Here is a 144,179-nt window from a genome sequence, read left to right as displayed (position 1 = left end):
TGGTTTAAAATAGGGTGCACGTGTTATCTGGATCATGATCATGCAGAAAGACGTAAGAAACGAATGCGCCGCTCAATTCTGTATTGCTCGGACAGAGAGTGACCGCTCGGACGGCAGATTCCCGGCTCGACGCTTGGCGTAAGGATTATGTCGATCGTTCCGCTAGTCGCGCTCTTCCACCATTATTTTGGATGAGCGTGATTCAAACATCACGTGTACCGTATTTTCAGTCACCTAGAGTCACTCCGATGCAGTTATCAGGTTTGTTTCTCGTGACCACCGTCAGGGTATTATTTCCGGCTTCTGGTTGGTCACATTCGAATTTCTGAAGACGCCCTGGAACACGCCCAGCCCGCTTTTGGCCAATTCCGCCTCCTCATTTGTCTCCTATACTTCCCAACGAATGGCCAAGCTCTTTACATATACGGCTCTGACTTCTATTTCATTTATCTATTCAACTTGACATTCTGGTAAGCTCGAGAATTTTGTCGTCTGATCGAGTTGCGGATGATCTACGCGCCGAACTTTCTACGCCGAATGTTCGAGAAACACGCGCGGGTACAAAAGGTGCTCCGAGTGGCGGTCCAGGATCAGTCTCGCCCCAGCGGTCGATCGTGCTGCTTCGCCGACATCGACACCTGCGACGCTAGCCTTTCTTTCTTTCGTTTTGGGAACACGTTCGTCCCATTAAACGTTTAGTTTCTTCAGTTATTCGCCGCCTCATCGTTTATCTTTAGTGACAGTATTTTGCTCTTTATAGTCGGACTGTATAAGATGGCCCTACGATACTTATTTTTTCGTTTTGTGTTGTTGCGTGCTAATAAACCATTCTGGTAACCCAGATTTGCGCAGCTGCATAATTGTCGTTGTCAATGACGTCGATACAAATTAAGCAACGCGGAAGCATCTTGAAAAGTAACTGAAATACAATTCTAAGTATTTGTACTCTACTTAGAATACTTTACAGTGAAAATACCTTGAGTAGTATTTTAAATACTTTACAACGCAGCTATTTAGTAACTTAAATACTTTTATCGAGTATTTTGTCCAACACTGGGGGCAACTAACTGCTCCAGATACCGAAATGCCCATATTGCAGGTTCTCGAAATTAAGTTAGAAGCGCAAAAATGGCCAAGTGCACTCCCACCAACGTGAATTTCACTGTGTTTTTTACACACCTCTGCAGATGGGCGCTCTGGACTATGTGCAAAGACACTATGGCCAGTTAAAAAAAAAAAACGCTGGCTCATGTTTTTTTTAATGAACATGTAACATTCGCGGACGTTTTCCAGCTTGGAAAGTACTGCGAATTTATTCGATTTTAAGATTTAGAGTCGCTATATAATGCAAGTAGAACACATGCCTACTTGATTCCCCTCCCCACTTCCCTTTACTGCCCACTTCAGTTTCCCGTCTGCTACGAGTGATTTCATGCGGCTATAGCTACAAAATGTTGCTCAAGTAACACGAAAGTGAGCTTCGTGCGAACTCGAGGATCGCGATATGCCAAAACATTGGCACAACTAGAAAGCTCGCACTGGTGGCGGTACAAATTTGAATTTGAAACTCATCACAATCGTCCGCAATACAGACTCTATCAGGCAGCTATGCATGGGCGCCGCCATAACCGACCTTCAGTTTTTGTTTCCCCTTATTCCGTTCGCTTCGCTTTATCATTGCCACGGCACGACAGGTTATTGCCACTTTGGGTGCGACTGTGTGCTTCAACCTCAGCACAGCTTTTGTGGAATCTCGTCAACACTCGCTTCAGTGGCTCGGCATCTCGGTAAGACAAAAGAAGGTCGGCTATGGCGGCTCAATCTGGCCCACGTTTAAAGCGTCAATATGAGTCGTGTTCCATGTTGAAGCTAGGGGAGAGGTAAATACTAGCGAGCTTCAAAACAACGAGCCCTTGCGGGAATGATTTTTGGCAGACATTAACCTCAGCGCCTTTGCCGTTCTTCTCTCTTCAAACTCGCTCGAACACGTTTATACAATGGGCGGAAAGAAATGCAGAGAGTTTTGAGTCTACACAGCTATGTTTCCACTCGGAACTCGACACTCTAGCAGCCCCGTGCGCTCTCCTGTTTTTCTCTCTCGCTTTCTATTTCTACCCTTGTATACCATGTACAAGAACAAGCTTTATTGTGGCGATGATGGTCTATACACTGTAAACGAAAGGTTACCCGGATGGGAGTTTTAAAGACTAAGATGCCGATTAAACTCCCAAGCCTAAAGCATTCTTTCCCGCACATGGGAGTAAATAAACCAGAAACCACCCCTTTACACCCGTCGCTAAGGGACGGAGAAAAAAAAGTGACATCCCCTGGTTGTACTCCCATCTTAAACTGGAGTTCTTGTATGACAACACTCCGCAAGGCGAAGTGGGAGTTGAACAATACTCCCATCCGTCCACCCGTCTGCGGGAGTCGGCCGCCATCGACGCAGCCGGCGTTTACCAGGTCCCGCCCAGTGCCGGCTCTGGCACTAACAGGTTTCACGTCATGGGAAAGGCCATTATAAAAGGTTCAAAGCGTTTTGGGACTGGTTTCTTTCCAAAATCAGGACGGTGGCAAACACCAAAGTAAACACCAGATAAACACCAATCACAAAATACAAGTTTTCGCTCAATCTGCCAAATTCCGAAACGCTGAGGGAACCATGGTGAAGCAGACGACAATTCAGCTTTTTTTGGGCCATTCGGGCAGACGCCAGCTTGATACAACCATTGTGTGTTGTTTTAAGGCCCGTACACACGACGTTTAAGGCGCATGTTTGTGGCGGTGCATTTTTCCGGTAATGCTTTTTTTCTGGAGCGAAACTCGTTTCGCGAAACTCGCGAACAAGTTTCGCGAAATGGATTCGCCATCTTGACAGGACCGAAAGACACGCGCGTCTGCGATACACTGAGTCTTGTACATCACTCGAAAAATATCGCCAATGGCCTCTCAACAAAGCTTTCACGTGATCTCAAAAGGGGGAGCGAGCCGTTGGCGGGGCCAGAATCTCTCCCGATCTATCCACGCCACAGTGGAAAAAAGTAAACAAACACAGCGCCTTCTACGGATGAATGCGTAGCTCGTGTTTTCTTGGTCTATACGAGTTACGGTGCGTACAGGTCAGCGGCGCGGGGCAGCTTTCTCAATCTTTGTGCACCCGTAGCGAAGAGCGCGAACATTGTATGTCGCCGCAGCCCGACGACTGTGACGTTCCCAAAGCCAATGCGCGAGCGCCTCATTTGGGAATTCGGGGCAGTCGGGGCCAGTGCGGTTTTCCAGGCGCTCATTTCTGCGAACTGAACCTGCCGTTCTTGCCGTCTGTCGTCTGCTGTCCAAGTGTTCGCGTGTTGATGTGCATATTTAACATTAGTGCGCTCAACTGGACGATTGTGCGCGTGGACGTAGACTGCTCCGAGGATGTGCTGCACCCGTAAGGCCTATCGGTCTAACGAGCTCGGGTTCATAGGCGTAACAGCCGGTGGGTATGGGGTGCCGGCAAAAGCGGGAAGCTCCATGACGCGCCAAAGGTAGAGTTAATTAGAATTAAGGATGACCTAATGTGTCTGCTATATTTTATCATGTGCTAGTCGTACGCATTGGCAGCTATCGAAACAAGCGCCATCGAAATATACGGGAACGGTGGACCCAGTGAAACATTTGAACCATTAGCCGGACAGAAATTTTCATCTGGAGTGTCTCGGGTAGGTAAACGATAGTAAGGGTACGCATGAAAGTGGGACTGATTCCTGCATTTTTTGTAAAGGTTCTGTGAAGTGCGCTACATTTTCAAACACGTACATTGCGTAATTAGGCATCCTCCATTCTCTTCGGTGTCAGCTTCTTGAGTCAGCGTGAAAATGTACTATGGTGATAACAGACCAGCCAGTTTCAGAAAGAGGTCACTGTGAAATATCGATTTTATCGAAGCATTCCGGCGTAATCATCAGAGTCGCTTGCAGTAGCATAGCCACACTTGAAAAAAAGGGGTGTAGACGTTACACCCCTTTTCAGATATACGACATCCCAAATCTTCAGTTCGACGTAAAGCGCGCTGACGTCGAACTGACTGCCCCAACGTTTGCGAGAGGGTTAATGACGGTGCGATATAACACATTAAACAGCTGAAGTACAGTCGGCCGTAAAAAAAATTGACACAAGTGATTCGTGGCTGGTGCGGCAAAACCGCCACACGCGGCGCTACATTTCGCTATAACAGGGGGAACGAGAGTGGTCGGAACGTTCCCACTTTTGAATCGCAGGGGTGCTTCGAGAGAGATGTAGTTATCGTTTGTAGCAATTTCTTTTTTCTTTATTTACGTGCGGCCTGCTTTCGAGGGTGACGAGTCACGCTTGAGACGACGCTTTTTTTAGTTGTAATAAACAGTCTTCGCAGTGATATTTATTTTATTTGCTGTTTCAAATTTGTGCGCGGAAGACGGGAGCATTTTCCTTATAAAAACTCGAATCTTTCAAATCGCGACACAATCAATAACAGAAAGTATAGAAAGCTGTAAAAAAACGTCTGAACTTGATCACAGTTCAGAATAATTAGGCGCTTAAGTTCTAATATTCTTGGCATCGTAGATAGTGTTACTCTCATCTGCCAGCCTTACCAGTTCAGCGTCAAGAAAAGGTAAATGACGGTAGGCACTGATAAAAAAAGGATAGCGCTGTTCTCACCGAGCGAGCAAAAACAGAACAGATGTGCGCAGTTAGGCTGTGTTGTTTCGAAAGCGCGCTTGGGGAACGGCTCCGGTGTGTCGACGTCCCCCGTGCATCCAAGAGTAGATTAATGCGGCAATCGCGACCCCAGCGTGCTTACGCTATCGAAGCGCCCCATGTCGCCTTATCGCCGGCCAGACCATCACTCTCTTGTGTCAATCTTTTTTACGGCCTACTGTACGTATCAAAATCTACAGTTAAAAACGTTCAGCCTAGAAAACCCCAATAACTTTTTTTTTGCAGTCAATCCCACTTACATTAACCATTTTAAAAAGCCTCTGACACGCCAAAAAATAATTATGCTAGGCGTTGATTCGGCATCTCAGGACATTACAAAAAAAACATTTTACACTATAAAGGTGCGTAGTTTTTCTTATAAGAATAGAAACACGAGGCCCAATTCAAAGTTCCCGCCAGTACACTGTGACGTAACAGTGTACCGCAAGGTGTCGGGGCGGTCAGAAGGGAGGCATCGCCGGAAGTCACGTGAGTTGTATCCCTCCTCGTGCTTACCGTGAGCGCGTGTAATATTTTCTACATATTTTTGTTATTCTCCGCACCTCCACGAGCGATCCAAGCAGACAAGGTTTATTTTATTTGCTTTTCATCGCTTAATGTTGCTGTAAAGGTAGAAGAAGAGGAGTCAGTGAATTAACGTTGTCAACTACAATGCCTAGAAGGTGCTGTGTGAGGGACTGTCCCGGTATTTCAGCAACTGAAGAAGAGATCACACTGCATGCATTTCCGAGGGACGGAAGGCATCTTCAGCCTGGAGAGTAGACGATGATTCGACGACCTCGGTGTCCGAACCTTTAGCAATGCGGTTGGGCGTGTCGTACGCAAGCAATCCTAATTTCTGCGAGCGTTCTAAAATTTCTTTTTGTAAGACTTGATAGCTTCTTTTGCGCCCAGTATAGCTCTGTATCATCGGACTGATCGCATACACTCGTACACTGGCTTGTACTCGCAACGCTTTCATCATTGACTTTACTGACTTTTCGTCCTCAACTTTCACAGCACACAAACTAATCAACGGTGCAGGGATAAAAAGCTAGTGGAACTGAAACTTCGTTTTCTACAATCGCTCGTACAGAGAGCAGAAAAAAAAAAAGTCTCAGGCACCGTCGCGGAGAGCACGAAGAGTGAAACTCACGTGACTTCCTGCAAACCCACTTTTAGTGACGTAGGTCGATGCCTCCCTTCTTACCGCCCCGACACCTTGCGGTACACTGTTACGTCACAGTGCACTGGCGGGAACTTTGAATTCGGCCTCCTATTTCTATTTTTATTAAATAAACTACGCAACTTTTTAGTGAAACAATATTTTTGTAATGTCCTGACATGCTATTTAAACGCCTAGCATGAAAAAAAAGTTTTTTGGGGGGCGTGTCAGGGGCCTTTTAAATGCCTGCAAATGAGATACACAATCTCATTAGTGTAACGAATCAACAAATGTCGTTAATTGGTCGCGTGAAGGCGGTTCGTGAGAACTGAAAAGTTCGATTAGAATATTGTATTGAATGCTTTTAATTGTTTTAGGAGACTTCATAAACGATGTCGACGAAAAATATTCTCAAAGTTTCCTGAGCAATTTCTAAGCACTTTTAATATATATATATATATGTGTGTGTGTGTGTATGTGTGTATTACCTAAATGTAAATAAAAAATAAAAAATGAGTTTTTTTCTTTCTTTTAGAAAATCGACTTCAAACTTGCCAGTCATTATAAACATTTGTATTTCAAGGAAAGGTTCTGCGTTATATGTTAAGCGCAAAATATTCAAATTATACTTAAAAGAAAGAGCTTAATTGGAGTTTAATGGTGATATAAAAATCATAAAATTATATTGATTACGTCACACCGCACAGGCTGCTGAATTTCGTCAAATATAGTTGCTGAGAGGCGGTTTGACAAATAAAAAAATAATTCAACATATTATGACCTTGACGCTTTAATTGGGATAACTCCCCGTTTGCATCTTCTTTAACTAGAGGAGTTTACAGGTAGTTACATAAAAGTTCAGAGGCGTTAATAACAGTTAGTGTATTTTCGTGTGTCGCTTGTATTACTTTGCGACAAGTGAACAAAATTCCAAAATGTAAGCTTCTATAGGTTTTATATATAACAAAATATTACAGTTGCTGTTTTTTTTTAATAAAGCACTGCAATATGTAGCTACAGAAAAAACAAATAGCCAAAAGAAAAGCATGTCTTTAAAAAAAATAACCCCAATTTGCTAGGTTTTAGAATAATCCTTGCTTTGCGAAAAAATACGGCCCATTCTCTTTTACACACAACGTCGAATTTTTTATCAATAAAAGGAGCATATCCTAAGCTTTCTAAAAATAATAAATATATTAAAACACCTTGTATAGGTCATGCGGAAGAGCTGGTAAACATTAACAAATATCGTTCAAAGTCTTCATACTGACAATTTTTTTAAATACATTTCATATAAACAATTGCGTTAAAATTATTTGTCAGAGTTAAAATATGTTCACAGTCATCTATTAAAAAGTAAGCGGCGCCAATTTTAAATTAGTGTATTTTTGCGAGTAAGTTGATTTAGTGCCAAAACAGTCAAACAAAATCAGATTTCATGCTCCTGTAGCACTGCAATAGCTAGCTAGAGAAAAAAAATTATCAGCCAAATAAAACGTGTTTCTTTTTTTTTTCCGAAAATCGACCTCCAATTTGCCAATATTTTAAAATACTCCTTGCTTTACGAAAATATATCGTCCGTTCTCTTTTACACAGAACGTTAAATTTGTTATCAATAAAAATAGTATGCTCTTCGCCTTCTGAAAATAGTTAGTATGTTACGATACCTCAAATATGTCACACGGAAGAGCTAGTCAAACTTTAACAAATATTGTTGACGGCACACACTTTGACAATATTTAAAGCAAAAGTGAAGACAAATAATCACAATAAGTTTATTGTCCATAAATAAACCCTATTCTGAGAGTGGCCCCAAAAAGTTACATTGCACTACCAAAAAAGGGTAAAAAGTAGAAAGGAGAGAAACATGTCGCCATAAACAGGCGAGAGAGAGGTCAGTTTGCGCCTCGGCTGCTTAAAATGTCTATATCTCGAGAATAAAAAATCAGGGAAAAATACGGTTGGCGACTTCCTTCATTTGAGAAATGCCCCCAAAACATTTTTTTTGTCAAACTTAAAAATTCGACCCCAAATTCGTGCCTAAGTGGAGGTGAAACCACCTATATGAAACCACCTTTACTTGTTGCTTGCGGTGGACGAGCTCTGTCAGCCCCAGCCTCGAGTGTGGCTCGCGCGCATGTTGCGCGCCGGGCGCCGAGCGCGTGTTCCTTCCCGCAGTAATGGGCCGCAAAGCCCACAATACATATATATATATATATATATATAGGTAAAGTAAGGTAAATATAAAAACAATGGACCGGGAAAAGTTAATAAGTGAAAGATGCGTACTGTCGGAGTTACTAATTCGAAGTTTATTACGACGTTTCGAGCGGGACCGCTCTTCATCAGGCAGCGAGGGTACAGCCCGCGAATGTTTATATACCCCTAAGAAGAGATTAGAGGGAGTAAAGTGCAGTAGGAAATAGAAACAGCGTTGACAAAACAGATAGTTTACACAGAAAGGAGAGGGCACCAAAACTTGACAATCATTAAAAAAAAAAATTGGTTTGCAAGAAAAGATTATTTACACCCGCGCGCAAAAAAAAAAAAAAAGTTGTTGGTGGAGAGATTATTTTTTCTCACACACAAAAATAATATATATATATATACATATATTGCGGTCTTTATCTTTAAAATTATAAACTGCGCGGGATTTTTCCTGCATGGAGAGATCGCTTACTTTTAGAGCGAAGCTAGTAGGCGCCTGTTTCCGGCTTGAGTAGCGTCGGCGGCGCCGTCGGCGTAACCACGCGGCGCATTATGGGGAATGGGGAGGTCACGTGGGGAGGTCACGTGAGCCCTCCACCAGAGGTCACGTGACCCCCCTCCGGAGGAGATTGGAGAATGAGGGGAGGAGGAGGAGGAGAAGGAGGATGAGGAGGGGTGTACCCTCCCCTTAGTACCCTTCCCACCTTCTTCTCAAGAGCTGCGCTCTAATTCCGCGTTACAAGGAGGTGCAAACGACTTTCACTTTTCTTTCTTAGAAAACAAGAGTCGTTATGAGGATAGTAAAAGATTGTGTATTGAGTAACAGACTGTAGTTGAGCTTGTTGGTGTATAATATTATTAAAGGCCAGCTGAACTTAGGAAAATAGGATAGAGAGAGAGAAGCAGAGACAGGCATACTACCAACCAACGTTACTAAACCACTCAGTTGGGAAACTGTCATAGAGATTGCTCTGAAAAAGTGGCACCTAACCGTCCTCCAGAACCGAGCTAATGGCGATCACAACGCCACCATTTCTCCCACAGCGGCCATTCGAGGAACTGCACGTGACTTCTATTTTGGCTTTAATCGGCCACTATGGCGCGGAAACAGATACGGTGGAAGAGGCATAAAGATCGGAAGAGGCTACAGGGGCACCACCCCCGCCTTCCCAGCGGACGCGCCGCGAATTATTACCGAAGCTAAGAAGCACCGAGGTCGGAACACGCCACCTGAAATCACCGCTGAGCATGGTTGTATAAAAGCAATATTAATTGTGCCGCAAAACCTTGCAAACTAATAATTTTAGAAGACATCACGAGCCCTCAATTTGTACTAAACTCCAATAAAGGTTACTACAAAAAGAGTTTTTTTCCCGTTGGTTTGTTCGCAAAAACATGCGTCTGAAAGTTCAAAGTGACCACAGTAAACACAAATGATAAAGGGTGGCGCTGTTGTCGCATTTATCTCGGTCTCGGTGGACGGCAGCGGCCCCTGTTTCAACGGTGAGTTTCCCAACTGAGGGTTCTAGTAACGTTGCTACCAACGGTGGTTTAATAGGGGGATCGTGGCCGAGTGGTCTAGCGCACACCAGCTCAGACCACGTGGAGCGAAAGCTCGCGCTGCAGAACCCAGGGATCCTGGGCTCGAGCCCCACCCCTGCCCATTTCGATCTGGATAAGCATCGTACCGGCGTGCGGTCGTGTATCACTACGGCGTGATGCACGTTAAAGGCCCCAGGCTAGCGGTTGTACCGCACTGGCTAAATTTCTCATCTACAGCTGGGAGACTCGGCGCCCCTGTGAGGCAGATCAAGTACTCGGATGTATAAACACACACACAACCCAATTGTTTTGTGCTTTAATACTTCCTCCTCTTCCTGAACCTTGACAGTGTGCCTTTGTTTCTTTTTTTTTTCTTGCTTTTTTTTTGTTTTGTTTTAAAGCCCACATAAAAACACAGCTTATATCCGAAACCTAACTAAACTTAAATTTGAATCGCCTGCACTTCACCGGGCCATAAAACACCGCAAATATTGTTTTTCTTTGGTATTGAGCTGTATTGAGGGCTTGCTGACGCACGTGGCTTTGTTTTCCTCGATGGCCACGGTCTTGAGCACCTCTCGTGCATACTGATTCTTGTGTTTTGCGATGGTGGTGACGCTGTTCAGCTCTGTGCTGCACGCACAGTTGCAGCAATGTGCCGGTAGATGACATGCATTTGTGCATTGTAACGGTGCTGCATGTTCTCTTGTCCCGTCGTTTAGTTATCTACCAGTCTGGCCAATATAACACCTGCCACACGATAAGGGAATGTGATAAACACCCCCTGTTCACATGGGGCGTATTGTGTCCTGTGAGCGATGTTGCAGGCTTTCATGTGGTTGGTTTACCTTACAGCACATTGAGTGGGCTTTGTTCGGCACAGAACACACAACCTTGGTATCCTGCCTCGCAGCTGTCTTTTTTAACTTGTTTGTTATTTCGTGAATGTAGGGTAATATTGCAATCTTTTTTTAATCTTTTGCTTGCTGAGTTCCACCTGTGCCCGATATCTTGCACTTCATTTTTGTGGAAATCTTTTCACACACGCTGACCAAGAGTCTCGTAAACGGGAAATTTGTCTTTTAAAACTAGACTCAGTATTATAATGACAGGATTTGTTAAAGGTCCATAGAAGGGCGGTGTTCGCAAAACTTCGTTTTATGGATTTGGAATGTCCTGAACTAAACGGAAGGAATTCTTTGCTTGAGCTGGGTTTATACGTCCAGCAAACGTGCGTTTCTATAAATTCCAGTTTGAGATCAAGGAACTTGATACGCCTATCCCCGGGTAGTTCGTGTGTAAAAACAATTTTGACCAGCATTCTTGGAAGCACTGCAGGACTGTCTGTTTGCATTCATTGGTCTTATCCCCCACCTCTTTGGTATGTAGTATCAGAAAATCATCAACATACCTGAAGATGGCCATGATTCTCCTGTTTTTTAAGTTATCCTTGATGATCCTTCCACGTGCTGCCAGGATCAAATCACACGGTTGAGGGGCTATGCGAAATCCAATGCACACTCCACTTTTTTGTAGAAAGTGTCGACCTTGGTGCACAACTACTGTCGCTGTTAGATATCCACTGAGCAGTTCTAGGAAGATATCTACGTTGATCCCCGCTGCATTTTGGAACGGTATACTGCCTTGCTCTTCTATGATGTTGCGAAGCATCGACATGAGGCTTGCATGGGGTATGGAATATTACATGTCCTGGATGTCTAATCAAGAAGATAGATAGTGTCACCTCTGGTTTTCGAAGATACGAAATGAGTTGTTCAGAATTTGGGATCACGTAAGGATCATTGCGATGCATTAGATAGAGTTGCTTTTCCAAGAAGGATGAAAATGCACTTGCCAGGTTCCTCTCTCCGATACAATGGCCCGAAAAGGTACATCCACTTTGTGCGTCTATGCCGAGAAAAATACGTCCGATTGCCCCTCCTTCGTTCCTTTAATCTTTGTGTATAGGCTGTTTTGGTTGTTTTCTTCCAGCAGCTTCATGATGGCTTGCTTTGCAATCCTGCCTTGTTTTTGCTCTACCGGGATAAAGTTTTTCGCCAGAGCTTGAGAGGCTTTTTCTCCATAAGTTCCTGAAGTGAGCACTACAAATCGACCTCCTTTATCTGAAACACAGATTCAGATCTTTGCTTCGTAGCCCCTCGATTCTGGAGCTCAAGCTTACTCCCGGGAGCTCTGGGTTCCGATCACTTATGAGGCAATCAATAGGCAGGTTTAGACTACCATAAAGACCCCTGTGTCAGCACTGCGTACAACGCACGCTAGCTGTCGGCGTAACGTTACGGAGGGCGTTGAACGCGCACTTTTAGTATAACGGAAGGCAAGCGCATACGTAACGATGCCTAAAAGACTAGCAGCGCTATCTAGATGTGCTCTTGCGAACTGCTTCAAACAATCCAAGGCGGGTATTCGGTCAAGCCAATTTAACACCGCGAATCTCCTCGCTGTGTTATGAAGTACGTAAATCTCTTTCCAGTTGCCTGTCGTAAACAAGTTATTTCTATTTTTCTTTAGGGGGGGGGGGGGGGGGGTTGTGCGACCAGCAGTTTGATCTATGGTTCGCTCCAGTGTGTTGTGGGATCCCTAGTATGTTATGTTGGCCTCGTCATTTGTTTGGAAGTATACAAGCAATAGGTCGCACCGCTCGCGTCTGACCGCACGGTAAACACCTTTATGGCTTCGACGGCGTCGCCAACGTTCTTGGGTATTTTTGTGGGCGCTCGAAAGGGTTCATCGCGTCGATTTTCTTTAGGAGGTTGTGGGTCGCCTGTCAATACAGCCAGATCAGGCCGAGTTCCACTCGCTCCGAGGAAGTCACACGGGGAAGCGGTACTATTGAGAAAAGGTTTAAGTCCGATGAAGAGGAGGGCCAAGTCTGTCCAGTGGTCCGGGTCTTCACTTGGAGGCTCTGCAAGGCACTGGCTCTTTCGTCTCTCTCCAACTCTGAACTCCGCGTTCCTCGCCCGCCACGAGCCTAGCCCTTTTTCCCTTCTTCTTTTTCTTTCTTCCACAAGGTTGAGGTCATCTTCAATGGTGAAGCGAACCCATACAACGCGCGTAGCACTACCACTGGTTTGCCTCACCGCCGTCATTTTCCAAACTAAAGTAGTCTCGCGCTTTCCCGTGCGCGACGAGAGCAACAGGAATGGCACGCAGGGGACCTCTACGTACGCTCGCAAAAATCGATTGCGAGCGTACGTACGCATAGCTCGCTGCAGTACGTGCGTATGGGTCATGTGCGGTGTGGAGGACGCAGCGTTAACGCTAACGTAGGGGGCTTGCGTCTGCTCTTATACGCAATACTGGAACTCTCTAATATATAAGTTCGTGATTCTTACGCATGGATGAAGTCTCGGTTCCTCTCTCTATTCTATTTTCCTAAGTTCAGCTGGCCTTTTATTGTATGGGATTGTTTATTAATGACTCATTTTGATGTATACCTAGATTGGAGTGATCACACCTAAGGCGTTGCAAAACGCCTGCGAGTTGTTTGGATTCGTGTATCTTATGCGACGACGATTGTGGTTGCACTGTCATTGCGTTGTAGGTTGTATCAGGTACTGGGAGGGCTCATCGCCCCCGTATAGTACGGATCACGTTTCAATAACAAAAAAACAATTAAAGTTGTATCATAACTTCAAATAATATTACATACGGGACCACATAGTGTGAGGTATTAAAAAAAAAAATCACTAAAAGTTTTTTTTTTTCCTGCCATAAGTGTTCATTCCCAAGCAGCACATTATGACCGGCTCAAGCTTGAGCCATACTGGGCAGCCGGGGAAGTTTCACTGGGCCTAGATTGTTTGGCCCCATGGTGCAAGGCAGTCCCATCCTAGTATGCCAGTCTGGCGACCACCGGCAGTTCCCTGTATAGCCATGGACTTTCTCACCGCTGGAATTATGGCCTCGGCCCGGCGGGAACCTCAGTGGTACCCCAAGCTGGCTCTTTATTGTATCTACAGCATGGACCAGGTTAGTGGCCGAGTGGTCAGTCAAGCTTGGCTAGACTATAGAAATTCAACCGGGACCAGCAGGCAGTTACCGGCCCTATTGAAAAAAAAAATTTAAACTGGGCGAGTTCAAACGGGATTATTCCACTGGTTAGGTTGGTTGACCTGGACAAACTGCAACTGTGCATACTGATTTTACTAGGAAACTGTGCATACCGGTCTTACTGCGAGAATGTGTATACTGGTAATAATCTACAATTGTATATACTGGTCAACTCCATGGAGTTAAACCAGTTTAACTGGTCATATTGACAACACAGGTCGCAAACTAATAACATTCACTTTATTTCCAAAAATAAATACGTACTGCAAGACCGCTAAAATAAACATGAAAACATAATTACAATGCAAAAAAAATTTTCATGATTCATGTGTCCCAGCCGGTTGGCGAGATTCTCCACATCTTCTGGAGTGTCGGGGTTCCGATGGTGGCTAACATAGTAAGTACCCCAAGGCATCTGAAATAAGAATAAACATCAATATTTAGAACCATGGCAGATTTATTTGCACCTGTCTGTTCTAAAACAATATGCAACTAACGCCACGAATAAAGAATATGCACTATCATAAACAGTATGAGAGGGAATAGGGAAGCGTGTTCTAAGCGTACATGTGATGCCGGTCTCGTGGCAATTAAGTAAAACCGCATGTAAGCGATTTGACGAGCGACGAGACAAGCGACGACAATCCTCTTCGCTGTCGTTCAGTCACTCGCGCGACGCGGCGATCCGCATGAGAGTGACGGGAGCAAGTGACCAACGCGATGAACGACAATTTATAGAAATCCAAAAACCGAGCGACGAGCGACCGTGCGAAATCTCCGCCGCTCGTCGCTGACTCTCGTCATGCGGTTCAGCCTTTACGCAAACAACGCCTCGCAATGAAAAGATCCTGCTGTTGTTACCCCCTTCCTTCCTCACCAGTCTGTCGTCCGCTACGCAACTCGCAACCACAGTGGTAGCGGATCTCTGAAGCTGCATGTACACTGGCAGTTGTATTACTAGCATAGCTGTTCCAAATCGGGTTGCAGAAAGGTTCAGTTTCACATGCACCTCATTATGGAAATGAATCCAAATGGTCGAGCCTGCTTACCTGGCTCGCTGGCGCGGAGACAGAGACAGCCATTGCCCGCGCTGCAATGAGGACGGAGAGAAATTCCGAACACACCGTTCTGGGATGCAGTCATTTCGCCCGCGAGCGAGTGGAACTCAGGCGGAGGACGTCATCGGCAGAGGCGGCACTCAAAACTCCGGCAAACTATCTTATGGAAACACAGCAACTTGTAACCTCCCCAAGCAGAACACCAGCGCGCGAACAAAAACCCTAATTTGCGCCAGGTCCGTTCTTCTTTTCTTTTTTTTTTTTTGGTTCCTGGAACTGCCGCTGACGCCGACTCAAAACTGGCGCTTCGAGTGGGCGCGAGGGCCGCGCTGATTTGACCGCGCGCTCCCTGTCCTGGCACGTGAGCCGTTCTCCCCTTTCAAGGCATCCGTGCTGTGCACGGGGACACTGCATCATCTGCGGTCCCGGGGCACTGGCGCATTCCAGGCGCCTGATTCATCTGTGAGTGCGGGATTTTTCCCGCGCTTTTCCAACATCACGTGGGATGCTCCCTGCCTCGGGCACTTGCGCTGGAAGCGGCTTCTCCGTGCAAGCCAGGATGGATAAAGGCCGCGGTAAAAAGCGGGAAAGTTACGAAATTCGAGTTCGACCAATTTCGACAGTTTGATTTCCAGTTTGTCAGTTGGAATTCCACTACAACGAGCTCATTTCGGGTTCGGCCTGTTCATATCCAAACTGTTTTCAAATAGTTTTTTTTTTTTCAATGGGGAAAACGTGTTTTTTTATGTCTCTAGCCAAAACAGACTTCTTGCACTGAAACGTCACTTTCTAGTGCAAGGGCTCGGGCCACAAAGCACCAAAAATATGCTTAAAAAAACGACCATACGAATTTAAAAAAGTAAAAAAAAGATAAACAAACTATAGAGTAGCCGTGGTTTTCAGCGGAAGTCTGGGTCCAATAAAATACGAGCTTGAGCCAAGGAACATTGCATAGCGGCAATTCCCTGCCATTCCTTGTCTCACCCTATCTTCGATCTGGCAACATGCCCGAACACTGGCTGTTGCTTGTATTGAGTGGACCAGGGAATTCCTACGAACCACCATGGAACCTCAGAGCTTGGCAGAGGCATTGCTACTTGGCCATCACTGATCGAGGAAACTCAATAGACAGCCAGGGTACATAAAATACTGACACCGGCCTGTCACGCCTGCCCTCAATGACCAAGGAAATTGATTGGTCAAAAAGGAAAGACGTTCCCTGGAAGTTCCGTCGCTTTCTGGAGCAAGGAAAGATTGTGAAACGCCAGGCTGGCATAAAGACGTAAATGGCTGGGCAGGCGTGGCCGAGCTATCACAACTAAGTTCCAATCCTGGCACCAGCTAAACCAAGCAAGTGTGCTACGTGGGCTGGATCGTGGAAAGCCTTCTAAGCATGCGCTTCTAATCTCTTATGCGGTACAGCAGACGCTCGCGTGCGTGAAAAGCTCTGTGACTCATCATTTTTCGCCTGTGTGATAAGCGTTGGAAAGATGGATATTCAAGCACCCTTCGCAAAAGAAAAAGATCCCTGCACAATGAACAAGATTTTTTATACAAATTTCTTTTTTGTAAACAGTGCAAAATGCTAAGGCGTTGTAAAGATAGTCTGCGCAGGGAGTTGAGAGATATTTCTGTTTTCTTAGAGGCGTCAGATGACTAATGAGTGGTGACTCGTCCTATTTTATTTATTTATTTATTTTTCGCTTTGGGGATAGAGGTTCAGCGTGATGCGTATTCTTTCTGTAAGGTGCGGACTATTTTTTTATATATTATTTACTGCACCGCCCCGCCGCCATCTCGACTACATTGGTCCACATTGGGATATATAAGCTCCCCTTTCCACACATACACATGGTTTTGGAATGAAAAAAAGAATTGGCAACCAAGAATAGTTTTTGTTCCAATCTAACTCGTGATTTATTTTTATATGGATTTGTGATTTAAATAGTTTTCACACCACAGAACCGAGATCGCAATTTTTACGTACGTTCCAAGTCTCTTTATCCCTGTCCACAGTTTGTCTCCTGTGTATAAGAAAACTGAGATATGTTGCCATTGTTCGTTTTGCGTTCCATCTATCACGAACCGCCTTCGGTGTCGTAGCGTTATTTTTGAACCACGAGGTGTCAGCGAGGAGCGACGCTGAAATAAGAAAAATATTATTTCAGCGACGCTGAAATAAGAAGATATCAGTTTGTGTCGTTGAAAGGTTACTTCCAAATTTACCTCGAAATACATTTCTCAGAGGTTTGATTTCTATTTTGTCGGTTGTCATAGATGAATTTTTTCTTTCTCTCTCAAACACTTCTGACGACGCTGCACCGGAAACTTAGTGCTGATCATATGCACAGGAATCGACGCATATATCCAGGTCTGAAGTTGGAACGGTCAAGTGAAAACAAACCCAGGGGAAATGCTTCAAAAAGCTTAATGTGACGTTTTTACAGATTCTGGTAGTTTAGGTGCTGTTTGGTGTCTTCTCATTTTAAATACCTTTTTCTCTGGTATAACCTCTCATATTGTTTATATTTATGTGAATTGTATTCGCGTCACTGATATATGTGCCAACTCGTCCTTGCGCCACGGGTTATAATTTGTTGTTAAAAGGCCATTAAGAATAACTCAATTATGATAAGGATGTCATGCTACAAAAATATGAACGCAAAAGTAAATGAACGACTTTCTTATTTTTTATTTGTTTTCTTTAGGCAGCTCACCAGGAGCAGTATCAAATCGAGCACACCATTATCTTGTAAAAAAAGCCCCGAAAAGGATTTTTAAAATTGATTAAACGATTAGCAAAAAGCACCTGGTGGATGTCGCTAACGCCTCGCTTGTAATGCCCGTCTAGGAACCTTGACAGCTAGTGACGGTGAGTGTCTCGCCTCCGGCCACGACGAGAGAAGAGGGGAAGGAGGAACTCCCCTCTTCCCGATAATCCTTTTTGTGCGTCGCAGAAGTCGCTATTGTCCTCCTACAACATTATAGAATATTTGCCCCTTCACTCAAAATTCGCACAAAAGCAGCCGCTTCGGTGGCTGGAACGACTAGGCCATCCTCTCGGCGTCAGCCACGCCGTAGTTTTGCTCGTCCCGATACGACCTGCGTCACGAGTGCGTTGGGTGTCACGTGGTCTCCGCTGGGCATTTTCCGAGCCCTTGCCAGAGTGGGCCGTTTATAACGAAAAATACAGCCACCAGGCTCAAAATACAAACGTGCGATTGTCATTTATGAATATTGTGGGTCATATTAAACCTATTTTTGAACACGACGGGAATATTTCAAATTTCGTTGAAGTATCCCCTTAAAAGGACATTAAGAATAACTCAATTATGATAAGGATGTCATGCTACAAAAATATGAAAGCAAAATAAATGGACGACTTTCTTATTTTTTATTTGTTTTCTTTTGGACAGCTCCCCAAATATGACCCTTAAATTACATATTTTCGCAAGAGTATGTTCTTTATTACACTTAAACTTTTTTAATTAAACAGAAATGTAGTTTTTTAAGTTGTTTATATTCATAAAAACTTTGATCCGCAAGCACTGGTTTTGATAAACATTTTGAATGCGCTCATGCCTATTTTTGTTATGATGATGGGAGTTCTAATTTTGCTTAGTTGTTAGTTAAATTACAATAAAATATTTGATAACGTTTTGAACTCTAGAAATATAGAAAGAAGTTTACATGGGTCTTTGTTAATTTTCAATGTACTTAGGTTGTACCAGAATATAAAATTTTACTGTTTTTTACGCGTCTAGTTTTTGAACGTATTATAAAATTAATTGCACAAAAAAACGGCTTGTAATAGGTAGATATTGTCGCGCGCGCAGCTGGCCCAGTAGGCAGCGCGCGCGTGGCATAATGGTTATCGCGCTTGCCTTCCACGCAGGAGGCCGGGGTTCGATTCCTGGCCGGGGGTACACATTTTTGTTGACACTGTAATGTGATGTTCTGGTGAATTCGAGAACCGTCTTGCTGATTCGAGGTTGGAGTGTTCTACCCGCCGAACCTTCTACGCGAACGATCCAGAAACCCACGAGGGTACATAAGGGATTCCGCAGGGCGAGCGGAGTAAGTTTTCGCCCCAGCGTTCGACTCTGCTGCAACACCGACTTCCACGCCCGCGACGCCCTGTTATCTTTTGTAACCTTTTATTTTTGCCACAAGTTCGCCACATTCAACGTTTAATTCTTCCTGTTTATTTCTTGTTTTTTTGGTCACCACCCGTGACATTTTGGTGGAGGTGCGGCGTAGACCATTCTATGCCCGTTAATTGTACCCCTCCAAGGACATCCCGGCCAAGCGACGGGCTCAGCCCCGGAAGGCTACCCTTCGCCGAAGACGCCCAAGTCCGAAGAAGCCGTCGTGTCAGAGGTCAGTCCCCTGAAGTGGGCCTGCTGCCGGACAAGCCGAGGACCAAGAAGACGACGATGGCCGACCAGTCTCGGACACCGGCCGCTCCTGCCGTCATCTACCTGCCCGTCACACCCCGGACTCCGAGGCCCTTCCACGGGGACGCCCACGAGGACATCGAGGACTGGCTGAAACACTATGAACGTGTGGCCCGTCATAACGGGTGGACAACTGAACAGTACTTGCAGAACATTTACTTCTCGCTGGAAGGTACTGCAAGGTACTGGCTGGAGAACCACGAGGCTTCTTTAACTTCGTGGGAGGTGTGCAATCAAGAGCTAATGAAGACGTTTACCAGCCAACACCTTCGCGAGAGGGCCGAAGACATCCTTCGAACAAGGACCCAAGGTCCGAATGAAAGCATCACCAGCTTCGTCGAGGATGTTCTTCACCTGAGCGCCCGCGCCAATCCTCAGGCTACAAAGGAGAATAAGCTGCGACACCTAATGAGGGGTGTGAAAAGCGAGATATTCGGAGGTCTCATTCGCAATCCCCCGACAACTGTCGACGGGTTCGTCACGGAGGCGACGAATATGGAGCGTGCCCTACTAGCACGCGCCAGACACTACGAGCGACACCCTGGCGTGACTACTCTGGCGACATCCGTATACGACCTTGGTACCGACCTCCGAGGCATCCGTGACATCATCCGTGAAGTCGTCCGGGAAGAAATCCACAAGATGCTCCCCGCTACGGATCACCCGTCCTCCCTGTCGCTCGCCGAGGTCGTGCGAGAGGAAGTTCACCGGGCGTTCCAAGCTGAGGTTCCGATCAACACGACGACGCCAGAGGAGCCGACTTTGAGCTACGCCGCCATGGCCCGACGACCGCCGCAAACTAACCGCCAGGCCACGGCGCCACCCCGACGAGACCCTCCGATACCACAGTATCCTCGACGCCAGGAAGGACAGGTCCAGGACGTCCGTGCGGAGCAACCCTCGACGAGGAAGACCGACGTGTGGCAAACCGCCGACTGACGCCCGCTCTGCTACCACTGCGGGGAAGCCGAACACATCTACCGCGGCTGCCCCTACCGTCGACTTGGGCTGCGGGGTTTCCACCCGAATGACCCACGCCCGAGATACGGCGAACGCCCTCGCGACATCGAGGGGTACCTCCGACGCTCGCCCTCCTCAGCCCCGTCTCTTCGCCATGAATCTCGCTCACCATCGCCACGACGTTCAGCGTCTCCAGCGCCGACCCCGCCGAGAGAGCTTGTGTCCTCTGCGTCGCCTGGAAAACTAAGTGCGGCAACGCCTGGAGGTGGCGTTGCCGAAGACGACCAAAGTAAAGAGCCGCGAAGAACGCCGGAGCGCTCCCACTCTCTCGACGCCACGCATCCCAACGACACCCCTGCAACAGTGTCCAACAACCTAAACGTCGCCATCGACGGCCACGACGCATCAGCACTCGTGGACACCGGAGCGGGCTACTCAGTCTTGAGTGGGAGGCTCTCCCGCCGCCTTCGAAAAGTCATGACGCGTGGGATGGACCTCAAATACGAACCGCAGGAAGACACCTCATTACACCTGTCGGGAGATGCACTGCTCGCGTCGAGATCCACGGTGAGATGTGCCTTCTGAAGTTCGTCGTTCTACAAGACTGTTCCAGAGACGTCATTCTTGTCATGGACTTTCTATGTGAACACGAATACGGTGCCGTCATCGACCTTGGTGAGAACAGATTGACGCTGCGCAAGCCTGTTCCGCCTTCAGAGAAACCCTAAACAGCGTCAGCCGCCGTCCGAGTCGCTGCCGACCACGCGAACCTGCCGCCGCGATCAAGTGTTGTCGTACCAGTAGTGACCGATGCAGCTACATGCGGCAAAGTTGTTCTGGAAGGCAACCTTCAATTGCTCCTGAGAAGAGGAATAGGCGTTGCAAGAGGAGTGGCTGAACTTCAGGATGGGCGCACCGTGGTCCTCGTGACGAACTTCCGACAAGAAACGCAACACCTCACGAAAGGTGCCGCTGCGGGACACGTCGAGGAACTTCGGAACTCCGCCAAAATCGCCGTGATTGCCCAAGAATCATCACCACCTCAGCAAGACATTACGCCGCCAGCGCAGCTCGACATTGACCCCAAGCTTCCAGGTCCGAAACGACGGCACCTGAGTGACGTCCTCGCCGAATACAGCGACTGCTTCGCGACGTCGTCGAAGGTGCACCAAACCGCCGTTGCGAAACGTCGCATCGTTACCGAGGACGACGCGCTCCCTGTGCACCGATCGCCGTACCTAATCTCCATAAAAGAGAGCAAGGTCATCCAAGAGCAAGTGCAAGAAATGCTGAACGACGACATAATCCAGCCTTCAAGCAGTCCGTGGGCCTCTCCAGTCGTGCTGGTTAAAGAGAAGGACGGAACGCTTAGGTTCTGCGTGGACTACCGGCAGCTGAACGCAGTAATGAAGAAAGGCATCTATCCACTCCCCCGCATCGATGACACGCTAGATCGGCTTCGCCACTCTCGATATTTTTTATCGATGGACCTGAAGAGCGGCTACTGGCACATCGAAGTCGACGAACGGGACCGAGAGAAGACAGCTTTCGTCACGCCGGATGGGCTGTACGAGTTCAAGGTGATGCCCTTCGGACTATGTACGGCGCCAGCAACTCTCCAGCGTGTCATGGACACTGTGCTGGCAGGTCTGAAATGGCAGAGCTGCCTCGTCTACCAGAACGATGTCGTGGAATTCACACGAAATTTCGACGAACACCTCAGACGACTTCGAGCCGTGCTTCAAGCCATCAAGACCGCCGGCCTGTCACTAAAGCCAACAAAGTGTCGGTTCGCCTACGGGGAACTAAAGTTCCTCGGCCACGTCGTGAACAGCAAAGGTGTTCTACCTGACCCCGGGAAGACCCGCGCCGTAGCTGCATTTGCGCCGCCGTCTGACAAGAAGGCAGTGAGATTTCTCGGACTCTGTGCCTACTACAGGCGCTTTGTTCGAGACTTCGCCAAACTATCCGCACCGCTGACACACCTCACGAAGGACGCCGTACAGTTAGAGTGGACAGATCACCAGAGGTCATTTGACGAGCTCAAACGAAGACTCCAGGCGCCCCCGATTCTTGGCTATTTCGACCAGTTTGCTGAAACCGAGATCTACACCGACGCCAGTAACACCGGACTGGGTGCGGTACTCCTCCAAGTGCAGGACGGAGCAGAGCGAGTTATCGCATACGCAAGTCTGACGCTGTCTAACGCGGAGAGGAACTATTCAACAACTGAAAAAAAGTGCCTCGCTATCGTCTGGGCAATAACAAAGTTTCGCCCATATTTATATGGAAGTCATTTTCGCGTGTCACAGACCACCACTCGCTCTGCTGGCTGGCGAATCTGAAGGACCCCTCCGGACGCCTCGCCCGGTGGAGCCTACGACTGCAGGAGTTCGACATGACCGTGGTGTACCAGTCCGGCCGGAAGCACAATGACGCCGACTGCCTGTCGAGGGCCCCCCAGTCGAGGCCGGTCCTTCCTGCACCGAAGTGAACGACGATGAGTGTTTCCTCGGCGCTCTGGATGTCAGCGACATGGCAGCACTCCAACGAGACGACCCTGAGCTGCGAGCACTCATCGAGCACCTAGAGGGACAAGGAAGCGCCGTTCCCCGCGGTTTTGTACGAACACTGCCAACCTTCTCCACCCGACAAGGTGTGCTCTACAAGGAGAACTTCAGCGACAACAGCACGACGTGGCTGTTGGTGGTCCCTTCTAGTCTTCAGGAAGACATTTTTCAAGCCTGCCATGACGACCCGACGGCGGGACACCTTGGTTACAGCAGGACTCTTGCAAGGATACGCGAAAAGTACTACTGGCCCAAGCTTGCGTAGACAGTGCACCACTACACCCGATCTTGCCACGAGTGTCAACGACGGAAGAAGCCACCGACGAGACCGGCAGGATTCTTCAGCCTATTGCGCCGCCATCTGCCCCATTCCAGCAAATCGGTATGAATTTGCTCGGACCTTTCCCACCGTCGACGCAAGGAAATCGATGGATCATCGTCGCAACCTATTATCTCACGCGGTACGCCGAGGCAAAAGCCCTTCCATCAGGAACGGCAGTTGAAGTCGCGAAGTTTTTCATCGAGTTCATCGTCCTCCGGCACGGCACTCCCGAAGTCCTGATCTCAGACCGTGGATCAACATTCATGGCCCAGCTGACGCAAGAAGTCCGTCTCAGCCACACCAGCCATCGTCGCACGACGGCGTACCACCCGCAGACCAACGGGCTAACGCAGAGACTCAGCAAGACCATCGCCGACATGATCTCCATGTATGTCGACGTGGAGCACAAGACATGGGACGAGGTGTTGCCGTACGTCACATTTGCCTACAACACGGCCGTACAAGAGACCACCGGAGTGACACCCTATCAACTGGTGCATGGGCGCAAGGTAACGACAATGCTGGACGCTATGTTACCCCACGAACCGGCTGTCGACGCAAGCGACGACGCCCAGGTGCTTGCCCAAAGGGCAGAAGAAGTCCGTCACCTCGCCAGACTCCGGATTAAAACTCAACAACGTGTCGACACTGGCCGCTACAACCTTCGTCGTCGGGACGTCCACTTCCAGCCCGGAGACAGGGTGTGGGTGTGGACACCGATTCGCAGCCGCGGTCTCAGCGAGAAACTCCTGAAACGTTACTTTGGACCCTACCAAGTGCTTCGTCGACCCGGGGATCTGAACTACGAGGTGATGCCCGACGGAACACGGACTTCGTCACGCCGCCCTCCACGACTGGAAGTCGTCCACATCGTGCGACGGAAGCCGTACTACGTTCGATAGGACTGTGGAACTTATGTGTTCCAAATGACTCTTTTGTTTACCGTTCTTTTTATTTGCTTTGTTTTGTTTTGGGGTTGCATCGGGACGGTGCACTTTTTAAGGGGGGAGTAATGCCACGGGCGCAGCTGGCCAAGTAGGCAGCGCGCTCGTGGCCTAACGGTTATCGCGCTTGCCTTCCACACAGAAGACCAAGGTTCGATTCCTGGCCGCGGCTACACATTTTTGTTGACATGTAATGTGATGTTCTGGTGAATTCGAGAACCGTCTTGGCTGGTTCGAGGTTAGACTGTTCTACGCGCCGAACCTTCTACGCCGAACGATCCAGAAATCCACGTGGGTACATAAGGGATTCCGCAAGGCGAGCGGAGTCAGTTTTCGCCCCAGCGTTCAACTCTTCTGCGACGTCCGCGACGCTCTGTTATTATCTTTTTTACCCTTTTATTTTTGGCACAAGTTCGCCACATTGAACGTTTATTTCTTCCTGTTTACTTCTTGTTTTTTGGTCACCACCCGTGACAATATAGTGTACAGTGTATTAAATATCCCTTTTTATTGGGAGCCTCTTTTCTCATTTAAAAGAAGTTTGTATGGTTAAAAAAACAACGAACAATTTTATTCATGCTTTGATGTGCCACTTGGCGAGATGTAGACAAAATGCTGAATACCAGTGATCAGGAAATGGAGGGGGGCGGTGGTTGCACTTCTATGATCATCACTGTCAAGACTTTATTATTCGGAATCCGGAAATGCTCGCATGAATTATTTATAAATAAACGCTTGATGTGGTGCGCCTGAGTGATAAATAAACTGTATTCATGTTAATGTGATAACCCCTAAAAAGATAAAAAAATGTTTTGTTTGAGTATATTCAAAAATTTGCAACTAGAGTCATTACAACTAGAGTCATAAGCAGATCGCGGAAGACGCATGCATTTATTCTTTCACCTTTATTCTGGTACCTACTTCGCCATCTAGATTAAAAACAAAAATCATTATTTAAAAAGGTACATATTCAGCGCTCGGAAAAAGGCGCAATTGGAAGTCATATTGACCGTTCTTGATTGAAGTAAATTCCAATCATGCGTGGTTTCTACAAAAAAATTGTTTCGCAGCATGTCACCCCAAAACAGAATTTCTCATACCAATTTAAGACATTTTCATTTATATTGAAAACGTGAAAATGGACTTTTATATATTTAGACTTCTTTACACTAGTTTGTGAGCAATACATGTTGTGAAAGAATTTCAGACGCTTTCTATGATCACTTCATAATTGCCACTTTAGCTCATGTTTACACCTCGCCAAACTAAGTTGCTAATCATAATTATCTAAAAAATCTCGCAGTAATATTTTGAATTGATCTCGAGTTTCTTCGTAATGGTATATGGGTCTCAAAAACACAGGCATATTCAAAAGGTAAAATGGTCTGATTAAAATAAAATATTTTTTTAAGCGACTGGGTTGGAAGTTTAAAATTTGGCGCGAAAAGCCAAGCATACAAGGGCTGTTAAAGAAATGTGGTCATCTTAGGCATTTCACCTTAGATGGATAGTGAACTTCACACACAAATAGTTGCATTCCTTAGCCGCCTTGAGGACTATTTCATTCAGTGATATGTAAATCTGGCTGTAATACTTTCCTTGTAGGCGTCAAGTATGATTTTTTTTGTATTTTCAGAATCATTTGCCATCACTATCACCGTGATACAAAGTTGTAGAAATTGTTTTGAAAAATCAGGCTATCAAGCGCGTTCTTAATCTATCTATATACAACACAGTGATCTGCAATCATTCAAATTGTAAAACAAACATCAACATCAATATCACTCATAAAAATCCGAAATAAATTTAGTCCTAGAACAGAGCCTTGCCGTTACACCTGAAGTGACGTTGAAACATTTAAAATTGAAAGTCATTTAAAACCAAAGGCTGCTTTTTGAAAATAAAACACTCATGATCCCAGTTACAAACTTTTTCATAAAGTTTCTAGGCGCTGAGCTTATAAATTAAAAGACCGTGAGAAACGACCCGTAAAAGGCCTCACTGAAATAAAAATAAAATACTATGAATAGTCCGTCGCTTGTCGATTACCATAGAAAGGTCGTCAAATTGTTATACTAGTTGTGTGCTACAAGAACAGCCCCGAAGGAATCCGTGTTGCTAGGGATGCAAAAGGTTAAACGCACTAACATGCGTCCTGATGTTACTTAAAATATTCTGTTCCATTACCTTGAAAAACATGCGTGTGAGCGACATTGAACGGCAATTGCCGAAACTGTTCTTAGGGCCGCTTTTATGGACTATCACTACTGGAGCACGCCTCCGATGTGAAGAAAAAATATACGCGCTTCAAATTTTCGTGCAAAAGGTAAAATACAAAAACTCGATAAATATTTCGAAATACACGCAGTCCTATCTTCTGGGCCAGTCAATTTCATTGTGCCTACGTTGAAACATTGATTTGGAACTCCAGGCACACCAAATTACACTTCCAGCGGTATATTGGTTGCCGCTGGAAGATTGAAATGTGCAGAAAGTGACCGGCAAGACGCCAGAACCGACCGAAAATATAAATTGAAATTCTCGCGTTTCACTGTCGATATTGACTATAGCATAGTTGTCACTGGCGTCGATGGGTAGAATTGTGTTTACCGGTACTACGAACATATTTGCTACACTGTATTGGCGAACGCCGAGTTCTGTTTTCTAAATAAAGAAATAACCTTGCCTTAGCATTCACCAACCTGTATCGAAGCACTCTTGCAAGTTCTTTTCATTTCGGTGATCACTCGGACGCCGTGTTTGACGGAATCTATGCTAGACCGCCCATTTCGTTTATGCGTGTTTTGTGCAAAACACGTAACTCACGTGTAAGCAACGGCTTGTCGCTCCTTCGCTTTGGTGTACGCATTCGCGACAGGACACATCCTTCCTTAGGTTAAATGCTTTACCTTTAGTTTTATACAGAGGTCATCGACGCTCACTCACTCGGAAAAAGGTTCAAACATTGGAAGGTAAGATTCGAGCGCACAGTTCATTTTTGCATACCCTGCCCGGTAATCAAATATATAATTGCTTAACTTGATATGCTCTTGCTTTCAAATTTTAAGATGACCTCAGACACAATAGATTTACAGTGACTTACGCTGGAACTGTATGCGTATTTAACAATCCCAGAAGTGTAAGACAGCAAAATATCTCAAACACCGCCCGTATCCTAATTGAGTGTCGGCTCAGTAACAAACCGTTCGATCGAAAAATCGTTTAGTACGCTTAAAAACTCGGTAAAGAGTTGACCGCCAGTGGCACCCGTAAAGTTTTAAATATCCTATGCAATTGCTAAAAGATTAAAATCACCGCCAATAATATTATGATCACAGGCAATCCTCTCTATTGTACTGGAAAAGGAGGAGAGGGATTAAATGGTGTTCGACATTTCATTCCGTGGCCTCTAAACATCCTTCATTGCTGACCATTTTCTCTTAATCAACATATTCTGACAAGACACAGTTTCGGGATATTGAGCATTTACCGGAATTACGGTACAGGAAACCTTTGATCAACTATATAAAAATACGCGCCTCCACAATGGAAGCATCTTTCATGTATTTAACAATCAAAAACGCCGGGAAATGGCTCCCCGTCAAGCTTAAAACAGAATAACCGAGACTCGGCTTTCTAATCACTAAATGCAGCTTCGTCATCACGAACGGCTGATGAAAGTGGTAAACTTTATTTTTTAAGCTTCTACAATTCACGAAAAACATGGAAGTCGAGTATATGGCTCGCGGGCAAAAACAGAGACAATGCCCGTCAGTGTGTTTTGTGGCAGGACTCCGGGAATGCTTTGCATGCTTAAAAATTAGCCCGAATATTTTAGGACTGCCTTCGTGCCATTTTGACGATGTGCCTTTGCATAATCCCACGGGATATATTTTTTTTCTATTGTGCAATACAGTTTTTGAAACATCGTCTTGTATACTGTACGTGGAATCATTTAGCTTTCGAGCTTTTCTGAGGATGTTCTGCTTTTTCTTTTTTTAGAGGATCTGAATTTAACAATGATCGGACAATTTTTACCAGCAGAAATCTTGCGGAATCTATCCGCTTGATTGATCGCAACATTCAGTTTAGCGACAGAATTTACATCCCGTAACCCCAACACCAATTAAATTCTCCGCTAAATTTAGTTAAAAAATTCAGTTTCTCCGCTAGATTTAGCGGACAAATTTAGTTTCTTTGGTTGAAATAGCGGAAAAAATGACCTCACGTTAAACCAATACCAATTTAATCCCCGCTACGTGTTCGATACACCAATTTAGATCCGCGCAAACTTTAGCGGGGCAATTCAGTTTCTCCGCTAGATTAGTAGGTTTTTACACATATTTATGATGGCATTGGGTCCCATTACGGGTTCGTACAACATCATATCATCCCAGCGCCAACTGCCTTGTCGAGCGTTTCCATCGATCACTAACGGCCTCCCTCAAGAGTCGTGACGACCCAGATCACTGGTGTGCGATCTGGCTCATCATACCTCTTGAGCTTGAGCGAAATCGTAGGCGCACTGCAGCTTACTTAGTGTAAGGAACCATATTTCGTCTTCCGCGTGAGTTCTTCAAGTAACCTGCGCACCTACTGCGGCTTTTAACCTGGCTAGCTATGCAGCACACAGCTCCTCGACATTAGGAGAAAAGAAAGTGATATCTTCTAGACTGCACAAACGCTCTGGAACATACCAATCTGGTAATCTAAACACAACGAAAAACGTTCCGAAATGCCATGACACGATGCGTAGACCTATGCAACCACCAGAACCGCTCATTCACACTGGAAGTGGATCGGCGTTCGTAAAGCGTTTGCAAACGTGGTTGTATAAAGATCCAGTGCAATTGCACGCACACTTGATGTCATCAAGTGCGCGGGACATTGTACTGAATCTATATACAAATGCAATCGCAACCGCTTTGCGAACGCGGATCCGCTTCCAGTGTGAATGAGCGGTTACCGCTGCTGTACAATACGGCTCCTGTCACCAACACAACATCGGTGCCTACACCACATTATTACTCTGTCTCCTGAATGAGAGCAGCCTGGATAGACGAGCAATAGCGTGCTCACCCGTGGAACAGGCAAACGACTAGACGCGGTGAGCAGCACCACCATGTATGCTAAACTATACAGGGTGTTTTTTTTTAGCTGCACCAAATTTTCAAAAAAAGGGAACGTGAGATAGAGTAATTTAAGCCCTAAGGAAGTGTTAATGGCCATGGCGGCCACTAGAAAAAGGTGGAATTGGGTAACTATAGTTAGCTCATTAACTAAAATGTTTTAACTAACTTTTTAATTTTTCACTTGAGAGTACATAATGTATTTAGAGAATTGAAGTTCGAACCCAATATGGCCTAGTCCTGCCATCAAAGTTTGATTAAAAAAGTTGTAGTAGGTGCTACGGGGTCAAGAAATTTCACTTTGGTACATGGCGTCAACCGAAACTAAGCGAGGAAGAGCGCCGGTAAAGTTTTCGCTCCGTCTTTTCGGACATCTGATTTGTTATTATCGCGGCCGGCTCCACTTGCTTTGGCGAAGCTGCCTGCGATAACGACGATCCACGGGGGCCAGAAGGGCGGAGCGATAACTTTACCGGCGCTCTTTCTCGTTTAGTTTCGGTTTGACGCTGTGTACCAAAGTGACATTTCTTGACCTCGTAACACCCTACTGCAACTTTTTTAACCAAACTTTGAAGGCACTTTGATGGCAGGGCTAGATTATATTGATGTCAAGCTGCAATTCTCTAAATACATTATGTGGCCTCAAGTAAAAAATTAAGAAGTTAGTTAAAACATTTTAGCGAATTAGCTAACTAATTACCTAACTTCACCGTTTTTCTAGTGGCCGCCATGGCCATTAACACTGCCCCAGGGCTTCAATTACTCTATCTCATGTTCCCTTTTTCTGCTAATTTGGTGCAGCTAAAACAAAAACACCCTGTATATTTGTAAATACTACGTGTATGATATGTGGACGTCTCCACTTCCCATACATGCCCGCCACCCCGGTTTAAATTTTGCTAGTACTGTCGTCTGCCGTTAAATCACCTGCCTTATCAATTAGTTTGTATTATCACATATTTTTAGACCTTTTGTGTAAATATTCAAACCTCTTTTTCGGTAATTGATTTAGCCTCCGTTTTTTCTTTTTTTGCAAGCCATAACCCGTGCTTTTGTCAAATCTGTTAACTCTTCAAGCAGGCAGGGCGAAGCCCCGTGTACTTAAAAAGGTTAAGGCTCTTAGTTACACTGGGAGGGTGGGTGGCAAGCGAAGCTGTGGTAACATATGCAACGATTTGCCACTGCTCTATACCAAATGCCGCCGCATGTCGCAGCACGCCACCACTGGTCGTATTGTCGTTTCTTTTCCCTTTGCTGCTCCTTGTATTCAGGCTACTTCTCGGTAGTCCTAACTATGCGTGGCCTACACATAGAGGTGCTACAATAATGAAAGAAGTTACTAGGCGAGTTATTTTTTTATTGGTGAAAGGATAGTGACGTCACTTCCCACGTCGCAAGCTTGCGCAACAGCATTCTTTACCGGGAAACGTACGCTGTGAGCGGTTGGTGCTTGGCATTGTTAGCAGGTGAGCCTTATTATCAAGTTTGTTGGTCTGATGCTTGTTTTGTTGTTTGTTCTTCATTAAAACGAATGCAGGGGCCAAAAACCCGTCCAAGACGCAATTGGAGCGGGACGTTCGCGAAGAGCGCAGATGGGACGCCGGCGACTAAAGCGCGAATTCATCGTCGTGATAGTAAAAATTGGTCAGGGGCGGATACCCGCAGGAACAAAAGAACGATTGCAACAAAACATTCGACAGGCTGCACGAGTATTGCATTATAATAAACTTGAGCAAACGCCAGTTTGGTGTACCAGAGCTGACACCTCTTGGCCATCAGAAAGAGTGTCAAGGTATCCGACAACTACCAGACAAGATCAAAGTCATCACCGGTTGTCCAGATTCCACAACAAAACGCGCCCTCTAGCGATATTCGGGGCTTGTAAACTTTTACAGGCGTTTCCTCCCCCACTGTGCCAAAATTATACCGCCATTGGAGACACTGCTTTGCTCCTCCAAAGGCGAGAAATCAATGTCGCCAGTGTCCCCAAAAGTGTCCATAGAATTCTGGAGCGTTAAGAAAAAACTCACTGATGCCACACTTCTTGTGCACCCATCCCAAAATGCACCACCGTATCTGATTCTCGATGCCTCGGACGTCGTCGTCGGCGGTGTGCTGCAGCAGAAGATCGGTAATATATGGTATATATATATAAAACTGAGAAGAAAAAAACCTTTAGTGAAAAACAGCAACAACGGACGATTTAATCTTCGACGTTTCGGCCGGATTCCGGCCGAAACGTCGAAGATAAAATTGTCCGTTGTTGCTGTTTTTCACTAAGGGTTTTTTTCTTCTCAGTTTTATACCCACGCCTTCGGCCTCCCGCCACCATGCCCGTTATATATATATATATATATATATATATATATATATATATATATATATATATATATATATATATATATATATATATATATATATATATATATATATACATTTACGTAAACCGCAAGACGCCGAGAGGAAGGACGGTGCCTTCAGAAGAAAGATGCTCACAGCGTACTTGGCCGTCAAACACTTCCGACACTTCCTCGAAGGCCGTGCCTTCTTCATAGGCACGCATCACAACCCACTGGTTTATTCCATTCCGTCATCAAACCAAAGTTACATCTTGGTCCCCAATTATGTTTGAACAGGTCATGTGGCAGCCAAGATGTTTTTATGTGCAATATTTACGAAGTAGAGGAAACTGTTGTTGAAATCACTCGATGCAGCCGCCGGCCGCTCGATAGCCGAATATTGAAGCTCGTGGTGTCTAGCTCTGTCAGCACGCGCCGACAGGCTTCTTTATTATTGTTTTGGCAGAACCAGCAGCTTGGCTGCCACACAGAGGTATTTTCTGGGGGGATTTTAAGCGTGTGAAACTCCTAGAAAAACATCCCCCTCTCTTTTTTTCTGCCCTAAACATTTACAAATGTGGAATTCAAGCGACAAGGTCAGGACACCCGGATAATTCTATTTTCTTAGATGACTAATGAGTGTTGACTCGTCCTTCTTTTTATTTTATTGGTTTAGCTGTGGGTATAGGGGTTCAGTGTGATGCGTATTCTTTCTGTAAGGTGCGGAAGTTGTTTTTTATCTATTATTTACTGCACCGCCGCCGCCGCCATCTCGACTACGTTGGTTCACATTGGGATATATAAGCCCCCCCCCCCCCCCCTTTCTACACATAGATATGGTTTTGGAATGAAAAAAAGAATTGGCAACCAAGAATAGTTTTTGTTCCAGTCTAACTCGTGATTTATTTTTATATGGATTTGTGATTTAAATAGTTCTCACACCACAGAACCGAGATAGCAATTTTTACGTACGTTTCAATTCTCTTTATCTTTGTCCACAGTTTGTCTCCCGTGTATAAGGAAACTGAGATATGTTGCCATTGTTCGTTTTGAGGTCCATCTATCACGAACCGCCTTCGGTGTCGTAGCGTTATTTTTGAACCACGAGGTGTCAGCGAGGAGCGACGCTGAAATAAGAAGATATCAGTTTGTCTCGTTGAAAGGTTCCTTCCAAATTTACCTCGAAATACATTTCTCAGAGGTTTGATTTCTATTTTGTCGGTTGTCATAGATGGATTTTTTTTTCTCTCTCAAACACTTCTGACGACGCTGCACTGGAAACTTAGTGCTGATCATATGCACAGGAATCGACGCATATATCCAGGTCTGAAGTTGGAACGGTCAAGTGAAAACAAACCCAGGGGAAACGCTTGAAAAAGCTTAAGGTGACGTTCTTACAGATTCTGGTAGTTTAGGTGCTGTTTGGTCTCTTCTTCTCATTTTGAATACCTTCTTGAATGGGTCGTTATCATTTCAAACTTAATATATTATTTTTTCCTCTGGTATAACCTCTAATATTGTTTATATTTATTGTGGATTGTATTCGCGTCACTGATACATGTGCCAACTCGTCCTTGCGCCACGAATTTTAATTTGTTGTTAAAAGGCTATCAAGAATAACTCAATTATGATAAGGTTGTCATGCTACAAAAATATGAACGCAAAAGTAAATGGACGACTTTCTTATTTTTTATTTGTTTTCTTTAGGCACCTCACCAAATATGACCCAGAAATTACATATTTCTTCAAGAGTATGCTCTTTATTACACTTAAACGTTTTTTTAAATTAAATATAAATGTAGCTTTTTAAGATGTTTATATTCATAAAAACTGATACGCAGACACTGGTTTCGAAAAACTATTTTAATGCGCTCATACCTATATTCTGTTATGATGATGGGAGTTCTAATTCTGCTTAGCGGTTAGTTGAACTACAATAAAATATTTGATAAGGTTTTGAACTCTAGATATATAGAAAGAAGTGTACATGGGTCTTTGTTAGTTTCACTGTACTTACGTTGTAGCAGAATTTTAAATTTTATTGTTTTTGACGCGTCTAGTTCATGAACATATTATAAAATTAATTGCATAAAATAAACCGGCTTGTGATAGGTAGATATAGTGTACAGTGTATTAAATATCCCTCTTTATTGGGAGCCTCTTTTCTCATTTAAATAAAGTTGATATGGTTAAAAAGACGACGCACAATTTCATTCATGCTTCGATGTGCCACTTGGTGAGATGTAGACGAAAAGCTGAATACTAGTGATAACGAAATTGAGGGGGGCGGTGGTTGCTCCCCTATGATCATCACTGTCAAGTCTTTATAAATCTGAATCCAAAAATGCTCGCATGAATAATTTATAAATAAACGCTTGAGGTGATGCGCCTGATTAATAAATAAACTGTATTCATGTTAATGTGATAACCCCTAAAAAGAAAAACAATATATTTTGTTTGAGTCTATTCAAAAACAATATAATGCTGTCAGCATGATTTGATTACAACTATAGTCATGAGCAGATCGCGGAAGAGGCATGCGTTTATTCTTTGATCGTTATTCATGAACCTACTTCGCCATCTAGATTAAAGACAAAAATCATTATATAAAGAGGTACATATTCAGCGCTCGGAAAAAGGCGCTATTGGAAGTGATATTGACTAATCTTGATGGAAGTAAGTCCAATCATTCGTGGTTTCTACAAAAATCTAGTTTCGCAGCATGTCACCCCAAAACGGAATTTCTCATACTATTTTAAGACATGGCCATATCTATTGAAAACGTGAAAATGGACTTTTATATATTTATACCTTTTTACACTAGTTTGTAAGCCATAAATGTTGTGAAAGAATTTCAGACGGACGAGCTTTCTATGATCACGTTATAATCGCCACTTAAGCTCTTGTTTACACCCCGCCAAACTAAGTCGCTAATCACAATTATCTTAAAAAATCTCGCAGTAATATTTTAAATTTTTTCTCGAGTTTCTTTTTAATGGTATATGGGTTTCAAAAACAAAGGCATATTCAAAAGGTAAAATGGTCAGACTAAAACAAAATATTCCTTTAAGCAACTGGGGTGGAAGTTTGAAATATTGGCGGGAAAAGCCAAGCATACAAGAGCTGTTAAAGAAATGTGGTCATCTTGGGCATTTTACCGCAGATTGATACTGACCTTCACACACAAATTGTTACATTCCTTAGCCGCTTTGAAGATTATTTCATTTAGTGATAAGTAAATCTGGCTGTAATACGTTCCTTGTAGGCGTCAAGTGTGAATTTTTCGTTTTTGTATACTCAAAACCATTTGCCTCCACCAACACCATGATTCAAAGTTGTGGAATTATTTTTGGAAAATCAGGCTATCAAGCGCGTTATTGATCTATCTATATAAAACACAGTAATCTCCAAACATTCAAATTGTAGAGCAAACTTCAACATCAATATCATTTATGTCGTGTTCCGAGGAGAGAGAAAGGTCAAAGCCCGGAGCCGCAAACCAATACCCGTGAGTCATTTATCGAACCTTAAGCGTATCTGCCAGTCACGCGAATCTCGGACCCTCGCGCGTGGCCCAGCCAGCTCACAGTCTCACATGCCGCCAGACTTCATCTTCTTTATACGACACCTCCCCCTTTTAGCCTCATCGTCCATAGCGTTCCGGTGGTCGTGAAGTTCTCCCACTGCGTGTTGTGGTTGCTTGAGGATCGTTCTCCCGCTGACTGGCCGGATGGCTGTCGCGGTCGGGAATCGCGGGCTGGAGATGGTGCCGTGTGCGTCGTATCGTTCCTTGGTCGGTTTTTACAAGGTAAGACCGGGGTGGTCCGGCTTGGTCCCGCACAACTCCTTCCGAGGCCGCTCCCGCGTGAATCCACACTGCTGCGTGAGGGTGTAGCTCCCTGCCCTTTCTTGTACGGTGTCGCCTATTATAGTTAGACGCCGCTCTTGTCTTCCGTTTCCTGTATCGTTGCCGATACCTCCTGGAGTGTTGCCAGAGAGGTCTGAAGGTACTGGGCGCCGTTGGAAGAGTGGAACGTAACTTCCGCCTCATCAAAAGTTCGGCAGGGGAAAACCCTTCGGGCCCAGGAGTGGTTCGGTGGGCCAGAAGAGCTTGTGCTGAATTCGAGGTTTTCTTCAGCAAGTTCTTCGCAGTCTGCACCGCTCTCTCCGCTTCTCCATTACTCTGGGGATAATACGGGCTTGAAGTAACCAGTTCGACTCCCCACTCTCTGGCGAATCGCCGGAACTCGGTTGAGCCAAACTGGGGACCGTTGTCGGAGCGGATGACTTTGGGGCAACCGTGTCTTGCGAAGTTCTGGCTGAAAACCTTGATAATGTCCTCTGTGGTTGTTTGAGGTATTTCTTCAAGTTCGAAGAACTTCGAGTAGTAGTCGACGATGACTATATACCTCATCGCCCTGAACTGGAAAAGGTCCGTTTCAATTTCCTGCCAAGGACGATCGGGTAGTGGAGTCTGAAGAAGGGGTTCTGTATGTGGTCGTCTGTATTGCTGACAGGTAGGACAGCGACTCGCATAGTCATGTATTTTTGTGCTTATGCCAGGCCACCAGACGGAGTCTCTGGCTCTTGCCCGGCATCGGACAACACCCTGATGGCCGCAGTGCTATCACTCCAAGACTTCTCCTTGCAGACTAGGCGGTATCACCAGCCGGTCGTTACGCATTAGTAATCCCTGCAGAACCGAAAGGTCTGCGGCGAGACTCGCGAATTTTGCTTAAGTTCGGAGGAAGTTTGTTCGTTGCCGGCCATTGTTTTTCGCAGTATTCCATAACCCTTGATGTGGTTGGGTCTTTGGAAAGCTCTACCTTAAGTCTGGAGAAAAATGAGTTAGAGGCTGGGAGGAGCTTTACTGTTAGCATTTCATACTCGTGAACCAACGTTTCACTGATCTCCACAGTGTTCCTTGAGTCCGTAGAGTGGCCTGTGGTCGGTAGGGGTTTCCTGGACAAGACATCCGCGGTGAACATCTCTTTGCCCGGTACGTGGGAGGTCGCAAAGTCATACTCAAAGATGCGCATCCTCAGACGCTGCAGCCTTGGTGTCATTTCGTGAAGACGTTTCGTTGTGAACAATGGCACCACAGGCTTGTGGTCTGTTTCGATGTGGAATCCCTTTCCTACCAAGTAGGTCCGGAAATTTTTGACAGGCCCATACGATGGCCAAAGCTTCCTTTTCGACTTGTGCCTATCTCTGCTCCGTTTGTGTCATGGCTCTCGATGCGTGTGCCACTGGGCGTCTATGCGTATGCCTCTGGGCGGATACTTGTCCTGGGATTTCCTCTAGGATCCTCAGCGTCTCCCGCTGAAAGACTTCGGGCGCTGTCGCCATGCCGAACGGGAGTCTTTTGAATTGAAATTGTCCTACTGGTGTGATAAAAGTCGTCAGTTCCTTTGACTCGGGGGCTAGTGGTGCTAACCAGTAGCCGGCATTGGCATCTAGTTTGCTGAATCACGTCGCCCTGGCGAGTCCTGCCAAGCTCTCCTCTACTGTTGGCATGATGATCCGCTCCCGCACCAGTTGCGGGACTATCTGTGTATAGTCCACGCAGATACAAAGAGAACTGTCTTGCCTTCTGGCCACCACCATGGGTGCGCACCATGCTGTGGCATGGTCGACTCTTTCAATAACGTCCATGTCTTGCATCCGTTGCAATTCCTGTTGAACGCTGGGTAGCAGAGATAGAGGTACCCGTCTCGGGTATGTGATTGCGAATGGTCTCGCATCAGGGTGAAGCGCGATCTTGTACTCCACGTTCATTTTCCCCAGTCCTTGGAAAAGCGAGGGGTACTTTTTACGTAGGTTGTCATACTCCGGCTTGCTTTCGGCTTTGACTTCGTTCAAGCTAGGTAGCACCTGAAGGGCTTGAATTGCGGGCCGCCCCAGCAGAGGGTGTTTTAGCTGGTCGGACACATAGATGATTTCTCTAGTAGTGCGCCCATTCCAGGTTACCGACGCCGTGAACTTGCCTAGCGTGTTCAGCGGAGCGTGGCCTGCTTTATAAATAATTGTCCCTGTTGTCTGCAATGTTGCCAACGTTGTCGCGTCGCACATATTGGGAGGGATAGCTGTGACGTCCGCCCCCGTGTCCACCTTGAATGTGATGTCCTGGTTGTTTACTTTGGCTGTAATGTACCAGGCTTCCCCATTGCTTGAGCGTACCACCTCGCCGAGGAAGACTTCATTCAGTCCTTGTCTGCGCTCTTGGGATCTGAGATTTTCTGGAGTGTGGTTGGAAAAACAGACGCTCTCAAAGTGACCTAGCTTCCTGCAGGCGTTGCACTTGTCTTTTGCGGCACATTGAGACTTGGTGTGTTTCCGTTAACTGCCACACCATCGGCACGTCCATGGAGAATTATTAGACAGGGCTTGGAGAGGCAACGTGTTCGGACGTCGAAAGTCCTTGTTCTCGCTTTTTTGTTTTCGGCTGTCTTCTGAGTTCTTCAAGAACGTCGCCGTCTGTCTTTGTGCTGCGTAGCTCAGTCTGTTGGCGCTTTACCGTCTCTGATGATCGAGCTGCCAGAGTCGCGCGCTGCAGTGTAAGTTTAGCATCGAGCTGGAGTTTCTCGCTTAGTTTCCTGTCCAGGGGTCCGACGACAATGCGATCCCGTATGAGCTCGTCCCGTAAAGGGCCGTAGTCACAGGTATCCGCCAATCTGTGCAATGCCGTGATAAATACCTCCACAGGCTCGTCCAGCTCTTGCTTTCTAGAATTGAACTTCGCTCTCTCGAAGATGACGTCCACCCGAGGAATGAAGTGCGCGTCGAACTTAGCCTTGACTATGTCGTAGTCGTTCAGCTCATCTTGTGTCATCTCGAGCAAAGAAAGGACGTCCTCTGCCTCTCTGTCCATCGCGTAGATGAAGGTGTTCACCTGAGTCAAAGCGTCACGGAGATGAAGCCCCGAGATGATCCGGTAGCGGTTCCACCGGGTGATACATCGCTTCCAGTCGCTCGGATTCCTGAAATCCAGCTTCTCCGGTAGCTCGACCGTGAAGGGGTTAAAAAAGGAAGGTCCTCCGCTGGCCTGGGAGATTGAAGCCCCCGAACCGTCTGCGTTGCTGGTCATGGCGTAGATCTAGCAGCGGCTCGAATCTTCTTTGCTGGCCGTTCGGTCGAACTGCAGGGTTTGGTGCGGCTTCGAGACAATGGAGGATCGTTCAGAATCCTACCGCTGTCACCATGTCGTGTTCCGGGGCGAGAGAAAGGTCAAATCGTATCTGCCAGTCACGCGCATCTCGGACCCTCGCGCGGGGCCCAGCCAGCTCACAGTCTCACATGCCGCCAGACTTCGTCTTCTTTATACGACAATTATAACATTGCGAAATAAATGTCGTCCTAGAACAGAGTCTTGCCGTTACACCTGAAGTGCCGTTGAAACATTTGAGATTGAAAGTCATTTAAAACCAAAGGCTGCTTTTTGAAAATAAAACACTCATGATCCCATTTACAAACTTTTTCATAAAGTTTATAGGCGCTGAGCTTCTAAATTAAAAGACCGTGAGAAACGACCCATAAAAGTCCTCACTAAAATAAAAATAAAATACTGTCAATAGTCCGTCGCTTGTCGATTACCATAGAAAGGTCATCAAATTTTTATACTAGTTGTGTGCTACAAGAACAGCCCCAAAGGAATCCGTGTTGCTAGGGATGCAAAAGGTTAAACGTACTAACATGCGTCCTGATGTTACTTTAAATATTCTGTTCCATTACCTTGAAAGACATGCGTGTGAGCGACATTGAACGGTAATTTCCGAAACTGTTTTTAGGGCCGCTTTTATGGACTATCATTACTGGAGCACGCTTCCGATGTGAAGACAAAATATACGCGCTTCAAATTTTCGTGCAAAAGGTAAAGTACAAAAACTCGATAAATATTTCAAAATACACGAAGACCTATCTTCTGGACCAGTCAATTTAATTGTGTCTACGTTCAAACACTGATTTAAAATTCTAGACACACCAAATTCAACTTTGGGCATATTGGTTGCCGCTGGAAGATTGAAATGTGCAGAATGTGACCGGCAAGACGCCAAAACCGACCAAAAATATAAATTGAAATTCTCGCGTTTCAGTATCGATATTGACTATAATGTTAGCGGCGAGGTGATTCGGTGGTGCCCTCGTTTGGTTACCTTTCGTGAACTCATTACCTTGTGAAGAGCAAGTCCAATGGTGTCTGTAATGAGCATGGTGAAAGCCTGAAATTATAGCGCTCTCAAAGTAGCACTGCCCACACCGTCAAAATTGAAGTTTTTACATTGCTCTTATTTGCGTCGATTTGAAATCCTTTGTGACGTCATAGTCAGCATTCGGCCAATTATGGTGGGCCGATCACAGCGATGCTTTCGATCGCTCACGTCGCCAATAGTGGTCACGGGCGTCGGTGGGTAGAGTTGTGTTTACCGGTACTACGGACATATTTGCAAAAACTGTATCGGGGAACGCCGAGTTCTGTTTTATAAATAGAAAAATAACCTTGTTTTAGCATTCACCACCCTGTATCGATCCACTCTTGCAAGTTCTTTTAATTTCGGTGATCACTCGGACGCCGTGTTTGACGAAATCTAAGCTAGACCGCCCAATTCGTTTATGCGTGTTTTGTGCAAGACACGCAACACACGTGTAAGCAACGGCTTGTCACTCCTTCGATTTGGTGTACGCATTCGCGACAGGACACATCCTTCCTTAGGCTAAATGCTTTTCCTTTAGTTTTATTCAGAGGTCATTGACGCTCATGCAGTCGGAAAAAGGTTCAAACACTGGAAGATAAGATTCGAGCGCAGAGTTCATTTTTGCATACCCTGCTCGGTAACCAAATATATCCTTGCTTAACTTGATGTGCTCTTGCTTTCAAATTTTAAGATGACCTCCGACACAATAGACTTATGGTGACTTATCGCTGGAACTGTATGCGTCTTTAAAGGGGCGATGCAACAATATTTGTACTTTGCGCAAATACCGCTTAGAACGGATCCCTGACGTTAATCACCTATGAAACACGCGTTCGTTTTACACCCCATACAATAGAAGTCCCAGAAAAAAATAAGGAAAAACAAGGAGAGTTCACCCCCTCAACTCGCAGCCAGAACAAGCGGCCACGTGATCTGGAGCCGATTATATGCCGCCAATGTTAATCATAGCCACACGCTGGGGTTGGCAAACCACAAGACACGCGTTGAGTTCCAGACATTGTTATAGCTCGGCTATTGTCGTCGTTGCAGCGATTAGACACGGGCCACTACCAGAATGCTTCTGGGGCTAGTAATTATCACGAGCCCAAATCGAGTGCCCAAGCAATGCTCGGGTCCACTCTATGAACCGCATTCAAATATCGTCATTGGGGTGTACTGCGATCCCCACGTTACGTCATCAAATTTTGCAAAGGAGAGATTGAATGAAAATGATCGCTTTTGTCGTTGAAACTAAACCGCAACAAAGGAGTTTCTTGGCCAGTGGCGCTGCATGCGAGTATCCTTTCGTTCCACTAGTGCCAGTAAGCTTGTGTAAAGTGAAAAACCTTCCAATTTAATATCGTTGCACCGCTCTTTTAAGGTGTATCCACACGGCGGACCGGGCCGCGGACCGATTGATGACGTGATGCGCGGCCCGCGGGCCGCCCGGCTGCAATGAGCATCCACACGGCGGACCAAAAGAGCAGACGACAGAGTGAACAGGCCGGTCTAACCCTCGACCTCACAGCTCCGCCAAACACATGCAGCGAGCTGCTTTGAGGCTATTTGTAAGGAGCCAAGATGGAGGTTGAACGAAAAAGACGTTTGGCCGCGGTGGCCCTGGCGTTGACTATTGAGGACGAGGAGGAGTTAATGTGAACCGAAAAGGGAATGCATCTATTGTCCCACAGAGCCGGGAATTGCTCCACGAGAGCGCGATGAAGTAAAAAGTTGCATCGTCGCACCATGCCGCCATCGTCGCACAACAAAAGGTTCGTCTTCTTCGTCTTCAACAGTTGGCGCCAAAAGAACACTACTTTGGATTTGAATTCCAATCCAAACAACAAAAGTCAGCTTGTTGCTAGACTTAGCACTTCAGATATACTAAAAACGTCGCGGTCCGCCGCCAAGGTCCGGGCGAGAAAAGTCGCTTGGCATTTCTCACAAGCGCGGGCCGCGGATCGCCGGCGGACCTCGAAAACCGGTGACGTATGATCAAGTGATGCGTGGCCCGCGGACCAAAACAGCAATTTGGTCCGTCGTCTGGATACACCTTAAAAACAATCCCAGAGGTGTAAGAAAGCACAATATCTCAAGGACTGCCCTTATCCTAATTGAGTGTCGGCTCAGCAACAAACCATTCAATCGAAAAATCGTTTAATATGCTTAAAAACTCGGTAAAGAGTTGACCACCACACTCTCAAGAAAACGGTAGTCGTAGGGTACTACATTTGGGGTAATCAGAAGCCGCCACAGATATCGCTACCCCCTTTAGTAATACTAACGACCCCATGTGTAGTCACACGGCATGCAATCAACAGGTAGTCACAGTGAGCACTCCCAAAAGCAACAAGGCGGCTGGCAAGCGACTGCGGAGCAATACGAGTAAGGCCTAGCGAGCTAGAGTGCGTTTTGCTAAAATACGATACTCAAGTGCGTATGCCCGTTCGCTGCCTTCCGTGCGCATTAAGGCACTCCAAAACGCGCCTCGAAGCACCGGCACCGCACCTATTACCAGTAGGGGCGGCGATGTGAGGGGGGGGCATTCGAAAGGGTTTGTCCACGACTGCTTTCGCGCGGCCGGCTACATTTACTTCGCGGCCAGAAAACATTCAAAGAAGGAATCGTATAGCGACAAATGAAATGATGTCTTTATTGAACAGAGAATCTGCTTGCTGTGCTTGCCGCAAGTGACCCGACGTTTTCGGTTGACAGCGGCGAGGCATCACCGATTCAAGCGGCGTCGGTTCCGATCGTTCAATGCTCCTGCTCACCTGTTAGCATTCGTTATCTACTTTCATGTCCCTGGTAATCCCCACCGCGTCTGTGCACTCACTATTCACCACACGGAACACCCATTCAACTGGCTATGAGACTCATCGTACTAGGACGAGGGGCCGAGAACCGAACCCTCTGTGGCTGCTCCGTGGAGCCATGGAACGCCTCCATCAGCCTCCATGTTTTTCAGTCAAATAAGTAGACACATAAACGCGCGACTCCTTGAATTGGGCGGCGCCACGCGCTACCTAACGGACAGCGCTCAAACTAAGAAGAAAGAAACTAACAGTCTTTGCTCTGAGCGTCTCGCCAGACATGCACGCACATATATATTCCACACCACACTTCACACATACAGACACCATCGCATAGTATACATTACCGCGTTCACAAACAGCACAAGGTACAACTGCGATATTGACACTCAACATGGTTAAAATCGCGCACAAAGAGACGAGGACGAACGAGGAAGGAACACAGAACACAGACAGGCGCGCCTGTCTGTGTTCTGCGTTCCTTCCTCGTTTGTCCTCGTCTCTTTGTGCGCGATTTTAACCATGTTCAACGTTTACCAACTCGCCCAACTTACTACTCTTTTGACACTCAACATTCCTTTTTTTGTATTTATTACACACTCAACAATCCTATTCACACAACTAGTCGACACGACCAGCTTATATACTGCTGCATTTTCTGTGGCCGATTAGGATGGTGATCACTGTCATATTTTGCATAAATACGAAAAGACAGTGCAAGATTTATCCGTATATATTATTTTCCTCTACTGCCCTTAGGAGAGCACTCGTATCTCTAATGTAATCCATCGCAAAAGTGAACTGCAGGTTATAAATCAAATTGAATAGTCACTACACGTCACGTTTTGATCAGTTTCGTTTTCTCGCTTGCCTACACTTCAAGTATACAGAAGCCTGCTTAATTAATTGTATTAATTATCGAAACCAATTTCTGCAATCACAACTTTCTGAACACGCTGATGCATTTTCTTTCTTTTCTCTTTTTACATATCCGAATGACTTCAGCGGCAGTTGAGTCAATGTTGAGTACACTGAGCACGCGAACGTGATTCTAGCGAAGCCCGTCCGGCGGTCCTCCCCGAAGCGTTGTTTTAGTTTTCTTCTTTTCGCTACAATTGTTTCTGCTCAATCGCGTGTCTTTCAAATATGCGTTCTATGCGCTCGCGCTCGCGCCAAGAGGACAGCGCAGAATTGCCGTTTTCGGGCCCGTGCCTTCACCTACAGCGAACGCGAAATACGTATGCTAAATTATCTATAAGGAGCATTCACTGGGCGCCATATTTGTGGGTGCTGTCTAAAGCGCATGCTCAGAACGAGTAGGCTGCCAAGACCCATTAATAGGCTGCCAAGACCGGCCATTTTGACGGTGTGGAATGCACGTTGCAAAACAACCCTGGAAGCTAGCCATCGACACGCGCTCAGCAGTCGCGCACCCAACTATGGCCGCCAGTGAATACTTCCTATAGGGGGTATTCACTGGCGGCCATATCCGTGTGCGCTGCTGCTGAGCGCGTGCTGACGGCGATATTCTGCAGTCCTTTTGGAGCGTGCATTTAGCACCATCAAGGGTAGCTAAACTCGTGGAGCAAAACATTCTTCGCTTTTTGACGTAGTGGGAGGAGTGACCAAAAGAACGCCGCAAAGTTTCCTCCTCCCTGCGCGCGCTCAACTTCGAAACTTTTGTCGAAAAATCCCCCGCGATCCCTAGGCGGTGCACGAGAGCACGAGACAGCGCGGGGAGGCGAGCGTTCACGCCGCTCGCTGTACGTCGTCTTTGGGCTGTCTAGCGCCGACAATCCCGTCATGCCTCGCCCAGGCGAGGAGCGAGAGCAGACGACGAGAGTTCGTCTGCTACGATGAGGCATTCGCACAGCGGAACTGAAAGAAAACGTTGGTTTTCTACTCGAAATCGCGTCCCGCGGGCCACAAACTCAAACGCGAGCTTGAATTGTAAGCGTCTGATATTTCACGAAGGGAAGAATTGACGGCCCGTCTTTTATTTGCGAAATTTGAGTCGTTTTGTAGCCGTACAGACGCTGAATCCTACCAGTGTGTAATGAAAAGCTCAGGACAACCACAGGGGCCGCGAGATCTAGCATCATTTGTGTATGGGTGAAAAGTGCAACATTTTTCGACAAAGCTCCCACAGCAAAAACCTGCGACGCATTCACCCAGCGTCCGGGAAGGCTAAACATGGAGACGTTGCCCGAGACTCAAGCAAAGTCATATTTAAACGGAGGCTATCTCGCCCCGTCATATTTTGTTTTGAGAAAGCTCTTGTTCTCAATGCCAGGAAAATAAAAAGTCTTACGAAACGTATTGCTAGCTGTTCCAAAGAACTAGATTTAAGCCGTATCCTTTCAGTGGTTCATTCATAATATTATGCTTAAAACGAAGCAAGCTCTTGCGCGTACAGTGCCATCAATTTCCTCAAGCGTATGCTGTTTTGTAGTCAACTGGTTTCGCAAACTTGCGCCGTCTGTAGATATCTCTGACAGCCGAGTTCCTTAAGTGGATGTCATCGCAAATGTAAGTTCCACGTTGCAGCAACCAACGTTTAAACGATGGCAGCGACTGCACTCTCGCATTCCCACCCATCACGTCGAACAAAAAGGCGCTAGTTTCGGTTTGAGGTCGGTACTTTTCTACAACATCTATGGCGACAGCATCAGTCTGCACTGGGTGCATTCGGCAAGTTCGTTCGGGGCCCGTTCTCCGTGCAGCACTCGGCGGGTGTAATGCATTTGAACTCTCACAGTGCAAGTCTGTATCGCGAACTGGGAGCCCGTCACTGGCCTCACCGGCGGCCATTGCTTGCCGACAGGCAATATGCCGCGTCCTGTCTAGTTCTCCCTTCGTCTTCGTCCTTGTCGCTTTGGCCTTTTACACCATGAGGCAATACACGCAAGTCTAAGGAAGAAACATGCAAAAATTGGAAGCTTGTACGCGGTGCTCGAGGGCGAGCATTTTATGACGTGCTGCGATGATTATGTCGGGTTCTTGGAGATCAAATAGACATTCGTCTAGCGTTTGAGCATCGATTAAAAAAAAAATTGGCCGGAGCACGATTGACTTTACCGACGTCGCTTGCTTCGGTTGCTAAATAAATGGCACGCCGAGCGACTGAACGGCACGCTCCGAATTTCAGTTTGTCACGGAAGCCCTCACAGGAGTTCAAAGAAAAAGCTCTCATCACGAAACACTATGTACAAGCGGTCAAAACGATGCGAAAATCCCCAGTAAAGGCATTCTAACTTATTGTTTGCTGAGCTTTGATGACTCCGAAATCACGGATGACTCCACAACAACTCTCGGTAGCCCTTGTCTCATTAAACACATAACAGTTAACGCCCAACAAAGTAGCCCTGGACCCTCAACCACACAACATTTAGTCAAACAAGATTGGTATTCTAACGCGTTTAATATTCTTGCCCACAATATTAACTGTTATTTGCGGAAACATGATAGAAGTTTCATGGTAGAGAACAACCTACTAACGTAATAAAATTGAGTTGTGTCAAGCGATGACTGCCGGTGGTGCCGCTCGACCCCAGCAATACAGGCCTCTATCCACGATCTAGCCTCCTAAGAAATCAGTGGTGCCAGTGCTATTAGACATAAATCGTTTATTAGCATCGGTACTCCCATACCTGCCGGATGTAGAAACGAGGCGCAAAACCGTACGTCCGGCCAATATAGTAGCCGGTTTTCGGACGATATTGCCTCGACACTCGCCAAGAAGCAACGTGCTGTTTCGGCGACTCGTTTGTGTAATTTAATTGTTCAGTCATATTAATGGGTCCCGGGCCACTGTGTACACCCAAAAAAAGAAATGTACTGTGGTAATTACACCTTGAGGAGAAACAGGCAAGTAGCCAGATTTTTGTTTAAGGGGGGGGGGGAAGGGGGGGGCGCCCGATGACAAAGTGCTCTATGAGGGGGAGGGAGGAGAGGAGGCCCCAGCAAAATGAAAAATTTCGGGGGGGGGGGGCGGTAAGGCCAGGCATTATGCCCCCCCCCCCACCCGCCCCCCGTCCCCTTGGCTACGTGCCTGACGAGAAGGGGTATTGTAGTTTTACATCTTTATAAAAAGGTGTAGGCATTATCATACGTTTTAAGAAACGTGTTTAAAAAATCACAGATTTTTAAAGGTGTGAAGTTTACATTTCTTTTATAAGGTCCATCGCTACACTTATTAGGGTGTTAGTTATGGGACACCCCACTTACATGTTTAAAGGTGGGAAAATTCTTAATGTGTATATACCTCTAACGGAAGACAATCTCTTTCATGTGATTACATCGCGTGCCGATGAAACGATCTGTCGATGACACGTCGTTCGATGAACTGATTTGACCGCCAATGAGTGACGACTGCCAGTAGATTTTTGGGGAAATAATTCTGCCGGCTGCCGGGAGACTCGACCCTATCCAAGAATTACCCCGGTTCTTGTTTGTTTTCCAACATTCTGAATTGTGTACAAGCTTATTAGTACCTCTTCGGATATTACAGAAAAAAAAGAAAAAAAAAGCGATGGCAGCCGCAAAAACTCTGACAGCCCGGTTCACAGTCATGTGGGAGACTGACAGGTGCTCGTCAGTCGCCACCATGCCTTGAAAGCTACCGGTTCCGAAGAACCGGAGCGCGCAGAGAACTTGTTGTTCCACGCTCCGAGGCGGCGAACGAAGCTCGTCGCAGAGTCAACGCACAACGGCTTTCGATAGCCGGTACTGTCGCCGAAAGTCGTCGTCGGGGAGTTGAAAGGCGTCCCCAGTGGTCTCAGTAGGGACGCCGACGGTGGCGGAAGATAAGCTCGGCCGCAGCGTACGGCACCGCGATGTTGACAAAGTTTAACTTCGCCTCGATCCGAAGCGAAGATCTCGAGCTCAAACCACGGCTCTCGCAAAGTTCGGAAACGTCACCTTGACGTCAGCGACAACTTCGACAAACGAGGTTTCTTTTTAACACAAACTTCGGAGGGATTTTGAGCGTCAGCAGGTCGCCTAGGGACAATCTGCAAAGCATTAATTTTAGCTTGGCGTAGGGATGTAGGGACAAATGGGCGCTACGTCATCGGCGAAGCAGTTCAATCAGCGGGCTCCTGGCACCCCTCACGCGCCGCACGCGCGCCTCGATGAACTTTGCTTCGAATGATTGACACCTCGCTCGGCTTGACGTCAGCGTCGCGAGAGTCCAATTAGCGCGTGCCGCAACTTTCGGACACAAAGTTGTGCTTGACGAGTTTAGCGACCAAGGTTGCCGGTTTAGCAGGCTATTATTGTGAGCTCGTTCTGAGCATGCGCTCTGACCATCGCCCTCAAATATGGCGTCCAGTGAATACATCCTATGGGGGTATTCACTGGACGCCATATTTGTGGGTGCTGTTTAGAGCGCAAGCTCAGAACGAGCTCACATCAATAGGCTGCTAAGACCGGCACTCTTGATGGTGCGGAATGCACGTTGCAAAAGAACTGTGGAAGCTTGCCATCAGCACGCGCTCAGCATTCGCGCACACAGCTATGGCCGCCAGTGAGTACTCCCTATAGCCTGGTTCAGACAGTTGCGTTTGACTGCGTTGCGGCAGCGAGAAACCAGGACATCCCTGCTGCCTATATCGCGTGCGAAGATGATTCCTTGAATTGGATTCCACGCTTCATACGAAGTACAGATGTGCCGGTGAGCCGCTCTCGGTTCTTGACGCAACGCTGTCAAACGCATTCAAACGCAAGTGTCTGAACCGGCCTCAAGCATCAAAGAACGCCGAGAACATAAATCTCTGCTCTGCACCTGATGTCTTCTCCAATAATCGTTTTTCTAAAAAAAAAAAAAAAGAATCTAAACCAAATAGCATGTGTATGTTTGCCAACACCTTATTTTTGGAAATTTACTTGGAATCTTTTATATAGGTAAAAGGAACGCGTGCCGAAAAGTCTGAAATCCTAGTCCCCTTCAAAGTACTCCACCTTGGATGACACACACTTGTTTGAAGCATTTTTTATCGAGTATGCTCGATGAAATGTGCCAAATGAGCCAGTGAAAGGGAATCATATATCCAAAGACCGAGAAATACTGAAATACATGGGCACAATCCCAGATATCTGTGTACATTCGTCCCGTCTGGCCTCAGTCGTGGTGTTCAATGCTTCATACTTCACCGCACTTGAAAGCAAAAAAATTGGGTATGACAGGCATGCAAGTTCGGCGGAACAGAAGAGGCCATTTCCAACTGATCTGCACGCAGAACTGACGGATCCAACCTTTAATGAGAGCACGCTATTTACTGAACCGCATAATAAAAGACGACAAGAGTATCTCGTCCGGCGAACATTCCAGTCAACTCATGCCTGTGCGCAGCTTCCTGTGCTTTTCTAGAGATTTGGTTAAATTCCGCGAGCACGACGCCAGCTGCCAGCTGTTTACTAGCAGTACATGGTAAAACCCGCGACGGAACCAAAAGGGACAACCGCGATACTTCTTATCTGCCTCGGGTTTTAGCAGGTGCCTACCAAGTTGCCTGAACTCTTTGGCAATGTTTTTTTTTCTGTCAGTTTAGGCGAACTGAGCCACAGGCCTGTTTCGACCGGTTCAAATTAGAATAAATGGTAACCAACAGCACAAAGAGAACAAGTTTCAAGTACTTTTTGACATTTTCGAAGTGACTTTTACTATTGAACGACTGCATGCACTTCAATGTTCAATTCAAGAGTTCATAAAACTTGACTACCCCATGCTTGTCACCTTCCAACGGGGTGGTAACGCTCAATGGCTCGAGCCCAGTGGGTAGTTAAGTACGCCTGTGGGGTAGTTACAGCCGTCAAAACGCATAATGTCTAGGGGGGCGCTCACTTTTTCTTAGAGTGCAGTGGCACCCCTAAAGTTTTGAATATCCTATGGAATCGCTAAAAGATTAAAATCACCGCCAATAATATTACGATCACAGGCAACCCTTTCTATTGTACTATAAAAGGAGGAGAGGGATTTAATGGTGTTCGACATTTCATTACGTGGCCTCTAAACATCCCTGATTGCTGAGCATTTTCCCTTGATCAACATAATCTGACAAGACACAGTTTAGGGATATTGAGCATTCATCGGAATTACGGTAGAGGAAACCTTTGATCAATTATAGAACAAACGCGCCTCCACCATGGAAACATCTTTTATGTATTTAACAATCAAAAACGCCGGGAAATGGCTCCCCGTCAAGCGCAAAATAGTATAACCAAGACTCGGCCTTCTAATCACAAAATGCAGCTTCGTCATTACGAACGGCTGATGAAAGTCGTCAACTTTATTTATTAAGCTTCTACAATTCACAAAAAACATGAAAATCGAGTATATGGCTCGCGGGCATTAACAGAGACAACGCCCGTCAGTGTGTTTTGCGGCAGGTCTCCGGGAATACTTTGCATGCTTAAAAATGAGCCCGAATATTTTAGGACTGCCTTTCTGCACTTTTGCCAATGTACCTTTGCATAATCCCACGGGATTTTCTTTTTTTTTTTTTTTGCGCAATACAGTTTTTGAAACATCGTCTCGTATACTGTACGTGGAATCATTTAGCTTTCGAGCTTTTCAGAGGATGTTCTGCTTTTTCTTTTTTTAGAGGATCTGAATTTAACAATGATCGGACAATTTTTACCAGCAGAAATCTTGCGGAATCTATCCGCTTGATTTATCGCAACATTCAGTTTAGCGACAGAATTTACATCCCGTAACCCCAACACCAATTAAATTCTCCGCTAAATTTAGTTAAAAAATTCAGTTTTTCCGCTAGATTCAGAGGACAAATTCAGTTTCTCCGGTAGAAATAGCGGAAAAAATGACCTCGCGTTAAATCAATACCAATTTAATCCCCGCTACGTGTTCGATACACCAATTTAAATCCGCGCAAACTTTAGCGGGGCAATTCAGTTTCTCCGCTAGATTAGTAGGTTTTTACACATATTTATGATGGCATTGGGCCCCATTACGGATTCGTACAACATCATATCATCCCAGCGCCAACGGCCTTGTCGAGCGTTTCCATCGATCACTAACGGCCTCCCTCAAGACTCGTGACGACCCAGGTCACTGGTGTGCGATCTGGCTCATCATAACTCTTGAGCTTGAGCAAAATCGCAGGCGCACTACAGCTTACTTAGTGTAAGGAACCATGTTTCGTCTTCCGCGTGAGTTCTTCAAGTAACCTGCGCACCTACTGCGGCTTTTAACCCGGCTAGCTATGCAGCACACAGCTCCTCGACATTAGGAGAAAAGAAAGTGATATCTTCTAGACTGCACGGACGCACTGGAACATACCAATCTCACAATCCAAACACAACGACAAACGTTGCGATATGCCATGACACGATGCGCAGACCTCTGCAACCACGATAACCGATCATTCACACTGGAAGCGGATCGGTGTTCACAAAGCGGTTGCGAACGTGGTTCTACAAAGATCCAGTGCAATTGCACGCGCACTTGATGTCATCAAGTGCGGGTGACATTGTACTGAATCTTTATACAACCGCAATCGCAACCGCTTTGCGAACGCGGATCCGCTTCCAATGTGAATGAGCGGTTACCGCTGCCGTACAACACGGCTCCTGTCACCAACACAACATCGGTGTCTACACCACATTATTACTCTGTCTCCTGAATTATCCTGAATGAGAGCAGCGTGGATAGACGAGCAATAGCGTGCTCACCCGTGGAACAGGCAAACGACTAGACGCGGTGAGCAGCACCACCGTTCCATTAGGTCATAGCAGAGAGGGTAAAAAGAGAAAAAAATGCCCTCCCCCTCTCGCCCGAATGTCGTCTGCTCCGCCGAGTGGGCAGTACCTAGCATCCGGCTGGCGTACAAACTCTGTTTAAAATCGCGTCATTTTGGGAATTTCAAGCGCAGATGCGCAGATTTTGGTATGCCAGTTATCGTGTATCACTATGCTAGATAAAAAAAGACTAAAAGGGTGCAATTGCGCTGTTATCTGCGTGCAAATAAAAAAAATAGGGAAACCTGTGTCAGACTGGCCGGTCTCTCCGGCGAAAAGTGAATGCGTTGGCTGTACCTTTTTCACTATACAAAGTTCGTACTGGTGTAGGCCTTTAGCAACCATGAGTGGATGTCTGAAATAATAAATAAAAACGTGCTCTCCTGCCGCAATACATGCAGTAGTTGAGGGTAGTACTGCCGGCTTACTCAACTGCTATTTAAGTAACGGAAAAAATATATGTCAGTTGATCATTTACCGAAGTAGAACAACAGAGAGCTCTAGGCTGATTTTGGAGTAGCCATAATTATTCTAAGAACGCTAACCACTTCACAACGGCAGCCACGAGTGAGAGTTCGATGTTCCGTACAGCCCACCGATACAGCCCAAAGATGGAGAATGGCAACCTCCCGTTTTTTCGTCTGCTAGCGGAGTCGGGCGCGTGCCCTCTCTCTCGTTTTACACCGCCGAACCCGCTGAATTTCCCGGATGTATGGAGAGGGCGCTGCTATCGAACAAAATGGTGCCGCCCAGAGAGCGCTGAATGGAATGGACCGGTCCGATCGAGAAATGTAAACCCTACTTTTCGGCCCGCATGAAAAAACTACGCATCGCAGAACGCTCAAACTCCGCCAGAATGCAACCCTAACGGTCCAAGCAAGATGTCAAAGTTTCAGAACATGAGCTTACCTAAATCAAAAGATATATAAAAAAAAAATCTCTACGGGAAGGTCCGACCACGGAGAGACGCAGACGGAGGTCGTCTGCTTTGCGTTGCGCCGCGTAGGTGGCGTCACCACCTATGCGTGTTGGCGGGTTATCACGGGCATCTGCCGGGCTTGGCGGCAAATTCGAAATTGTTTTCTATCATTTCTTAAGTTTCACTGACGCACTGCTTTTCACTGCAACGGAAATAAAGACTAGACGCTCTAATTTGTGACACTTCAGTGCATTTCCTCAGGCATAACATTTCTTCATGCTAATTATTTATTGCAGATATCGTCTGCTTTGCTCTTCGCAAACCCGAACGCCGCGGTGCACCTATTCTTCCCGTTCGGTAGCATCTTCGACACTTGGTGCTGCAGATTATGTGAAGTTCGGTATGGACGTGGTAACTTCCTCTAGTGGCCAAGTCTGCTCGCTGCCAATAAACCGTTTATGACCTACTTAATTTTTTTAAAGTTACAATATTTGGGCTCCGCCGTCAGAGGAGTCTCCTTTCGGTTGCAGATGAAATTCAGCTGGGCCAATATATTTTCCTTTTTTACCTTCTTTACCGTTTTCTATGTTTCCGTATTTGGTTCTTCTTTTCTGTTTTTTGGTTGGCAATGAAAATTAAAAAAGGGAGAGGCAGAAGATCCTAAGTCAGCGACTTTGTGACCCGGTTTACTCATTATGTCGAGTCTCGAACACGTTTAAATTTATTATTATAAATATTATTTAAGGATTAAAATAAGAACACCGACTTCACATAACAAGAAAAACAACTTCACTAAACTTTGCGCCTCCCGTGCGGGAGGCATCACAGTACGTCAGTACATACATCAGTGCATACACAGGAATGAGAGAGCTTCGGTCAACGCAGTCCTATTTATCGGGAAGGTCCATATAAGCTTCCGGGAGGGGGCCACGGTTATTGTTGCACGCCGTCTTATCTCCCGGAAGCTTATATGGGCCTTCCCGATAAATAGGACTGCGTTGACCGAAGCTCTCTCATTCCTGTGTATGTACTGATGATGCCTCCCGCATGGGAGGCGAAACGTTTAATGAAGTTGTTTTTCTTGTTATGTGAAGTCGGTATTCTTGTTTTAGTCATGACATCTCCCGGCTTTTGGCCTATTTTTGCATTAATTAAAGATTTCAGTACTTTTGGTTTTCTGGTATTTAGATTAAATGCTGGACAATTAAGCTACCCCGTGAAAGAACCAGGTTCACCATTTGCATGGTCCGGAGACACCAGATGAGAGAGACAAGGGAGAGCGCCGAGCAGCAGTAGCTCAGCAGCCGGCAACCGTAATAGACCCTTTCCGGAATTCAGTCTGGCGACTTTGATTACTAGCATCATCTGGGAATGACAAATGTGCTATACTAATGGCGGCCTTCTGTTTAGTGATGAAGGAAGAAGTTGAAGATACTCATAAGCAGATGATTCGATGCATGTACATTTTAGACGTTAGCGCGGCGTGAAGCAGGAATTGGATGCAAGAGCTGCGTAAGCTTTTATTTCTAACTCGGGCCCAGTCCATCTGTTAGTTGCACACAATCGGCTTCAAACCCCCTTGATGTATATAATTTTACCGAGGAGTCTATGTGGGATGGCGCTTCATTCTGACTGCGTACATCTTTTTCGCCATCAACACGGAAAGAGATTGAAAAAGAACTGTACAGCGAAGCTCGCGTTTACGTTTACCGTTGACTTGCGAAAGTGATGGTGCCCATAAAATACTGCAGACCACAGGTTCATCACCGTCATTAGCACGGTAAAAATTAAACTGCCATTCGAGTCACCAGATGGCACTGAATTCCGAAAAGGGTCCATTTGCAGCCCTAAAAAGGGCCATTTGTCAGAGGTAAACGAAATAAAAACGGGAAAAAACCTCGCACATGACGAAAGCTATTCTTGCTTCCAGATGAAAGTATGTGGAGTGCGTCAGGGGCAGGCGCTGGAAGGCAACGCCATAGTCCTACGGTTCTGCCTCAACGTGACCTGTCAGCTGCAAGGTGCAACGTCCAAGTCTCGCCTCGTATTCGGCAAACGCCGCAGCTCTCATTTCGTCCGTAATGATGAGAAACGCAGCCTCAATGAGTTGCTTGAGGATGTTGAGTGTGGAGATTCGGCCGGTGTAGACCTGTAACTTGATGAACCCCCGTACAAAAAAAAAAAAATCACAGACTGTTAGGTCAGGGAATCGCGTTGGCCAAGGCATGCTGGGCGAGCCTCTTTCCATCCAGCGCCCAGGAAAGGTATCACTTAACCATTTCCTGACAGAGGTCCACAAGTGTGGGGGGGGGGGGGGGGGGGGCGCTCCATCTTGCATGAATACGCAGTCTTGTCGTTGCATGTGGAGGGCCTCGAGCTTGGGAAGAAACTCCTCCTTTAATATGCGCAAATAACTTCTGCCCGTCACAGACTCATCGAAAAAAAAAAAGGCCGAACAACACCCTCCCTCCAGACCCCACACCAAGACAGTTACCTTGGGAGAGTACTGAGACTTCTCCATTGTCCAGTGCGGGTTGCCGCTGCTCCAGTACCGGCAGTTCTGAGCGTTGGCGTTTCCGTCGTGATGAAAGACGGCTTCGTCCGAGAACAGAAGGAAGTCCAGATGGGAGGGGTTGGCCGCAATCCTAAGGATCTCTTCGCGGCAAAAATTGAGCCCTCTTTCATAGTCTTCAGGCATCAGCTCGTGGAGAACGTGAACCTTGTAGGCATGCAGGTTGTGTCGGCAAAGAATCCCGCGCGCAGTGTAATTTGAAACTCCAAACAAACTCGCCGCTCTCTTCGTAGACAGGTCCGCTTCGAAAGCACCCATGATCCCGTACGCGAGCTGCTCTTTCTCTGGCGTGCTGCCGAAGACGTGCTTCTTGTTCACGACGCTGCCCACTGCGCCAAAACGCTGGACCCACTTCCAGATTGTTCTTTTTGACGGCGGCCTGGAACGGTGCACTCGACGGTATCGGCGTCGAGCATCCTTAAAGCTTCTGCGCTTTAAATACCAAACCACGACGTCCGCGCGTTGCTTTTGCGTTAATTACCTCCTCATGCAGGAAAGTGCAGCGAAACACGGTAGAGATTAAAAGTAATCAACGGGAGAACCGGTGTTCGGGTTTGCGAAGAGCAAAGCAGACGACATCTGCTAATATAATTAGCATGAAAAAATGTTATGCCTAAGCAAATGCACGAAGAAATGTTATGCCTAAGGCCCTAAGCAAATGCACCGAAGTGTCACAAATTAGAGCGTGTGATCTTTGTTTCCGATGCAGTGAAAAGCAGTGCGTAAGTGAAACTTAAGAAATGATAGAGAACATTTCCGAATTTGCCGCCAAGCCCGGCAGATACCCGTGATAACCCTCCAACCCGCATAGGAGGTGGCGCCACCTATGCGATGCAACGCGAAGCAGACGGCCTTTGTCTGCGCCTCTCCGTGGTCGGCGCCGCCTTGTAGAGATTTCTCGGTTTTTTCTTTTATCCTTTGATCCAGGTAAGCTCATGTTCTGAAACTTTGGCATCTTGCTTGGACCGCTAGGGTTACATTCTGGCGGAGTTTAAACGTTCTGCGATGCGTAGCTTTTTTTACGCGGGCCGAAAAGTAGGGTTTACTTTTCTCGATCGGACCCTGTATTTGTAAATACTACAGTGTATGATATGTGGACGTCTCCACTTCCCATACATGCCCGCCACTCCGGTTTAAATTTTGCTAGAACTGTCGTCTGCCGTTAAATCACCTGCCTCACCAATTAGTTTGTATTATGACATATTTTTAGGCCTGTGTAAATATTCAAACCTCCTTAGTGGTAATTGATTTAGCCTCCGTTTATCTTTGTTTGCAAGCCGTACCAGTGCTTTTGTTAAATCTGTTTACTCTTGAAGTAGGCAGGGCCAAGCCCCGTGTACTTAAAAAGGTTAAGGCTCTTAGCCACACTGTGAGGGTGGATGGCCGGCGAAGCTGTGGTAACATACGCAACGATTTCCGACTGCTCTATGCCAAATGCCGCCGCTTGTCGCAGCACGCCACCGCTGGTCGTACTGTCGTTTCTTTTCCCTTTGCTGCTTCTTGTATTCAGGCTACTTCTCAATAGTCATAACTATGTGTGGCCTACACATAGAGGTGCTACAGCAATGAAAGAAGTTACTAGGCGAGTTCTTTTTTTAGTTGTGAATCAATACTGACGCCACTTCCCAAGTCGCAAGCTCGCGCAATAGTATTCTTTACTGGGAAACGTACGCTGTGAGCGCTAGGTGCTTGGCATTGTTAGCAGGTGCGCCTTATTATCAAGTTTGTTGTTCTGATGCTTGTTTTGTTATTGTTCTTTATTAAAACGAATGCAGGGGCCAAAAACTCGTCCAACACAAAATTGGAGCCGTTCGTGAAAAGCGCGGATGGGACGCTGGCGTCAAAAGCGCGAATTCATCGTCGTGATAGTCAAATTTGTCAGGGGCGAATACCTGGAGGAACACAAGAACCATCGCAGCAAAACATTCGACAGGCTGCACGAGTATTGCATTATAATAAACTTGAACAAACGCCAGTTTGGTATACCAGAGCTGACACCTCTTTTTTTATAATTTGACCAGTCACGCGGGGTCTATGAGCTTCCCCCCCCACCCGCATTCCTCAACATGTTGACTTCAAACCTCGCACACTACTTGACGACTTTTCCTCCTCCCTCTCTATCGCCACAACGTCACATCTATCGCGTGCTACCTATGCCTTTTGTATATATGGTATTCTTATTCTGTTCTGTCAGCTCCCCTTTTAACTGAAGAAGACCGCTTGGTCGAAACGCCGTTCCCCTTCTTTCCTTTGGTACTTATCTTTCTCTTCACATTCCTAATGATACACTAACAGTGCAAGGCACAACCCCACATCTTCAGATTCCAAGCCCACACATCTGCCTCAATGTCTAATGTAAGTGCAAACTCTCTCCGTTCTGTGTTCCTCGTGTTTCTCAACTCCGTCCTCCTCTTGTGCAACCCACCACCCGGTTTCCATAATTTGCCACATCCCCAGTTCTGCCCAGCTCTTGAAGTTTTTTCGACCACCCCCAAGCTCACTAGGGCAGCTGGCCACCTTTCTTTTCTGAAGCGGTGCCTACGTAACCAAGTAATCCCTAAAGGCTTCAGCCTGCACTCCGCTAACTACTTTGATGATCCGGCCCTCCGAAAGCGTCACAGCCAGATATTAGATACTGCTTTCCAACTAATGAAAGCACATCTGAAATTCCATAATGACCATTTTGCCCAATTACGCCAAAAGCTCACCGTTGCCAAAAGACTCCTCAAGACCCTTGACTCACCTTTCCATTCTAACTCACGCAAAATTATTGACAAAACTCGTGAAATCGTATCTCTACGCCGATGATCTCGCCTCTAAATCAAGGAAACTGGACACTCTCTTGACCCAAAATGACCAGGCCGCCGTCCAAAGCAATGATGTATTCATCATACCAGACGATTTACCCCTCACTACACCTGAACGCGCCATCTTATCGAAGGGTCTTTCCTTCGTCCCTTCACTTGAAAGCCGACCTGACCCTTTTTCTTTACATGCGGAGACCGAACAATTCTTCCGACGCCTACTCTTAGACGCCCACTTCACCCAGCACCCGTCCAACTTTAACCGCACCATTTTTGACACCATTAACCCGAAAACTAGCATCTGAACCCCGCGTCCCACCAAACACCCCGAAACCGACAATTCAATCAAAGCATGCCGTAGTATTCTTGCCAACTCTTCTAGCAACCTAATCTCCAAATCTCGCAACGCAACCCCACAAGAAGTTACTGCTCAAAAATCCCTTCGAAACTGCACTGACATCGTAATCAAGCCAGCCGACAAAGGTGGAGCCGTCGTGGTCTGGCGTAGTGATCTCTACTCGGAGGAAGCTCTCCGACAGCTCTCCGTTTCTGATTTTTACGAACCCCTTTCCTCCGACCCCACCGCCGCTTTTTAAGATAAAACTATAACTACCGTGGAGCTCCTAATTGAAGCATACTCCCCTCCTCCCGCTGCAAATCGCCTAATCGTTCGTCATCCTCGCGCCGCCTCATTCTACCTCCTTCCCAAAATTCACAAAGCAGGATCTCCTGGCTGGTTTCATATCCTGCCCCACTTACTTCATCTCCGCTTTTGTGGATTCGGTCCTGCAGCCTATTGTACAAAACCTGCCCAGTTACGTTAAAGACACAACAGACATCCTCCAACGCTTGTCTAATCTGGCCCCCACTCCCGACACTATCCTTTTCACAATGGACATCACATCTCTTTACACGGTAATCCCTCAGGCCGAAGGACTACAGGCTCTCTCGCATTTTCTTGATCAGCGTCCTTTTCAAAACCCTCCGTGTCACGCCGTAATCCGCCTCGCCGAACTCGTTCTAACACTAAACGCCTTCCAATTTGACAACTCCTTCTATCGCCAGAAATGTGGTGTAGCGATAAACACAAAGATGGGTCCCTCGTTCGCCAATTTTTTGGTGGCTACGTTGAGCACTCGTTTTTTAATTCCTTTCCACACCCGCCGCCACAAATCTACGGTCGTTATATTACAATATGTTTGGTTTTGGCCCCCCTCCCGTAGTTGACCGCTTCACCAAGGCACTTTGTAACGCCCACGCCTCCCTCAAGTTTACCTCACTGATATCGAAATGCTCTGTCAACTTCCTAGACTTAAAAATAACCAGTGACGGTCACAAGTTCCACACCTCTGTGCATTACAAACCTACTGACAGCCATAGCTACCTTCTCTACTCCTCGAACCACCCTAGATCCCAAATCAACTCTATTCCCTTCTCACAATTTCTCCGCCTGCGTAGACTTTGCAGCGACGACATTGATTTCCGTCATCAGCTTAAGACGATGACCACCTTCTTTATTGAATGTGATTACCCACTCGGCCTTCTGCGCAATGCCAGCAGTCGCGTTTCTAACATTTCGCGTCACGACGCCCTATTTCCTCAATCAAGGTCTAAACCCCCGTGCAACTTCCTCATCTTCACGTTCCATCCCTCGATACCTAGGCTTGGCAAACTGATCATGGACGCCACTTCCAACCTCGTAGACTCCAAAGCTCTTTCTAAAGCACCTGCGCTAACTTACCGTCGACAGCCCAACTTACGATCTTTTTTAGTACGCAGCAACCGTTCTTAAGACCTCAGACTTTACTTCCCGGTACCACGCCGTGCGGCGCCTCAAAAGGCCTAACGTGCCAACACACCGGCCCTCCTCCCAACATGTCAAAGAGAATCCCTGACAATCACACCTGTAAATCTTCTAATCTGATATACATCATTTCCTGCGCACTCTGTCCAACCTTATTTTATATCGGCGAAACTGACCGCCGACTCCATAAACGCTTGAGAAAACACCGCAGACTCGTCACACTGGAAAGAGCGGGCCAACTCCAACATGACCTCTCCACACACGTATCTAAACACTTCTCCTCCACAAATCACTCTGAACATAACATGCGAATTTGCGTCATCAAATCAGGATTCCATACACTCACCTCACGAAAAAAAGAAGAAAACATATTAATTTTTAACTTAAAGACGGAATTTCCTTCCGGTCTGAACAAGAAACATTCTTTCGGCTATTAAACATTCCCCTTTCTCCCGCTTTTTACTTTTTTTTATAATTTGACCAGTCACGCGGGGGCTATAAGCTTCCCCCAACCCGCATTCAACTTATTCACTTCAAACCTCGCACCCTGCTTGACGACTTTTCCTCCTCCCTCTCATTTTTCACAACGTCACATCTATCACGTGCTACCTATGCCTTTTGTATATATGGTATTCTTATTCTGTTCTGTCATCTCCCCTTTTACCTGAAGAAGACCGTTTGGTCGAAACGCCGTTCCCCTCCTTTCCTTTGGAACTTATCTTTCACTTCGTATTCCTACTAATACACTAACAGTGCCCGGCAGAACCCCACATCTTCAGAAAGAGTGTCAAGGTATCCGATCACTACCAGACAAGATCAAAGTCATCACCGGTTGTCCAGATCCCACAACAAAACGCGTCCTCTAGCGATACTCGGGGCTTGTAAACTTTTACAGGCGTTTCCTCCCCCACTGTGCCAAAATTCTACCGCAAAACATAAAAATGTTTTGCGATCACGTTAGTTAAAAAAAGCATAGAAAAAGAGAGAACACATTAAGGCACTTGATTAAAGTTACAGTCACAGTGTAGTCGCATAGGAGGCCTTGTTTGCCGCTGGGATCTTCGTAAAGGAGATTGCGAACGCCTGCTTAAAGGCACTAAAGCATGGCCCGGTGATGCCACCGACGGTAAGTCTGTATGTGTTTCTTCGTCCGGGGTGTCATCTTGCAGTGTGTTTGGTCTGAAAGGCTCGCTTGTCGGTAGCAGATGTTGCCTGTTCCTCCGAATAACCCTGCCGTCGTCGGTTAAAACTTGGTACGACCTCGGGCGTGTCTTGGCGACGACTTTTGCTTTCTTAGACCGCCATCCTTTTTTTTTTACTGTGACGACCTGGCCCTCTTCCAATTGCGGAAGTGGACCTCTGGAATGCTCGGTCTGGACGTGCTTCTGCACCTTCAAACCTGGCTGGTCACCGAAGTCCGGATGACTTGACCTCAACCTTCGTCCTTGCAGCAGCTCCCCTGGCGAACGTCCGTCTTCTAGTGGGGTTAATCTATAACTCAGCAAACCCAGCCAAAAATCTTCTCGGCTTTCTTTTGTCTTCTTGAGGATCCGCTGCACAACCTGCACGCCTTTCTCTGATAAACCGTTTGACCGAGGGAACTCCGGGCTTGACGTTATGTGTCTGAAGTCATACTTGCGAGCAAATAAGGTGAACTTTCGACTTGAGAGCTGGGGTCCCTTGTCACTGCATACTTCGACTGGGATGCCGTATCTCGCAAATATGGCCGCCATCTTTTCAATGACTGTGCTTGACGACGTGTCGTTTAGTTCCTCCACTTCTGGAAAGTTGGAAAGAGCATCATATACGGATAAGTATGATTTTCCTCCATACTGAAACAGATCAACACCAACCCTGTACCACAGAAATTCCGGTGTCGGGCTCAATATAATGGGTTCACTTGGCTGACTGTACGCGTAGCGTCTGCATATCCCACACTGTTTTATCAGAGATGTAACATCTGCGTTAATACCTGGCCAAAATAAGAATCTACGTGCTCTCGCTTTGCACTTATTTAGGCCCATGTGACCTTGATGAATTCTCTTCAACATCTCGGGTCGCATAACCTCGGGTACGACAACTGTAAGAATACCCTTCACCACTGAAAGCTGGCCTTTAAAAGGCTTTAGTTCTCCTTCTACTCTCGTGCCGTTGCTGACGCTTTGTATTACGGTGCGTAAATACGGGTCCTTAGCGGTTCCCTCGGCAATGCTCTTTATTGTGGTAGCGCTGACAAAGGCTGTTACTGCACTCACGGCGTGCACTTCGACCTCGTCCTCGCTTGCTGTGTCATCCCCCGACTTGTCATTCGTGGCCCTCGAGAGCATATCGGCCAAAAGGAGCTGTTTCCCTGGAAGATATTCCATAACGAAGTCATATTTTAGCAACCGCAGAAAAAACCTTTGCAATCTGGGTGGCATTTCTCCAATTGCCTTCTGAGCGATTGCAATCAATGGCCGATGATCTGTTTTCAAAATTACCTTGCGGCCATAAACGAAGTAGTGAAACTTTTGACACCCAAAGGTCACTGCTAGAGCCTCTTTTTCAATTTGCGAGTAACGCTGCTCGGCTGAAGTTAACGTCGGCGATGCGTACGCCACGGGACGCCAGTTGTCGCCATGACGCTGTAAAAGCGATGATCCCAGACCATTCATTGATGCACCCGACGTTACCTTCGTTTCTTTACGCGGATCAAACATTGCAAGAAGTGGTTCTTTGCTTAGGCATTCGCATATGCCTTGCCACTCTTTGGTGTGGTTAGGAGTCCATTCAAAGACAGCGCCGTGCTTAATTAAGCTTCGCAACAGAGGCGTTCTCTCGGCCAACGAGGGAAGGTACTTGGAAAAATAATTGACTACACCCAACAGCCTCTGCACGCCTAGCTTGTCGGATGGAATCGGCATCAGTTTCATAGACTCGATATGTTCCCGGTTTGGCTTTATTCCTTCCTGAGATATTGTATCGCCCAGAAATTCAATTTCTGAGATTCCGATCTTACGCTTCTCTGGATTAAAAGTTAGTCCTGCTTGCTTGGCGGCTTCAAGCACACCATTTAGTCGTTGGTCGTGCTGCGTCCTGGACGTTCTCCACACCAAGATATCATCAACGTACACGTGAACACCCGGCACAGAGTCAAAAATCTCGTTCAAAGTCTTTTCAAATACCTCTGATGTGGACGAGATTCCGAAAGGCAGTCTTAGAAAACTGTACCGTCCAAAAGGAGTAGCGAACTTACAAATCCTCGATGTTTCTCATCAAGAGGGATTTGGTGGAAGCCAGCCTTCGCGTCCAGCCGGCTGAACACTTTCGCTCCTGATAACTCGGCTTCTATATCTTCGCGTCTCGGCATTTCGTAGTTCCCCCGCTTAATGCACGCGTTGATCATTCTTGGAGCCAAACAAACTCTAAGTGTTCCGTCTTTCTTTTTGACAATCACGAGCGGACTTACCCAGTCCGTTTTCCCGTTGACTTTTGTTATTATGGCAGCCTGCTCCATTTTCTTCAGATCGTCGCGCAGCTGTTCCCCTAAGGCCAGAGGAACGCGTCGAGCCGCGTGGACAGCTGGGGTTGCGCCGTCGCGTAGCTCCATCCTGTATCGGCGTTGTACACACCCTGTGCCTTTAAACAGGTCGCTAAATTCCTCCAGCATTTGCTCAGAGCCGTTCGTTGGTAAAGAGGCCACGTTGCGGGCGACCAGCCCAATATTTTTGCTTGCCTGGAGACCTAGTAGCGCCTGACGTCCTTTTTTTACGGCGAATAAACCGAGGCTGCAGCATCGGCCATTAAAGGTCACCTGCTGGTGGATGACACCTATGTGTTTGATCACACCTCCGCTGTAGGACCGCAAGATGGAACTGCTCTGGCGAAGAGGAGCCCTGGCCTTAATCTTCCTGTAGACTGAGCAGGGAAGGAGGTTCGCTTGGGATCCCGTACCAACTTTTAACACCACTTCTTCGCCGGCAATGACTGCCTTCACAGTCCTGTCTCGCTGGCTCCTGAGGCTGTCAACTTGTACGTCGAGAATCTCGAAGTCGTCGTCTTCGTCTTTCAATTCACCGACTTCCAACGCTTTTTTTACAGAGGGTGCGAAGTGGTTTTTCGCTTGACATGCCCTGCAGGTCTTCCCGTAGGCGGGACAGCTACGTGGCTTTTGCTCCCGGCCGCACCTGGAACACTTGAATTTCTTTTGTAGTTCTTTCGTTGCCGTCTCTATCTTCACAGGATGTACGTGTTCCTCTTTCCGCCCCCAGGCTTCGTTTTGAAGGGCTGCTACTTCGGACACTTTGCCCATTTGTTCGGCCTTCGCCAGCGTAAGTTGCTTGTCTCGCAAGAGTTTCACCCTCAGGTGGTCGTCGTTGATTCCGATAACAACTTGGTCGCGAGTCATCGACTCCGTCAGCCCTCCGAAGTTACATGAACGTGCTGGTGCTCGTTTCTTCACGTCTCGAAGGAACTGCTCGAAGGTCTCTCCTTCTGCCTGGATCCTTTTTCGGAACATGTACCGCTCGTAAATTCCGTTCGTTTGAGCGTCCCAGTAACTGTCGAACTTGTTTACGACGGTCTTGTAGTTGTTGGCGCTCTCCCCTTCGGCGAACGTGAAATTATTGAAGATCTCGATGGCATCTTCTCCCGCCAAGCTTAACAGTAGCGCAGTCTTCGCATCGTCCCTTAACGGCTTGCCGTGTGGCTCCGTTACGGTGAAGTATAGCTCCAGCTTTTGCTTGAACAACTTCCAGTTCTGGCCTCGTCGCCTGTCGTACGAAGTGGGTCGGGGGTTTGAGTAGTTCCATCTCTCCAGGGTGTTGCATCTTAAGCGCTTACTTGTTGCGACGTGTCGTGGGATGGTCCGGCCACTTCTGACACCATGTATCGATGCTTATTATTCCGATATCATTACCAGTTCGATGTTATCTCCCACAGTGTCCAGCGTGTGTCCATTCAGCCCAAAAGCTCCGAACGATGTCCCGGGCGCTCGCGTTGGTATCGCGAGCACTTCATCGCTTCGTCACATGGCTATCTTGTATAGCGCAATACAATACACTTTGCACCTCGAAAGGTGAAAAATCAATGTCCCCAGTGTCCCCAAAAGTGTCCATAGAATTCAAGGGCGTTAGGAAAAGAATCGCTGATGCCACACTTCTCGTACACCCGTCCCTAAATGCAGCAACGTAAGTAGAAGATCGGTAATATATGGTCTCCTAGATATATATATATATATATATATATATATATATATATATATATTATTTTTTTACGTAAACCGCAAGACGCAAAGAGGAAGGACAGTGCCTTCAGATGAAAGTTGCTTACAGCGTACTTGGCCGTCAAACACTTCTGACACTTCATCGAAGGCCGTGCCTTCTTCATAGGCGCGCATCACAACCCGCTGGTTCATTCCATTCCGTCATCAAACCAAAATTACATCTTGATCCCCAATTATGTTTGAACAGGTCATATGGCACCCAAGATATTTTTATGTACAATATTTACAAAGTAGAGCAAACTGTAGTTGAAATCGCTCGATGCAGCTGCCGGCCGCTCGATAGCCGAATATTGAAGCGCGTGGTGTCTAATACTGTCAGCACGCGCCGACACGCATCTTTATTATTGTTTCGGTAGAACCGCCAGCTTGACTGCTACACAGTTATTTCCTGAGGAGAGTTTAAGCGTTTGTGATATTTAGAAAAACATCCCCCTCTCTTTTTTTTTCTGCCGTAAACATTTACAAATGCGGAATTCAAGCGAGAAGGTCAGGACACCCGGAACCCCCCCCCCCCCCCCCCCCTTTTCTGAACTCGACGCTACAATCGGTGCGCTCCGCTAACTTCGGCCTTAACTTTGTGTTTGACGAGATTACAGCCCTTTTGCCGTAGGAGGTGCGTGTGATGCATGCAGGTTTCGCTTGAATCGTTGATTCTTTTTCTTCCCGTGAGGACGCCGCATCGAAAAAAATACGACCAATGGGTAATATACAGCTTCGCGGTAAAACCAGATATGTGGTGTACGCCACATGTGTGTCTCTTAAAAATAATTAACCCTATCTGTTGGTGTCCTTATCATTCTAGTTGTCGCCTCAAACAGTAAAGAGCTTCCTCGTGAATGATTAGCATCTGTTAATATATACTGTTTTGCTGCAGCTCTCTTTGTGGTAATTCTTTTCTTTTCACCATTTTCTTTGCGCGTTTTGTACTTTTTCTTTCACTGAAATGGGGTACTCAGTCTCGTAGTGTGTAGGTATTTAAATGTCAACCTCATGACTCTTTTTTTTTTCTTAATTTGTCGTGAATATGTTTTTCTGTAATCGCTTCTATGCTTTTGGAGCTTTCTGCGTATACACCAGATCAGTTAACATTTGTTTAAATTTCATTTTACTGATTGTGTTCTGCTTTTGAACGTGGAAAACCGATGTAACCCTGTACGTGTCCTTACTTGATGTGTTTCAATGTGTTCCCCGTAACTACCTAACCACGCTCTTTTGTCGATATTTTAACCCCTGAACTCATGCACACCACGCCATTGTCAAAAGACAATCGTCATCACTTTTGAGTAGATTCCTGACATTTTCATATCTATTTTAATTCTAAAGTGCCATGAGTTTCAAAATATCTGAGTCCATTTTTGTTTTCTAATAAAATTTAATTTTTGTTCCTCTTCTTACGTAATTCGCGATTATTGAACGATACCTTTAGATATAACTATATTTTTGTATGGTCTACTATCATGCCTCGTCATAACAGGGGTTTCCTTTTTCTTGTCCTCAAAGGGACAGTGGCAGGTTATTTATACTCGCCAAGGTCTTTATTTGTACATGACATAAGAAAGCCCTACTACCCAAAAAGTCAATTCACAGCACTAAATTTGTTTCTTTTTCCTCCCGAAAGCCGCTGATCGAAAAGTTATCGGTTTGAGACGCTCTCAGTCTCTTCCACCTGGTTACGCCCTGTTTTTAATGTTTCACACACTACCACCAAGTCTAATCCTAGTCGTGGGTCATCGAAGGCACAGGCACATTATTAAAAATGTAAAAGAAATGTATACCCATTTGCTAGTTTCTAAAAGGCAGCAAATACGTTGATGGGATAAACAAAGTCGCAAACCCGCGTGACTTCCGCCAACTCAATCCTTCTCTATATTTCGTCCTCCTCCCCAGTCCAGTTCCGGATTCAGTTTCAAACAGTTGCAAATTTTTCAACGTTATTGAAATTAGATGTAAAGTTGTATCAAGATATTGATTAGGTTATCTTTTGACACCATAATCAATTTCCATAATCAATTTTCTTGGAAACAGGGAAAACGAGGTCTGTGTGTGTGTGTGTGGGGGGGGGGGGGAGAGGGGCGGAGGGGAGATTTATCAGCGTTTCTTTAAACTCTATTATTCAAGACCTGTCATACTAAGACTTAGACCGAAGTTGTGGCTTTACCGTTAAATATCACAGTTCCTACGATATGAGCGTAGCTGTATAATCCATGAACAATTGTGAACACAAGCGTGAGCTTCTCGAGTTCGATTGCACCTCTACGACGAAGGCGAATCAGAAAGTCTTTGCTCCTATTCTTCTCTAGCCAAATTAGGACCGTAAATGCGAACTGAACATATCTATATGCAGTTTGTGCTTCGCCCCTAGTGATTTACACATTTTCGGTCCGTTGAAGGAGTTCCTGGCAGGACAGCGGTGCACGTGCAACGATGAAGCCTAGACAGCAGTCCGACGATGGTTCCCCATTCAGCCGGACGAATTCGACAACAGGCGCATCTCAAATTTAATGCTGCAGTGGGACAAATGTCTGGACCGGTGTGAGGACGGGAATGTGTAAAAATAGTGTAAGGTGCGAAGAATAGTATATTTGTAATCACCTGTACGCACCTCATATTGGCTAACAAATAATAGGGGCAAACAGTTTCAAATTCGCCATCGTACCTGAGCCCTCTTACAGGGGGGATAAATTCGGACCAACCTTTTGGCGCCGCGTGAACTTCTGCCGCGTCAGTTGGTGAATAAAAAGTCATGGCATTTATTAACTCCCTGTTGAGCCCAATAACGATAAAAAAACCTTTCGTTGAAGCAAGGATTATATTATCTTCTCACAGGTGGAAATAACTGTTGTTTTCATTGTCGCTGCGATTGTTATAGAAGGGCGTAGGGCCGCCGTCCTCGAAATCGTCAAATGCTTGAAAAGGGTCACCCATCGCGGAACTGTTCTGGTTAATTTTCATAGCCGTGGTTAATTCTCATCGCCATGGGTGTTGGTTTCGTGGTTTTTTCCGACGACCGCAACCTGTGGTCGGTGATCTGCCAAGTGGATAATTGCGGCGGAAGTTTCTAAAGCTATCCAACATTGTGCGAATTAACGGGTACTGCCAAATCGGAATTTAGCATAATGGGAGTAATGTATGAAACAATTATTTCAAGCATACGACACGAAGATTCTCTTTTTGTCGTGCCGTTCTTCCCGGCTCACCCAAGCTGAAGGCGCGTGTGCTCTCCACAGCGCCGCTTTTTTTTTAAATAAATCACTGGGCCCCTAATGCTGCACTGTTTATATACTCCGTTCAGCATTACCTTGCCACGTCGGTAGAACCTACAGGTTTGCCGAACCTATCAACTCCCATGCGACCAACACGCTCCTGACCTCCTCGCAGCTCGTATTGCCAATGCGGCCCAAAAACCACGGCACCCCGAACGGGCAGTTGGAAACTCTCTGTAATAAAACCTCTCCACGAGGGGTACGGAGCGGCAGCTTGATCACGTGGCAAGTGATCGGCGACTGATTCGTCTAACGAGTACGTAGCTCCCACCGCCCTGCCAACCTAGGGTTAACAGAGCATAGTGCATGACCTCAAAGTCATCGTTGTGACGAAGCTCGTCTGCGCACAATTGTTCGACAAAGTATAAAAAGACAAATGCTATGTCTGTCTATTATTTGTAACCTTAGTTGATATCTCTTTTTCGGCGTTTATGGGAATGTTTTAACGCCTATTCCTAGAACCTCGACCGTGCGTCCATCCGTCCATGCATTTCCCCCTTCATATTTTACTGGGAAAATCATGTGACCCGACTTAATGCTATCGCGTTAAACCACGGCTTCACGCCGTGACGTCAACACCTTCGCCGAGAAATTGACATCACGTACGTTGTTTGACGTAAGGTCGCGTGACACCTTGACATTATGATGCAAGGTGACGACATGAAGTCATATGACGTCAAATCACGTGACGTCATTTTCTCTATAGATTTGGCGCGAAAAAACATAAAACGTAAGTCTTCAAACATTGAAAGACCTGTCCAGTGTCCACTAGTTGAGCTCGCACTATCCGAGCTTAAATATTGCATTTCATGCATTATAGTACTTTAACGATAACGGGTAATGATAATTTTCTTTTCAGGGCTCTGCTGCTCGATCCTGGTTTTCAACAAAATACAAATATGTTACTCATAACTTTTGCCACAGTGCTTATTTCCTCGGCCCTCCAAAACGGTAAGAAGAATATGGATAAAAAAGAGATGTTCTTGTGTTTAATATAGAGATACTGATGCCCAGTATATATACATTTACAAATACAAAAATAAAGGATCCGTTTGGCAATGCTCAAGCAGCATAATTTATCGCTTCAAGCTTGAGCCTGCTTGGGCAGCCGGGGAAAGTTTCCGGGACCCAAGCACCGTTTTGCTACACGAAGCTAGCTTGCCCCAGCCTGGCTAGCCGGCCCGGCAGTTCAGTGAAAGTTCCTTGTTTAGCCAAGCTTGGCTGTACGGAATATAACCAGCCTGGGCCAGGCTGGCAGTTCAGTGGTCAGTCGAGCTTGGCAAAACGGTGTAAATGCAGTTTGCGCCAGGGTGGGAGTTCTCTGGAAATTCAATTTTGGCTATACGGAGAAATAACAGACTACTGCCAAGGAGGCCTTTGTCGTAATTCAAAGAATGTTTTTGTAGCATATAGCCAAACAGCATCTCCGATTTTCGGTGCCGTGAACAGAAAAAAAATATTGCTACTTTGTTCCGGATTTTATTCCTCAGAATTATTAAAGCTGCTCGGTTATTTTTTCAAAATAATTGAACAATAGAAATAAAAGTTGAAAAGATGTGCGATCTGCTGCATTTACTGTGTGTTCGGCAAACGGCATACAAATGAAGCTGCAAAATCGTGTGAAATTTGATACAGTGTTTTTTTTTTTTAATTTCACGTTTAATACATGGTACGGGCTTGTGACCGAGTCCCACTACAGCGAGAAAAAGAAACAAACGTCAGCGACAAGCTTCAAACCTATCTTTCGTGATTTGACAGGGTCCCTAGAATAAAGGAGGCTATGCTCAAACACGAGCATCATGCACGCGAAGATATCTTTGATAGGCTTGAAATCACTCGTGCTTATTTCACGAGCACTGAACGAGTAAACGCCTGCCAAGAGTAGCATCGCGAGCATGCTCCATAGGCTGGAGGCTTGTTCGTGACGTTTGGTTCTGGTTGTCACTCAGTGGGACTCGGGCATTACAAGTTATGAAGCTGGTTGCTGGCCGAGTATCTGTGCTGCCTTGTAACTGTGCTTCACAGCTAGGAAGGGGCTCTGCCGATCCGTGTACAGATGACAACAATTGTGGATGGTTCACCGCATGGCCACATCATGGACGGTGATGTGTAGCTGGATAGCAGCACCCGGAGAAAGAACAGGATAAACAGAGATGCATGTTTTGTAATTATGTTTACACAAAATATAAATTATGCTCCCAATTGAATTATAACACAGCAGAAAGGCTTTCCAAAAGGTCTTGTTGGTAGCTTCAGCTTCCTTCAATATAAAACACCTACTGAAAGCGCGCGGCCGAGACGGCGGTTGCATGGAGCGCTCTGTGCACACCGTGAGATTCTGTTCTGCCTCGAGGGACGGACGCTCACTCGGGGCTCGACTGGTCCTGCACTTGCTAACAGTTTTTGTTTAGGTTTAGCCTAGGAGTGTGCTTCATCGGCATCACGCCCAGAGATCTGATTATGGAGGCCCGAAGCAAGCACGCTCATCACGGTTTTTGTTATCAGTTGTTTTTGGTGTAAAATTTCAAAACAGTTACAAAGATGAATGTTACACTCGAGTCTCATATTTGAAATATAAAATGTCTTAAAGAACGCATTCTTTAATTAGAAGGATGGCACGGACCATGCATTTTAAAAGTCAAAATAATTGCTTTGACTTGGGACAATATTTCTCGGACAGCCACTTTAGAATTAGTGGCCGTAACGTGATGCTGATGAACTGCTCTCCACCGTAAACCCGAAAATTGATAAACGTGCTTTGCGCTTTAGCCGAGCCTTGAGTGAGTTCCCCCTTGGGTAGATTGGGATCTCCCAGAGCACACACAGCACGCCCACCAGCCACCGCCTAGGCCAGGTGCTCTCAGTGGGTCTTCCATACTGCAGAAGAATACATAACACAGTAACTGCAGAACTCGACAGTGACAAGCATGATTTTCCTCTATTTGTAAAACACTACTGTCAGTAAATACCAAATAAAAGCCAGTTAGAGGGCCTAAATTTGAACAACACATATAACATGCGGTACTTCGGAAGGTTGCTCAGATCGTTTGAAAGCGGATTTTTAATTACCGCAAGGGATTTTTTTTTTTCGTTTCTCTTGATAGTAAAACCAAGCCATAAGCCGAACTTCACTATCAAGACAATGCTTTCTATTTGCTTTTCATGAGTGCATAAAAGTACTTTTTTGATATTAATGTTACCTAACTGTAAGGTTACAATATAAATTGGTGTCAACTTCCACTGACAATCCCAAAAATATAACCCCCCCCCCCAAAAAAAAAAGAAATTCCCTAGTAATTAAAACTTTACAAAAAAAAAACAAATCTGATCCGAAAAACTTTTAGTCTGACTCGATTATATTGCATTAATAAATACAATGAATGCTAACTCTATTTTTGCGAAAATCTATTTGAAACTTTCAATGTAAAACGGGATCGCACTTTTAATGCAGGAGTCCTACTAGAGCAACCAAAAGAAACAACCGACCCCGAATTGACTTAAATACATTCAGCATGCGCACAAAGATGCCTTTGGCAGGCTTACTGTCTCTCGGGGTTCATGAAGTGAGCCCAAGTGATTGCAAGCCTACCAAAAGATATCTTCGCATGTATGCTGCATGGTCTTGGAGCTTAAGATGACAAGTTTGGCTAGTTGGTTATTCATAACTGAATAATATGCCAAAAAGCACGGGCAAAACGAAGGAAGACCTGGGCAGCTCACGGCATAACTTTCAACTGAATGGTTTATTTAAAAAAAAGAAATATATATATATCTACAGATAAGAGCTGACATCTGCTGGCAGAACACTAAGGTCAAAACGCACTCCGTCAGAAACCAGCACCACTGGCTCTACAGACAGGGAATATCTTTCAAATAATGACAGTGAGAGTGGACTCACACAAGAGTTGTTACCCTGAGATTTTATCGAGAAGGTCACCTAGCAGTTGACTGTGTCCATTGTGAGTGCAAATCCGACATGGAAAAAAACTAGTGTCATGGGCCTTTACATGACAAGAACAAAGAGGAAAATTCGCTATGCCTTCTTCACAAAAATCCCAGGAGAACAAGTCATGTGAGCGCACCCTCATTGCTATTATCTCACAAAGAATTTCACTGTCTCCAGAGTCGATGACGCTCGTTTCTGGAGGCGTGTGGTCAGATCTCACATTAGCCGACTTCACATGGCGCGAGTTTGCTTGCAAATTTACACCTGTGACGTCGGGCACTGCAGCTTCCCCTATGTTATTATTTCGCTGTACAAGTGATGTCGCAACAGCAAAGTCGCAAGTAAAATCGCACCATGCGAATCAGATTTAGTGTTCTTCCAGCATGTGTTGCTTCTTAACAGTATATATATATATATATATATATATATATATATATATATATAGGTGAGGCAGAGGAGCTTGAGAACAATGGACAGGGAAAATGTAATAAGTCAGAGATCAGTACTTGCGGAGTTAATATGCTAGGAGTTTATTGCATGTATTTCGACAGTTTCGCCGAGAGGCTCGGCTTCGTCAGGACATGGCATACATGTGAGGGCATCTGACTGTGCAAAGCAGTAGGTGGCCAATGGGGCGAGGAGGACGTGACGTCACCGAAAATAAGAGTGGAAAGACATATGAAAAAAAGCAAACTATTAAAACAAAATAAAACGCAAAAAAAAAAATAAAATAATATTTGAGCGCTTTCCCACGTTAGGGCGGCGGGATTCAAAGCTAAAGAGGCGTATATGAGATCTCCGACACTGAGGTCCGTACAATAGGTCATAAACGGATGGCACAGGCTCTGGAACGACATCTTCGGTAGTAATTGTCCGTAAGCCGATGTGGGCGTCCGTCTCCGCGACGGTCTCCCCGCGTCCCCTCGGGCGCCCCACGCCGCGGAAGAGAGAGGAGAGGGGAGCAAGGAGCAGATCGCGGGGAAGGGGGTGCGCAGGGAGGGTGGAGCGAATGCCCCCGGATAGTTGCAAAGCCGTCGTCGTACCGGACAGAGAATTAAAAATACAAATTCAAAAGTTAAAACATTAAAGTAAAACTTAAAATAAATACAAATAAATACGGATGCCTAAGGTCAAGACCGAGTAACGTTGTGTGCAGCAGGAGAGCATTGCGCGGAAGGCGCAGATTTGCTCCGCCTTTCAATGAAAAGAAAATTGAATATTAGCGAATCTCGCATATGAGTGGGTAGACCGACGGAAAAGGACGCAGTGTGCACAGAAGCGCGTATGGAAGGCTCACTGTTTCGCACACACACACACACACACACACACACAAAATAATGGTTCAATTCCACCAGTAAATAGAGTGCCACTTGGTCAGGGTGAGAATGGTGCCCCCTGTTAATTTTTAGACAACGTTTTAATCGCTGAAGGTGTTCCTGGATTTTCATTTATTCCTTTATCGATCGTGTTAAATCGGTATATGAGATACGATTCCCGCTGCTCCCGTTCGCGGTCTGACTTAAATCCGGTTTCAAGGATCGTTACCGAAAGTTACCCGAACGAATGATGTCGGAGGCTAAGGTGTTTTGAAAGAGGTAGGCTTGGGAGAGATTTTGAATGAGATTTGTGATTATTAAAGCGTTCCCTGAATGCTTTCTTCGTTTGCCCTATATATTGCATTTTGCAGACACTGCACTCAAGCAAATAAACCACATTTGAAGAGTCACACGTCCGGTTCCCTCGAATTCTTAAGCAGAATTGCGATTGTGTGCTGCTATTTCTGCTAGTATGTTGCATTTCTTTGCAGACCAGACATCCCGGTTTCTTGCACGGCATGCATTCGTCATTTGACAATGACAAATTTAGTCGAGAGTTTACAAGTGAGTCTCTTTGGTTACGTGATCGTCTGTAGACCACACCGGGGGTGGACGGAAACGCACGTTTAAGGCGTTCGCTTTGTTCTAGAATATTATAGTGCCGTCTCAGTATACCCTTTACATTAGGAAAGTTTGTGCTGTAATTTAGGCATAGATTCGTGCGTTGTAGGTCGGGTTTGGGGGGCCGGTTCGCAATTAAGTCCTCGCGGTTCAATTGTTTAGCTTTTTGAATTGCGTCGTCAATTACAGGTAATGGATATTTTGTTTTCCCAGCATTGTCTTTAGTTTCTGGGCGCTCGCATCAAAATCTTCCTCTTTCGTACAAATCCGATTGAAACGGTGGGCTTGGCTGTAGGGGACGCTGTTTTTACAATGGTGGGGGTGGTCGCTCTGGTAATGAAGATAATGTTGTCGATCTGTCTGTTTACGGTAGAGATTTGTGGAGAGTTTACCATTTTCAATTTTTACAGTTACATCGAAGAAGTTGATATCCGTTTGAGAGTAGGCGTAAGTGAAGTTAATGTTCGGGTGTACAGAATTGTAACAGCCTACGAAATCCAGCAGTTCCTCCTCGCTGTGTGTCCAAATAAGAAAGATATCGTCTATGTATCTCTTGTAGAAAGTTGGCGTTAGGGGGAATTCAGAAAGAAATTTGGACTCTAGCTTTCCCATAAATAAGTTGGCATAACTGGGGGCCATTTTAGTGCCCATAGCGGTTCCGCTGACTTGCCTAAAATATTCATTATTAAATTCAAATGCATTAAGTTCTAAGACCAGCCTCGTTAAACAGGAAATGACATGACAATCCGGGGTGTCTGGTTTCTTATGAAGTCCGTACATGTCAATTAGACCAGCTATTCCGTCATCGTGGGGAATGTTTGTATATAGGGAAGAAACATCAGGAGTGACCAGATATGCTCCTTTAGGTACGCACGTATCCGAGATTTCTTATAGAAACTGGGTGGTGTCTTTGACATACGAATCGAGAGTTGTAGGAATATTGCTTATTAATTTGTCTATGAAGCCGGAGATAGGTTCGGTTATTGTTCCTATGCCTGATATAATTGGGCGCCCTGGGTTACCGGTTTTATGAATTTTAGGAAGCATGTAGAAGCGACCTGGTCTTGGATTTAGTGGTTTCATCACATTATGTTTTTTAAGGGTTATGTTTTCTGTGTCCAAAAGATCTTTCAGTTTTGACCTTACAATGCGTGAGTATTGAATCGTTGGATCCCCCTTAAGACGCTCATAAAATTTTGGATCATTAAGTTGGCGGTATCCTTCTCGAGTGTAGTCGACAGTGTTGAGGATCACAATTGCTCCCCATTTATCAGCTGGCTTTATCGTTATATCGGTCCTGGTTCCCAGAGTTTTCAGGCAATCCCTTTCCGATTTTGTTAAGTTGTACCGTTCTCCCTTTTGTTTATGGTATTCCCGCATTATGTCTCTTTGTACAGCGGCGATGTAAAGATCAAGGCAGTCATTGCGATGAGGTTTCGGCGTCCAATTGCTCTTTGGATGTCGTTGCGTGTTCTGTGAGTTTGAAGGCCTGCCTAAGAAATATTCCCGCGATCTTAAATTTCTTGCAAAATTATCAAGGTCTTGGAGTAACTGGAATTCGCCAAAGAAGCCTGTTGCTGGGCAAAAGTTTAGTCCTTTTGAGAGCAATTTTTTCTCGTCAGATGATAAGGTAATTTCAGATAAGTTAACAATTGCGGTGTCACAAGGTTCGGTGATGTTTTGTTCATCAGCTGTTTGCTGTAGGGGCGGTTGAATATTGGTACTATAATTATATGGAGTCAGCGCAGGTAGTGTGGGGTTGGGAACCTTGTCTCGTTCGAGCTTACGTAGTTAGGTGGTTATAATACTTCGGTACTTCATCTGCTCAAAAGCCCTTAAGGTAGTTATTTCCTCTGTCGACAGGGGGCCATTCGAGCGGAGGAGGGCGGTGGTAGTAGCAGTTAATTGTTTTATTTGTTTTTCGCTATGATTGATAGAAATTTGTACTAGTTTAAGAGAGGCCTCCAGGAGAACGTTTTTGCCAAGCCGCACGGTCGTGTTGATCAAGGTTTGTCGTAGCGGGAGGGAAGGAGAGCGTTAATCCTTTTGGTGTGATTCCTGCCTTTAGGTACACCTGCAGCGTTGATTGATGAAGCTCGTGCCTGATTCGCTTATCGGATAACTTTCGTAGTTTTAGAAATAAGGCACTGTAATTCTGAGTGGGGAAACTGGACTCACCGATTTGTGGTCAATCTTCCTTTGGACGGGGACTTGGAGAAGCTGCCCTGCGGAGGTTCTACTGTCTCGTAGCGCTTCTTTGTCGTAGGGGTGGCTGGGGCGTCATACTCTCGGCGAGCGTCGGGTACCCGTCGGCGGTCGGGGGCTGATGGGGATGTTCTACGGAGCTCTCCACCGGAATGCTAGGGCGCAGATGCGGGGCGTCTTGGTTTTCGGGGCGGGTGCCATATTGTCTTGGGGAAGTTGGGTTACACCGCTGGGGCGTGTGGTCATCTCTCAAGAAGCTCTTCCGTTGTCGCAAGTTGACATCGAACGAAATCGGCGTCCTTGGCATGGTGGATGTTGACTGTTGCCACAGTACACCGTGTTGGGCGAAGCATGGCTTCCCCATTCGGCCGCATCGGGGATTCTGATTGTTGGCGGGGTGTCGCCCCATCCTGTTGGTTCTTGGTTGACGTTTTTCATGATGACCTGTTGATAATGAAGTGCCAGAAGGGCTACACCCTCAAAACATGGGTGGAGACCATCGGCTGCAAGGACGCGTCGCGCTGGCAGCTCCGAGAAGGCGTGGTGAATGTAAAAGGTGCCGGAGTCACTACGACAGAGTTTGCTCACTTCGATGTTGAATTTGGTGACTTGCTTGTTAAACCACCATACAAATTGGTGGTTCGAGAAGCGCCGGTGGCGGTTTCCACTGCGGGGCAAGACAAGGCCGACGTAGATGGGTCCAATCTCTGGTCTCGTTGCTCGAATGTAGCTCAGGAGCTCGTGGAGGTGTTCCAGGCTTGCTTGAGCGCCGTCCCTGGCGAGGTCGTTGGTCCCAATGTGCAGTATTAAAGTGCGGACAGTCTCTGGTACATATTCTAAAAGCTGCGTCACGTCCGAGAAGCGGCCGCCGCTGTACACTACCTGCGCTGACTCCTTATAATTATAGTACCAATATTCAACCGCCCATACAGCAAACAGCTGATGAACAAAACTTCACCGAACCTTGTGACACCGCAATTGTTAACTTATCTGAAATTACCCTACCATCTGACGAGAAAAATTTGCTCTCAAAAGGGCTAAACCTTTGCCCAGCAACAGGCTGCTTTGACGAATTCCAGTTACTCCGAGACCTTGATAATTTTGCAAGAAATTTAAGATTGCGGGAATACTTCTTAGGCAGGCCTTCAAACTCTCAGAACACGCAACAACCTCCAAAGAGCAATTGGACGCCGAAACCTCATCGCAATGACTGCCTTGATCTTTACATCGCCGCTGTACAAAGAGACATAATGCGGGAATACCATAAACGGAAGGGAGAACGGTACAACTTAACAAAATCGGAAAGGGATTGCCTGAAAACTCTGGGAACCAGGACCGATATAACGATAAAGCCAGCTGATAAATGGGGAGCAATTGTGATCCTCAACACTGTCGACTGCACTCGAGAAGGATACCGCCAACTTAATGATCCAAAATTTTATGAGCGTCTTAAGGGGGATCCAACGATTCAATACTCACGCATTGTAACGTCAAAACTGAAAGATCTTTTGGACGCAGAAAACATAACCCTTAAAAAACATAATGTGATGAAACCACTAAATCCAAGACCAGGTCGCTTCTACATGCTTCCCGAAATTCATAAAACCGGTAACCCAGGGCGCCCAATTATATCAGGCATCGGTACAACAACCGAACCTATCTCCGGCTTCATAGACAAATTAATAAGCAATATTCCTACAACTCTCGATTCGTATGTCAAAGACACCAGTCAGTTTCTAGGAGAAATCTCGGATACGTGCGTACCTAAAGGAGCATATCTGGTCACTCTTGATGTTTCTGCCATATGTACAAACATTCCCCACGATGACGGAGTAGCTGCTGTAATTGACATGTACGAACTTCATAAGAAACCCGATACCCCGGATTGTCACGTCATTTCCTGTTTAACGAGGCTGGTCTTAGAACTTGATGCATTTGAATTTAATAATGAGTATTTTAGGCAAGTCAGCGGAACCGCTATGGGCACTAAAGTGGCCCTCAGTTATGCTAACTTATTTATGGGAAAGCTAGAGTCCAAATTTCTTTCTGAATTCCCCCTAACGCCAATTTTCTACAAGAGATACATAGACGATATCTTTCTTATTTGGACACACAGCGAGGAGGAACTGTTGGATTTCGTAGGCTGTTACAATTCTGTACACCCGAACATTAACTTCACTTACGCCTACTCTCAAACGGATATCAACTTCTTCGATGTAACTGTAAAAATTGAAAATGGTAAACTCTCCACAAATCTCTACCGTAAACCGACAGATCGACAACATTATCTTCATTACCAGAGCGACCACCCCCGCCATTGCAAAAACAGCGTCCCCTACAGCCAAGCCCACCGTTTCAATCGGATTTGTACGAAAGAGGAAGATTTTGATGCGAGCGCCCGGAACCTAAAGACAATGCTGGGAAAACAGAAATATCCTTTACCTGTAATTGACGACGCAATTCAAAAAGCTAAACAATTGAACCGCGAGGACTTAATTGCGAACCGGCCCCCCAAACCCGACCTACAACGCACGAATCTATGCCTAAATTACAGCACAAACTTTCCTAATGTAAACGGTATACTGAGACGGCACTATAATATTCTAGAACAAAGCGAACGTCTTAAACGTGCGTTTCCGTCCGCCCCCGGTGTGGTCTACAGACGATCACGTAACCTAAGAGATTCACTTGTAAACTCTCGACTGAATTCGTCATTGTCAAATGACGAATGCAAGCCGTGCAAGAAACCGGGATGTCTGGTCTGCAAAGAAATGCAACATACTAGCAGCAATAGCAGCACACAATCGCAATTCTGCTTAAAAATTCGAGGGAACCGGACGTGTGACCCTTCAAATGTGGTTTATTTGCTTAAGCGCAGTGTCTGCAAAATGCAATATATAGGGCAAACGAAGAAAGCATCCAGGGAACGCTTTAATAATCACAAATCTCATTCAAAATTGCTCCCAAGCCTACCTCTTTCAAAACACCTTAGCCTCCGACATCATTCGTTCGGGTAACTTTCGGTAACGATCCTTGAAACCGGATTTAAGTCAGACCGCGAACGGGAGCAGCGCGAATCGTATCTCATATACCGATTTAACACGATCGATAAAGCAATAAATGAAAATCCAGGAACACTTGAAGCGAATAAAACGTTGTCTAAGAATTAACAGGGAGCACCATTCTCACCCTGACCAAGTGGCACTCCATTTGCTGGTGTAATTGGACCATTATTTTGTGTGTGTGTGTGTGTGTGTGTGTGTGCGCGCGCGTGTGTGCGTGTGTGTGTGTGTGTGTGCAAAACAGTGAGCCTTCCACACGCGCTTCTGTGCACACTGCATCCTTTTTCGTCGGTCTACTCACTCATATGCGAGATTCGCTAATATTCAATTTTCTTTTCATTGAAAGGCGAAGCAAATCTGCGCCTTCCGCGCGATGCTGTCCTGCTGCGCACAACGTTACTCGGTCTTGACCCTGGGCATGCGTGTTTATTTGTATTTATTTTAAATTTTACTTTAATGTTTTATCTTTTAAATTTGTATTTTTAATTCTCTGTCCCGTACGACGACGGCTTTGCAACTATCCGGGGGCATTCGCCCCACCCTCCCCTGCGCCATCCTGCCCCGCGATCTGCTCCTTGCTCTTCTCTCCTCTCTCTTCCGCGGTGTGCGGCGCCCGAGGGGACGCGGGGTGACCGTTGCGGAGACGGACGCCCACATCGGCTTAGCCTTACGGACAATTAGTACCGAAGATGTCGTTCCAGAGCCTGTGCCGTCCGTTTATAACCTATTGTACCCACCGCAGTGTTGGAGATCTCATATACGCCTCTCGTGGGGATTCCTCTGGTCTCCCTTCCCCGATGGCTGCGATAACGGCAGTGGGTCGGAACTCTCGGCCGCCTTCGCCGTGAGCTCCAACCTGTTCGTGAGGCGGAGGGCCGCCTGGCTTGGGTGGCCCTCTTCTTGCTCTCTCCCGGGGGGACCTCTTTCCGCCCCGCCCGCTTGGATGCGGATCACTGCTGACAGGCGAGGAGGTTTCGCCTCTTGTCTTCCCGCTTTTGGGAAAGGGACTCGTTCGGGTGACCGCGAAAGAGATAGGACGTGTGTCGGCGACTTCTCCGATGCTTCCCCGGTCTTGGCTCTCCGGAACCCCGCGTCTGGCCAGGTAAGGACCTTTTCTTACCTTGCCGGCGCGGGGGGCATTTTGGATGGGGACGATGTGGGGATTCCTCTGGTCTCCCTTCCCCGATGGCTGCGATAACGGCAGTGGGTCGGAACTCTCGGCCGCCTTCGCCGTGAGCTCCGACCTGTTCGTGAGGCGGAGGGCCGCCTGGCTTGGGTGGCCCTCTTCTTGCTCTCTCCCGGGGGGACCTCTTTCCGCCCCGCCCGCTTGGATGCGGATCACTGCTGACAGGCGAGGAGGTTTCGCCTCTTGTCTTCCCGCTTTTGGGAAAGGGACTCGTTCGGGTGACCGCGAAAGAGATAGGACGTGTGTCGGCGACTTCTCCGATGCTTCCCCGGTCTTGGCTCTCCGGAACCCCGCGTCTGGCCAGGTAAGGACCTTTTCTTACCTTGCCGGCGTGGGGGGCATTTTGGATGGGGACGATGTGGGGATTCCTTTGGTCTCCCTTCCCCGATGGCTGCGATAACGGCAGTGGGTCGGAACTCTCGGCCGCCTTCGCCGTGAGCTCCAACCTGTTCGTGAGGCGGAGGGCCGCCTGGCTTGGGTGGCCCTCTTCTTGCTCTCTCCCGGGGGGACCTCTTTCCGCCCCGCCCGCTCGGATGCGGATCACTGCTGACAGGCGAGGAGGTTTCGCCTCTTGTCTTCCCGCTTTTGGGAAAGGGACTCGTCCGGGTGACCGCGAAAGAGATAGGACGTGTGTCGGCGACTTCTCCGATGCTTCCCCGGTCTTGGCTCTCCGGAACCCCGCGTCTGGCCAGGTAAGGACCTTTTCTTACCTTGCCGGCGCGGGGGGCATTTTGGATGGGGACGATGTGGGGATTCCTCTGGTCTCCCTTCCCCGATGGCTGCGATAACGGCCGCGGGTCGGAACGCTCGGCCGCTTTCGCCGTGAGCTCCGACCTGTTCGTAAAGCGGAGGGCCGCCTGGCTTGGGGGGCCCTCCTCTCGTTCTCTCCTGGGGGGACCTCTCTCGTCCCCCCGCTCGGATGCGGATCACTGCTGACAGGCGAGGAGGTTTCGCCTCTTGTCTTCCCGCTTTTGGGAAAGGGACTCGTCCGGGTAACCGCGAAAGGGATCGGACGTGTGTCGGCGACTTCTCCGACGCTTCCCCGGTCTTGGCTCTCCGGAACCCCGCGTCTGGCCAGGTAAGGACCGTTTCTTACCTTGCCGGCGCGGGGGGCATTTTGGATGGGGACAGTGTAGTTCATTTTATACGAGTGTTATAATAAATTCTCTTGGACTCTGTCCTTACTCTGGTACGTGTGTCTTCTCTTCCGCTATATTCGAGAGACTGAGACAAGGTAGACGATCATTGGCACCGACGGAGGTAACTAATCGAACCGACCGGCGGTAATGTAGCCCTAAACGTTCGTCTATATTGCCGCGGAGAAGTGGGGACCGCGCTACTAGGTTTGACGTCTCCTTTGAGGTATCGCCGCTGTTGAGACAACCCTTTGGTTACTCTATCGGTACCTGTGTTGGTAGCAAAATCCCACACTCTTTAGCTTTGAAACCCGCCGCCCTAACGTGGGAACGCGCTCAAATAAAACTTTTTTTTGGGGGGCGTTTGATTTTTTTTTAATAGTTTGCTTTTTTTCATATGTCTTTTTACTTTTATTTTTCGTGACGTCACGTCCTCCTCGCCCCATTGGCCACTTACTGCTTTGCAGTCTGATGCCCTCACATGTATGCCATCTCCTGACGAAGCCGAGCCTCTCGGTGAAACTGTCGAAATACATGCAATAAACTCCTAGCATAGCAACTCCGCAAGTACGGTTCTCTGACTTATATATATATATATATATATATATATATATATATTTTTTTTTTTTACCAAACTCATTCAGTTTAAAGGTAGGGCGTGTCCTGTTCAGATTGTCTGCCATATAGAAACCATTTTTGGGGACACACTAGGTAAATACCTGCATTTTCTTGCGTTACTATGCACTGGTCACGTTATGGACGCTTTTGGGGAGGAACGGAGGTGTCTATATTTATGAGACATCAGTATCGAATTCCCTAGCGTTAAATTAATGACAGCATCTTCTGAAGCCGCGCAGCCACGCAGAGGTGGCATGGCAGATGTTTGTGGCTGCAGAACACACAGCAGGCGAACGATATCCAATGTGGACAATCATGTATATTTCACACTAAAATAAACCATCAAATAGGCCTAGATGTTGTTGTCACAGAATTCAACGGTTTTTAACGCGAAGCAAGGCGTCGGTGGTATGGCTGGTGAAACGCCGAGCAAGGCTTCAGCGGTGTAGGTGGTTGAACCCTGAACAAGGCTTCGTCAAGATGGTTGGTGGGCCCCGAGCAAGTCTTCGACGATGTGCGTGTGCTTGTGAGCGAGCGCTGTTCGGCACTGTAAGCACCCAAGCCACCAAGACTTCTCGGCTCCGACTAGCGGCACAAGGGACCGGACCACCACCGACATCTTGGCACCATGATTGGACTTTCCTCCTCCTCTGAACTGTATGGCGTCTTTGATTGGGCTTATGTTCCCCTTGTTACGTCTTCGAAGCTTTTGTGCTTTTCTTCCCGCGGTCATAAAGAGCGGAACGCTTGCAAGATATGTTATATTCCTTTATTACTTCTTTTTTTTACGACTGCGTATGCGTCTTGTGCACCTTTCCTTACTTTTGAATTTCATCACTATTAAATAGTGTTCAGTAACGCAAGGCACGACTCGCTCTCAATTTATACCGCCTCTAAGGAAGTCCATCGCCTAGGTGTGGCCCTAGCACCTGGACAGCGGTCTAATTCACATTACAAGATTGTTTGTCTATTGCATCTTTTTCAACCGAACCTGTGACAAACTGGCATCCACGACAGGGTTCGAACCTGTCACAAGTTTGTCACGTTTTTGGTTGGAAAAGATCCCATAAACAAACAAGCTTGTAATTTGAAAAGGACCGCTGTCCAGGTGTTAGGGCCACACCTAGGCGTTGGACTTCCTGAGAGGCTGTAGGAATTGAGAGTGAGTAGTGCCTGGCTTTTCGGAGCACTATTTAATAGTAATGAAATTCAAAAGTAAAGTGGCACAGGGCGTACGCACAGTCGTAAAAAATAACAAAGGAAAATATTATATCTTGCAAGCGTTCCGCTCTTCGTCACCGCGGCAAGAAAAACACAAAATCTTCGAAAGTGTAACAAAAGGAACAGAAGCCAAATCATAGACGCCATGCAGTTCGGAGGAGGAGGGGAATTCAATCATGGTCTCAAGATGTCGGCGGTGGCTTTGATCATCACCGACACGTACATTGTCGAAGACTAGCTCTGGGCCCACCAACAATCCTGACGAAGCCTTGCTCGAGGTTCGACCACCCAAACCCCCGAAGGATTGCTCGGCGTTCCGCCATCCATACCGCCGACGCGTTGCTTCGCGTTCCACCAAGGAAAAAACCCCGAAGCCTGTAGCTCCGCGTTCCACAAAAAACCACACCGCGCGCAGGTTCCAGCTTTTTTCTTTTTATTCCCTTCCCCCGAACTTGCGCTTTCCGCGCTCGCGCATTTTACTCAAAACGGAAACCAACAAACAAGAACAAAAACAGCTGATATCTGTGACAGTTGTCATGGCTGTGAATGTATAGGAGGCAAAGGTGACATTTGCAGCAAGACCTCAAATAATAAGGCATGTCGAGAAGGGGACCAAAGGTCTTGTGTCTCTGGAGCCCACAAGATCTTTCAAAGCTCTTTTGGTAAACTACTCAGAAAACTGTGATATAAAATCTTGACAGAACACATTCCGATGCACGGCATATTCAGACATCGAGTAACAACTAGGAAGGTGGTTTAGAGATTTCGGGGCAAGCAACACTCCTGCATTGTTACCAATCTTCTGAAATAATGAGAAAAACTATTTTTGCATTTGATCTGAAGAATCTTCTAAAAGAATGTGAAAGATTCATTTTAACTTGATATGAAAAACCACTGAAAGTGCATAGCTGGATTACCTGAAGGGCCACTCTGGCATAGAAAAAAAGACCATCTAAGGGACGGATGGATGTATCCAAACGGCTGTACCTTTTGTAACGGGCAGCAGTGCCAGTGTACATGATGGGACTATTGTGGTGGCAGTGCCAGCGTCGGAAGAGAAAGTCAACGACTTAACGATCAAGTTAAGAGAGGTAAGAAGCCGAAAATAGTTCAAATGCCTTGCCTAGGAAATCTGCCTGCAGTGGCACAAGCATCCCTGGTAAGCAATTCACGGTTCTTATGGCAGCTAACAGAACAACGCCCAGATTACAGAGCTTTTGAAAAGAAACATGGATGGCACCACAATAATGTATACTTAGTGATGGGAAAGTTCAAAATGCCTAATCGCTTGAAGAACTGCCACAATAACACCATCATATACGTATGAAACATGAAATCGTGGGTTACTCGGGATCTCTTTGGCTGGGTCTTCTGTGGCTCATCGACTGGAAAGCCGAGTTTGTGGATAAGCGCCCTAGTGTGTGCCTACTTGGTGGCTTGTGCTGCTTAACAATATCCAGTTCACATCTAGGAGCCATACACGACATCCAAGCTACAGCCTTTAGCCCAAGGCGTAATTCGAAGGTAGTTTAGATTGTGTGTACCATTTATAAATGTACAGGCACGCCTTGAGTTAGCCCATCGATTGACTTTCGGAGACGGTCACAAGAGCCACTAGCTTGCCCGGGCAGCTCACTGTAAGTCACTCTGTCCCTCTGTGCACAGTACCACCTTCATGAGCTCCCACTGAAGAAAAAATTAAACAGAATCGAAAATTATAACTGCAATGAGAACGTCTCAGCAGCAGATGCTACGGTATTGTGACTGGAATGCGCCTCCGACTGGTGTGTTTAGCATTCTATACCACCCATTTACCAAAAGTGGACACTAAGCGACAAAATTAAGTGACACCACAGGCGCTGGCATACCATGCTGTTGGATGTCGCGATCCTGGCGGTTGGTCGTATAACGTCTTGCAAAATATTATACGAGCTAACGCTACCGTCACTGTCCTCGCAACATACAGAATCCCGGCTGACAAAGCTTCGATCGACTCTCAAGCTGATGGATATTCCGCCCCCCCCCCCCCCCATACACACACAAACACAGGTGCAACTACCTCAACCGCCACGATGTTCAGAACCCGGAAAAGATCCCCTAGAAAGTACATTCAGGAGCAACTGGGGCAGCTATAGAGACAAGGTCTGGCACTATGAAGCCATTCCACAAATCTGCCATAAGCAGCAGCAGTTCATTTAGAGTATAGAAGTTTGTCTTGTTCATACGAGTTGAGGTTGTATCACTTGATTTTCCCGAAACTCTAGTTTTAAGCAGAGATTTGCGTTGGCAGGCCGGCCGAGTTGCTGAATAGAAAGGTGCCTGTGTCACACCATACTTGTCTTTTGGTGAGATTCAGAAAAAAGAAGGCTGAATTTCCCTAACTGGTACTGATTAGGGTGGAAATCTTCAGACTTTTCCAATCTCCAAATTCCTCAACATTACAGTTTTGTTTAGAGCGCAGCTCTTAGGGGCCCGTTTCCGGCCCCTAAGAGCTGCGTCGCCGTCGCCGTCGCCGTCGGCATAACCGCGAGGTCACGTGACCCCACCCCCCTTGATGTTACGTGACCCCATGAAGTCACGCGACCCCCTGAGGTCACGTGACCCCCTGAGGTCACGTGACCTCAGGGGTCGGACAAACTTAAGTCAAGAGGAAAAAATCTAAGTAACCCGACATGAATCACTGAAAATAGAAATGAAACCTAAACACCTGACTAACACGTTTGAAGCCTTACACGCGACGAAATGCTTGTTATTTTACGAAAGAGTCCGTACGCGCACAAAATAGCGAGTTTTAGAATAGAGGGCCCGAAAGGTTTGGGTGCCCCAAACAGCTTGGGGCATCTCAGTGGGCATGCGCAGAAGTTCTGCGCATGCGCAGTGGGATGCCCCAAGCTATTTGGGACACCGAAACTGTGGGGCCCCCTATTCTGCGCATGATGGCGCACGGAAAGGACGTATGCGGGTCCTGCTCCGCCCTGATCAAGCGCCAGCCGTTCATCGTCTGCTCTGGTCGTTGCTCACAGACGTTTTACTGCTTGTGTGTTGGCGTCGGGAATAAAGACTACGATTTCCTTGTTGCTAAGGGAGTCAACACGTTCAAGTGTTCCGCTTGCACGAAGCGGCACGACCCGGAAAGTGTAGTCCTCGAGACAGACCCCCCAAGTAACGACTCAGCTGTGACCAATGGAACGCCGCAGGAGATTCAGCAAGAACCCACATCGTACGAACAACTCAAGCTACGACAACTGGTACGTCTTCTGTGCCAAACAATTGACACTCTTACAACCGACGTACGGTCTCTGAAAAGCGGGAACCAGTCTCTCCGAGTGCATCTTGCCAAGAACACGGAATTACTGCGAAACAGTCTGCTGCAGAAACCAGCTTTGTCTTCCTACACAGCAACGTTGCAAAGCAGCGCCCACCATTCCGTCGGCGAGATAATCGCAAAGACAACTCCCGTGCTCGTGCGAGTGGCAACGGCCACATCGGTGAATAGTGACACCAGCACTGCCCATCACTCAGGCGCTTTTCCGTCTTCCGGACAGCCGAATGTACCACATCTGATAGACAACGAGTCCGCTGTAACTTCGCTCGGCCCGGTTGCACAGGGCAACCAAAACGGCTCCGATGGCTTCATTACCGTTCAACGCAAGCGCAGGCCTCAGCCTTCTGTGGGAACTGGCGCAAACAGTAAGCTGTCTGCCGCTCCTAGGCCTCCTAGGCGTCGTGCACTCTTTGTTTCACGACTGCATCCGTCGCCTACATGTGACGACGTTGCTAACATTGTGAACAGTGCAGTTAGTCCACAGTTCTGTGTTTGTACGAAGTTAACCACGAACCGCGAGAGCTACTCTTCCTTTCATCTGTTAGTAGGTGAAAATGATTTAGATAAGATTTTGAATGCTGAGTTGTGGCCCGCGGGCTCGTTGTTCAGGCCATTTATTGGCATTCTAAAACCGAGCAGTGACACCCCAGGCCGTGATAGTATGCCTTCGCAGTCAAATGGAGCATCCTCCCCTTTAGGCTCCTAAATTTGAATGCTAGTAGTCTGCTAAACAAAGCAACGGCGCTAGAGGCCGTTTTTCTGGCATACGAACCAGAAGTGGTCGTTGTCACAGAAACTTGGCTTAATGAGCAAGTGACGAATGATGAGGTGTTTCCTGCTGATTACAAAAATTTTAGAAAAGATCGGTGTTCGAGAGGCGGGGGTGTGGCTATCGCTGTGAAACATAGCATATCATGCTCTAATGTGAGCTGTACTTTCGACGCTGAAATGATTTGGGTAAAACTTCATTTTTCAACTACGTCAATCCTTCTAGGTGCTTTTCATCGGCCGCCTAATGCTGACGCATCACACCTACTGCACTACAGGACTTTATATCTGCATCTTACCATCGTTACACTTATGTAATACTAGCAGGTGACTTTAATTTACCACATATTGATTGAGATCATATGCAACCACTGCGGGAGTGTCAGCAGTCTCATTTTTTGGTTGACATCGCTTTTTCATGCAATATGACTCAGTCGTTCGTAGTTCGACACGTGTTACTGATGCCAGTGAAAGCCTTCTTGACATGGTTTTTGTTTCCTCTAAGATTGCACGACTAGGTTCCCACTGCGAAATAGTCGAAGGTATCTCTGATCACTGTTTAGTAGTATGCACTCTATCGTTGGCTTGTCAGTTATCAAGTACTATCAACATTAAGCGGTACCTTGACTTTAATAATGCGGTTGATGTCGATATTTTAGACGTTCTGCAGGAAAGTTATTCGCTGTTTTACAATATGTATAATCCTGTTACAAGTACTACCAATGAATCGTGGTTACGGTTTAGGGGTATAGTTCAGCACTGCATTCAGAAGTTTGTTCCGTTGCGTATAAGGAGAGTGAAAAAGTTTAACCCATGAATTACACGTGACATTCTAAATTTGAAGCGTAAAATACGGCGAGTTCGTAAATTTTGTAACAGGAATAACATTTCGTCTTTACTGTTTTTGCGCAGACAGTTAAGATCTTCTGTATAAAATGCTAAACACCGTTTTTTTAGCGTCACCTTGCATAACTATCTGCTTAGTGATCCCCGAAAGATTTGGAGGTTTTTGAAACGAAAGAAATGTTCTTTCTCGGACGTGAAACTGTGCAGTATCCTAACAAATAACAAGCAGTTAATTCCAAATGCTTTCAACGAGTACTTCACGTCTATATTTACTGTGGAAACGGGATTAGTTTCAAGTTATGAGAGTTCTAGAATAGTGATTCCGGACATCAGCATTACTGAAGAGGGAGTTTTTGCGGCCCTCGTTAGCCTTGGCGTTAGGAAGAGCCACGGTCCCGACGACATTCCGAATGTTTTTCTGTTTAGATACAATGGTCGGCAAAGTTTCTGCATTTGATTTATTGCCATAGTCTCAATACGGGAGACGTGCCTGATGAATGAAAAAATGCTAGGGTGATACCAATATTTAAATCGGGTGACAGTCAATGCGTCGAAAACTACAGGCCTGTTTCATTTTTGTGTACGGCCAGTAAAGTTCTTGAACACTTAGTATTCAAACATTTTATAACAATTCTTGAGGACAGTATGCTTTTTCAGGACAAACAGCATGGATTCAGACGGGGTTTTTCCACTGTAACACAACTTGTTCATATGATACACGAACTTGCGGTTGTCATTGATATCGGCGGACTGAGAGATGTTATCTTTTTAGATTTTGCGAAAGCATTCGATCGCGTCTCCCATGACAAACTACTGCACAAGTTACGCTTCATCATCAGTACAGAGAACATATTACGATGGCTCGATTCCTATCTTACTAACCGTGCGCAGTCTGTTATTGTTGACTCTGTTTTTTCCCCCGAGTCACCCATTTTCTCGGGCGTGCCCCAGGGCTCGGTCCTTGGGCCGCTTTTGTTTTTAATTTTTATTAACGATTTAAAGGTACACCACCCCAATGTACAAAGTCGATTTTTTGCTGACAATGGTGTTTTATTTGCTAAGGGAAACAATTCGTCTGATCAAGATGAAATAAATTATTGTCTATCTTTGGTTCATGCATGGTGCATAAAATGTAATATGGTTCTGAACTGTAAAAAGTGCGTTCATATGACCGTGACGCGGAAGAACAATCCTTTGTTTTTTACATATTCTATCAATGGAGTACCACTCGAGACTGTTAAACAATATCAATACCTCGGAGTTTTAATTACCTCTGATTTGTCATGGATCGCGCATATTGAGTTTATAGCTCGTAAAGCAATACGGAAGCTCTGGTTTTTGAAACGAAATATCTACCTGTGTTCATTTGAAACTAAACTGACTGCTTATAAGACCATCATAAGATCAATGCTAGAATATGCATCTATTCTATGGGACCCCCATTCAAAGCTGTCAATTGATATGTTAGACTGCAAAAAAAAAAGCATTGCGGTTTGTGTACAACCGTTATGGCTTTATGTCATTCGCTTCAGATTCGCTTGTTCTTGAATATGGTTTTTAAACACCTCCTGCCTAGCGTTCTACAGAACCCTGGCAGTATCACCAAATAAATAAATAAATAAATTCTAAAACTCGCTAATAAACCGTACTTCCTAAGCGTCAGATACTAAATCGTACATGTGTATATGCAATGCATATCTGTTTGACATAAGAAAATATGACAATTACATGTCAAGTTCGGTATTTCAAACTCAAAGCCGAAAGCAAAAGGCCTTAGAGGAATTCTCTTACGATCTGCATTCCCCCGTATTGAAGGAACTGCGCCCGCACTTGTGGATACGGACTTTGAAGGATTTTTTTTTAAACACACTACTCCAAATTTTATTAATGTTTATGGTTGGATGTTGAGGTAACTGCTAACGATGAATACAAAACCTTATATAGACGAAAATTCTGCTCAGCAGAGCGCCTGTGCGAAGTCCCGTTCAAAACGCTCATAGCACGAGATTCGAGTCTTAATAGCGGCCATACAAACAATATATTATAATTTCTGTTGGTAGTTTCTGATAGGCTGTTATATTAACTAACTTTGAATAAAAAATAAAAGAAATAAAAAGTTTTTTTTTAAACCGACTCTGAACTTGCGAATTTTTTCGAAATTTTTTTGTTTTTTAGGCACATGTAGCAAATTATATACTTATTGCAAAACATCGAAATTATATTCAAAAGTAAGAGCTGAATTGTAGCTTTACGGGGATATAAAGATCATAAATATATGTCGATTAGACCACGCAGCACAGCTTGCTGAACTTCGTCAAATATCATTGCAGAGAGCCGGTTTGACAACTAAAAATAAAATCATTGAAAATGTTATGACCTACACACTTAATTAGCATGAAAAAACCTATGTCTAGAGTGTTCCCAAAACGTTGTATTGATGTAGCGTAAAAAGTAGGGAAAAGGGATGGAGTGAAATATGGCGCCTGCGATAAGCTGGAAAAACGTTAGTTTCGACCTTGGCCGCTTCAACGGTTTATAACTTGAGAACAAAAAAATCTGACGACATTGCCGTTTGCGTCTTCTTTTATTATAGAAATTGCCCCAAAACATGTTTTTTTTTTCGACAGAATTAAAAATTTGACCCAAAATCCGTGCCTGAGTTGAGATGAAATCATCCATATAAAAGAAACATCAAGCGCCCTGTTGCCATGGGCGTTTATCTCCATTATAGGCAGACAGCATGGGGATAGAACGAGTAGAGCAGCAAAGCAGGAGGGGAGTCTGAGGGGTGCGGCGCCGAAAAGAGCGAGTTAGTGATATACTTGGGACAACTTTCCGTGGCAACAGAGCTAAAGCTAGAAAACCCAAGGACACCATTTCAGTCCATAGCTGGATATAGATTAACCATAATAATTTGCTAGGTGTAACTTAAAAAAATATTAAAAATATGTAAAAGTGTTTTGTTTAGCCACGATTTTATAATGTTATCATAACATTAGCCAGGATGTGCCAAACTTATAACATTTCCTTTTTAGCTCTTTTCTGTTTTCTTGGTTTTATTTCACTCTAGGTTTCCTAGCTCCGTGCAAAATAAAAATGGCATCCTTATCATGTGCATCTTTGGGCATCATCAGTGTGGTGTGTTGTTGGTACACTCTGTGAGCTCGTCCCTTTGTTCGACGTGTAGGAAGTGTAGGATTTTTACGAAGTTTGCCAACCAAGCAATGTTAAAACAAACCAAGCAAGCAAACTTGTATGACGAGTGGGAAAGTGGGAACCGGGACTCCTAGTTGTTTCTGTATACCGGTTGTTTAGCGAGCTCACTGGTGTAAGTGAGCAGGGGTGGGGATCGAGCTCAGGCCCCTGGGTTCGGCAGCGCGATTGTTCGCTACACGTGTTCTGAGTGTTGGTGTGCCACCGACCGCCCACGGACAGCCGTAACTGGATGTGATCTAAATGGAGTGTGACGTTGCGTCGTGACGTGTGTGTTGTTCTATTTCGATATATCCCGCCCGCGCAATGATTTTTCAGCACAAGACGAGTGTACGTAATAATGAACTCAAAACGAAGCAGCACTGATAAAATTCGTTCATGTGGCAATTTGGGCCACTTGGTCCTTGAACGTAGATAAGCGCCGAAAAAATTAGACAGGGACAAGAAGTTACCGCAAAAACTTGCGCAATCGCGACTGGAATTTTTTGAAAAAAAAAAAAAATATCTTACATAGTCGTGAAAAATGTCAGTCATGTCTACAACCAGTGATAGAGAAATTCAACATGAATTTCTCTATCGAGAAATTCATGTTATTTTGCTGATAAGGTTATGAATGTGTCACTTGTACAACGTCTGCCTTTGGCTTCAGTCTCGAACACCTCGTGTAGCTTTCTAGATACTTCATCTGGGTATCTGGCCAAAAATTTGGTGCCATTAAATGACGGGGAGCAAGAGCAGCAGCTGACGTGCTTGGACGCTGCAGCCGCGTCCCTTGAAAAGGCAAATGCAAAACAAAACACTGCGAAAAATTCAGAAAATGCACGATCAGAGTTGTGTACAAAATCTCAATGTCATGTAATTCTGTGTGCATAGCTAAGACAGGCCAATGCATTAATGATTGCGCCCGCGAACATGAAGCAGCAACACGAGCAGCCTCAACCAGGACATCTGGCCACGCACTGCAGACGCTGCTTTTGCTCCCAGACATTTGATGACACCAAAGTTGTGACCGGATACCAACATAGAGTATCTAGAGAACAACACCAGGCATTTGAGATTAAAGCCAAAGTCAGGAGGTGTGCAAGTGAAACATTCATAACCTTATCGGCAAAAGAATACGAGTTTCTTGATAGAGGGCGACACGAGTTGTAGTCATGACGCGCGTTTTTCACGGCTATATAAGAGTCTTTTTTCCAATAAACGCTAGTTGGGAGTGCGCCAGTGTTCATGTCAAATTTTTGTCCCTGTCTATTTTTCCGGCGCTTATCTACGATCATGAAACTCGCAGCTTTTTCTGAACCGATGCTGCCTATCTGCGTCAGTTGCACGACAAATAAAATGCTAGGAGATTGCCCGCTGTAAAATGTACCTTGTAGCTCTGTCTGAGTGCTTCAGTCAAAGCGTTGGCTTAAGTTTAAAAACTGGTGAAACGCCGGGAAATACATGTGAATACGCCTGCATGCTTGGGGATCGCGGTTCAGCGCCCTCAACCACAATCCCCGTACAAAAAGATGCACTGTAGCAACCGCGTGGTTGACACGCCAAAACTGAAACTAAAATTTAGACAAAAAAAGTGAAAGCCGTTTACAACTTCCTGTAACGCCGAATTGGAGCGCAGCTCTTGAGGAGGAGGAGTGGAGGGTATATTCCTCCTCCTCCCTCGTGATCATGCCTGCTAGTCCTCCTCCCCTCCTGCTCCCCCTCCCTCTCCTTTACCCCTCCCCCGAGGTCACGTGACCCCCCCGGACCATACTAGACAATGAGGGGAGGAGGAGGAGGGCAGAGGTCCGGGGGTCACGTGACCTCGAGGGGACGGGATCACATGACCTTGGGAGGGCCGTCACGTGACTTCGGCGGGGGGAGGGGAGTCACCCCCCGGGGTCACGTGACCTTGGCGGGGGAGGAGGGGGGAGGGGGAGGAGCGGAGGGGGAGGGGCGACGCCGACGCCGACGCCGCACAGGCTGGAAACGGGTCATGTGACCCCCTCCCCCCGAGGTCACGTGACCCGCCCGGACCATACTTCACAATGAGGGGAGGAGGAGGAGAAGGAGGGGGAGGAGGAGGAGGAGGAGGAGGAGGAGAGGGAGGGGCGCGGTTACGCCGACGCCGCTCAGGCTGGAAACGGGCCCCTAAGAGCTGCGCTCTAAAAAAACCGAAACTACTTGGTGCATTAATACAGAGCCATTAGCACCGCCTGCCTCCCCCCTTCCTATAGCTTTCTGTTCATTGCCACAGAAAGTTGTGCCCAAAAAAAAAGGGTTACTTTTTTGTTCTAACCCAGAAAAATTAATTTAAGGCTTCAGTAACAAAAACTAGGAAATGCGTAATCAACCATTTTTTAGGATGTTTCTTTGTAATCAAAAAAGAAAAAAAAAACGGACGCTTTGTTTTACATGTTAGCGCAATCAACTAGCTTTGCAAACAGCAGCTATTCGTAATTCCGTGGTGAGACTAAGGGACGACCGCACCATCTACACCTTTTTTATCCTCCCTACCCTATCCCCCAGCTCTCCATGATCGTCTCCGCTTTACAATGGGCGCTTTCTTGATATATCACAGCTTATAATGGTGTTATTTGTTTAGAAAACTAAACGATCAGATAAATACCAGGACAGCCATGCGGAAGTAGTCCATGGGCCCTGTTTTACCTTTTAGTAAGCATCCTGTCTGAAATGGCAGCAGAGAAACGGGTGGGGCTGATTCGCCTGTAGGCCTTTGCTGAGTTGATGGCCGCTATCCAGACTGGCATCTCATCCGCAGCTTCTAGTCACCTGCAGGTTTTTGTCACCATATAGACTTCCTGCAACACCGTGAATAAGAATCATACTGACATTCTGGAACAAAAAAAAAGTGAAAGCCGTTTACCACTCCCTGTAACGCCGAATTGGAGCGCAGCTCTTGAGGAGGAGGAGGGGAGGGTACTGAGGGCCACGTGTTCTCGGGGGGGGGGGGGGGGGTCACGTGACCCCCACCCCGAGGGCACGTGACCTTGGTGGGGTCACGTGGGGGCAAACACGTGCCCACCTCAGAGGTCACGTGACCTCGGGGTGTCACGTGACTCCCCGGGTCACGTGACCTCGGGGTGTCACGTGACTCCCCGGGTCACGTGACCAAAATTTTTCCGCTAGATTTAGCGGGGAAATTTTTTCCGCTAGATTTAGCGGGGAAATTTTTTCCGCTAGATTTAGCGGGGAAATTTTTCCGCTAAATTTAGCGGGGAAATTTTTTCCGCTAGATTGAGCGGGTAAATTTTTTCCGCTAGATTTAGCGGGAAAATTTATCCGCTAGATTTAGCGGGGAAATTTTTCCGCTAGATTTAGCGGGTAAATTTTTTCCGCTAGATTTAGCGGGGAAATTTTTCCGCTAGATTTAGCGGGAAAATGTATCCGCTAGATTTAGCGGGGAAATTTTTCCGCTAGGTTTAGCGGGGAAATTTTTCCGCTAGATTTAGCGGGGAAATTTTTTCCGCTAGATTTAGCGGGGAAATTTTTTCCGCTAGATTTAGCGGGGAAAATTTTCCGCTAGATTTAGCGGGGAAATTGTTTCCGCTAGGTTTAGCGGAGAAATTTTTCCGCTAGATTTAGCGGGGAACTTTTTCCGCTAGATTTAGCGGGAAAATATTTTCCGCTATATTTAGCGGGAAAATATTTCCGCTAGGTTTAGCGGGGAATTTTTTCCGCTAGATTTAGCGGGGAAACTTTTTCCGCTAGATTTAGCGGGAAATTTTTTTCCGCTAGATTTAGCGGGGAAATTTTTTCCGCTAGATTTAGCGGGGAAATTTTTCCGTTAGATTTAGCGGGAAAATATTTTCCGCTAGATTTAGCGGGAAAATTTTTCCGCTAGGTTTAGCGGGGAAATTTACCCATAATGCACCGCGCGGTTACGCCGACGGCGACGGCGACGCCGCTCAAGCCGGAAACAGGCGCCTAAGAGCTGCGCTTTAAAAAGAAACCAGAACTTGCTTCACACATCAACGAAAGAATAAGTGCCCAAAATTAAGCTTCTCTTGTTGTCAACAGTGCAAATACTATGTTGATAGCAACATTAAACTCAACCAAATATAAAGAAATTAGCTTCTTCATGACGTAATTGTATAAGGAACAGTGTGCATGTAGAGCTTTGATGCCTACTGGTACCTTAAGAAATCCCGGGAAGTTAAAAACAAATGAAACATTACTAAAAAAATAGCACAGCTTGCTTGATAGGCACATGCACAGCAATCAACAAGCCTCCTGGCGTGTTCTGCAGTGCAAGGATACAGATCAAGAGTCAACACCGGGAATGTGATCGAAATCTTTTGGGGTAGTGCAATGCGCAAGTTTATCCTGAAGCTACTGTTTGTGCATGCACCTAAGAGGCGTTAAAGCTGGTTCAAACTGTTGCAACTGACTACGACTGAGTTGAACAAAGCAGGGTTTTAAGCCGCTTACGTCTGCCATTACTGCTGCGTGACGCAGTCATAAGCCACTACAAGAGGCCTAAAGAGTGGTTTTGTTGGACTCAGTCCTAGTCAGTTGCAACAGTGTGTACCAGCCTTTAGACTAAAACTGTTTCCAGTATGGGGTCCTAACCATGGTTTCGAAAATGTTTAAAGAGACTCTCTTCAACTTGACTAGAACATCAGGTATTTAAAAATTGTAGTAAGCAGGAAGCCATCAAATTCAAAGCTGGATCTCCTTGATTCGTACGCGTCTCCCCAGTACATGCGAGAGCGCCTGCCAGATGTGTGAGTTTCCATTGCGACATTTCTACCACTAAACATTCTATATCAGATCACACCATTTTAATGAAATCATTCAACCTCTTTCCTCAGCCACGTAAACTACTTGTGCATTCGCGGGTTCTACAAGTCATGAATATGGCCGGGGTAAATTAAAACGTCGCTAAGGCAAGCAATAATAATCTTTATTAGCGACAGAAGTAAGGCTGGTTCACACATTTGCAACGGTTGCGTTCGCATGCAACCGAAACGACCGTAACGACCAAAATACCGTAAAAACCGTGACTCATGGATGGCTTCGCGAAGCTATCTCTTGCATCGCTTGCAATGCTGCGTACGGCGAACTCTTGTCCCGGTGACTTTGTCATTACAGTCGTTTCGGGTGCATGCGAACGCAACCGTTGCAAATGTGTGAACCAGCCTGTACTCTGCGTGGCTCGGAAAGTTAGACATATATGCAGGGGCCCGTGAGCACGAGAGTCTGCTAGCCAATCAACCAGAGCAAGATGACTAAAATAACGAACAGGCAACAAGGGCGACAAGAACAAGAACGATGAGATTAACAAGCTTCGGTCAACATTTTTAAGAAACTCTATGCCCGCGCACCCTAAACCCAACGCCAGGCACAGCAGTCCGGCGCAAGGCACACGCCGTACACGACCACAACGACGACGCCCAGCTAGGAGCGTGTGGAATCAATCCGCCACAACCCGCCAAACGCCAGCGCCACACCGACACACCAACTTCGCCCTGGCCCCGTGCCATCCCACTGGACGCGGCGCGAAACTCCAGTGCGCGCAGGCCGGGAGTTTCCAGATATTGGGAACAACTCAACGCAGTCGCTAGCGTGAGAAAGGACGAGTTCAAGGTCTTGTGGCGCATTACGGAGCGCTATCCGGGTGCTTAGCGGGCTGCGGAAACGGTCTACTACAATTCCCGACTACTGCGTGATGCACGTTAAAGATTCCAGGATAGCGGTTGTACTGCACTGGCTAAATTTCACATCTACAGCTGGGAGACACATCGCCCGTTGAGGGAGACCAAGTTCTAAGCTGTATAAACATACACACACTCCATTGTTTTCTCCGGACCCATAGCTACACGCTGTTTTCATCGCACGTGATGAGCGCATTCAGAAAACTAAGAACAGAGCGCGCCCACGAGGCATCGTTTTGACTCTCATTTGAGCGCGCTCATCCCAGCTTTGGCAAAGTGAGAGTCCTGCAGAATAGGGTGCCTTCATGTGCGCTTTGCTTGGGGTGATGACATCTGGCCATTTTGTTTCGAACGCTTATTTTTCTTTTTTGTTCTGAAGCGCGTGAAAGAGCGTGTCCCTGCACGTGCTCGTGGCGCTGACTGTGCTACGGCGACATTTTGTTTCCTGCGATTTCTATGTATTTTGCCTGTGTGCGCACTGCGCGTGCTGTCGGTATCGGGTACTACAAACGATGGCATCACCCTAAACAGAAGGACATTGAGGCACCCTACTGCAGAAGTTACGCTAACCTTGACAACACAAAACAAATTAGTTCTGAACACGTCGACGCGTGCACCGCCGAAACGTGCCCCACATGTCCTGCACTTGGTTTCACGATCAGCGCGATCTAAATCAATGTGAGGACAATGTTGACACTTAACGACCTCTCCTTCGATCGCATTTATGGTAAAAGAGAATAGAGTCAAAGAACAAGGTAATTATTGCCACATATCTTTTGTTGTGTAATAGATGGCAGTGCAGATCTATGTTTTGACCGCGTACGCCAAGCTTATCTCGTATTTACAAATTCTGATAAGCATGAGTCCACGTGGAACCTATCAAAATGCGGATTAAAATCCGGCTTGCTAAATTTTGAGATTAAAATAAAAATATAAATAAATATTTACAGACGCGGTATCAATTCTTTTTTTAGATTCCTTACGTTGTATGGGCATTAGTGGGATTAATGCGATGTTCCGTGGAATGAACTTTGTTATGTACCTCATCACTAGCGCCACCTGCACAGAAAACGTTTTTGCTTTACGTGACGCGTGGCCAAGGCTTTCGTAACTTTGTCGTGCGGACCGCATTTTACGTGTGGCGGCGGTGTCAGGTGAGTCAGATGGATCGTTCCCAATTTAAATATATACTAAAAATCTGTTTCCCATACTGCCACACTACGTTTTGACGTGGGTGCTGCGAGAGAAGTCTTGCCTCTTGAACTTCAGTACCCAAATGAGATATTTTATCAACAGCCAACATCTAAGCCTTTCTCGTGTCAAATTTTCGCGTTTCGCGCTTCATTCGACAAACTAAAAGCTGAGCACATGTCAGTTTTAGAAAGCATTTTTTGCTTGAACCCTCTGGGGCAAGTTCTCTTTCGCGAATAAAACGGACCACCAGGGTGGAATTACTTAGCATGTGGATATTTATTTAAAGTTGAGACGACCAATTTGGCCCAAGCAGCCGGTCATTCTTTTCAGTATGGAAGGAACGCGGGGTCAGAGCGAACGAAAAATTGAACACAAGTGTTCACCACCGTTGCAAGGTATGCAGATTTAGCTGAGCACCGTTTTTTTTTTTTTACCCATTTTTCTTGAAGCGCCCACTCATAGCGATTAGTTAATTTGTTCTGTAATAAACACCGGCATCTGGAATCTGATGGAATGTGTCCTATTGCCTTTTCTAATTTACACATGCAGTGCAACACTTTCTTGTTTCTTTTGTTGAAATCAGACATGGTGCTGCTTTACGGACCCTGCTTGCGGTTGCGAGATGTGCTGTCGGCACGGCTGTGTCAATAAAGTCCGCCGATGGCTTCATGCCGACGAGCGCAATATTCTTAAAAAGAAAATGAGGAAACGGGTTTTTGCCAAAGGTCTAAGCGCAGATACTCGTGGACGAAGCTATGTAACGGGCATTGTGATTATAGCCTAAGAGTGAAATTTAAGCACAAGGAAAAAAAAAACATTTGAAGTTGATGCAAGGAAAACTGGCCGTAGCGGGTACTTCAGGGTCCGATGAAAAGCAAGCTCCAGCCAAAAACTAATGAACGCCGCTAGTTGCCAGTCGTTCCTTGGCGCACTGAACCTTGCAAAGCGAATATGCGGCACCCAATCCTCTCGCCGGCAATTCAGTGGAATGTTGGGGCCACTGAATACATTGAAGCGCCACAAAAATGTTTAAATATTCACTGTAAAAAATGGACCGTAAAATTTACGGTCAAATACCAGGCATCTGATGCTACCAAACTTGTACAGTAAAAATAACGGTGCACTGTAAATCTGGTTTACGATAAATTTAAACGGGGACCGTAGAAATCTACGGTCGACCTTCAAATTTACGGTAAAAAGATTTACAGCGTGCCGTTATTTTTACGGTGCAATTTAAACGGCGACCGTAGATTTCTACGGTCACCGTTTAAATTTATCGTAAACCAGATTTACAGTGCACCGTTATTTTTACTGCACAATTTTGGCAGCATCAGCTGCCTGGTATTTGACCGTAAATTTTTCGGTCCATTTTTATGCGACTGTAAAGTGCTGAAAACTATGGCTCTGGATCGCACCATTATAGTCATTTGAACAAAGTAAAACATACAACGTAAAAAAAAGGTCGGCCGAGTATTTTGGGGTTGTTGCATTGCACTGTTCAACTGACTTTAATCGCGCATATCTAAAGTGAATAAGCAGTTATGCACAGAAAAGTTTGTCTGCGGCGAGGTCAGCTGCTTTTGCAGCACCCGATGCATTAATATTCGTGACCATGCTGTCAAAGAAAAGTAAAAATATGTTATATCTAGTTAAAAAATAATGAGACAATAAATACCTAAATTGGCCAGTGACTGAAGCTTTTGAAACACTGATCTTTTGAATATGCCTAGTAGCCTGGCACTTAATCTTGCAAGTTAATAAAACTCCCCCATATGAACTTCTGAATTCACATAGACACTTCTTTACCAAACTCATACCAGGCTAAGGACCGAACAGCCATTCACCGAATTACATATTTTGTTGAGTTGTAAAATGCAAATAAAGAGCGAAAGGGAATATCTGCCAGTTCTCAACTATAGTCGTTTATAAAGTAACACATTATAAGATTTTACAATTGTAGCGAAGGTTGCTATATAGGGAACCGCATTCAAAACTGTATAATAGATCATTGCTTCTTTTTTTCCTTCGTTCTGCGCTAATAAATTACTCTCAAATTAGTTGTCTTTATGTTAAGCAACTTGTCTATCTTGGAATATACACACTGCTATTATTATGTAACAACAATATTCAATCGAGCCACTTTTAACAAGACCTTTACATCTTCGGGATATTGAAAATGTTTAAGTTCAGAATATATATCTCTACTGGATCCAAAGCTGCAACAGCAGCCCTTTGAACTGATTTATATTTTTGTTCTGTAAAAATTAAAAGTGGAAATAAAAGCCTCGTTATTTTGAATAAATATTTTAAGTATTTTTGAATGAAGACTAGTCGCCAGTGGCGTCGTGAGGCAGGTACAGTCATTTTTTAGAGTATATAGCTCATCTTAAATTATAACGGAGAAAATGCTATGAAGAGAAAATTATATTTGAATTTTTAAACGAAAAGTAGCACTCAACAAAATATCGTTTGGTAGCATTCATTCGCACACTACAAAATATATTTGAGTAAGCGAAGGACAGGGAACACGAAATAAAATAATCAGACTTGCTTTTTATTCGACAATATCTCACCATAACATGCCTCTAGCATTGATAACAACTCTCGCTGCACAAGTTTTCATTCAAGCAATGGACATTCTAAAACAAGGAGCTCAGTCTGGAGCCATTGCTGAAATATATGTTAGATCAGATGAAGTATACAAAGGAACAAAAAAAAAAAACACACCGAATGATGCAAAGAAGCACAAATGAGCTCAATACCTTTGAATAAACTCCAAGGCGATGCAAATCTCCTCTGTGTGCGCAATGTTGAAAACGTAGTACGCGCTGAATAGTACAGCCAGTGCGTGGTCGAACATGTGAATTTCGTCCATCACAGTTTTTCCGTCAATTGAGATCGAGTACATGCTGGCTGAGTAGATGCTTTCCCCTAGAAAAGAAAGGATAAAACAAAGGGCGTGAAGGCAGATATAAAATGTAGGAAATTGCAGAACTATAATTGTAGTTTTAAATCATTATAAAATTATAGGCAATATTGATTACTTTGGGTTCGGAAAGTGGTCAGTGAATGCTCACCATGAACTAGAATGCACGGGGAGATGGGTGGTGCATCTTGAATGATGTCAGTTACAGACTGGCCTTACTGACAGGCACCATCACAAAATTCCTCCAAAACAATGGGTAAGTTGAACTCGCTGCGAGGCTCGGTAAATACCTGGCCCATAGATTTGTTTTCTAGGGGGTAATGTAGTGCATCTTTAACGGGGACATGCGGAGCAAACCGGTCCTTTTGGCCACAACTACGTCCTATGTACATACTCACCGTTTCCACACAAGGAAAGTGCTTTCTCAAATATGCAGAATTCATGTGTTCTGGAAGAAAGGTGGTAGATTTCAGGTTCGTAACATCATTGTATAATGATGTTATGAACTCAACAATGTTATGAACCTCGACTGAACCAAACACGTTTTGAAGGCTTTCAGCAAGTTTGCCGAACATGTATTGTTTGTACAAGAAATGCCGACGTTGAAATTCATAAATGGTTTTTTGAACTGTTGATACCGGCATAAGAAGCTTTCCGTTGAACTTCAGGCACAAAAAAAAACAAAAAAAACAAGGTCGTATTTTACGGCCGTTCTTTTTTCTTCTGCAGACAGAGACATTAGCACGTCGTGGCTATCATCAGGAGATTGCATCACGTTAACAGAACCGTCTTCATTAGAATCCGCAGTAGTCGACTGAGCCAAAGAGTCCTCAACCTGAAGCGGGTCTACAGGCGATGCGCCGTCGCCCAAGAAACCCGTCACTCGTAAATGCGCCCAGTTCAAATGTGCCGTGAACTATGATTTCACACCTTCTGACAGTTGGAGCGCGAACACGAAACCAAAATACCGTCGGTGATGTGGACTTTTAGATGTTTCAGCAAAGCCTCCCTTGTGTGGCACTCTTCTAAGCATGCTGGCAACGTGCACTGAAAGCTTTCCAAACTCCTCGAAGCAAATCCTACTTACCCTTAGGCGTTCAAATGCCTATGTCTTCTCAAAATATGACACCTGAGAGCATCATACGTAACAAACTAGCGACAGCGCCCTTCGTCCACACACGGAAGAATTCGAGAGCTCAAAAAACGTGCTCATCGAATTGCGCAACCATCAAGCGTGCTTGAACAGAAGCTAGAAATTCTGCAAGTAAACATCTTTTAGGGTGTTGTATTTATGCCACCGTTACACTATCCTTGCCAAGCAAGCAGCAGATTGATAAGGAAATATCTGTTTCAAGTATCCAGTTGCCTTCCGCTCCAAATTTTCAGGTGCACAAATATCCGGGAATGCCACGAACGAACGAGGACAAAATGGCGCGGAGACGGGCGGGAAGACGGGAAAATGAACCGAACGTTCGCTTCTTCCACTTCTTCCCGCGTTGTCCTAACCAACGTTGCTTTCTTTTGTCTACGCTTCTAGCTCGTCGCATTGTTGCTCTACTTTTTGCTCTTAGATTTTTTTTTTTTTTTTTTTTTGCAGTTAAGGCAGTTACGTTTTGCGTTGGCGCGGACAACGAAAGGAGGTGAAGGGTCGAGAGGAGGCTCTGGGCTCCCTCGGTTCCCGCAGCTTCCGAAGGTCAAGCGTGGGGACCAATTAGCGATGCGCGTCTTTTCTTTCTGTTTTCTTGCTCCATGAAGTTTTGCGTTTTCCTCTTGCTCTTTTTTGCTCGTTTACGGTGCATTTCAGATAATTCCTCTCCACGGCCTACTCGCCGTTTTTATTAGCGTATAGCGCCGTAAATTTGACGGTTATTTTTTACAGTGTTGTTAGCCACCTGTTTTTTAGGGACGAAGCTCCTTAAGGGGTATCCACACAAAGGAGAACTCCGCGGACGGATGTCGTGACGTCAACAACCCGGGAAACTCCGTCCCCGGCTCCGCCGCGTGCACCTGCGGAGCTTTCGTGCTAACAGTACGAAGCCTCCGCGCCTCCGCCACGGAGGAGAACGGCGCCGCGAGGCTACACCAAGTATTCTAGTACACTGTAGCGAGGCGTCAAAAAGGGATGACGTGTGTCTCACGTGGTGCGCGCTCCGCGGAGGAAAGGGGTGGATTTCTCCTTCGTGTGGATACCCCATTAAGGGGTATCCACACGAAGGAGAACTCCGCGGACGGATGTCGTGACGTCAGCAACCCGGGAAACTCCGTCCCCGGCTCCGCCGCGTGCACTTGCGGAGCTTTCGTGCTGTCGGCACAAACCCTCCGCGCCTCCGCCACGGAGGAGAACGCGCCGCGAGGCGTCAAAAAGGTATGACGTATGTCTCACGTGATGCGCGATCCGCGGAGGAAAGGGGCGGATTTCTCCTTCGTGTGGATACCCCTTTAGGGGGCTAGCCATGTCCGTATGTCCGTCCGCTGTCGAGTGCACGTGCTCCTGCTCGTGAGCTCACGCGCTCACGTGCTCACGAGCACGTGAGCACGTGCTCCCGTGCTCGTGTAGCGCAAAAAAACAAAACAACCGCATCTCCTCGTGGTGAATGATGTTGATTGGGGCGAAGCTCTAGTGGTGCTTGTCTGCGTAGACGATGAGCCGCAGCATGCCGAGCCTTTCGTTCGTTTTCATCCACGTCAGAAAGAAAATGTGTGGTATGCAACGTGGTTATATACGCATTTGAGTATTTGACCGCACCATGACATGAATGAAAACGAACGAAAGGCTCGGCATGCTGCGGCTCAGCGTCTTCGCAGACAAGCACCACCAGAGCTTCGCCCCAATTAACATCATTCACCACGTGGAGATGCAGTTGTTTTTGTTTTCTTATCGGCTCGGACCTAGAAAATTCAATGAACGCCTAGGACAGTGGTTCTCAAATGGGGTTCCGCGGACCCTTTGGGATCCGCGAAGGCATTCTAGGGATCCGCGAGGCTTTGCCTCATCGGTCAAGCCCGGCAATAAACGTTGCCTTTTTTTCAGATTAAGAAGAAATAGTCAGATTTTCGAGCAAGGTCTCTCGCGTGTATGCCAATGAGAGATGTCTACTTTACGCTAGCCCTTAGTTATATTAGAATATTAAATCATTATCATAATTAACCTCTACCTTTTTCTTCCTCCCGTCATGAACCGGGTCCTCCATCATCTGCGTCGATCCACAAGGGGTCCGCGAAACATCAATGGTTGAGGACCACTGGCCTAGGAAATCACATCCATGGCAGTTCTGTAGAATCCTGGGACCAATGAACACGCTGAAGCGCCACTAAAACTTTAATGTTGTTTGCCGCCTATCTACCCTGGTCGGCTCGAAGCAAGAAAAAACAAGTAACGTCAAGGAAATTTCTTTCCTGGCAGTTTCGTGAAATTTCGGTGCCCGATAATTCAGCGAGACGCCAGGCTGGCTGTTCACCGAATTTCCTGGGCGGTCCCGGTCCACTCTACTACGGCCAAGGCCCAACCCCTATATTACTTACTTACTTTATAGCGGTTCTTCTGTCTTAAATATATTCATTTCTTAATTTGTTTTAAGGTGGAAGTGCAACCTTGATTGTAAAGAAGTGAGTGATAAAAATAACTAAACACAATTGTATTGGTATGCATGTGTCAACTGGTTATTCATGTTAAGCGCTCTCCGAGTACGTAATATAGAATTCGGTTTTGTACTACATTCGCAGCCTACTTGACTCTGATTCCGCATATACTTATGATAATAAGATCTAGTGACTGAACCGGCTTTTTAAATCTTGAATTTTCATATTTTAAATAGCGTTGATATGCGTTCGATGCCCCATTTCAGACATAGCAGGATGGGGCTGTTTTCAGCGAAAAAGCTGATTTAAAAAACACTTTAAAACTTTCTAGCAACCCTGTTTCATTTTTTTTTTATTGCAGGGGCCATTTCTGAAGTCACTGAAGAATCTAAGATCTGCCTGGAACTTATATCTAAAATAGGTGATATTGCCTGCAGTCTCATTGGAGAGGGGGTGAGTTTCAGAAAAAAATAAAATATAACAATTTGAGTAGAGTAATATGTTTACCGGAGCACGGCTAGGACATTTCTTATCGAGTGGATAGCACCAAAATATTTTCTAAATGTGAGTCTCGTATTGTATAAAATATTAAACCTGGTCAACTTTCGTGTCAGCAATGGCTACAATTAACTTGTTTTGAATAACTGACAGTTAATGAACCCGGTCGATGTCCAGCGACGAATTATGACTCGAAGTCAGCTTTTTGTTTTTAAATTCTAGCCAGTCTGCAGTTTCTGAACAATGGTTTCTTCGGACGGCTGGTAGTGGCTATTTTTTCAGTATTATCAGCTACTTGGTTTTTTATGAGAAGGTCAACCTTCAATGCCTATTAGTTACAGTACTTTTTTTCATATTTCTTTATCGAGCTTATATCAATTGGCCAGAGATGGCTATCAGTCACCAATGTGAGTTATTTGGTTGTTTACAATGTTGTTCGGCTTCGCATAGATAATTAATAAAATTAGTCACAATTTCGAGATTATTCGCTCATTATGGAAAAGATTGTCTTCCAATGGCTATTACAAGTCAAGAAAGTAGAAGAAACACCTCCCATAAGCATGATGCGCCCGTTCTAAATCCATCCGCAGTCGAAAGAATAGTTCCCTGGAAACGCCCCTTGTTCCGCTTCAGTGGATAGATAAAGGCTACAGAGGGATGCCAACTTGTCTCCAACCCCCTTTTCTATTCATCGAAGAAGGAACCGAGCCCCTGGAAGCATCCTTTCTATCCGTCGGAACGAACCCATCGGGACGCCTCCCTCGGTGGAGCCTACGACTGCAAGAGTACGACGTGACCGTGGTCTACAAGTCAGGCCGAAAACACAGCGACGCCGACTGCCTGTCCAGAGCCCCTGTCGAGTCAGCTACCGAATGTGCCAAAGACGAAGACGACGACGACGACGACGACGACGACGACGACCACTTTCTTGGCGCGGTGAGCATTCACGGCATGGCAGCGCTCCAGTGTGACGATCCTGAGTTGCGTGCACTGATAGACCACTTGGAGGGACGAGGGGGTACGATTCCCCGAGCCTTCTCGCGTGACCTGCCAAGATTCGGCGTCCGGAGAGGTCTCTTCTATAAAGAGAACTTCGGGGATAACAACTCGACGTGGCTCCTAGTCATTCCTGCTAGTCTTCGAGAAGAGATCTTCCAAGCCTGCCACGACGACCCAACATCTGGTCACCTTGGCTACAGTAGGACTCTTGCACGGATCCGAGAAAAATACTACTGGCCCAAGCTCCCGAAGACTGTCCACCTCTACGTCCCTTCGTGCCACGAATGCCAACGACGCAAGAAACCACCGACGAAGCCGGCAGGTCTCCTGCAACCGATCGCGCCCCCGACTGCACCATTCCAGCAGGTTGGAATGGATCTTCTCGGACCTTTCCCACCGTCGACGCAGGGAAACCGGTGGATAATCGTGGCAACTGATTGTCTCACCAGGTACGCCGAGACAAAAGCACTCCCGTCGGGGACCGCCGTGGAAGTAGCCAAGTTCTTCGTGGAGTCTATCGTCCTCCGACACGGCGCTCCCCAAGTCCTGATTACGGACCGAGGATCCTCGTTCATGGCGCAACTGACACAAGAGATACTCCGCCTGAGCCACACCGACCACCGCCGGACCACGGCATACCACCCGCAGATTAACGGGCTGACGGAGCGACTAAACAAGACCATCGTCGACATGATTTCGATGTACAGGTCCCGTCAAAGTAAAACGGAGCGCCGGATCGGCGACCGAACTGCATCGCCGCGCTATCTAGCAGCGCTGGCTGGAACTGATAGGCTACATCTGCGCATGCGAAAATGCCCTCCGCTAGGGCCTCCGTTTTCTTCTTCCCACCCACACGTTATCGGTGGTTCGAGCGGCGCAAAGCTCTTCCTAAAATCGACGCCTGATAGCGCAAGGAGCGGTGCTCATCAACACCACTCGCCCTTCTCTCCCACTTGCCTTTAGTGTTATCTCCCCGTATGAGCCCGAGCCGAGCACCTGCAATGTTTATCGGAACAGCGTTTGGCAGCTCAAGACGCCGATAATGCGAGGATCAAACAAGAAAGACGGAGGACACCGCGAACGGCACGCGCGCATGCGCAGACGGCACCTATCAGTTGCAGCCGGCGCTGCTAGATAGCGCGGCGATGCAGTTCGGTCATCGCTCCGGCGCTCCGTTTTACTTTGACGGGACCTGTACGTGGACGTGGAACACAAGACGTGGGATGAAGTGTTGCCCTACGTCACGTTTGCGTACAACACGGCGATTCAAGAAACTATACTTCGTTTCAGCTTCGGTCCGAGCGCGGACGATGTTATGAGCGGAAGGGCCAATCAAACAGAGTAAAAAGCGCAACGTCATGGCGTGTTCTCTGTGCCTGATAGGACTAGCTGGCGGAGGAGCACGCACAGAGAGACGGCGAATATCGGCTGGTCCTATCAACTGCAAAGAGCACGTCACGACGTTGTGCCTCTTTCGCTGTTTGATTGGCCCTACGGCTCATAACACCGGCCGCACTCGGACCGAAGCTGAAACGAAGTATAGCGGCATTACACCCTTTCAACTGGTGCACGGCAGAAAGGTGACGACGATGCTCGACGCCATGCTGTCCCACGACCCGACGAACGACGGCACTGACGACGCCCAGCTGGTCACCCAGCGAGCAGAAGAAGTACGACAGCTAGCCCGTCTTCGAATGAAGGACCACCAACGTATGGACGCTGGCCGGTACAACCTTCGCCGCCGCGACGTGGAGTTCCAGCCCGGAGACAGGGTATGGGTGTGGACGCCCATTCGCCGCCGCGGCCTCAGCAAGAAACTGTTAAAACACTACTTCGGACCCTAGAAGGTCATCCGCCGCCTTGGGGACTTGAACTACGAGGTGCTCCCCGACGGAACTCGCCCATCAGGACGCCGCCAGCCCCGACCCGAAGTCGTCCACGTAGTTCGACTCAAGCCGTTCTACGCGCGTTAGGATTGTGACACTGCATGTTTGTTTTGTTTCGCCGTAATTGTTTTAGCCATTTCCGTTTTCCTTTCGTTTTGCATCGGGGCGATGCACTTTTAAAAGGGGGATAATGCCGCCCGCAGAGCCGGGAAGGCAACGCTTGGTCAGGGTCTTCTAGAAGATTCCCGGTCATTCTCGCAGCAGACGTAACTTTCCCTCTGCTTTGTTATTCTTGAAAGTGCCAGTTCATCCTCGCCCCGAGCGCGCGACGCTCGAACCTTCTTGGCCGAACTTTCGAGATAGTGACGCACGGTAGATAAGCAGCTGCCCGCGACCTTGTCGAGTCAGTCCCAGTCTCGCTCGCGCTTTCTGTTTCGCCGCCAAGTCGCCGCCTGCTTTTCTGCTCCCTCAATGCTCTTCCGTTACTTATTTTGTTGGCACAAGGTCGCCCATTAAACCTTTATTTTCAGTTCAATTTTCGCCTTCTCGCCGCCTTAATTCGTGACAATATAATCGCGTACGTTTCCAGCGTGGTGATGTTTGGGGAGTTGTCAAAGGGTCCTTCCATGTGTGTGATGGGTGCTGTCTGCCAGGTGCATAGATTGCGCAGGCGAATGATCCAGTGTGGTAACGTGTTGCGTCCGTGTATATTGTTATACATATTTCGTCTCTGCGGTGTTTAGCAGCGTGTGCTTGACGTCGCCCTTCATGGAGGTGTCGCGTCATATTTTTGGGTATGTTGGGAAATGCGATGTTACGGGGGAGGGGAAGGCCTTGGCTGATTGATGTAAGCCAGATAGGGGTGATTCCTTATCTTTGGAGGATGTCGCGTCCCTGCACCGTATGGGAGAGGCGCGCTGTCTGCCTATCTCTGTGCTGTTGTGTCAGTTCGGCAAGGCTGCGAAAGAGGCCCGTGTCTACAAGCCGTTGGTTTGAGGTGTATATAAGGAGTCTGAGGGCCGCTTTGTATAGGGTGTTGACTGCGGATTCAAGTTTTCGGGTTTGTGTTTGCGTGAGGTTGAGGTATGGTGCAGTGTAGAGGAGCTTGCTTTGTACGAGTGCGGTGACGAGTTGCTTCGCCTGTTCTTCTCTGAGTCTGTGTTTTTTGTTGATTATGCGTCTTATTAGGCGCGTGAGATTTCGACAGTCTTTTTGCAACTGTAAAGTGTTTGGGTTAGCATTGTTGTTGTGGTGTATGGTAAATCCAAGTATTGTGCAGGATGTCACCTGCGGTATTAGCTTGCCTGATATGCTAATTTGCACTAGTTCGGTGGCGTTCTTTTGGTACTGCGTTCTATTCATGAGGAGTAATTCCGATTTTGCGGCCGAGAGTTGTGGCCCAGCTACATCTAAGTATGCTACTATGGTATTTACGCCTTCTTGAAGGCTAGTTTCGACTTCTCCCGGAGATCCGGTTTCGCACCAAAGGGTAATATCGTCGGTGTATAATGTGTGGTAGGGTTTGGGATTGTGGACAGCTGCCTGGATAGTGTACGTGGTTATGCAGAGATTAAATAGAGTGGGGGATATAATAGATCCCTGCGGTGTGCCTCGGGTTATGTCAACGGGTGAGGAGAGTGCACCTGAGGCTCTGAAGTGCGCTATCCGCCTTGCCTTGTAGGAAACTGCGTATGTAGTTGTACATGTTGGTGCCGCTGCCGGTGTCGAGAACTGATTCGAGTATGTGATCATGGGTAATGTGATCAAAAGCTTTTCTCACGCCAAGTGCGAGGAGTGCTTGTGTCTGTGCTGTCTTGGGTATTAGAAGTGTATTTTGTAGTGTTAGAAAGAGGTCCTGCGTGGATATGTACTTACGATACCCTGGTGAAGAAGGAACACCAGCGAAGCTGTACTATGGTGGGAATGAAGTAATGGCCGGCCGCAAGTCGGCAAGGCGGAGTGCAAAGACTGGAGAGGTTGTCGCCATCAATGCGCGACGGCGGCAACCAGACAACCGGGAAGCCGATTGTCTGGTTTCCGACGTCAATTATAGCAATACACCCAGCAAATCTCGAGCGAAGCAGGTCCTCATGATGATGGCGTCACTGTATATCCTGTTGATGGGGGCACGTGCAGTGTCGGCGACGGCATTGAGGTCCTGCTGAATCTGGCAGGAAAACCGCTGAAAATGCTGCTCGACACTGGTGCGACTCTATCATCTCGGAGAGACAATACAACGAGTCGCTGCGCGGTTCGCCACTAAAACTCACGACCCTGCGCCTCCGCTCGTACACGGACGATGCCATCCCTGTCCTCGGACAGGCACAAGTTCTGGTAACTTATCAAGACCAGGAGATGACACTACCACTGGTGGTCATCCAAGGAGATCGACCAGCGCTGCTGGGAAGGAACTGGTTGCGGCACATCCGCATCAACTGGTCAAACATTTTCTCAATCACCGAGACTGCAGCTCGGAACGGACTAGCCAGTCTGCTAGACAAGCACAAGGTGGTTTTCAGCGAATGGTAACGGCGGAGGGAATAAAGGTAGCGATTCACGTCCAGCCGGAATCTGCTCCTATCTTTTTCAAGCCTCGGCCGCTTTTATATGCACTACGAGAGGTTGTTGAGAAAGAGTTGGAAGGCCTCGAGAACAGAGGCACCATCACCAAGGTTGACAGAAGCCAGCGGGCGGCACCGATCGTGGTAGTTCCCAAGAAGGAAAAGTCCGTTCGTCTTTGTGGAGACTACAAGGTCACCGTGAACCGCTGCATTCGGCCGGAAACCTATCCACTACCGACTGCAGAAGACTTGTTTGCGACCTTTGCAGGGGCAAGTACTTCAGTAAAGTGGACTTGACCAGTGCCTACCAACAGTTGGAGCTGGAGCACAGCTCGAAGGTTTACACCACCATCACTACACACAAGGGTCTGTACCAGTATAATCGTCTACCGTTTGGAATCTCCACAGCTCCGTCAATTTTTCAACGGACCATGGACCAAATCCTGAAAGGATTGGAGCACGCAGTATGCTATCTCGACGACATCTTCATTACTTCAGGTACTCCTGAGGACCAGCTTCGGTTGTTGGACAAAGTTCTAACTCGACTAGCAGAAAAGGGAATTCGGGCCAACCTTCAAAAATGCGAGTTTCTCAAGAGTAGCTTGGAATACCTCGGCTACAGATTGACGCCCGACGATTACATCCAACGGAGAGTAAGGTTCAAGCCATCCAAAACGCTCCGCCACCCTCCAATGTGATGGAGTTGCGCTCGTTTTTAGGCCTATTGAACTACTATAGGCGATTCTTGGCAGGTCTTTCCACGACCTTAGACCCACTCCATGAGCTAGTAGAGAAAAATAGACGCTGGAAGTGGACAGCAGAATGCCAAGACGCCTTCAAAGACGCGAAAGAGCTTGCTGCGCAGCAACTGGCTTACTCATTACGACCCAAGCAAGCCGCTCTGCCTCGCCTGTGACGCATCTCCAAGCGGAGTGGGAGCAGTCACCTCACACATCAAGCCAAACGGGGAGGAAGTGCCAGTTGCCTGCGCCTTTAAAACACTTTCACCAAGCGAGCGTAACTACGCACAGATCGAGCGGGAAGCGCTTGGTATTGTATTTGGAGTGAAAAAGTTTCATAAGTACTTGTACGGCCGGAAATTCACACATATTACAGACCACAAGCCTCTGACCGCGATCTTCAATGCGCACAATGCAATCCCAAGCTTAGCTGCTCTTCGAATGCAGCGTTGGGCATTTACAGTCCTTTCCTATAACTATGATATCGTCTACAGGAAGTCCCAGGACCACGGCAATGCGGATGCGCTTTCGCGGTTGCCTTGTGATTCTGGTTCGTATCACCCCGATGAAGACACCTCCGCACTGCAAGTCTCCAACGTGGAGCTGCTCCCCGTCACAAGCGACCACATCGCAGTGGAAACTCGGAGGGACCCAACGTTACCAAGGGTGCTGGACTTTACCTTGAACGGTTGGCCCAACTCCGTCCAAGACAAGGTGCTCCGGCCTTACTTTAACAAGAGGGACCAGCTATCCGCAGACCAAGGATGTCGTCTGTGGGGGTGCCGAGTCATCATACCACCATCAATCAGAACGCGACTGCTGCATGAACTCCACGAGGTCCACCCAGGCGCAAGTCACATGAAGGCCAAGGCTCGGAACCATCTTTGGTGGCCAGCGTTAGATAAAGATATAGAAGAGTTCATCAAAAAGTGCTACGCTTGCGCGTCCATGCAAAACTATCCGGCGGCAGCACGGCTACACCCATGGTCGTGGGCAAGAACCCCGTGGGAGAGAATTCATGTCGACTATGCTGAACTGAACAAGCAGCACTATCTCGTAGTCATGGACAGCTTCTCGAAGTGGATAGAAGTTCTACCGACAGGGACGACAACGGCAGCTCGCACCATTGACATGCTGAGGAACCTCTTCGCGTCCTATGGAGTTCCCTCTGAGCTTGTGTCGGATAATGGACCACAGTTCGTCTCAGGGGATTTCAACAACTTCTTGCGAATGAGCGGGGTGAAGCACATTCGCACACCGCTATATCAGCCGGCATCGAATGGAGCTGCTGAGCGAGCAGTTAAGACATTCAAGCGAGCTTGGATGAAAGACTCGTCCATAGGAAACGCACAAGGAGAAACAAAAAACCAAAGGCTGGCCAGATTTCTCCTGAGCTACCGCAGTACTCCGCATACTATAACAAAGAGGACACCGGCTGAGCTATTCCTCAAGCGGACACTTCGAACCCGTCTTGATTTGATAAAGCCAAGTACGGAGCGGACCGTCGTCAAGCATCAACGCCAGCAGCATTTGGCGCACGACAAATCGCGAAGACCACTTCGTAGCTTTGATGCGGGTCACCGGGTCCTCGTGCGAGACGTGAGAGGCCCCCAGCACTCGTGGTCACCAGGCATTATTGTTTCCCGACGAGGACCACTCTGGTATCTGGTGGACGTTTGAGGACGCACAATCTCCGTTCACTTGGACCATATTTTACGACTAGATTCACAACCACCAAGTCGTGAAGTATCAGGCCCACAGCCATGGATCCTCTTGGGTCCAACTGCTAGTCCTGGAGCATCTACGTTAGCAGATGGAGATTTTCCTCGTCCAGCAGCAACCGCCCCACCTCCAGTGGTGCAGACAGGGTCGGCCGGCGACACCTCCTTAACGCCGGCTGAACTTTCAACTGGGTACCCGCAACGCGTTCGGCGTCCCCCAGACAGACTTGGAGCGCTGCCTGACCGACCGGCTGCTGGAGTGCCCCTGGAACTTAACAAGTAAACCTGGAGGAATGTGGTAACTCGGGCAATGGAGGAAGAAGACGTGCACGAGCGGACGGGCGAGCTCGAGCAATCAGGAACCGGCCACCATCGGGCAAGCATCGTCTAGCACAGCCTAGCCTGTACAAATATGTAAATAAACCGCGATTTACTATAACTGACATGATGGGAAACTGGCCCTTAATAGCTCCGCTGTAAAAATAAGCGTATGTGTGTGTGCGTGAGTGTGTGTGTGGGGGGGTAGTTTTAAAAACATACTCTGTTGTAAAGAGGTTCCTCTTTCCCTCATCTTTGGCGGACACCAAAAAGCGTGGGCCCGCAAACTACTTCGTTTGCTAAAACACTCTTGCCAAAAACCACGTTTTTGTCGTGCCGGACGCTTGCGCAGTTCCTTGCGAAGATGCACTAAGAATAATAATACGTGCCTTTCAAATCCTTGGATTTCATCGGGCTTGAACATCCTGCAGCGTGCATTTCGCACCATCGAATTTGATTTTCTCAACAAGAAGTCAAGATGACCACCACCATATAGTATGATGACGTCACGCGCATGCCATGTCAAACAGTTCAGCTTTCTGGTGAAATGTGATGTTCGCAACGCTAGCAATAGATTTCCCAATTGTAAAGTTTTGCAGTATTTATAGTGGTCTCGCGATGATATACGGCAGCCTAGAAAAATGTTAGAGCGCATGATTTTTGAAGCACAGTGTTGTAAAGCGAGGGCCCAAAACAAGTGCAGGTAAAACCAAATATAACATTAGCCTCGCGAGGTAGTATTTTGCGAAGTTTCGAGCTCATGCAAGCTGATGAAATGTGATTTATATTAAGATGTTATGAATCTTCATCTGTCCTTCGCTCTATTCGTGTAAAATTATTAATTTCATTGCGTGCATATTTACGTATCTCTTTATGCAGTAAGGCGTTCTGTAAGAGATTATTTAGAAAAATACCATTAATTATCTCTTTTTTTAACGTTTTGAGTATTTGCCTTCAGATCTGTCATGTGCACACAAGGTCCTTCTTGGCGTACTTTGAACCCGATGTTCCACACTGCCAATCAGCGAACAGAAAACACTTTTACTCAGACTGAACAGCTCGCGTGGTTTCGAGTATCTCCTTTCGTGTCGGTCTCAAGCGGTTATGTGAACTTTCTAACGTAATATTTATTGATCATTATAAAAATATATTTAATTGCTAACTGAATATATGACAACCTAAATAAAGTCCGACCACTCAAAAGCTATGCCCCCCAAAATTATTTGAAAGGTGTTCTGCCAATCTTTTCCGGCGTTAGTATCCTCGAGAGGCACGTTGTAAGTTATTTGGGACAGCCTTACACACATTTTTTATTTTGAAGCTAATTTAAACAACAATGTGTTCCTCACACATATAACTTCTTAAACATATAGAAGCTTGTCCGGACGGACATACGGACATGGTTAGCCCCTAAGGAGCTTCGCCCCTAAAACATTATTTAGGAGTGCACCGGCATTAGCTAGAAAGTACCGTTAAATTTCAAATAACAAAAAAAAAACACATTTGTACGCTGGGAAAGTAATGTCAGCTACAGCTGTTTATTCTAGATGTTTGTTTGGTTAGCTTTGTGCTTTCTTAACGATATTTTGTGTCGATTACGCGTGCAAAGTATATGGCTTGCGCAAAGCGATAATCCTGAAATGAGATGATCTCGTCTCACATCCGTTTAACGTACCTGAATCGAGTTTGTTCCAGTAATAAAAATGGAATTTTAGCACTTGACATGATAAAAGAAAACACACGGTGGCAGTTAAGCATTTTTAAAGCAAAAAAAAAAATAAAACGAGAACATTTGACACAGGATGGCTTGGCCAGAGACAAGAGTGTGCGCGAGCGAAAAGAATGGGAGGGGCGATGGCGGAAAGAGGCGCGGTGTTTTCGTGGCGCCTCCCGTTTATATATAGGCTTCCGCCAGGGCATGACGCTATTCTGTGGAAGAAACCAAGAGGTCACTGGGAAGAATCTATGGCTATTAAATGTATATATTTTTCTAAGAACGGTTCTGGGTAAAACTAAAGTAAATATATTCGTGTTTCTAAGAAAGGACTCGGCCTCAAAAGAATATAACGTTTTTTGCTTTGTTTTTTTCGCGCAGACTCACAGTATTTGAGGCTGTTTTTTCTTTGCGTCTTTGTTCACTGTAAAGGAGCGGACTGATATTTCGGCAGTTGGAGGCTTGATAGCCGCGCTTTTAACATGGCTGGCGGCAAAATTGCAGCGGTTTTTTTCTGATTCATGTTTTGTTGCCTGTATATTTTCTCGAGGCCATTGGGAAAGCAATTTTTGTAGCGTCAACTTCATTTTTGTTGAGGATGCACGAAGAATACGACTGAAATATTTGTTTTATTTTACACTGAAGTTTTACGATGCCACCTTCTCAGACTGGATTCAATCGACTGAATTTCTTAAGTTCACAATTAATGTACATTACATGACCGAAATGCATGCATTTCTCGCGCACAGATACATATTTACTAACACTTTTAACTGCAGTTTATATACTGCAGATTCTGCGCCTCACGATATCTGCTGCATTTAGCATCTTAATTGTAAATCGTCAGCGTCTACAGCCCTAAAGCATTATAATTAAGACGTCGCTTTACAGACATCAATTCATAGGCCACGTTCAATCAAGGGAAGTTAATACCGAGCACAATGAGTAGTTGTTGGATACCTGATAATTTACACGATTAAAATGTATAATATGTGCTAGGAGTTCTCTACAGTTTTAATTATTTATTATTCATTTTGGTAAACTCCAAGTCGAGCAAAAATAATGCAAACCTCTAGAAGCTTGCGCTACTTTGTACAGGAAAAAAAAAGTACAATACTCTTACTACAAATAATCTGATTATATATTACTTTGTATGATATAGGTTTTACTTTATATAATTTAATATTATTACAGTGTTAATGGGTGCTCAAAAAGGGGTACTTGGAGAACCAATCACCGGCTGCGTGCCTCATTTTAATGGCGATAATTGAGTTTAAAATTATTTAGTGAAACTATATTATTGGAATATTTAATGGGTCACCAACTCGGCTATGATCAAAAGTATACATTAGCCTATCATATTTACAGGCCTTATAACATGCCAGTTTTCTTTCAGGTATATTACCGACTGGGTGAATCAAGCTGCTTAATATCATGCTCGGGCGGCACTTATCCAATCGAGTTGCCCGATCGTGCATGTGATAGAATATTGAAGCCGGTAAGAAACTACACAACAAAATATTGTTTCCATCTTGCACCATCGGATACTTCGGCGCGCAATGAATAATGCCTCCATTATTGGATACCCTGCACCCTGTTCTCCTCTAGGCTGAGAGCGCGGTGGAAGCTACGTGGTCGTTGGACCAGTCCTACGTTAACCTTCCGCCATGTGACCTCACTCCCTTCCTTATTTACATTGAGAGAGAGGGGACAGGTTATGAAAAGGGAGACGCTTGATCGACTTGGCGAGCACGGGTTCTTTCTTACAGACATCGTATGGGTGAACGGAGTATGAAGGACTTAATTTTCGCTTGAATTTTAAAGTTGCAGCGAGTCTCTCATATTTCATAAATGTCACTAACGTATTTGAAACAGATTATCAACATTTTTAAAACAATGGTGAGGTACAAAGTTGCGATGAGCATAAGTATAAATTTACAAGATTATGCATTGAAAGACAGCACGGGATTGTAAGTTGGTTTGACAGATTTTATACTTGAAATTAAACAACTGAGAAGCAGCGACAAATGCCTACATCGAGATTTTAATATTTATTTATTTATTTATGCATACCCTCAATGCCTAGGGGCCGTTATAGAGGTGAGTGGGTCAGTACAAGTGGTTTTGAAGGGCTAGTCGGAATCGCTTGGAGTCGGGTATGGTAACTATGGCGTCCGGGATGTCATTCCAGTCCACAACTGCTTCAGGGATGAGGGGATGCCGGTGCGCTTGACTTGACGACTTGGAACGGGCGATCTCGTATGAATGGTCCAGTCTTGATGATATGTAGGTGGGCGGGTTTAGAAGAGACATTTTCAAGAAAGGTGTCTAAAAGACTTAATGAAGAACAGAAAGAGCTTAATGAAGAACAGAAAAACGGCGGCGGGAGGAATGTAGAGAAAGGTTAACACGAGACTTTATTGATGATACACTTGAGGTATGAGTATAGTCATTGAAAATAAAGCGAGCAGCACGGTTCTGAACGAATTCAATGGAGTCTGTTAAATTTTTCTTATGAGGATGCCAGATGGAGGACGCACATTCTTATTTAGGCCGAACGATAGTGGTGTACAAAATGCGTTTTAGGTTTTCAGGTGAGGATCTAAAGTTTCGCCGAATATATCCTAGAGAGCGGTTTGCAGAGGATATAATTGTTTCAATATGAGCATTCCATGATAGGTATGGTGTGAGATGAAAGCCTAAGTATTTGTTTGGGTTAGTATAATCAATGGGGACAGAGTTCAAAAGAAGTACAGGATAGGTAATTGACAATGAACGAGAAAAGCACATGCATTGACATTTGTTAGGATTGAAGGACATGCGCCCCGTGCTACAACATTCTGAAATTTTAGAGATGTCGTCCTGAAGCGTCACAATATCATCAGTAGAGGTTATCTTGCGGTATATTACACAGTCATCGGCAAAAAGCCGCGTAGTGGAAGAGATGTTGAGAGGAAGGTCATTAATACATATTAGGGAGAGTAATGGGCCGAGTACTGTCTTCTGGGGGACACCAGAATAAACAGAGCACTGGGAGGGTTTGATATAGTTAGCATAAACGAACTGGCGACGTTGAAGAAGGAATTATTCGATCTATTTTAGTATATTAGGGTCAATTTCTAGCATATAAAGTTTCAGCAGAAGGAGTTTTGTGTGGAACTTTGTCAAGAGCTTTGGCGAAATCCAGAAATACAACACTAGTGGGGTAGCCCGAGTCAAGGTTCAGGTGAAGGTCATTAGTATGAAATAGGAGCTCTGTTTCACAAGAGCAGTAGCGGCGGAAACCGTGTTGCGCCTTGCTACAAAAGGGGTTGTTTTTGAGGAAATCAAACAGATGCGTGAAAATGATGTTCTCTAGGATCTTAGATGGAATGCAAGAAAAAGATATAGGCCTCTAGTTGAGGGGAGATGACTTACTGCCGCTTTTGTAGACTGGAATCACCTTGCCGAATTTCCAGTCCTCAGGCACCGCCCCCGACTCCAAAGACTGCTGAAATATTTTGGTCAGAAATAAACTGCAAGACAGGCTAGTGTTACGTAATATTTTAGTGTTTATATTGTCAACGCCAGAGGACAACGAGACTTTTAATGAGTTAGTAATTTGAGATACATCATTAAATTCTACAAAAACAGGGTTCATTGGGAAATATTAAGCAGGAACGTGACCAGGTAAACAGTATGTAGAAATAGGTGTAAACACATTGTAGAAAAAAAACATCATTAAATATGGCTGCACACAGATCATCCGGCACATCACCCAAGTCGCTAAAAACCTCTGGTAAAGCGTGGTCTTTTGAATTAACAATACTCCAGAAACGAGGAGGGTTGTTAAGTAATAGAGAAGGGAGCGTCTGCTGAGAGTACACGCTTTTGCGCTCTGGTAGTTTCATTTTGTAGTCATGTTCACTATATTTTATATTTGGACCATGCCTCAGGAGTGTCAGAACGTTTAGTAGCACCGAAAAGCCTTTTCTCTTTGTTACAAAGAGACCTAAGCTGTCGATAAAAGCATGATTTCATCGAAGAAGGCCTGAGATATTTTAATGGAATGTTAATGTTAACAAGTTCATCTAACCTGTTTTTAAACTAGTTCCAATTCTCGTCAACATCTCGTAAATAAAAATTAACTCAGAAGAAAGAGAAATTGACCCACTACGCTCGGTTTATTTTTTCGTAATGTCCTTTTTCGTATTTTCCTATTTTCATATTTTCTTTTCTGAACGAACAATCTCTGTAGTTTCAACTTTTACGTAAAAATGAATTGATCGGTGGTCACTGATGCCGTCCAAGAATACCACAAGCGTTGGAAATAATTCAGGGTGGGAAGTAAGAACAAGACCTAAAATGTTTGAACAGGAAGGAGAGACTGGCGTAGGGAAGGAAACTATCCGAAAAATATTGAGATCTAAAACGACGTCAACAGATTGCTGAGAAACACTGTAGTTTTTAGAGCAAACAGGAGTTGGGTCGTTCCAATTAATACACGGAAAGTTAAAATCGCCAAATAACAGTATGGGATAAGTTGGACATTCTGTTAAAAGTAATGAAAGTTCATTGTGAAGAAGGCTTAAGAACGAGTGTGACGCGTCAGGAGGACGGTAACAAACACCAACCAAGACCGACCTAAAACTGCATTGCAAGCAGACCCAAACTATTTCAAGCTGTGAATGATTAGGAATAACTCTGCTAGGTATCTTGTCATCTACGGCTATAAGAACGCCACGACCGCGCCGTTGCTGCCCATCGAAACGATAGATAATGAAGTTTTGGCGATCAGGCAGTATTCCGCTATCAGTGACAGTGACTTGAGGAGTTCACCACGTCTCGGTCAGTATGATTTTTTGTTTTGGCGCTGCAAGACGAGATAATAATACTTACCTTACCACGTTTAAATAAAACGCTTCGAGCATTGACATATAAAAAGCTGATGCCCTCATACGAGCCTAATCTGCTGTTTCGAACACTCCCCGCCTCGCTCTATCGCTGAGCTTCATTTACTAACTTAGAATGTTGGTCATACACATACGTCTTCGAACCGATCAGAAGTTTATCGAAGCGTAGTTTAAATGAGGAAGTATGTCGTTTGGCATATGCGAGCAACATCTTCCTTGTGGTGCCAACAGTCAGTGAATAATCCTCACATAATGAAAAGGGTGTACATTTCAGTTTCGAGGCGAAAAAAATTAGCAGGTTTTTTTTATTTTAAAAGACAAGTTTTCACAATGATAGGCCTTGTTTTCCCTTGACGGAAAGCACCAAGGCGGAGGGCACGCTCGACATGTGAGCTATCAACCGCGACGCCCAAGTTGCCCTCCGCAAGGTGAAGCACTTTCTGCTTAAAAATTTGTTGAGACTCGCTAGGAGCATCAGAAATACCGTAGAACAAGAAGCTTGAACGACTCGAACGGTTCTTTAAGTCGTCTATGCGAGCCAGCAAGGTTGATGTTGCAGCATTCTGCTCAGACGTCACAACTTGTAGTTTATTAATGTCATGCTTAACTTCAGCAATGTTAGAGACATCCTTTTCAATTGAAGTAACACGATTAGAAAGAGAAGACAAAGCGTATATCTTTGTTGTTTCTCTAAGATCTGTTTTACGTCAACCTTGATGTTTTTCTGTCCAGCTTCAAGTATAGTTGATTTGGATTCAATGGTTTACAACATAACGAACATGTCATTTAACCTACTTTATTCAGAGGCAGACAGGGGTCCCGGATTTGTTTCCACATCACCACACTGCGGCAGCAATGCCTTAAGCATACAAAAACAATTAGTGACAGATACAATAAGCACTCCGGGGCATGGGAGCAGAAGAAGGCATACGTTGCTAGTTCGCTTAGTATATAGGGAGAAACGTTAACAGACCTGTTCGAAAACGAGCGTGTCCTGGTTAAGCGCCAGCATTACGCTTGCGCTCCTATGCCCACTGCTTGCGCTCCCATGACATATGATTGTTGTTTTGTTTTTTTCCTGTAGGAAAGTTGGCAAGGGTACGTTCAGGTGTTCCATCATCTCCCACCGAAGGAATTTGAGGTTTGTATACTACTAAATTTTTCATTATGACTCGTGCAATATGCTTGATTTTGCTGCGTTGCTCTATCACACAAAACTTGCCTTCCAAAAAGGTATCGGCACATCGGTAGTTCAACCTTGCGTTACAGCGCAATTATCTACACACAAATTTCGAACCAAAGCAAACTTTTCATCTAGGCCACGTCAAACTATTAGGTGCTAGAGAAAATTAGTCATCATGTGGAAGTCCTTATTTTCAACTCCTTTTGTAACCCGTTCCGCCCATTGGAAAGCACGGCGAAAGAGCCCATGCACGCTCCTGATCTCGCCACTCCACCGTCTCCGTCGGCAAGACAGATTCCGTCTGCTCTGGTCAGCGTCATCATTGTAATGAAGCGTCTTCTTTATGAACGAATACGTCAAAACAGACTCTGAAGCTGTCAGTGAAAGATGCTATCCTTTGGGTGCCACTGCTAGGGTTAACGCGGCAAAGCTAACAAAAATCGAATGATCTCTTGTGAAAGAAGGCATTGAGAGCTAAAAACGGTCGCTTGCGAAACCTTGGTAGTTAAATCGAGGCTTGAAATATGTGTGGGTGGCCAACTATATTCAAATTTTAGTATGATAACTTGAGCAAAACGAGGGGTGACTGCGCGCAATGCAGTCTGTTTGCGAGTCTGGCTTGAGGTCCATGCCAGCTTTGCCGAGTGAGTAGCAAACGGCACTCGGAAGATGGCGTGGCTGGAGCTGGCTTCAAATCATGCGTTCGTGTGTGTGTCTTTTACATATTATGATCATAGCAGACAAACTTCATTGTGCGGAAAGAAACTCTGATGCGTCATATTTAAAAGTGTAGTCGGATTTGTTTCGTTTTGCTTTTAAATGGCTAAAGCACGAGTAAAAATAATTAAAAATAAGGAACGCAGACGGCTTATTATCTTCAACGCCTAATATTTCGACGAGCCTTACAGGAATTAGATCTTTTTTGGCTATCCGACAGCTCTACTACTTGCACAAGGTGCCAAAGTATCAACCTGCCAAGGTGTTATTTAGAACATTATTTTGCATTCGAATCGTAAAAAGAGATGTGAGTGGGCGGTCAAAATGGGCCCATTTCTGTAAATATCGTGTATTAGTTCTTTAAGACGTTTTCTCTTAAATATTAGTTTTACCGAAACTTTGAAGACTACATCGATCAAACCATACATTTAAACCGCGTCCTTCAAACACCATTGCATATTCCTCAGTGTTGTCAGGTGGGATTCGCGCTTCTCTTTTGAACACTGAAGGACGAAGCGCTCCAAAGTTCTGGTCTCCACCTTCGGCTCGACCTACAAGAGCCCCACCTTGTCTGTTGTTTGGGGACTGACGGAGGTCGTCCAAGATGTTCAGTCTGTACATTGTTTTGTTCGGTGTCTTTCGGTCATTATCTGTTCGCTAACTACCTCGTGTTGAAAGCAAACAGTTCACAGAATCTCCGTTACTAATAACGGTGTTTCTTCTGTACAACGCCTTCGCGTTCTGGGGGCTTGTTTTTCTTTGTTCTAACTTTTTAAAGTACTGGATGGAATTCGCAATAATCAAAATAAATATTGTTTTACTAAATTCAGAATTTTTTTTTATTTGTCGGCTTGTTACTGCTACATTTGACTACATGTATTTCGACGTCTTCGCCTGTAAATAAAAATATAGAGGCAATAATAATTCACAGAAAGAAAGCCCAACGAATCCAGCGTAATTTATTGCATCATTTGAAAAGTCGTAGTTTTTTGGGCACCTTCCGAATGCGATATAAATGCATAGCGTGTTAGGTCCTCTTCGGGTTCTTCTTTTGACGGCTAAGTAAGGAATTAAAGGAATGACACATTAAGGATGTTTAATTTATTCAATACTCTTTGCTCCTTTATACACGTTGTTACGCTTTATGCCGAATGATGGGTACATCAAATAATGCATGCTAAAACACAGAAATGTTAGAACACGCACACAATGCAACAATAAAACAAATATTTACTATTGAACAAAACTCAGTATTTTGTTCTCATTAAAACAGCATCTTCCGTAATTGAAACTAACTCTTATGCAAGTAAATTCCGCTCCATTGGTCAGAAAAATGAAATTAAAATAAATAAAATTAGTATGATCGTTGAGTTATCCTACGCTTTGTTTAGTGAACGAGTATTGAAGATACGTGTTGCGATTCTCGAATGCTCAGTTTATATTGAGTGCCTCTTCCTTCATATAGTATTTAATAAAAAACGTTTCATGCTAAATCATTCTTCGTTGTGTAAGGTGCTTCATTGTCTAAGATGTTTAACACGCTTTAACTAATTTTTTATAACAGGCCAACTGAGTAATCTCATATAGCACAAACATATTCTACCAGATAAAAGAAAAAAGCAATTAATCTCTGCTTTATGTGTGATCGTTTTATTCTTAATTTTTCTACAATAAATTTAGACACCTTGCTAAGCTTGGGGACCACATTGCTTACGTTATAACTTTATTTTATACAGGAAAAAAGGGAACCTCCACGTATATGTTTTCTCTACATGATCAAGTTAAATAATTTAGTCTTATGTACTGTCGTGGAAATTACAAAATTATATTTAAAGAAATGTGGTGTAAGCACCAGGCAGGAGCCGGTCGATCCAAAGAGTTATATATGGGTGTTGTCCAGAAAGGAAATGATACTTCTGAGTGTATAGCTCGCGCGTGTCGTTTTTCTCTTTTTCTATTCTTGAGATCGGACGCGCCTAGCTGTGCTCCCAGTCCCTGCGTATATTCTCCCAGTAAAGAGGAGGTAGGACGAACGATCAAATCACACAAACATCCTGGTACCAACGAAGTTGGCTTTTCCGTGCCGTCTGGTCGATGTCGAGGTACGCTATTTCTTGCACACGTGCTTGCCGTGTGCAATATGTGCCGGTTTTAGCCTTTCCAATGCGACGGTGCCATTCTTGCCAAAGAATGGCACCGTCGCGTTTCGCTTTTTTTTCGATTACTGGAAAAGGTTCAATGTAATGTGGGCGCAGGGGTCTCGTTTGCGCCTGTCGCACAAAAACATAAAGTGGCTTCTTGGAGGTTTTGGATTATGTAGTAAGATTTCAAAGTTACTTGACGTGTAAGAACTGATGAGAATTCTATAAAATTTCGCTTGAGTTCCTCTAGATTTTCCAACTGTATTTGTTAAGTCAGTTTTATTTAAAGTGATTTTGATGGCAAGCGAAGTTTGGCGCTGTGCAGAAGTTCGGCGGTAGAGCATCTGATGACCATCCTTAAGCTGTTCGGATTGTGAGAAGCACAAGGCGAAGATGACGAAACAAAATCGAGGGCCCAAAATGAGCTGCAAGGGTTGATATAAAATGTTGATGAAATCATTCGACCATCCCGTTCGACTGTGGGTGGTAGGCAGTCGTTTCCAAGCGGTGGGTTCCCAGCAATCAAGTAAGCTCGGCGAAAAGTGTCTATTTGAGTTGTCTGTTCGAATTGGGTATTCAAATTCTGGACACCTTTCGGTGGCAATCCCTACGGTGGTAGCCAAAATGGGACACCCATGTAATGACAAACGCCTCAATTTTGGTGGCGGTGGTGCTAGCGGAGGGTGGATTTCACTCAGGCTATCGTGTAAGTCATAGGACGCACGTTAGGATGCGGCGCTATCCCTGAGAAATCCGTAGGGCTACGGCGAGGTTCATATGTATCTTGTTGAAATGGCGGTCGGGCTGGAGGAATTGTCGACTTGGTGGCACCGGATGCCGCTGGAATTTCGTGCACTGGCATGTGGTGCACGAACGCACCCAGTCAAGAACTTCGAATTTTATCGGAGCCACATATCGTGGTCGTAAAGGAGCTTCTGGGATGCTCGTACACCTAAGGCGTTGACCAATGTATCGCTTCGACGAAATGCCGTCGCAACTCACGTAGTACACAAGGTCTAGGCGTTCCCGTTCCAGGTCGAAAGCCACGATAATGCTTTCTGGAAAGCTTACATCCCGCAGGTATAGTGGCGGGGATAAATTGCGTAGGGCATGCAATCCTTGGTCGGTGGTCCGTAAAAGGTCCAGCTATTCCAAGTTTACAACAGAAGAAGGGAAAGTGTCGACGGCGGAAATCTCGCTGAGAACATCAGCTCGGACGTTGTCAACTCTTTTAACGTGACGAATCTTCGTTGTCAATACCGCCAGGAAGGTTTGTTGGTGAATCTAACGCGCTGCACGATGAGACCCGGGATTGCAGATGGCCTAAGTTAGAGGATTGTGGTCAGTCCATATGGTAAATGGCCGTCCCTCGATAAAATCTCGAAAGTGCCGTACAGTCAAATGGGCAGCGAATAGCTCACCCCTGACAACGGTGTAGCGCTTTTGGACTGGCTTGAGCTTCTTTGAAAATAAACAAATCGAGCACCACTCTTCGTCGACTTTTTGTTGTAGCACCGCTCCTATGGCTGTGGCAGATGAGTCGATCATCAGCGATGTTGGGTCGCCATGCTTAGGATGTACTAGCATTTTGCTGCTTCGGCAAGTGAGTTCTTCGCCTCGCCAAACGCGCCTTCTGGATCTTCCTTCTAAAGAAGAGACTACGTTCGTCGCTCTTGTTTTGCTAGAAGCTCAAGACGCTCGAGCAGTTTTGCGCAGTTCAAAACCAAGGGTCGGTAAATTTTTCCAACCTGAGAAACTGACGAAGCTGTGTGGTCGAAGCCGGTCTCAGAAACGTTTTGGTGACTTGTACAATTGAAGGCAACGGACGAATGCCCAAAAGGTCATGCGAGGGACCAAGAAATTCCAATTCTAGAACTTCGAACGGACACTTCGCGGCGCTGATGACAATACCGTGGCTAAGCAATCGTTCGAAAAGAAGGTCTGAGTGGGTCATGTGCTCTTCAGGAGACTTGCTGCATATGGGCGAATCGTCCAGATATGCGAAGACGAAAGGTAAGTCTTGCGTGACAGCGGCGATGAACCATTGAAATAACTGAGCTGCATTTGTGAGGACAAAGGACATACGGAAAAAATTCAAAGATTCTAAACGGTGTTGTGATCTCTGTATCCTGAATGTATTCTTCGGCCACGTGGATTTGGTAGAACATGTGTGTCAGATCAATTTTTGAGACGATCTTCCCGTCTCGCTGGTTTACCGTGAAATCGTGAATGTTGAGTAGGGGGCACATTTCCGGTAGAATGCTTTTATTTAGGGCACCATAATAGCCACATAGCCCCCAGCCTTGCTTTTTCTTTAGCACCATATGTAATAAAGACGCCCAGGTGCTAGGTGAGGGTCTGATGATGCCAATATCTAAAATACTTTCGAACCCTTAGCGAGTATAGCGGAGTTTCTTTGGGGCTAGACGGCGGAAACGACAGTAACCAGGTTGTCCTGTAGTCCCAATATGGTGTTGTACGTCGTGCAAGACGGGTTTTGTCCAATTACCTGGCTCAGCAAGGCTCGGAAACTTATTCAGCGAGGCCTTGAACGCTTCTTCTGGAATCGTGCACGCAGAGGTACAGACTACATTGTTGTCCGTTGCGACGCCATGGAAGGAAAGTAGCGTGATAGAGTCTATCAGTCACCTGCTTCTAACATCCACGAGGAGGTTGTAGTGGTTCAGAAAGTCAACACCGAGAATTCGTTTGCTGGCATCGGTCACCAGGAAAATCCACTGCAAAACCCGCCGGAGGCCAAGGTTAAGGGTGATCGACCGTTCTCGGTAGACTGGGATGGCCCTGTTGTGTACTGTGCGCAGAAAATAAATCGGTACGCGTTGATGGAACAGCGATGAATACGGTTCCGGTGTCGACAAGGTACCGGCTTTTTGTGGTTCGGTCACTCACTCCGAACAGGCGACTTTCGTTGAGACCGTGACCACACGTCACCTGTGGAGGTCGGCCAGTCTGTTTTCCTTCCATGAAAGGGGCGGAGGCAATGTCGGTCGTTGGAACCAAAGCGGCGGTGGTAATAGCGGACAACGAAAAAGCTCGGTGATCGCGTACTTTTGCCTCGTGACTGACGAGACGTAAGATTCCAACAACATGACTCACGAGGGTGAGGGGCCTCGTGTAGCGGCGACGACAATCCCCTCCGAACGTTGTCAAACCTGCTCGATGTTGGCCTTGACAGGCTGGTTGTTGAAGGCCGATCCAGAGTTCAGGGGCACTGGTTGCTGTGGAGCCACGGTAACATAGGAAACAGGTGTAGTGGTCACTTCCATAACTGTGTCAGCCAGCATGGCAAGTTCGGTGAAATCCAAGGTTGTTACTGTTATAGCCTCGTCCCACTAGAGCGACAAACACCGGTTTTTGTCCGACGACACCACAATGTTCCGTGTCGCCGATGCTGTCCCACTGCAACGACCGACACCCGCGACAATCGCCGACAGGCGCCGACAAACGATCGACGACGGACGAGTTCTTGTCTGTCGCTGGACTTGAAGCGCAACAAGCAGTCCCACTGAGGAACATCTCTCGGAGACGAACTTATCCTCCTCGCCCGTTTATGCCTTCTGTGGCCTCTCTTCCCACCCTTCTACCCTTCCTCCCGGAACGAGAAGCCCTTGTCGGCCACTGCTCGTTCCCGGCCCCGCAGTTCCGGTCCCACCGATGATTGCACGTAGTGGTCGCGGGCCCGGCTTGCTGGCTGGAGCCTGGCGCTGGGCGGTCGTGTTGCGAAAGGGAATTTTCTGTGGCTGGTTTTGCTCGCGAAAACTTGGTGCGCGAGGTGGTGCTTCAAGACGCCGAAGTCTACGCCCCTGCATCAGGATGGATACACCCATGTGCGAGGACTGACCAAAGTAAGACCGCTCACCACGAAGTAGGACACGACGTTCCGCGGCAAGCCATTCCGGCAGGCGAGAGACTTGTCATCACGTTCCGTGATAGTCGGGATGCCGTGTTATCCATCAAAGAGCGCCTGCCCTTGATCATTCGAATTTCAAGTTATAAACATCCTCAAAATCAGCGTGATACTCCGTGCGCTCACCTAGAATGGCTCGAACGGCCCAAAAAAGGAACGATTCGGGTACTTCTAGTTCGGAAAAAGTTTGGTGTCGATTGTCACGACTGTTTACGAAAGGTCGCCAACGGCAAATGAAGAGAAGCGGAAGCTTTAGTCAAGAAATGAAGTAATCATCTCCACTCTCACTGTTTTGTCGGCGCGTTTTATGCCCAAAAAGCAAACCACGAAAACCGCGTCGCCAGACTCTGTTTGTCTGTGTATTTTGAAGTGTTTTGTTGACAAGTCCAGTCAAACTAGGAAACAAGTTTCCTTGTCCCCGTGTTCTGCGTCGTGTCCGCCCACGTGGGACGGTGGACCGCGACAAACAGGCTGTCTGTCGGTGTCGTGTGCCGCTCGTTGTCGTGTGTCGCTGTCGTTTGTTGCTGTCTGTCGCTCTAGTGGGACGCGGCTATTACAAAAACCATCTGAATATTGCAATGAAGACTTTGGAAAAACAACTCGCGGAGGAATACGTCGTCCAGATTGTTAAAGCGCTCTGCAACAAGGTCCGTCATGTGTCGCAGCAACTGGCTTGGCCGCCGGTCGCCGAGCTCTTCCGCCGAGAGACGCTGCTGCAGGCGGGAGAGTTCCGAAGCTGAGGTGCGCTGGAGCAGAGCAGTCTTCAGTTGGTCGTACGGTGTTGCTGGAGATGAATTTGCCAAAACATCGTAGACTTCGTCGGCGGCAGCAGGTGAAAGCGTCGAGATGGCGTGGTGGCACTTCCGGCCTTTTGCGGTGACCCCTGCGAGATGGAATTGTGATTCCGCTCGGAGAAACCAAACTCGCGGGTTGCGTTCCCAGTACGGTGGAAGGAGGCCTGCGGCTGCTGCAACAGTGGCTGGCGGCGGGCCCGATGGCTCTCCTTGCTGTATTTCACCCTGGTACTTGACAATCACGCCCGGGTCACCAGATTTGGTGAATGGAGCATGCGGAAGACGGGCGATCTAAAGTGTTACATTTTGGTCCTCTATGGAAAGGAACTGATCCTCATAAGCGTATAGCTCACGCGTGTCTTTTTTTTTCTTCTATTTTTGAGACCGGATGCGCCTAGCGGTGTGTCCAGTTCTTACAAAGAAATATATTTGTTCGTCGGTATTTTTAACTATATTTCTTAACCGTCCAACAAATCTTCTAGTGCCTTTAATATTTAAAGTATACTAGCAACCGCATCATTTTAAACTATTTTGTATAGTTCACAGTTCCGTGCAAGTGATTTTATATAATATTAAATGCAGTCTCAAATCATATTGACAAATATTGTAATTTACAATAGAACCACCACACATTTAATATCCGAACTGGCGAAAAAATGCCTACCCATTCAGTATGGCACTTTTTCGAGATGGAAAAACTAGCTGCTTAGTTTATAGTTATAGTTATGATACCTAGGGATACAAGTTTTTCTAGTCATAAATGTTGTGGCATGGTGACTAATGCTTCACAAAATTCCAAAAATACACCATTTACACGTTGTTTCTTTTCAGCGGCATTCGAGACAACTGTTGTGAACACACGAGTATGCAAAAAGGAAGCCAGGCTGAGCTTGAGAAAAGATACTACTAGAATGTAGAAAGATATATATTGAGCTGTATTATTTGCGTTCAGTTTGCAAACAATGCACGCAAGCAACACCGGGCTGTTATTTTTCAGTAGGTCCTTTAATCGTACTTGAAAATCGAAAAAACATTCGTTTTTTTTTTCTGTCGCTCGGGACTCAACCAGTTTCTAGATATTTGCAAAAAACAAAAATGTGAAGGTACCTTGGAATGGCTTTTCTGAATTTGTGAAAGATTCCCGGCGCAAGATTATCAGGCCCGCAAGATTTTTATGTGTCCACATCCCGTAGAAAAGACACTGGATGATCTACATGGATTATCATATCAGGCATAACCGTATCTATCGTACGGTCAGACACAAAAAGGAATATTGACAGGAGCGGAAGGCGCAACAATTTAGGTCTAGACAATGTTGAAACGCTCTGCTTTTTTCATTGGCACCATTTACTAATTTTTCTTTTCTAACGAAGCAGGGATAACAGTATTATGGTTTTTGATGGTTTTAACAGTCTTAAAAACTTATTTAGGGTTAGTTTTTACCTTCCTTTGAAAACACTATTAAAAACCCAGTTTGATATTTTTTGCATCTTTTTTTCATGATTTTTTATATTGCTTAAGAATGTGTCTAGTAGCGTAGAGCTGACTTGATCAATGTTTTTTTTTTTATCTGCCTTGTGGTCGCGTTTTATTTGTTTCTGTACAGGAACGGTAGTCCTCCGTTTACGTGTTTTGTTTCCCGCCAGAGTTCTCGCTGACATGTGAGATTCCTCGAGTTCATTATTTTTTGATTTAAAAAATATGCTTCCGGTAAGTAACACCTCTGTCTACGCTAAATTTAAAATACAAAAAAAAAATCTTTAAAAATGGTGGGTGCACCGCCCGATTTCAATTGTCCGTGTAAATATTTGCAACTATTCACATATATACAGTCCGATTCTTAATGCTTAGTGTTAAAAACTTCGGTCCACAATCAATTTCTCTGAAACATATCAAGTGACGCGATTTACAATCTCGTCCGGTGACACTAATGTGGTTCCCGTATTAGGCAGGCCAATATGGCGCGGCGTCTACCACGTACTCGGGACGCTTTTCAAGGTGTTTCACTTTAGCGGTAGCGCTGGTTAAACTGCGTCAAGAGTGCGCGACGTTTTGAAAGATAGCCGCCTCTTTTATCGGAGCCACAACTTGTAAAGTGGCACCAAAGTTTCTAACATTATCACTACACGCGACGCTCATTGGCCATCTTGGTTTTAAAAGCGCACAAAAGACGAGGACAGAGTAAGAAACACAAACGACGGACGAGCGCTCACTCGCAACTGATAGGTTTTATTGGAACCTCAGAAAACACAAAAAGCATCCCCCCCCCCCCCCCCCAAAGATCGCTCATGCGCACCGCAGCTCCTTGTTGTCAAACTACACATCTTAAAAACTGTAAAATCACGATGTTTACGTGTTGACACGTGTCGTTGTCTTTAAAAACGCCAACTCGGCTTCAGTCAGTGCAAGGGAGGGTTGGCTCATGCATCCCTCTCCCCGAGAAGCTATCTGAAAGGCCTCCAAGATGTCTCTCGCCTTCTGTTCTTTATACGTGCCCAAAATATGTGTGTCACCGAACGCTGGAGAGCAGCCGCACCGGTCACAGTGGACAGCCAGGTGGCCTGACGGTGTCGCTCGAATGGAGGCACGGTGCTCCCTAAGCCTTTCATTAACACAGCGACCAGTTTGGCCCTCGTACACTTTGCCACAGGATAGAGGAATGCAATACACCACATAAACCCGACATCGAACAAACAGTTCACATGTTTTTTTTCCACAGGAAAATTCACATGTCGAGTTTGTGTGGTGTATTGCCTTCCTCTATCCTGTGGCAAAGTGTACGTGGGCCAAACTGGTCGCTGTGTTAATGAAAGGCTTAGGGAGCACCGTGCCTCTCTTCGAGCGACACCGTCGGGCCACCTGGCTGTCCACTGTGACCGGTGCGGCTGCTTTCCAGCGTTCGGTGACACAGATATTTTGGGCACGTATAAAGAACAGAGGGCGAGAGAGATCTTGGAGGACTTTCAGATAGCTTCTCGGGGAGAGGGATGCATAAGCCAACCCTCCCTTGCACTGACTGAAGCCGAGTTGGCGTTTTTAAAGACAACGACACGTGTCAACACGTAAACATCGTGATTTTACAGTTTTTAAGATGTGTAGTTTGACAACAAGGAGCTGCGGTGCGCATGAGCGATCTTGGGGGGGGGGGGGGGGGGGGGGGGGGGGGGGGGGGATGCTTTTTGTGTTTTCTGAGGTTCCAATAAAACCTATCAGTTGCGAGTGAGCGTTCGTCCGTCGTTTGTGTTTCTTACTCTGTCCTGGTCTTTTGCGCGCTTTTAAAACCAAGATGAATAACTACCAACCAGCCCAACTTTCCACCCTACTGACGCTCACTGGCTTTTGCCCGAATCAATCGTGGGTAATCTGTCTATCTTAAAAGTTCGTCCACCGAAAACTGTGTCGGCGTCAGTCCTGTATTTCATCAGCGGTGGCACAAAAAGTGTCGGAGAAGAATGGAATAGTTGACTCACTCAGTTATCCATCTTGGTTTTGGATGTCGGAAGTGCTTCGACTTCATTCAAATGGTCGTTCATTTTCGCCTTGGCAGTTCTGGTGGGGATGCCCCAGGGCAATCCGGGCTTGATGAATTACCCCCGTTTGGAAAAACGCGTGTGTGAAAATGCACTCCATTTCGCTTATACGTGGCTGAAGGTGATAGACACTTAGCCTCATGCCTTGGTTCACCTGATTAATCGTCAAAACTTTAACGGGTACTGCTTTCTTCCCGGTCGGAGTCGCCTCCATTTGGGGAAACGTCGGTTAAAATAATTTTGTACATTGTATCCATGCATGACTGAAGGTGCCACCAAGCCGTATTGGCGTAGTGGTTTGAACCCTTGTGCTCTCTCTTGGTCTATCCGCGGCTGTTTGAAAGGAAATTCGTTGGTTGGCGGTTATTGCAAAGACGACAGATGCTGCTTTGTTCGCAGTGGACATCCGTACCCAATATAGGGCGACAAATATGGGTTCCTTTGTTACCCAATGACTATAATCTGCCCATGACACAGCGTAATTGCAGTATTTACTGCAACGGCGGAGCAGCTCGTTAATAGAATGGAAATGTCCAAAAAGAGAGGGGGGGGGGGAGAGACGAGTGGCAACGCACTAAATCTCTGAACGTCGTGTCTATTGATAATTTCGCCCACACGCATTGTCCTAAATGAACTGGTATTGGCCCTGCCTCAATTCACAGGATCACCGGTCGGATTCCACGCTAACACAATGGGTAGATTAACCTAAAGAAGAAGAGCCAACAAGGATAAAGCTCCGCGAAGCAAAGATATCGTCCTACTACAGTCGTCAGCCTCTGCTATGGGCCGGCTTAAGTAGCTTTTGAAAAATAGATTCTTCTGTTGCCACAGTAGAAGGTTGGCTCCACGGAGAGAGGAATCCGTCAAAGTAAGGATGCTTCAGAAGGGTGTTTCGGTGGCAGTTCGTCCCAGGAGGGCGAGGGATAACCTACAGAAGTGCTTACGCTCTGCTCTCGTATCCGGGACTCGCGCCCTGTTATGGCGGCGCCCACAGCCTGCCTGAGTTAACGCAGTTTAGCTCAGGCAGCTTACACGTAGTTTCCACAAGGGTACATAAGCAACCTGGTGTGGGCGAATGTTTCATTGACCCTTTTGAAGGCAAATGCTGCTTCAAGAAGTTCTAGAGGACCATTTTTGTGCCCTTTAAGCGCAGAGCAGTGTCCCTAACGAGTGTTTCCGCGCTCTGGAGCTCAAAACGTCTGTAGATGTTCACCAAGCCAATCAATCGCCTATGTTTATAATATTGGGGTATTTTTTGTGAGTAGTTTGATTTTCTACTGTTTGATTGGTGGGAAACCTCATTCTCGTTGAGACACTGGATTCACAATTGTCTTTATAAATGACGATGCCGTAATCCCCAAAACCTCCTGAAGAGCTGCAGCGATACACTTTGTGCTCAATAGTGGATCGTTGACAACAAGCAGGTTGTGAAGTTGAGCAAATCAGAAGGTGGCCCTTCGATGAGTACCTAGTAAACGTTTAATCCTTAGACCACCCTACTGAACACAAGTGACATCTGAACGTATTCAATGGGAGCAAATGTTGTTATTGCAACCTTTGTCATATTGCCTGAGTCAATGGTGGTCTAATGACACGCGTTGATAAGGTTTCGTTTTGACTAGATGGTCGTGCCTGATAAAAGTGACGTGCAGTCCTGAATATTTTAGGTATAATTGTTATCTGGTATTTTTAAACACGTTCAGGTTGTGTTAGTCGTCAGACGGGGGCCTATCAACGGATCATGGGTCACCGTGTACAGGCCGCATAGCGAGGGACAAATAAAATAGCAACTATTCCAAGTTGAATCACATGCAATATTCCCCAAAAGCTGCACGCAGCTTTTCTGGTTCAAGTCAACATAGCAAGCAATGAACAAACCGCTTACTGCTTGAAACATTGGGTGGCTTTTTAAACCCTGTCTGACTCTCGTGTCACTCCCAGACAGCAACTACGATCCTATCAAGGCCCGTTCTTTATGCGGGAGCGAGTCCCCTTGAGACGACAACTCCCGCTCCTAGGGAAAGGTAGGAGGGAGGCGAGACTTGTCGTCGAGTGATTCAACATAACCATTCGTATAACCTGGCCTTTATTCTACTGAAACTCGAGTTATTCGAATCTAAAAATATTAAAGAGCTCGCCACTAGCTGCGAACAGTTTAAAGACTTGACGTGGGTAACCTGCGGTCTCTCGATAATCTAGCCGTTCTCCCATCCAGCTTGGACGAGCTGCTTCAGGACCTCTATTCGGAAGTTCTCGAAAACCGGTTCTACCTAAACCAGGCTTTTCCGCAGCATGTCGAGCTTCTGGCACGGGAAGGCGTATTTCCCCACGACTACGCAACCAGTTCTAAGGCTTACGAGGAGCCCCAGCTACCACTGCTCGAGTCGTTTTACAACAAGCTTAAAGACAGCCACATTTCAGAGGAGGACTATTGTCACGCACAAACCGTCTTTCGAACATTCAATCTCAAAATCCTAGGATAATACAGTAACTGATACCTCCAACCCGACTGCCTACTTCTCGCCGACGTGTTCCAAAATTTCAGGAGAGGACTTTATACAGGTATGAGATTGATCCGTTAAACAACGTCTCTGTCCCCGCGCTCAGGTCGCCAGCGCACTTAGGCTGGGGTAAAACTGGAACGGCTCGACGACGTGGATGCGTATCTCTTCATCGAAGCGGGTTTGAGAGGAGGAATCCCTTAATCTGTTATTCGTAACGCGAAGGCTAACGTGCCGGGATCCGCATGTTTTGATCCCGACACGGAGGTTTCTCGCATTTTAGAGCTCGACGTGAACGACCTGTAGGCTTCTATAATGCGCCAACTCCTTTCATGCACCTATTTTCGCTGGCTTGACCGCGAGGAAATCAACGCTTTCCAATTCCATCAGGTTCCCGATGACGCGCCCGAGGGTTACATTTCAGAGATGGACCTCGACTACTCTCAGGAACTACACGATTCGCAAGCGGACGTTCCCCTGGCTCCCACTGACACGAGGATTCTCACTCGAATGGCTATCAACCTTTCAAAACCTTCCTGTTCAAACAATCCGACTAGCCAGCGAGAGTCTGAACGAAAGCTGCTTCTAACCTTACACCCGTAACGCAATTACGTCATTAATTACCGAATTCTCAAGCTATATGTGAAGTTAATTCTAAAAATAAAGGTCATTCATCGTGTTTTGAAGTTTTCGCAGAGTGGATTCCTAAAAGATTTCATCGACTTGCACCACAACCTGCGAAAACAGGCGACACATGCTTTTCAAAATACCTTATCTCAGCTCATTATGAATTCAATTTATCGCTAGACAAGCGAAATTTCACGTTAGTACATTAGCGTTGTAATTAGCGTGTTGCGAGGGAGAAGTGTTGAAAAACCTGCAGAAGACTAACCTCAAACTGTCTGTGACCATCAGCCCGACTGTGGTCATTTTTCAGTTTTTTCAAAAAACCCTGCACTTGAACAAACCCGTGTTCGCTGGTTTCTCTATCCTAGAGATGTCCAACATTCTCATGTACGAATTTTTCTACAAAGAAGTGCGGCGCGTTTTCACCGACGCTCGCATAGCGTGTAATGACACGGACTCGTTCCTCCTCCAAATCACCCACCCCGATGTAGACTCAAAGCCCGCAACCCTTGCCGAAACTCACCTGGATACTTCTGGTTATCCACCCAATCATTCCTTGTTTTCCTACGCAAACAAAATGAAACTGGGAGTGTTCAAAACAAATTCCCGAAATATGACATTCTTGGATTTGTCTGTTAAGAACAAAAACTCTATTGAATCAATGTAGATGCTAGGGAGTAGTGCTTGAGGGCGAAATGGATAAAAAAAATGCGAGTCCCGTAAGCTAACTTACGAGCTCTACGTTCAAATTTTCGAGAAACAAACACTGCAGCAGAACACGCAACAAACTATCGCTCGTAAGTTGTGAGAAAACAGGAGTGTTGTTGTGTTGAAAATAGGACTGAAACCGTTTGCCAGCAAGCGCTTTATCTACGATGGCGGCGTTTCAACTCTTCTTTTCGGACATTTGAGGCTTTTGACACGCTGTAGTTAAGAAGACGCAACATGTTTAGAAAAAAATGTGGATGCACTCGCGAAGTTGTATATCGCAACACAGGAGCGCACCAATGTATAAGCAGTGAAGTCCACAGGTGTGCAACAGAGTTCCTTGAATTCCTTTCATGGCGTAGAAGAAACTGGCTGCGTTTCCAATGAAGTCGTTTATCGGAATCATTCCGAAACTGTCAAAATAACTAATTCTGCAGTTCTTTGGGCATATCTAAAAAAAAAAAGAACCCAGTTTCCCTGAAATAATTTAAAGACCGGATGACGGCGTCTCTCGACCAATCTCTTCGCGCGCGAACCTGCCGGGACACCAGAGACACGTACACTGATTTTTCGTGAACATTGGATAAAATTACGGTTCTTCCATCGCAACTGGCAAAATTGACGGCTCTCTCTTTGTCAATTTTCCAAAACGCGAGGCGTTTCAGACATAAAGCGAATGGTAATATATTTATTTATATCTTGCGTGAAGGTAAACGTGAGTCTCGCGTTTGCCGTGGAGATTAAACACAGACTCTGCTCTCCCCTGTCCGGAGTCAAAATGTAAAACAGTAGAAAAGGGTCTTTTGGGAAGGAAACTTTAGTGTAGGGAACCCTCCCTTTGATTGAGTTAGTGTTGGAAGGTCATATAGGCCTTCCTATACAGATCTTGAGCATAATGAAACCTCTCCATCTGATGACAGCTACCCAAATCCAGAACTTCCGTTTTCAATATGAAGTGATGGCGCTTATATGGGTCGTGCTTGCGACTTTCCTGAAACGCCTTGCTCTTCACGAAAGCGACGAAAAGTATTGACGACACCCGATACGGATAGAGATCGTCGAGGACAATTTGCGACATACAGGGAGAAATGGTTCTGGTCTTGATCTACACACCATGTAGTAGATAAATCAAGGCAGAGGACTGCAGACATCTGTCGATGCCCCTAAGCACCATCGGGTATATTGCACGCGTCGAATGTAGAGAACACTGCGAGGAAGTTGGACGACTTGTTTTGGGGGAACCGTCGAAGCGGCCAAGAGTCTAGGATCTTGAGTATTTTGCCGCAGAATGATGCGAGTATCCACCGCATTCAAGAGCTCTCTGACGAAGCACTTATGGCGCCGTTTCATTCGTACCTTTCGTTTTTGTATATTTCGTATCGCCGACGTGTTTTCGTACTTTTTGTGTCCCCGAAGTATTTTTGCTCAAGGACTTCAAAGGTCGACTGAAGGATGATATATATAGGGCGTCCGCCTTAATAGAGTCGTATTCAAAATCTATAGCCGCACGCTTGGTATGAACAACAATGGTGACACTATATGTAGTTTATGACCTCACTTGCACGTCTCTGTGTAAAGCTAAGCTCACGTCATTGAACGGGCAGTCACCACTCAGATTGGGAATAGATTTTAGTCAGGACATCACAGCAGATCAAGCCCATTATAGTTTCTCTCTAATTAAAAAAAAAAAAACCGGCACACTTTTCTTTTTACTTTGCACAAAAATCGCAACATCTTTGTGATTGGCATTGCAAATATAGAAAACTGCATCGGCATCCATGAACGAGTGGTATTCTCCGAGATCGCGTTGCGTACTCGTTTCCCTGCCCCTGAGGAAAAAATGTAGTAGAGATTTCGCACACTGAGTGATCGTGATGTATCGTGACTGCGTCGCGTGCCGTTGTTACAGGGGACGTCAAGTTCTCCACTATGTATAGCAAGGGCATTGTCCCCTTGACAGAGGACATCATAACCTCATGAGAAATTTCATATATCGTAAGCCTTCCCCGTGACTGGCCGCGGTGCTTTATATGAAGAGGGGTCCGCGGCCCGTTTCCAGCAGTTCTGCTCTTACCGGCGCCAAATCTGCGCCTGTGAAAAACGACGGCGGGACGCTCCCAAAATGCGCACAAACCGCGTGGACGAGGATACCCGAAAAATCGAGAGAAAATCGCCTATCATAACACGCGTCCTTTAGACATAGTATTAATTTCACACTATCTTCACCAGCAACACAATTTTTAATCCCCTGTTTTATATCTGTGTAACTTATTGTATGCTAAAATTACTTTGCGTTTCCATGTATACTGAGCTTAGTGCCCCGCGTCGCATATTTTGCCGATTGTCAGCTTCAGTTCTATTACACTCATTAATGCTCTGCCCTGTCGGAACCTGGAAAGTTCCTAGGCGCTTTGATTTATGCATGAAGATTTTTCTTCGCCACACGTGTTTTGTAGTGGCATAATTAGCTAAAAATTAGATTCTAAATAAAGTGGTTGTATTCATTCACCTGATATTTTTCTTCCTAAACTTTATTATAACTTTCAAATGTTTATATAAATGGTGACTGTGACATGGACGTCTAAGTAAGCCCCAACATCAGTCGGCTTCCCAACCCCCCTCCCCAAAACGCCATACTACTACTACTACTACTATATAAATCCTTATCTAATATTACTTATTCAGTTTTTTCCGTATTAAATTTACATATTTACTTTCTGGACCTCAATACAGCGACATAGTCCTGATCCGGCCATTTAGACAAAATATTTTGGAGACGCCTGTTACTTAAACACTTTTAAATCATCGCTCCTTAAAGGAATGCATTCCATGCTTTACGGGACGCCTGAGACAAAGTTCGCGGTCAGTTAAAACACACACGCAAACACAAACACACACACAGACGCATGCACACATACACACACACACGCACACACACGCACACGCACACGCGCACGCGCACGCACGCACGCACGCACGCACGCACGCACGCACACACACACAGACGCACGCACACACACACACACACGCACGCTAACACGCTCACAAACAAACTCACACGCTCACACGCTCACGTGCGTGCAAACACCCCCCCCACAAATACACACACGCACCTTTTTTTTCTTCAATGCCGACACATTTTGAGCAACCTTTACATTTAAATGAAACTTTAGCCTTTGATTGGTAATAATATATTGATTATAGTAATCCGTGCATTGCGACCGGTATATAGAGAATGCACGTTAGTTTTTTTTTTAACTAATAACATGTGTCATTCAGAAATAAAAGCGAGAGAGATTATGTTTGATATTTTGAATGATTCTTGTAATTATTGCGTTTTCAGCAAAAAAAAAAAAAAACTTACCTAGTTCATATATCTTACGTCGCACCTGAACGTTAGCATGTATGTGACGTGATTATGGAAATTTATCATCTTTTAATTTGTTTAATAAATATTCGTTTGCTCCCATATCTATGTAACCTTCAAAAACGTTCAGGAGTCAAGCGGCGTGCCGCTTTTTTTAGAAATACTACCATAAACAAGCTCGTCCTATTAGTTCGTAGGTTTAGTTGCAGTGCGAGAAGTAATAAAGTAATGGTGACGGTTGTGGTAGGAGTAAAGGTGGTTGTGATGTAGCGTTTGGGCCTGTGGTAAAGAGGGCGTTGTTCAAATATTCTCGAGGCTTAAATGCAGGTGATGAAAGGTAATTAATTTTTCTTCATCCACTGTCTTAATCAAATTACTAATGCGCTAAGTGCAAGAATAATCATAACCTTAAACTTTTATACACCTTATTTAGAACAGATTAAACTACAAATATCTTCTTGTGGGTCTCGTCGCACTATGTTTGCAATAACTATTGTCGATATAAAATAAAAAGTAATATATTCCAAACTGAACCATTACGTACAATATTGTTTATGATTTATTATCCTTAAATGACTTTGTTGAGTTCTTACTTCCCACAGTTCTGCGACGAAACGATGACTCAAAGGCTGCAATATTGGCTTACAGATTGGCAAAAACGGAATGAGACAGCGTATGCTACTATCTGCAAGAGAAAGGCACGTTAGGCTGCAGGTGACACCGCAAAGTAAAATGTTTGTATGATATGCCATGTCTTTGAAATGTTTACTTTATAATTTTGTCAAAATAAAAAAAAGTGAAAGTCATATCTGCTGCTTTACAAACCTTATTTTTTATAAAACAACAATTTTACTTTTCGTACATCATTTTTGCAGTTTCAGGGATTGCAACGTTGTTGCAAAAATAACTGTGCCGTTATATTCATGCATGTAACGTGAGTAAGGACTCCCAGAAGGTAGGTTCTTTGTTACATATCTTGCTACACCTGTTGCAAAAAAGTAATGGGGTTTTATTCACTCTCTTTAGGTATTATATATAAATGGGCTCAGTTTCTTGACGATACTTCCTGGAGCTGAAGTCGGAGTCACGAATAGCGCACATGTTGAAGGGGCCTAAAACTGGATTTTTAAAACTTTACGCCACACTCATTTAGCGATTTTTAAAAAAGCAAAAACATATATTTTTTATTGGTCGAATAAACATTCATAATATTTTGCGTGGAGTACGAGGCAGAGCTATAGACTAACTAATTATTATGCAAGTCATGAGTGCTGTAATGGTCGGCACCTTAGGTAGTAAAAAATAATTTTAAGTGGGAGTAAATTTAATGAACTGTAACTCTAATTGATTTAGAATTGTCGACTACACTCAAAAATTTTTTTTTCTCCTAAGGATATATTAAAAAAAAAATATCAATGTCTGCACGAACTTGTTCACACAGAACACCAATATGATTTGTCCGCACAAGACGAATTGGCTTTGGTTGATGAGCTGACACGCACTTCCTTAAGACTGGTTTATTCCGAGTTCCATAATCTTTCCTCGGATAAATTTAAACGTACGCAAAAGGTATCATTAACAGCAGTTTTAGACAAATATGACGAATGTATGCGGGAGGAAGGTTTCGCTCTGACGATGTTACGGGTAAGAACCAATCGATGTAAGTTGATGTTTGAAAATGATAAATGCCAACTTTGAACTGATTATGAATCTATGAAAAAATGTAAGTTGGATCGAGGATGCGTTTTCTACAGCGAAGCTGCCTATGACTTGGTATTGGTGGATCATCTCCGGCAACAGACCGAGCGCAGACTACAAATTTTCAAAAGCATCGATTTATGCCCCCTTTATACCCCTCTCCACCGCCGCCGCCTTTTTCCCGGATCGTCTATGCTCCTCGCCACGCGCGGCGTCTTCCTCCCTCCTGACATTGCGGAATACCGCGCCGTAATTAACGTAGCCACGCTATGATAAAAAAATAATTGTCTCTACCCACGAATCGTGCGTGGACTTTGTCTGTGACGTAGGGATCGTGCCACTGTCCTTATCAGTTGGACTACAGACTTCACATCCGTCGCACCCATGTTGTACGTTCCGAGGAGGAGCAGCGGGAGTACGAGGAGCGCCGGCGCGCCCAGAAGCGAGAATCGGCACGCCAGCAACGTGAAATCGCCGTTGCCGCTGCTCCCAGCCCGACAACAACTGCGAGTGCTGGCCAAGCCTTACTGACAAAGACCTCGCCCGCGTCGAGCGCTGACGCGAGCAACTGTGCCAATTCAACCTGCGCCTCTGGGCCAATGCCACCGACGATGTTCGATCAACAGAAGCGAAACGCAAGCGCCACGCATGTCACCGCGGCGCCAAACCATGACATAGCAAATTCCCAATATACCTAAACCCCAACAAAACAAATCACACTATAGCACCACCTTCGCTGGACTTCCCTCTTCACGGGCTGGAAGGGCTCTCAAATGTTTAGGTTAGGATCAGTATTATATATATATTGTTGAAAAGGCAGACAAGAAAATTTACGACGCAATGAAAGTAAAGGTAAAAAGTTTCGCTTGCATAAATAGTACGCAGGTTGTACTGTGATAGTTGTGGAGTTTAAAACAAGACCTACGATTTTAAAGTGACTCAAGAACAGAGGTGAGTGTGGTCTGACCAGAATATTAGATTAAGGCATGAAAAATTAGTTAGAAGCGAACAAGATATCTGGATAATAGATATCTTCGAAAGACAGGGGCTAAATAAACGTTAGTAGGTATTCTAGCATGAAAGTCGCTTTAGCATGGGTCTATTCAATGTGGATTTTGAAGGATAGGTCATAGGTCATGTACACACCGATATAGGTATAGAACCTTGTAAAATGCAGAGGAATGTTACTGTGGAACTAAGTGAAAGGGGATATGTTAGAACATACATCTATAATTTTTCACCATTTTCGTGTGAAGGGGCATGCGCCAGTGTCAGCACAGATTAGATGCACCTTTCAAGTAATTTTGAAATTTGAAAACATTCGAATCATTAGTACTTTTAGATAAATCACACAATCATGTGCAAATAGTTTAAAACTTGATGAAACAGACAAGGTGTGTCGTTAATATAATCAATTTATAACAAAGGTCCTAAGATGAAACTTTGAGGAAGACCGGACGTAAGCTGCTCACACGAAAAATGAATATTTTAGATTTACGAACTAAGAGCTGTTTGTTCGAAAACACTTTACCCGGGTTATTGCGTTAGTGTTAAGGTTATAGTTTGTTCAAGTTCAAGAGCAGCAGGTTGCTTGAAATTTTAACAAGATTCCACAAGTCGAAAGAAATGCGGTCCCCGTAGTAAATGTGCTCAAGGACTGTAAACCAATAGTTAATAAAAAAAGAGGCGTTGTTCTCCACAGAAGAGAAATTACACGAAATCCCCTGGTTTATTAAATAAAATAGAAGTTAATCATAGAATTTCATTAAGTAATATAGTCAACATAAATGCTCCATAACTGCAGGGAGCCTGTTTCTCGCCTGATTTGTGCGGTGGAATGACTTTGCAATTATAGCTTTTTGAATTTCGGCGATTTAGTACAGACAGCTGAAATATATTGCACTCAAAAGTGGCGTTGTTCATATTAATTCTTTTATGAATTTAGCAATGTTATAATCTATAAAACTCGGTGAAGAAACATTGAGATCATAAATCAGCTTCACAAATGCATAAAAATCAGAAACATGTGGATATATAAAAGAACGACTTGGGTGAAAAGCACTGCCAAATCAAAATCCACTGAATGCAATTTCAAAGATAGATCATTCAGCAGTTTACTAGGTACATGTTTGGAGACAACCGTAATATCTAAGACAAAGTTTGAATACTCTATTTTCTGCTTCAATAACCAAAACTTTAAAACCATTTAAGAGTGGATGGCAACCATAAAAGTAATGTTTTTGCAAAAAAAAAAAAAACTCTTACGATTTGTATTGCTCTCTCGTAAATTTTGAAGCAATCAGCAGAGTCAATATACATTCCACAATGCGAAGAAATCTTTTTTTTTATTGTAAGTTGTTTTTAAGCTGTTTTAAACCCTGTTGCTTTAAGCATGGGAATAAAGAAAAGAGAAGTGAATTTACTTTTTTACTTAACATGGTCCTCCTTTTCATTCTGTCTTAATCAAATTTCTAGCTGTGTTAAGGGCATAAATAGCCATAACGTTTCAAGATTTTTTTATTGTATTAATTTAGTTCATCCTATTATCGGTATTTTTATTAGTTTATCAGAAGTCAACAAATAAAACAAAACTTTAAAGACAAATTGAGAAAAATAAAATAATGAAAACTACCAGATCGCTGTTTATGGTGTTGAAGTTAGCTGTAAGCTTTACCATACACAATATTTTTATTATTTTAGTAATAGACGGGCTTAAGGTCAAGTAACACAAACACTGATCCCTAATACAAGCAAAACAGGTTAATAAGAGGCGATATCTGGTTCAATACGAGAAATAATGCCCAACAACGTCTAAACATATATCGTATCGCGGGTTGGTCTGGAAGAAGCTGTTATAAAAAAAATCACAATAACTGTTTTGAAGCTCTCAACATACAGAAGAATGGTAAAATATACTAGAACATCCACCATACAAGTCAACACAGGGGAGGTTGAAATCCATA

The 144,179-nt window shown here is 45.8% G+C and overlaps 1 protein-coding gene and 1 pseudogene across 1 annotated transcript; one reads left to right on the top strand and one right to left on the bottom strand.

The window, feature by feature from the left end:
• Positions 1–27,351: 27,351 nt before the first annotated feature.
• LOC121833127 lies at positions 27,352–64,214 on the bottom strand (annotated as a pseudogene).
• Positions 64,215–68,773: 4,559 nt separating this feature from the next.
• Positions 68,774–140,225, top strand: LOC120846097. The gene is made up of 5 exons (XM_040217769.1): positions 68,774–68,825; positions 105,055–105,146; positions 116,527–116,628; positions 121,107–121,163; positions 140,121–140,225. Exons 1-5 carry the CDS (start codon positions 68,774–68,776, stop codon positions 140,223–140,225), a joined length of 408 nt encoding a protein of 135 aa, XP_040073703.1.
• The last annotated feature ends 3,954 nt before the right edge of the window (positions 140,226–144,179 follow it).

Source organism: Ixodes scapularis, unplaced genomic scaffold (assembly GCF_016920785.2).
Source record: "Ixodes scapularis isolate PalLabHiFi unplaced genomic scaffold, ASM1692078v2 PGA_scaffold7__128_contigs__length_106722199, whole genome shotgun sequence".
Taxonomy (NCBI): Eukaryota; Metazoa; Arthropoda; class Arachnida; order Ixodida; family Ixodidae; genus Ixodes; species Ixodes scapularis.
Note: the sequence above shows the minus strand (reverse complement) of the source record. Positions and strands in the feature narration are given on the sequence as shown.

Coding starts and splice junctions, on each gene's coding strand:
- LOC120846097 (XM_040217769.1), top strand. CDS start 68,774: ATGTTACTCATAACTTTTGCCACAGTGCTTATTTCCTCGGCCCTCCAA. Junction 105,147..116,526: donor GCAGTCTCATTGGAGAGGGG/GTGAGTTTCAGA, acceptor GTTTTCTTTCAG/GTATATTACCGACTGGGTGA. Junction 121,164..140,120: donor TCCCACCGAAGGAATTTGAG/GTTTGTATACTA, acceptor TACTTCCCACAG/TTCTGCGACGAAACGATGAC.